Here is a 144,179-nt window from a genome sequence, read left to right as displayed (position 1 = left end):
TACTTGCATGTGTTTATAATCCTTGCTTTAGGGAACCGTAATGTGGTTGCTAATTGGCAAAGCCCTAACGGGCGCCTTTCCCGGACATCCCTTGTCTTGGTCACATTGTCATCCGTAAAGATTACACTATCCCAGTCATTAGTTCCAATTTACCCTGCTTACAAAATAGAGAGAAGCAGCACATTCACAGTCCACGTCATGGTCTTCGAATGCTTGCATTTTTTTCTTCTAGTTAAGTTATGGATGAAGTTTACAATGACTTGAACAATCGAACAAATCAGTAAGCACACTGGTCATATTCTGAGTTTGTGATAGCAGTTTTCTCTTTGCTGCTGTCTGGAAATAATAATGCATGGAAAGAACTTAGAACAAAATCAGTAAGCACGTACATAGAGTTCAACCAAGAATCCATGGTTTAACTTAGAGTTGTTATCTTAAAGATGATGACAACTGACGAGTCAATGACAATATAGCCAAGCACAACAAACAAATCGCGAAGAGAAACATATCTGAAAACAGAGGACATATTACATGACTAGCCAAAGGACTTAATTGAACTCCACCTCAAACAATTTCGATGAGTTGGCAATGCTTGAGTGGGAGATCGATGGTACGGTATTTCATTTACAGAACCAAGTTAGTAGTAGTTGAGTTGTCTTAAATTTATGAAGCGGACGCAGAGCCGTGACAGTCAGCATGTTAAGGCCATGAAGGACCAAGTTATTCTTCAGTGTGGGTAGAGGAGCTAATCAAGTGGAAACGGGGTAGGAGCTCCAGGTCTCACTTCAATGGTACAAATATAATCTGAATCGCTCCGTCTCCGTGAAATGGGAAGCACTCTAAAAGTGGAATCCATCTGCGAAAACTGAGCAGATACTTTTACTTACTTAGATGCAGGTGGAATGTATCCTGATGGGCATGTAATTTTTGAGGAAGTAAATCACCACCTGACGGCAATGCGGAAAGCAAAAATCAAGAAACAGCAATTTCAGGTTCAGATTCACAACCGTCAGAAGAGATGGAAGGCGATATCGAGAAGCACCATTCAATACGAATGGGACAGTAAGAATGGTAGTTGCGACAAGATCTCACACCAAGATACAACACATTGGAACCGTCACCGGGACGGAGAGCACCGAAGTGCCTGCTGCTGCTGCGGGACGTGGTCTGGTGTAGCAGAAGCAGAAGAAGAACAAGAAGAAGAGATGGTCTGAAATGTTTATCTTAGTTTAGTTTTTAGTTGAGCATGAGAAGCTTTGTTTTACTTCTTCACCTGCCTGGCCTAAATTTCGACTTTCAAATCTGAATCTTGCTGTAAATACACATGGATTAGTAAGAAGTTGATAGAAACGGTTGAGCGTTCCTTCAGTTTTGAGGTGAGCGTACTGTAAAGATGCGATAAACATCTTGCTTCGGTGCGAGGGGACGTGGTTCGTGTTTATAGGCAGGGGCGCAGAACCCTGTAGCGCATACAAGAGATAGAGTACATCTTGGAGAAGAAGAAAGAGAGAGATAGAGTTAGCCACGGTTTAAGCTAGAGTTATCTAGGCCAACAAACTACCAGAATATCTCCAAGAGATCTACCACGTTACAACTCTGAACTATGCGCTAAACCTGCGAACCTGAACTTTGTATGTTTAACACCCTCCCATAATCACAACTTTGTTAAGTTGAGATTACGTTTGAATTCTTCAAAACTCCTTGTAGGCAATGCCTTGGTGAAGCCATCTGCAACTTGATCTCCGGAATGCACAAACCGGATCTTAAGTTTTCTGCTAGCAACCCTCTCTCGAACGAAGTGGAAGCCAATCTCAATGTGTTTTGTCCTTGCATGAAACACAGGATTCGCAGACAGATAAGTGGCACCAAGATTGTCACACCAAAGACATGGAGCTTGAGTATGCTTTATTCCAAGTTCTCTGAGCATGGACTGAACCCAGATAATTTTTGTTGTTGCATTAGCCAAAGCCTTGTATTCTGCTTCTGTACTTGACCTTGAGACTGTAGCCTGTTTCTTTGCACACCAAGATATTAAGTTAGGTCCAAAGAATACTGCAAAACCACCAGTAGAGCGCCTATCATCAATATCTCCTACCCAGTCAGAATCAGAGAATGCACTGACAAGAGTTGAAGTAGACTTGGAGAAAGTAAGACCAACATTAACAGTGTCTTTGACATATCTTACTATCCGTTTTGCAGCAGTCCAATGAACTGTAGTGGGAGCATGAAGAAACTGACAAACTTTGTTCACAGCAAAAGAAATATCTGGTCTTGTAAGGGTCAAGTACTGGAGTGCACCAACTAAGCTTCTGTACTTGGTGTTATCTTCCTGATTCAGGAGTTCTCCCTCTGTAAGGGAAATCTTTTCAGAACATGACATTGGTGTTGGTGATGACTTGCATCCCTGTAGCCCAGCTCTTCTTACAAGATCAGTAGCATATTTTTCCTGAGATAGGTGAAGTTCACTTCCTTGTTTTCTTACCTCAATACCTAGGAAAAAATGCAAGTCTCCTAGATCCTTCAGTGCAAATTCAGCACTAAGATCTTTGAACAGTCCTGTCACTGCTTCATCTGATGAGCTTGTAACAATAATATCGTCAACATAAATGAGCACAAAGATAGATGTGTTGCACTTATTGTAAATGAACAGTGATGTCTCAGACTTGGAAGGAACAAAACCAAGTGCTTGTAATTTTTGACTGAGACGGGAATACCATGCCCTAGGAGCTTGTTTAAGACCATACAAAGCTTTATCCAACTTGAATACATGGAAAGGTGTGTTTTTGTTCTCAAACCCAGGAGGTTGCTTCATATACACTTCCTCTTCCAGAACACCATGAAGGAACGCGTTCTGAACATCTAGCTGTCTGAGACTCCATCCCCTAGAAACAGCAATAGACAAAACAAGACGAATGGTGGCAGCTTTTACAACGGGACTAAAGGTGTCCTCATAGTCTACTCCATACCGCTGCTTAAATCCTTTTGCAACAAGTCTAGCCTTATATCGATCAATAGTTCCATCAGACTTCCTTTTTATTCTGAATACCCACTTGCAATCAATGAGATTTTTACCTTGCCGTGGAGGAACTAGATGCCATGTCTTGTTTTTCTGGAGTGCTCTGTACTCTTCTTCCATAGCTTGCTTCCACTTTGTGTCACCTAATGCCTCATCAAGCGTTTGTGGTTCACCTGTAGAGCAAGCTAAGCCAAACTTAAGTACCTTTTTATAATTGACAGGTTGCAATACCCCTTTTTGTAAACGTGTGCGTGGCATGGATGGTGAAGCAGCAGCAGTTTGCTGCACGGAAGATCCGGGTTCTGCAGCAGAAAAATCCACAGCAACATCCCCCGGTGATCCCGAGGCAGATACTCTACGATCTGACGAGGAGGCATGATTTTCTGCGGCTGCAGCGTGTGAGGAAGGGGCGCCATCCGCCACAGAAGATCCGCCCGTAGCAGGAGATCTGTTGGGGAACATAGTAATTTTAAAAAAAAAATCCTACGCACACGCAAGATCATGGTGATGCATAGCAACGAGACGGGAGAGTGTTGTCTACATATCCTCGTAGACCGAAGCGGAAGCGTTGACGCAACGTAGAGGAAGTAGTCATACGTCTTCCCGATCCGACCGATCCAAGCACCGAAACTACGGCACCTCCGAGTTCTAGCACACGTTCAGCTCGATGACGATCCCCGGGCTTCGATCCAGCAAAGCATCGGGGAGGAGTTCCGTCAGCACGATGGCGTGGTGACGATCTTGATGTTCTACCGTCGCAGGGCTTCGCCTAAGCACCGCTACGATATGATCGAGGTGGAATATGATGGAGGGGGGCACCGCACACGGCTAAGGAACGATCACGAAGATCAACTTGTGTGTCTATGGGGTGCCCCCTGCCCCCGTATATAAAAGAGCAAGGAGGAGGGGGCCGGCCAAGAGGAGGAGGCGCGCCCAAGGGGGGAGTCCTACTCCCACCGGGAGTAGGACTCCTCCTTTCCTAGTAGGAGTAGGAGAGAAGGAAGGGGAAGGGAGAAGGGAAGGAAGGAGGGGGCGCAGCCCCTCCCCCTAGTCCAATTCGGACTAGGCCTTGGGGGGGGGGGCGCGGCCTGCCCTAGGCAGCCCCTCTCTCTTTCCCGTATGGCCCAATAAGGCCCAATACTTCTCCCGGCGAATTCCCGTAACTCTCCGGTACTCCGAAAAATACCCGAATCACTCGGAACCTTTCCGAAGTCCGAATATGGTCGTCCAATATATCGATCTTTACGTCTCGACCATTTCGGGACTCCTCGTCATGTCCCCGATCTCATCCGGGACTCCGAACTCCTTCGGTACATCAAAACTCATAAACTCATAATATAACTGTCATCGAAACCTTAAGCGTGCGGACCCTACGGGTTCTCGGTCAATAACCAATAGCGGAACCTGGATGCTCATATTGGCTCCTACATATTCTAGGAAGATCTTTATCGGTCAGACTGCATAACAACATACGTTGTTCCCTTTGTCATCGGTATGTTACTTGCCCGAGATTCGATCGTCGTTATCTCAATACCTAGTTCAATCTCGTTACCGGCAAGTCTCTTTTCTCGTTCCGTAATACATCATCTCGCAACTAACTCATTAGTTGCAATGCTTGCAAGGCTTATGTGATGTGCATTACCGAGAGGGCCCAGAGATACCTCTCGGCAATCGGAGTGACAAATCCTAATCTCGAAATACGCCAACCCAACATGTACCTTTGGAGACACCTGTAGAGCTCCTTTATAATCACCCAGTTACGTTGTGACGTTTGGTAGCACACAAAGTGTTCCTCCGGCAAACGGGAGTTGCATAATCTCATGGTCATAGGAACATGTATAAGTCATGAAGAAAGCAATAGCAACATACTAAACGATCGGGTGCTAAGCTAATGGAATGGGTCATGTCAATCACATTATTCTCCTAATGATGTGATCCCGTTAATCAAATGACAACACATGTCTATGGTTATGAAACATAACCATCTTCGATTAACGAGCTAGTCAAGTAGAGGCATACTAGTGACGTTTAGTTTGTCTATGTATTCACACAAGTATTATGTTTCCGGTTAATACAATTCTAGCATGAATAAAAAACATTTATCATGATATAAGGAAATAAAATAATAACTTTATTATTGCCTCTAGGGCATATTTCCTTCAAGATCCGCTCTCACCAGATGCGTCATCGGGATCCATGCAGGATCCAGCGCCTGTCGGGTGGTCCACCACACGGGACCCCGAGCCGGTCCGCTGACGCGGGCACCACACATAGCACGTGGGCGGATCGGGGAAGCGGCTCTTCAGCTCCCGCGCGGGGCCCGGAGATTGGCGCGGGCCATCAGCGCCCGCTGATTGGTCGGAGGCGTGGCTCGCTCCCGAGTCAGGGCGGGCGACCCGAGTGCTGTCGGGCGTGTCGTTGTCAGGCGCAGGTCCAAGGGGCGTCAATCCCGAAGGAGATCGCCTGCAGGACTGGTGCGGCCCGGATCCCGAGGAAGATATGTTCCCCGAGGGCCTGCACATGAAATATGGCTCGTTTGGAGCCGTTTCTTCACTGTTTTCATCATCGCGACCACCATTGGCTTCGCTGTTTTGTCCTGCATCATCACATAGCTCAAGCAAACTGTTATGAGGATTAGTTGGCATGTGGTCATTATAGTTATCTTCCCCAAAGGCACCTATGAGATGTGATGGCAAAAGGAGAATTTCTTGGCGAAGCACAAAGCACCGGCGTTTGGATGTAGATCAGCAAAGGGAAATTTTGTCTCATCAAACACGACATCTCTAGAGATATAGACTCATCCAGTGGAAACATTAAGGCACTTGACTCCTTTATGTTGAAGGCTATAGCCCAAGTAGACACACTGTTTTGAGCGAAACATAAGTTTACGATTGTTGTAGGGTCTAAGGTTTGGCCAACATGCGCACCCAAAGACACGAAGTGATGTGTAATCGGGTTTGATGTGTAGGAGTCTTTCTACCGGTGTTTCATGATTAATGACACAACTAGGAAGCATGTTTATGAGATGAACAGCGGTAAGAAAAGTCTCTTCCCAAAATTTGAGGGGCATAGATGCGTCGGCCAAGAGAGCTAGACCAACCTCAACAATGTGCCTATGTTTTCTTTCAGCAGATCCATTCCACTGATGAGCATGAGGACAAGAAACTTGGTGAGAGATTCCAAGAGTTTGGAAGAACCAACACCCAAAGGGTTTACTAGAGTCGATAATCTAGTTCACATCGTTATGCGATTAACACCCAAAGAGTACTAAGGTGTGATCATATTTTGCTTGTGAGAGAAGTTTAGTCAACCGTTCTGCCACATTCAGATCCGCATGTATTTTGCAAATTTCTATGTCAACAATGCTCTGCACGGAGCTACTCTAGCTAATTGCTCCCACTTTCAATATGCATCCAGATTGAGATTTAGAATCATCTGGATCAGTGTCAAAGTTTGATCGACGTAACCCTTTACGACGAATCTTTTGTCGCGTCCATAATCGAGAAACATATCCTTATTCAACTAAGGATAATTTTGACCGCTGTCCAGTGATCTACTTCCTAGATCACTATTGTACTCCCTCGCTTAACACAGTGTAGGGTATACAATAGATCTGGTACACAGCATGGCATACTTTATAGAATCTATGGCTGAGGCATACGGAATGACTTTCATTCTCTTTCTATCTTCTGCCGTGGTCGGGCTTTGAGTCTTACTCAATTTCACACCATGTAACACAGGCAAGAACTCTTTCTTTGACTGTTCCATTTTGAACTACTTCAAAAATCTTGTCAAGGTATGTACTCATTGAAAAAACTTATCAAGCGTCTTGATCTATCTCTATAGATCTTGATGCTCAATATGTAAGCAGCTTCACCGAGGTCTTTCTTTGAAAAAACTCCTTTTAAACACTCATTTATGCTTTGCAGAATAATTCCACATTATTTCCGATCAACAATATGTCATTCACATATACTTATCAGAAATGTTGTAGTGCTCCCACTCACTTTCTTGTAAATACAGGCTTCACCGCAAGTCTGTATAAAACTATATGCTTTGATCAAATTATCAAAGCGTATATTCCAACTCCGAGATGCTTGCACCAGTCCATAGATGGATCGCTGGAGCTTGCACATTTTGTTAACACCTTTAGGATTGACAAAACCTTCTGGTTGCATCATATACAACTCTTATTTAATAAATCCATTAAGGAATGCAGTTTTGCTTATCCATTTGCCAGATTTCATAAAATGCGGCAATTGCTAACATGATTCAGACAGACTTAAGCATAGATACGAGTGAGAAACTCTCATCATAGTCAACACATTGAACTTGTCGAAAACCTTTTGCGACAATTCTAGCTTTGTAGATAGTAACACTACTATCAGCGTCCGTCTTCCTCTTGAAGATCCATTTAATCTCAATGGCTTGCCGAACATCGGGCAAGTCAACCAAAGTCCATACTTTGTTCTCATACATGGATCCTATCTCAGATTTCATGGCCTCAAGCCATTTTGCGGAATCTGGGCTCATCATCGCTTCCTCATAGTTCGCAAGTTCGTCATGGTCTAGTAACATGACTTCCAGAACAGGATTACCGTACCACTCTGGTGCGGATCTCACTCTGGTTTACCTACGAGATTCGGTAGTAGCTTGATCTGAAGTTACATGATCATCATCATTAGCTTCCTCACTAATTGGTGTAGTAGTCACAAGAACAGATTTCTGTGATGAACTACTTTCCAATAAGGGAGAAGGTACAATTACCTTATCAAGTTCTCTACTTTCCACCTACTCACTTCTTTCGAGAGAAACTCCTTTTCTAAAAAGTTTCTGAATTTAGCAACAAAAGTCTTGCCTTCGGATCTGTGATAGAAGGTGTATCCAATAGTTTCCTTTGGATATCCTATGAAGAAACATTTCTCCGATTTGGGTTCGAGCTTATCAGGATGAAACTTTTTCATATAAGCATTACAATCCCAAACTTTAAGAAACGACAACTTTGGTTTCTTGCCAAACCATAGTTCAGATTGTGTCGTCTCAACGGACTTAGATGGTGCCCTTTTAAACGTGAATGCAGCTGTCTTTAACGCATAACCCCAAAACGATGTTGGTAAATCTATAAGAAACATCATAGATTGCACTATATCCAATAAAGTACGGTTATGACGTTCGAACACTCCATTATGCTGTGGTGTTCTAGGTGGCATGAGTTTGTGAAACTATTCCACATAGTTTTAATTGAAGACCAAACTCGTAACTCAAATATTTGTCTACGCGATCAGATCGTAGAAACCTTATTTTTCTTGTTACAATTATTTTTCACTTCACTCTGAAATTCTTTGAACTTTTCAAATGTTTCAGACTTATGTTTCATCAAGTAGATATTTCTCAAATCATATGTGAAGGTCAGAAAATAACGATACCCGCCGCGAGCTTCAACATTCATCGGACCACATACATCTGTATATATGATTTCCAACAAATCTGTTGCTCTCTCCATAGTATCGGAGAACGGTATTTTGGTCATCTTGCCCATAAGGCACGGTTCGCAAGTACCAAGTGATTCATAATCAAGTGGTTCCAAAAGCCCATCAGTATGGAGTTTCTTCATGCGCTTTACACCAATACGACCTAAACGGCAGTGCCACAAATAAGTTGCACTATCATTATTAACTTTGCATCTTTTGGCTTCAATATTATGAAAATGTGTATCACCACGATCGAGATCCAACAAACCATTTTCGTTGGGTGTATGACCATAGAAGGTTTTATTCATGTAAACAGAACAACAATTATTCTCTAACTTACATGAATAACCGTATTGCAATAAACATGATCAAATCATATTCATGCTCAACGCAAACACCAAATAACACTTATTTAGGTTCAACACTAATCCCGAAATTATGGGGAGTGTGCAATGATGATCATATCAATCTTGGAACTACTTCCAACACACATCGTCACTTCACCCTTAACTAGTCTCTGTTTATTCTGCAACTCCCGTTTCGAGTTACTAATCTTAGCAACTGAACTAGTACCAAATACTGAGGGGTTGCTATGAACACTAGTAAAGTACACATCAATAACATGTATATCAAATATACCTTTGTTTACTTTGCCATCCTTTCTTATCCACCAAATACTTGGGGTAGTTCCACTTCCAGTGACCAATCCCTTTGCAGTAGAAGCACTTAGTCTCAGGCTTAGGACCAGACTTGGGTTTCTTCACTTGAGCAGCAACTTGCTTGCCGTTCTTCTTGAAGTTCCCCTTTTTCCTTTTGCCCTTTTCTTGAAACTAGTGGTCTTGTCTGCCATCAACACTTGATGTTTTTCTTGATTTCTACCTTCGTCGATTTTAGCATCACGAAGAGCTTGGGAATCGTTTCCGTTATCCCTTGCATATTATAGTTCATCACGAAGTTCTACTAACTTGGTGATGGTGACTAGAGAATTCTGTCAATCACTATTTTATCTGGAAGATTAACTCCCACTTGATTCAAGTGATTGTAGTACCCAGACAATCTGAGCACATGCTCACTAGTTGAGCGATTCTCCTCCATCTTTTAGCTATAGAACTTGTTGGAGACTTCATATCTCTCAACTCGGGTATTTGCTTGAAATATTAACTTCAACTCCTGGAACATCTCATATGGTCCATGATGTTCAAAACGTCTTTGAAGTCCCGATTCTAAGCCGTTAAGCATGGTGCACTAAACTATCATGTAGTCATCATATTGAGCTAGCCAAACGTTCATAACGTCTGCATCTGCTCCTGCAATAGGTCTGTCACCTAGTGGTGCATCAAGGACATAATTTTTCTGTGCAGCAATGAGGATAAACCTCAGATTACGGATCCAATCCGCATCATTGCTACTAACATCTTTCAACACAATTTTCTCTAGGAACATATCAAAATTAACATATGAAAACAACAACGCGAGCTATTGATCTACAACATAGATATGCTAATACTACCAGGACTAAGTTAATGATAAATTAAAGTTCAATTAATCATATTACTTAAGAACTCCCACTTAGATAGACATCCCTCTAATCCTCTAAGTGATCACGTGATCCAAATCAACTAAACCATGTCCGATCATCACGTGAGATGGAGTAGTTTCATTGGTGAACATCACTATGTTGATCATATCTACTATATGATTCACGCTCGACCTTTCGGTCTCCGTGTTCCGAGGCCATATCTGTATATGCTTGGCTCGTCAAGTATAACCTGAGTATTCCGCGTGTGCAACTGTTTTGCACCCGTTGTATTTGAATGTAGAGCCTATCACACCCGATCATCACGTGGTGTCTCAGCACGAAGAACTTTCGCAACGGTGCATACTCAGGGAGAACACTTCTTGATAATTAGTGAGAGATCATCTTAAAATGCTACCGTCAATCAAAGCAAGATAAGATGCATAAAAGATAAACATCACATGCAATCAATATAAGTGATATGATATGGCCATCATCATCTTGTGCTTGTGATCTCCATCTTCGAAGCACCGTCATGATCACCATCGTCATCGGCGCGACACCTTGATCTCCATCGTAGCATCGTTGTCGTCTCGCCAATATTATGCTTCTACGACTATCGCTACCGCTTAGTGATAAAGTAAAGCATTACAGGGCGATTGCATTGCATACAATAAAGCGACAACCATATGGCTCCTGCCAGTTGCCGCTAACTCAGTTACAAAACATGATCATCTCATACAATAAAATTTAAGCATCATGTCTTGACCATATCACATCACAACATGCCCTGCAAAAACAAGTTAGACGTCCTCTACTTTGTTTGTTGCAAGTTTTACGTGGCTGCTACGGGCTTAGCAAGAACCAATCTTACCTACGCATCAAAACCACAATGATAGTTTGTCAAGTTGGTGTTGTTTTAACCTTCGCAAGGACCGGGCATAGCCACACTCGGTTCAACTAAAGTTGGAGAAACTGACACCCGCCAGCCACCTGTGTGCAAAGCACGGTGGTAGAACTAGTCTCGCGTAAGCGTACGCGTAATGTCGGTCCGGGCCGCTTCATCCAACAATACCGCCGAACCAAATATGACATGCTGGTAAGCAGTATGACTTATATCGCCCACAACTCACTTGTGTTCTACTCGTGCATATAACATCAACACATAAAACCTGGCTCGGATGCCACTGTTGGGGAACGTAGTAATTTCAAAAAAATTCGTACGCACACGCAAGATCATGGTGATGCATAGCAACGAGAGGGGAGAGTGTTGTCTACGTACCCTCGTAGACCGAAGCGGAAGCGTTGACGCAACGTAGAGGAAGTAGTCGTACGTCTTCCCAATCCGACCGATCCAAGCACCGAAACTACGGCACTTCCGAGTTCTAGCACACGTTCAGCTCGATGACGATCCCCGGGCTTCGATCCAGCAAAGCGTCGGGGAGGAGTTCCGTCAGCACGACAGCGTGGTGACGATCTTGATGTTCTACCATCGCAGGGCTTCGCTTAAGCACCGCTACGATATGACCGAGGTGGAATATGGTGAAGGACTAGTAGAAAAAGGGTCAAACGTGAAGCACATTAGTGCCGGTTTGTATTTGAGCCGGCACTAATGTATACATTAGTGCCGGTTCCAACGGCTAGCCGGGCCGCTTTCATTAGTACCGGTTCGTGGCGAACCTTTAGCACCGGTTCGTGCCACGAACCGGTACTAATGAGAGTGGTGGCAGGATGTTGTCAGAATGGGGCCCCTCCAGCCCCTTTAGTACCGGTTCTTGGCACAAACCGGTACTAAAGGTCGTCCTACATAAACCCTTCGTCCACCCGAGCTCGCTCTGTTCTTCCCCTTTCCCCTCTCCTCTCTGTTCTTCCCCTCTTCCTCTCGAGCTCATCACACATTTTGCCCAAAATTTGTCAAGATTTGAAGGCCCCCATCCATTCAAATGATCACAAAGGTTAGCAACTTTGTCCTTTCATCTCTCATTGCTAGATTAGCTCTTGCAATGCTTTATATAGTGATTAATTTGTGAGTTTAGTAATTTGGGAGGATATATATATGTGCTAGTATTTGATTTATATGCAATTTGAGGTCAAAAATAACACTTAGTTTGCATATGTAGGTGTGGTTTACTTAGTGCCTTCTAAATCTCCATCGTAGCCACCGTCGATCGCCCGCACCGTCCCGTCGCCGGCACCACCTTGTGGTGAGCCTCTTGTTCATGAAATTTTATATAAAAATTGATGTTTGTGTGATTTGGATATATAGTTACTCGTATAATTATCTTACCCGTACGTTGTTTGTTATACATATAGTGCCATGGTTTTGATATCCGTCCCCGTCGGCCCTAGTCCTTGTTATGATTCAGATGTGGTATGTATATTCTCTTTTAAAACTAGTTGCATTTTGTGTTTATGACAAATTATGCCCATCAAGTTGACATAGAAATTTTTTCTAGGAGGTATGTGAACCGGAAATTCCAACCGACCCTATTGCCGAGAGGTTAAATTTAGTTGAAAGAGAAAACGAGTACTTGAAAGAAAAATTGAAAAGAATTGAGGGGGAGAAGATGGAATTGCAGTTGCATGTTGCCGATGTCGTCGATGATCACAAGATCAAGATGGAGAAAATGCGCTTGAAGATTAGAAAGATTAGAAAATATGCCATCGATAGTGAGGCTTGGTATCATTATGCTGTTGGATCCATTGTTACCTTAGTTGCGATCTTGATCGTATTTGTTGTTGCATTTAAATGCTTTAGCTAGAGAGTTATTTGTTTGTTGCATTTAAGTGTTGTACGAACTTGTATTAAGTTGGTCTATTCGGTGTTGTGTAATGAAGATGAGCCGGCAATGGATGTACGATGACCGATGCTCTCCCCAATTCGTTGAGGGCGTGCATACTTTTCTGCTTGCGGCTGAGGCAAACAAGCGGGCGGATGGTTTTATGCCTTGTCCATGTGCTCGCTGTAAGAATGGTCACAATTACTCTACGTCAAGAACCATTCACGTCCACCTGTTTAAGTCCGGTTTCATGCCCCATTATAATGTTTGGACCAAGCACGGAGAAAGAGGGGTTATGATGGAAGCCAATGAAGAAGAAGAGGACGACGACAGCTATCCTGGCCATGGGTTCCCTGAATACGATGATACAACAATGGGGGAAGAAGCTGAGCCGGTAATGCGGGAAGAAGCTGAGCCGGCAATGCGGGAAGAAGCTGAAGAAGAGGCATCAGATGAGCCCGTTGATGATCTAGGTCGGGCCATTGCCGATGCAAAGAGAAACTGCGCAAGTGATTTGGAGAAGAAGAAGTTGCAGCGCATGTTAGAGGATCACAAAAAATTGTTGTACCCGAATTGCGTAGGTGACAAGAAAAAGCTGGGCACCACACTGGAATTGCTGCAATGGAAGGAGAGAATGGTGTATCTGACAAGGGATTTGGAAAGTTGCTGGTAATGATAAAGGATATGCTTCCAAAGGACAACGAATTGCCCGAGAGTACGTACGAAGCAAAGAAGGTTGTCTGCCCTCTAGGGTTAGAGGTGCATAAGATACATGCATGCCCTAATGATTGCATCCTCTACCGCGGTGAGTACGAGGATTTGAACGCTTGCCAGGTATGTGGTGCATTGCGCTATAAGATCAGCCGCGATGACCCTGGTGATGTCGAGGGCCGGCGCCCCAGGAAGAAGATTCCTGCCAAGGTGATGTGGTATGCTCCTATAATACCACGGTTGAAACGTTTGTTCCAAAACAAAGAGCATGCCAAGGCGATGCGATGGCACAGAGAAGACCGTAAGAAAGACGAAAAGTTGAGAGTACCCGCTGACGGGTCGCAGTGGAGAAAAATTGAAAGAAAGTACGGGAAGGAGTTTGCAGATGACGCAAGGAGCGTATGGTTTGGTCTAAGCGCAGATGGCATTAATCCTTTTGGGGAGCAGAGCAGCAACCATAGCACCTGGCCTGTGACTATGTTTGTATAACCTTCCTCCTTGGTTGTGCATGAAGCGGAAGTTCATTATGATGCCAGTGCTCATCCAAGGCCCTAAGCAACCCGGCAACGATATTGATGTGTACCTAAGGCCATTAGTTGAAGAACTCTTACAACTGTGGAATGGAACAGGTGTACGTGCGTGGGATGAGCACATGGGGGGGAGAATTTGACCTAAAGGCGTTGCTGTTCGTGACCATCAATGATTGGCCTACTCCCAGTAACCTTTCAGGACAGACAAACAAGGGATACCGCGCATGCACGCACTGTTTGGACGATACCAACAGTATATATTTGGCTAATAAGAATGTGTACCTGGGACATCGTCGATTTCTTCCGAGCAGGCATCCCGTAAGAAAGAAAGGCAAGCATTTCAAAGGTGAGGCGGATCACCGGACGAAGCCTCGCCACCGTACTAGTGCTGATGTACATGATATGGTCAAGGATTTGAAGGTGGTCTTTGGAAAGGGTCCTGGTGGACAACCTGTTCCGAATGACGCCGACGGACGCGCACCCATGTGGAAGAAGAAATCTATATTTTGGGACCTGCCCTATTGGAAAGACCTCGAGGTCCGCTGCGCAATCGACGTGATGCACGTAACGAAGAATCTTTGTGTGACCCTGCTTGGCTTCTTGGGCGTGTATGGGAAGACAAAAGATACACCTGAGGCATGGGAGGACCAGCAATGTATGCACGGAAAAGACGGCATACATCAGGGTCATGCAAGCTACGCTCTTACCAAAGAAGAGGAGGAAATCTTCTTTGAATGCCTGCTCAGTATTAAGGTACCGTCTGGCTTCTCGTCGAATATAAAGGGAATAATAAACATGGCAGAGAAAAAGTTCCAGAACCTAAAGTCTCATGACTGCCATGTGATTATGACGCAACTGCTTCCGGTTGCATTGAGGGGGCTTCTACCGGAAAACGTTCGATTAGCCATTGTGAAGCTATGTGCATTTCTCAATGCAATCTCTCAGAAGGTAATCGATCCAGAAATCATACCAAGGTTACAGAATGATTTGGTGCAATGTCTTGTCAGTTTCGAGTTGGTGTTCCCACCATCCTTCTTCAACATCATGACGCACGTCCTAGTTCACCTATGCGAAAAGATTAACGTTTTGGGTCCTGTATTTCTACACAATATGTTCCCCTTTGAGAGGTTCATGGGAGTCTTAAAGAAATATGTTCGTAACCGTGCTAGGCCAAAAGGAATTATCTCCAAGGGCCGTCAAAATGAGGAGGTCATTGAGTTTTGTATTGACTTTATTCCTGACCTTAAGCCGATTGGTGTTCCTGAATCGCGGCATAAGGGCAGACTGGATGGAAAAGGCACGCTAGGAGGGGAACAAATAATTTGTATGGACGGACATTCTCTCACTGAAGCACACTACACAGTTCTACAGAATTCCGCCTTGGTGGCTCCGTATATGGATGAACACAAGAATTTGCTACGCTCCAAACACCCGGAGCGGTCTGATGACTGGATTACACGTGAACAAACCAGGAGTTTCGCTAGCTGGTTGCAAGCACGTACCATGCATGACACCTCTATTGAAGATGACCTGTACTTGCTGTCCCAGTTACCATCTTCGAATATAATGACTTTCAAAGGGTACGAGATAAATGGTAATACATTTTACACGATCGCCCAAGATAAGAAGAGCACCAACCAAAACAGTGGTGTCCGCTTTGATGCAGAAACCAAGACGGGAAAGGAAACATATTATGGTTATATACAGGACATATGGAAACTTGACTATCGACGTGGTTTGAAGGTCCCTTTGTTTCGGTGCAAATGGGTCAATATGACACGAGGCGGGGTAACGGAAGACCCGCAGTACGGAATGACAACAGTGGATCTCAACAATCTTGCGTATGCAGACGAACCATTCGTCCTAGCCAATGATGTGGCACAGGTTTTCTATGTGAAGGACATGTCTACCAAGCCAAGAAAAAGAAAAGATAAGGAAGCGAATGCATCGTACGATGAGCCAAAGCGGCACATAGTTCTTTCTGGGAAGAGAAACATCATGGGAGTGGATGACAAGACAGACAAGTCAGAAGATTATGAAAAGTTTGATGAAATTGCTCCATTCACAGTGAATATTGACCCGAGCATCCCGTTAAATGATGAAGATTTTCCATGGCTACGACGGAAAGGGACACACGCGAAGAAAAAGTTTCACACCCAAAGATCTGGGATGTGATCGGCTTAACTATCATCACTTTCTTATGTGTTTCACACCTAGGAGGGAATCTCTGTAATAGTTAGGGTAGCTAGTTATGTGTTTTGGCATTTGAAACGCAAAGAAATTTTATGTGCAAGCAAATTCTTTCATGCATTTACTGATTTTTTCAGCTAAATGACCCTGAAATTGAAAAGCATTTCAAATGAACTCAGAAAAGGTTGAAAGTTGGCATGGTATCATAATTTCACCCACATAGCATGTGCAAAAAAGTAGAGAGGGTTACCGCAAAAACTGGATGCACTTCGTGTACAAAATGGACAATCTGTTTCGAAGTATCAGGGTTTCGGACGAGAACTCATCCGTTACAAAGGCATTTCATTTTTTAAATAGCCTAAGCATTACCAAATTGAATATAATGATAAAACACACTAATATTAAACATAAGAAAAAAGAATCACTGAAAAATCTATTTTCAAAGTTAAGTTATTCACAAAAATAAATAAAGCAAAAAAATAAGAAAAAAGCCCACCTACTGGGCCACAGCGGCCTGCATACGACTAGAAACCCAAATTCAAGTTGGGCCAGGATGCAAGCCCGCTAGCCCAGTAGGCCCAACAGGGCATCGCAGAAGAGGTAGGCCCAGAAGGCCTGCTTAAGAGAGGAGCTCGAGACAGCAGCGACGGCGGGGCTTATAAGCAGGTGCGAGTGCCCCTCGGCTAGCAAGGTAGGACTAAACTTTTGTGCCCCTCGCCTGGCAGCGTACCCCCTTTAGTACCGGTTCGTGGCACCAACTGGTACTAAAGGGGGGGCCTTTAGTACCGGTTGGAGCCAGGAACCGGTACTAATGGGGGGTGCTTCCCGCCGCTTGGCCTGGCCAAAACAGGCCTTTAGTACCGGTTGGTGGCTCCAGCCGGTACTAAAGGTGCCTTCTATATATACAACACTTACGAAAATTTCATTCTTCCTCTGTTTCTTCCTCTGTTTCCCCATTGAAGCACCGCCCGCGTGCCCCGATCGATCGACGCCGTCCCCGTCGCCGCCCCCGTCCCCGTCGCCGCCCTCGTCTCCGTCGCCGCCCCGGGCCCGTCCCCGTCGCGCCGTCCCCGCGTTGCCGCCCCCGCGTCACGCCCCGGCCCGTCGCCGCCCCCGGCCGTCGCCGTCACCCCGCTGTGAGCTCTCCCCCTCTAACCCCTCTCCCTCGCCCCCGGCGGCCACCATGGGCGCCGCCCCTCCCCGAGCCCATACACACACACACAAGCATGATGAACACACACACACACACGTACATATGTATGAATTAATGCATGTATATATTAGTATATACGTATTTTGTATGTTTAATTAGTTTAGATTTTTTAGATTATTATTTTTTCACTAGTATATATGTATGAATGCATGTTAGATGGATATAATTAGTGTTTAATTAGTATGGAATTTTTTTTATATAATGTTGTTTTTCAGTTTTTTAATGGATGTATAAAAGTTGTGTTTTCTGTTTTTAGTGTTAGATGCTTAATTAGTATGAAATAGCATATAGAATTTTGACATATGCAATGATAGCATAATTAGTGTTATATAGAAATGTTAGAAATTTTAGTTATCAAAATCCAATCATTAAAAAAATGTTACTTTTTGCGGGCATATAGCTAGTATTTGTTGTCGACGATGCCCGGCCCGCATCCTCGCCGTCGACACGTCCGCGACGACGTCCAGCTGACCCATGTCCGGGACTGGGCTCCGCCGGCTGGCACTGGGAGGTGCTGCCTGGAGGGGCGCGCCGCTTGATGAGGAACCGGCCCCGGGTCCCGTCGTCGACCCTGATCTTGTTTGGTGGCGTTCGCGTGGGCCAGTTTCGGTGCGGAGGGAGCCGGCCCCGCTGGAGGTGGTACGTCGTCGTGTCAGGGAGGAGGACGAGCACGTCCATCGCTACATGGTTGCGTTAGAGGGCGGCAGGTTCTCCAATACCTGGCAGTTTCTTCAGGGATCTCACTTCAGCTATGATCCTATGAGGGTTTCTTCTCTTTGGGTGTCCACCGCCTAGCCAGTGATGTACTATTCAATATTATATATTATTCGAGACGATGTATTCGAGATTAAATCTATTATTCGAGACGATGTATTCGAGATTAAATCTATTATTCGAGACGATGTATTCGAGATTAAATCTATTATTCGAGACGATGTATTCGAGATTATATCTATTATTCGAGACGATGTATTCGAGATTAAATCTATTATTCGAGACGATGTATTCGAGATTATATCTATTATTCGAGACGATGTATTCGAGATTATATCTATTATTCGATATTATACTAAATTGTTTTATATTTCTTTTGGCATAGTTAAATAAAAGCTATGGCGGACAATACCGACAGAGAGAGAGAACAGACCATGTTCGATATCATACGCGGGCCAGATGATGATCAGAATGAAGAAGATTTTGACGGCTCCGAATTTCTAAACAACACCGGAGAGGGTGATATGATATTCGATCGCGACGACCAAGAAGATGAAGTCATGAACTACGACGAACAACATGTTGATCCTGAAACAACAAACACCGGCGAGGTATATATATTTATATAAGCAGGAATCTGGTGATCATCGCATGTTTTAAATGAGTTGAAGATATATTAACGAATCGATCTTTCTTCTTTCAGCCATCCGGATCGAGCAAATCTTCAGGCAAAAGGACGAAACGAGGCCCGAACAAAAAGTTGAAGGAGGGCGTAAAGTACAATATCGAGGCATTCAAACCTAATGGCGAACCATTAGCGCCTAAGAAGATTGCGGACAAGTTCGTTCGTCAGTGCGGAGTTCTTGTGAAGGACCAACTCCCGATCTCCCTTCAAGAATGGAGAAAGCCAGCAAAGCCACGTCCAAATGTTACTTTTGTCGACGAGAATCAAAAAAAACTGCTTTGGGATACTCTCATGGAACATTTCACAGAAGCAGATGTGCGGAAAGTCAAGGACGCTGCTTTTAGGAAGATGGCGGTTGCATTCAAGAACCACAAGAGAACGACGTGGGAGAAGTACGTCAAGGGGGGAAGGAAGACTCCAGTATTCGAGGGGATACTAGAGAATCAAAGTGCTCATTGGGACGATTTCGTGAAATTCAAGGATTCAGAATTAGCTAAGGAACGGTCGAGAATAAACAAGAAGAATGCCGGAAAAAAGGATAAGTTCCATAAGCTGGGGCCAGGTGGCTACGCGGTGGCAATGCCTAAGTGGGATAAGTCTGAGAAAGAGATGGAGGATGCAAGTGTCACTCCGGTTACTAAGAGCTGGCCCCCCAGGTGCAGGACTTGGTTCTATGCGCATGGGGGGAGTTGGACCCGAAGACAGGCAATGTTTCGACGAAGGCATGTCTGAACGGAGCCGACGATGTGCTACTTGTTGCAATAGAAGAGGCTCGATCGGGGGTGTTCCAGCCCAACAGAGAGAACGACGAGCTTACGCGTGCCCTGGGAAATCCTGAACACCCGGGAAGAACACGAGGCAAGGGCACTATTTCGTGGTATGAGGGGTTTTTGGACTGGAACACCGACTACAGAACCCGTGCGAGAAAGAAGATTGCGGAGGAGAAGAAGAGGAAGATGGAGGAGGAGCAGAGGAAGCGGGACTATGAACGCCTTCAAGGCCTAGAAGCAAGTCAAGCGGAATTGGCAGCTAAATTCCAGCGGCAGCAGGAGCAGATCGACTCACTTAGCCAGCAAAGGGGGTCTCAGCAGCTGCAGCAGCTAGCGGATGATCCAGCATTGGATACCACCGCCCCATCCATGCCGAGAAGCAGCGTGGGTTCCGCCCCGGGCAACGCAGTGCTGGATAGATACCCCGTGGATGACATCACGGAGAACACTAACTGCGAGCTACACTTCAAAATGAAGAACATATCCATGAAGGTGGCGGACGCTGTTGCTTTTTCAAATTCCCCCGAGGCAACCTTCCATTGCAACCCGATTCCAGCGGGCTATGCTCGTGTCTTGGTTGATGAGGTCGTGGACCCATATTCGGAGCTACAGCTTGACATTCCTGGAGGTGACGACGAGCACACATTGGGAGAGGCCATACATCGTGTCATCCTATGGAGAAAGGATTGCATCATCTTTCGAAGGCCACCGACACCGCGTCACCCGACTCCTCGTCGAAGTCCGCCACCGAGTCAGCAGACTCCCGCTCCAAGTCCACCAACGCGTGAGGCCACTCCTCCTCCTCCAAGTCCGGCAAAGTGTCAGGCCACTCCTCCTCCAAGTCCGACACAGCGTCAGACGTCCACTCCTCCTCCAAGTCCGGCACAACCTCAGGCCACTCCTCCTCCAAGTCCGGCACAGCTTGAGGCCACTCCTCCTCGTCCAACTCAGCCCCGTCAGCCGTCTCCGCCGCCTCAGCAATCGCAGAAGAGACACCCCGCAGCTATGGTGCGTAGCGGTACGAGTCGAGGTGATAGTACAGGAAGTACAGGCGGAGGCAAGCGATATAAATATGGTCCAAACCTCAGTACTCCTCTTCCTGTGAGGGCTTACGACAGGACCGAGGAGCAAACCAATGCCATAGTGCGGGCAGAAGTCCACGCCCATTTTGGACCGAAACCGCCACCGCCGCCAAGGGAGAAAGTGCCTGTGGAAGTAGTTGACCACTTCATTCGTATGGCTCAACCACCAGCTCCTAAGCCTGTTGACACAGACTATGAGCGCCACATCAGGAAGTTACATCGACAACGTCTACAGAAGGAGGCGAGCTCGAGCTCGAGCAAACAACAAGCAGCTGTCAAAAATGCAGGAAAACCGTTGCCCAGCTGGGAAAACAGGCGGCGCAATTGATCCCCCCGCTTGTTGTGCCGCCAACAACACGTGACAGTACGCGCACCCAATATTATTGTGGCCAAACAGTTTACGTTCCCGAGGTGGGCGATGTGGTAATAACCCAGGAGCATATAATGCAGGCTGAAGAACTCAAGATCACTGTTGGACAACTCCTCGAGATCGAGGACATGCCTCTGATTACAAAGGAGGAAATAAAACGGAAATATATCCGGGGCCAACCTTTGGTCGAGCCAGAAGATGTCAAGAAGCTCCCAACGAGAATGTATGAATTGCATCAATGGTACATGGACATTACCAAGAGATCCGATCGAGAGTCCCTCATGGTGTATGTCAAGAAGGATGATTACTACCATGAGAAAGCTGTGGCCGTTGAGTATTCTGAACTGTTTCAGTTATACAATCAAGACGCACTCGACAAATCTATCGTCAGTTGCTATTGTCTGTAAGTGATTTCTTTCTGTAATTTAAGTCTCAAGCTAGCTGTAGTGATCCTTTTGATCAATCATTACGTGTAATTATCCTCACTATATTCTTTTCTGTGGTATTATGCAGGATGAAGATGTATGAAATGAGAAAAGGTGGACGCTATGGCATTGGGTTCATTGACCCAAACACCGTTAATGAATACACATGGAAAATAAACAAGCATCATGAAAAAGAGGTAGAGGACAGCATCCTAGAGTTCTTGAAGCGCCTCAAATACAATGAAGATATACTACTTCCTTACAACTTCCAGTGAGTCACACTTTCTTGTACTACAAATTCTCTGTTTTTGCCTACTAGCTAGCTACATGTTTTTGCTTACATATGCCCGCTTAATTAAGACATGCAAACGTGTGTGCATGCAGATTTCACTGGATCTTGTGTATCATTAAAGTTGACGCCGGAACAGTTGAAATACTGGACTCGCTACTCAAAGCAAATAGTGACTATAACATCTTGTTTGGGATAGTCAACAGGTAATTTCAATCATTATTAACTATATATCTCGGCCTATTTAGTTCGTCATTTCATGATATGAACTATTTAATAATCCCTTTATTCATTTTCTTTGTCGGCGGGCAGGGCTTGGGCAAGGTTCATCAGCGTCACGGAAGGCGAATGGAAACCACAGCTGAAATGGTTTCGAGCCAAGGTAAGTAATTAAGTAGTACTAGCTAGCTAGCTAGCTGCCATCTCTTTAATTATCATGCTTGATTAATTATTATCTGATCAAATTAAATTCCATTCTCGTAATAAAGGCCCTGAAGCAGGCGCAGGGGACTGATCTGTGTGCATTCTGCGTTTGCGAGAATATTCGCATGATGGCGTCCGAAAGGAGCAGATCTCAAAGACAGGAATGGGTACGCTTGTCAAAACACTATTCACAATTTTTACACCATTATCGATATCTAGTCACACAACTAATACACATGCATATTGATCTCCTTCTTAACAGTTCAAAGAGGTGCGGGACAAGCTCCTAGAAACGGAGCGCGTAGAAGCACTTCAAGAGGAAATAGCGGGATTTTTGCTCGACCAGGTCATAAATCCGAAGGGAGAATACTATTACCCGCTACCGCCCCCATCGACCAGGTCATGAACCACTTCCAATTGTCATCGTGCTCCGAAGGCACCAATCAGGCTAATGCCACTGGCTCCGAAGGCAACATGCATATGTAGGAGAAATTGTATATAGCTATACATGTGTGTATGTGTGAATTAATATGGTGGTTTGTGAGACATGATTGATGATATATATATGATTGGTTCTACTAGAAATTCTATTTATATATATATATATATATGCATAACGTGTACAATGTGTAGTACCGTAAAATACCAGCAAACGAAAAAGAATTAAAATGGAAAACACAAAATTAAATGAAAAAGAAATCATAAAACCAAAAACCCCCCAAACATTTTAGTACCGGTTGGTGTTACCAACCGGTACTAAAGGGCTCCCGGCCCCCGGAGCTGGCTCGTGCCACGTGGTTGCCCTTTAGCACCGGTTCGTGCTGAACCGATACTAAAGGGGGGGGGCCTTTAGTGCCGAAATTTTAGTGCCGGTTACCTAACCGGCACTAAAGGGCCTTACGAACTGGTGCTATTGCCCGGTTCTGCACTAGTGGGGGGGGGCACCGCACACGGCTAAGGAACGATCACGAAGATCAACTTGTGTGTCTATGGGGTGCCCCCCTGCCCCCGTATATAAAGGAGCAAGCAGGAGGGGGCCGGCCAAGAGGAGGAGGCGCGCCCAAGGGGGGAGTCCTACTCCCACCGGGAGTAGGACTCCTCCTTTCCTATTTTTTTAGAGATTCCTCCTTTCCTAGTAGGAGTAGGAGAGAAGGAAGGGGAAGGGAGAAGGGAAGGAAGGAGGGGGCGCAGCCCCTCCCCTTAGTCCAATTCGGACTAGGCCTTGGGGGCGTGCGGCCTGCCCTAGGCAGCCCCTCTCTCTTTCCCGTATGGCCCAATAAGGCCCAATACTTCTCCCGGCGAATTCCCATAACTCTCCGGTACTCCGAAAAATACCCGAATCACTCGGAACCTTTCCGAAGTCCGAATATAGTCGTCCAATATATCGATCTTTACGTCTCGACCATTTCGACACTCCTCGTCATGTCCCCGATCTCATCCGGGACTCCGAACTCCTTCGGTACATCAAAACTCATAAACTCATAATATAACTGTCATCGAAACCTTAAGCGTGCGGACCCTACGGGTTCGAGAACAATGCAGACATGATCGAGACACGTCTCCAGTCAATAACCAATAGCGGACCCTGGATGCTCATATTGGCTCCTACATATTCTACGAAGATCTTTATCGGTCAGACTGCACAACAACATACGTTGTTCCCTTTGTCATCGGTATGTTACTTGCCCGAGATTCGATCGTTGGTATCTCAATACCTAGTTCAATCTCGTTACCGGCAAGTCTATTTTCTCGTTCCGTAATACATCATCTCACAACTAACTCATTAGTTGCAATGCTTGCAAGGCTTATGTGATGTTCATTACCGAGAGGGCCCAGAGATACCTCTCCGGCAATCGGAGTGACAAATCCTAATCTCGAAATATGCCAACCCAACATGTACCTTTGGAGACACCTGTAGAGCTCCTTTATAATCACCCAGTTACGTTGTGAGATTTGGTAGCACACAAAGTGTTCCTCCGGCAAACGGGAGTTGCATAATCTCATAGTCATAGGAACATGTATAAGTCATGAAGAAAGCAATAGCAACATACTAAACGATCGGGTGCTAAGCTAATGGAATGGGTCATGTCAATCACATTATTCTCCTAATGATGTGATCCCGTTAATCAAATGACAACACATGTCTATGGTTAGGAAACATAACCATCTTCGATTAACGAGCTAGTCAAGTAGAGGCATACTAGTGACGTTTAGTTTGTCTATGTATTCACACAAGTATTATGTTTCCGGTTAATACAATTCTAGCATCAATAATAAACATTTATCATGATATAAGGAAATAAAATAATAACTTTATTATTGCCTCTAGGGCATATTTCCTTCAAGATCCGCTCTCACCAGATGCGTCATCGGGATCCATGCAGGATCCAGCGCCTGTCGGGTGGTCCACCACACGGGACCCCGAGCCAGTCGGCTGACGCAGGCGCCACACATAGCACGTGGGTGGATCGGGGAAGCGGCTCATCAGTTGCCGCGTGGGGCCCGGAGATTGGCGCGGGCCATCAGCGCCCGCTGATTGGTCGGAGGCGTGGCGCGCTCCCGAGTCAGGGCGGGCGACCCGAGCGCTGTCGGGCGTGTCGTTGTCAGGCGCAGGTCCAAGGGGCGTCAATCCCGAAGGAGATCGCCTGCAGGACTGGTGCGGCCCGGATCCCGAGGAAGATATGTTCCCCGAGGGCCTGCACATGAAATATGGCTCGTTTGGAGCCGTTTCTTCACTGTTTTCATCACCGCGACCACCATTGGCTTCGCTGTTTTCTCCTGCATCATCACATAGCTCAAGCAAACTGTTATGAGGATTAGTTGGCATGTGGTCATTATAGTTATCTTCCCCAAAGGCACCTATGAGATGTGGTGGCAAAAGGAGAATTTCTTGGCGAAGCACAAAGCACCGGCGTTTGGATGTAGATCAGCAAAGGGAAATTTTGTCTCGTCAAACACGACATCTCTACAGATATAGACTCATCCAGTGGAAACATCAAGGCACTTGACTCCTTTATGTTGAGGGCTATAGCCCAAGAAGACACACTGTTTTGAGCGAAACATAAGTTTACGATTGTTGTAGGGTCTAAGGTTTGGCCAGCATGCGCACCCAAAGACACGAAGTGATGTGTAATCGGGTTTGATGTGTAGGAGTCTTTCTACCGGTGTTTCATGATTAATGACACGACTAGGAAGCATGTTTATGAGATGAACAGCGGTAAGAAAAGCCTCTTCCCAAAATTTGAGGGGCATAGATGCGCCGGCCAAGAGAGCTAGACCAACCTCAACAATGTGCCTATGTTTTCTTTCAGCAGATCCATTCTACTGATGAGCATGAGGACAAGAAACTTGGTGAGAGATTCCAAGAGTTTGGAAGAACGAATTTAATTTTTCGTATTCCCCTCCCCAATCGGATTGAACGGCAATGATTTTGCTATTAAACTTTCGTTCAACAAGAGCTTGGAAGTTGTGAAACACTTGAAAAACCTCGGATCTTTTTTTAAGTAGATAGATCCAAGAATACTTGCTATAGTCATCAATAAAGCTAACATAGTAAGTATGCCTACCAACAGAACTTGGAGCAGGACCCCAAACATCAGAAAAGATAAGTTGCAACGGTTTGGTAGAAATACTTGTGGAAATTGGATAAGGTAATTGATGGCTTTTAGCCTTTTGACAAGAATCACAAATTGTTTCGACATCACGCTCTCCAACATATGGGAGCTTATTCTTCCTAAGCAATCATTCAACTAAAGAAAAAGATGCATGCCCTAATCTATCATGCCACCTTGTCGAGGAGATTTTGGTGACACCATAAGCTTGCTTATTTATTCTTCTAAACTCCGGAATCAATGGGTAAAGCCCGCGAACACATCTACCTCGGTAGAGCACCTTCCTCGTTGCCTGATCCTTGATCAAAAAGAAAGAAGGGTGAAACTCGAGAAAAACATGATTGTCAATGGAAATATGATGAACAGAGAGTAGATTCTTAGATGCACTAAGGACATGAAGAATATTTCTTAGATGAATCTTTCGGTGAGGGGTTTGAAAAACTGAATGACCAACATGTTTGATCCTCATACCTGATCCGCTTGCTGTATGTATCTGGTCTTGGCCACGGTACTTCTCCCGCATAGTCACTTTTTCAAGTTCACCGGTGATGTGATTTGTAGCGCCACTATCAACATACCAGTTTGTATCAACCCCGTATGAGGCTTCTGCAGCACCAGCGACCTTCTCATCTTGCGAGGACTCTCCTTCATCCTCCTCAAACCGGTACCAGCAATCCCTTGCCGAGTGACCGATCTTGCCGCAGATTTGACACTTGACAGCGTCGGGGCGGCTCTTGGAGTTGTTGTGACGACCCTTGTTGTTGGTGTAGGAGGGCCGCCCACGAGAGGCGCTGTTGTTGGAGTTGCCGCTACCACCACCGCTGTTCTTTCCCTTGTTGCACGGAGGGCCACGGTAGCCACGTGAGCCACCACGACCACCACGAACGGCGGCGTTGGCTGGCGGAGCTCTTGAACCCGGCGTTGTTGCCAGCACCATGGAACATAGCAATGCACTGGTCGAAGTTGCTTACTTGAGCGAACAGGTCATCGATCGTGACCGGCTCTTTACGGGCGTCGAGTGCCAACACCAGCGGCTCGTACTCCATATCCAGCCCTGCCAGGATGTAGGAGATGACTTCATCGTCATCCAGCGGCTTGCCAGCGGCCGCCAGTTCGTCGGCGAGGGAGCGGATGTGGGCGAAGTAGGCGCCCACCGTTTGCGTGCCCTTTTGTGCGTTGGAGAGGGCGATCCTGATGTTGTTGATGCGGGATCGGGACTGGGACGAGAACATGCTCGCCACAGCAGTCCAGAGCTCATGCGCCTTGCGGATCGAAGTCACCTGGATAAGAACTTCTCGAGAGAGATTAACCAACATATGGCCAAGTACCTGCTGATCTTCCCTTACCCAGGCTTGATATAGAGGGTTCGGGATGGCTTCCTCCTTGCCATCTTTATCCTTGGTGACGAGGAACTTCTCCGGTTCCTTGATGGATCCGTCGACGTAGCCAAACAGGCCAGCGCCGATGAGCTGGGGCGTGATCTGAGCACGCCAGAGGACATAGTTCGTCCTGGTGAGCTTCTCTGTTACCTGACCATGGATGGTGGGTACAGGAGCGACGGCAGAAGACGACATGGTTGGAGCTAGGGTTTGATGGATGCTAGATGTTGTGGAAGAAGGAGGCTCTGGTTACCATGTAAAGATGCGATAAACGTCTTGCCTCGGTGCGAGGGGACGTGGTTCGTGTTTATAGGCAGGGGCGCAGAACCCTGTAGCACATACAAGAGATAGAGTACATCTTGGAGAAGAAGAAAGAGAGAGGTAGAGTTAGCCACGGTTTAAGCTAGAGTTATCTAGGCCAACAAACTACCAGAATATCTCCAAGAGATCTACCACGTTACAACTCTGAACTATGCGCTAAACCTGAACCGAACCTGAACCTTGTATGTTTAACACGTACTTCCAGTTTTCAGTGTTCAAAATACAACTGTCACATAGTTTTTGGATGCAAACAGAAAGTAATCACAATAACAGAAATTCAGACAAGGAACTAAACCACAAAGTTATCACAGTTTCTTTAGATTGGCAACAAACAGGATTGATCTACGAACTGTTGAGCAAGACGAACTTACTATCAGGAACAAAAATAACTACTGTCGTCATGGCAATTAACACAAACACTTGCGAAGAGATCAACATAGATTCTCCCAAGTTACAGGATAGATCTCCAACTTCAGTTTCTCACGACACAAAAACTTCTGAAGAGTTCAACACGGATTCTCCCAAGTTCACAGGGAATTGGTTTTTGTCGCCCAAGAGTTCAGCAATGAAGTAGTCCAAAAGCCGAGCTCTGCTGGATTGCAGAGCTGACGAAGCAGGGGAGAAGTAGAGCTCCAAAAGAACTAGTCACCGATGATGTGCATTATGGGCTTTGACAGCAAAGCTGAGTCTTGAGATTTGGTCAAGTGAACCGCTTCTGTGTTTGGCTTAAGATCAGTGTGTACACAAGGCTGTAAGGTTGTGCATCTTTAACCTGAAAGGAATGGATCATCACACGATTTGGCTTAAGACTGTTCCAGAACTGAAGCAGAGTATGTCAGAGTGAATCAATGAAACGGAGAATAAATGATGTATACTATTTTAGCATCCATCTCTTCTGGATTTCTGCCCTCGATATATACTTTCTGGCACGACAAGACCGCAATGGCAATTATATATTTCCCCCTGAAGCGACGCCCATCTACCCCTCGCACACCTCGCGTCGCCTCCCCCCGGGCGACGCCAGGGGCCCCAACCCTAGCGCCGCCAGCACCTCTCCCTCCACCCCTTCCTGCCGCCGCTGCCGCCGGCGTGGGCCACGGTGGCGGCGGGTCCGGTGCGAAAGGTTCTGGGCGGGGGAGGCGGCGGATCCCATCTGAGGCGGCGGGGGCGGCCCTTCTCATGCGATCCAACGGCGGTGGCTAGGATGGAGTTTTCGGCTGTGCGGCGGGGGCCCGAGCACCATTGCCGGCAGAGCGGCGGCCCTGCATGGACGGCGGCGGTGGCAGCGCCCCATCCGGCGAGGTGGGCTGTCCTACTCATGATGGTGACGACGGCTACTGCGGATCCAATGCCCCGTTTGGATCCGTCGCGGGGAGGCCTTTCGCCGACCGGCGGCGCGTGGAGGGACCGGTGAGGAGATGCCGGATCTCCGCCGGAGTACTGACGGCAACATACGTCTTCGTGGCGAGGTTCCGCTCGGTTCCAGCCAGCCACGAGGTCGGGAAGACGTGGCTTCCGGTGAAAATCGCGCCAGACTGCGGTCTTGGCGGACGATGGCGGCGTCTCAGATGTCGTTTCCTTCTGGAGGCATCGTCGTTGCAGGTCTCATCAACCTGATCGGGAAGTTCCGGGGGAAACCCTAGATCTGGGTCTACCGGATCGGACGATGACGGTGCTATCGGTACCGTTCTCCCTCTTGGGGGCATCGTTTTGGAGCGAGTGCTGGTTGGAGGGGACAAGAGGAGGAGCGGTGTTTCATCTGCTCCATTGATGACGGCGGATCTCGGCGGCGTGGCGCAGTGGAGACTCGGCGCCTGATGAGCGGAGATGGACTCGCACAGGAGGGTGACGCTGCCTGGCGTCATGGTGGCGTCGGCGGCGGTTGGACCGGCCAAGGTTGATGCAGCAGTATAGCTCTAAAGATGGATTCGTGGCAGGTGGCTGTGGCGGCCTCATACCCGGCAGGGGTCCTGGTTGAGAAGCACGCCGGACTGGTGGGTGCCCATACCCGGCAGGCGTCCTGGGTGGGACCTCAAGTCTTTAGATGTTTAGGTTTGGCTGCGTAGTCTGTTTGGTATTAGGCCCAGACTTTCAGCGCCCCTACATCAACTGGATAGGGATAGCGACAGTTGTTGCTTAGTTTGGTGGCTTTAGACTTATTGTTGTATGACTTTATACGGTCTTGTGTCAATAATTAATAAAGTGGCCGTATGCATCGTCCAGATGCAGAGGCCGGGGGTCGTCCTCCTTTTCTAAAAGAAAAAATATTTCCCCCTCCAATATTACTCCAATTATGTATCCTCCATGTGTAGAGCTAGACCTCATCTTTGGACTCCAATTATATATACTTTCTGGCACGACAAGACCACAAAGCTTTGCTTTCCCACAGAAGACGTGCTACATCATTCAGATGATTGATTACAGCGCACGTGTGTATGCTTCTGCAGTTCCCTGATTAATAGACAGATTCAGCACCTGGTTAGCGTGTCTTTTTGTTTTGTTTGAAATTCCGGGCCAATGTATGAAAATTAACAAACTCATGTACACTGTGTGTAGTGTAAAGAAAGCTTAGAATGCTGAATTTAGATAATACAGCTTGGTAGAACAACACTTACAATGACTTTGGCCCTGTTTGGATCATGGGGTTAGAGCTAGTTTGGATTAGTTGGGGGCTTAAATAATTCAAAAGTATCCAAACAGGTATGGTTAGAATGGGTTAGTTCCATCTAACCCAACTATTCCGGTGGAGAGGTGCTTATTTGAGTTAGAGTGGGTTAGAAAATAACTCTAACTCTAACTGTGTTAGAGTATCCAAACAGGGCCTTTGATGCGGGCAAGTCTGGTTCGCACAATAGCATCAATTCACTGTTGTCAAAAAAATTGTGGCATCTGGGGACCAGTGAGTTTCTGTATACACTGGCAAAGTCTTGATGCTCTCTTGGGACTAGTGAAAGCAGAGCATCTGGCATTCTTGAAGCAGAGCATCTCTCTGCTGAGCTGATTCTGGGCTGATTCCCGAGGAGTGGATTCGAGGTTTTGGTGTTCGTTCGGTCTATACACTTTGGGAGCACCTGATGGTTCTTGATTTCTGTCCATGTGCCATGTCAATGTCAGACTGACTGAACCTCGGGCACTCTGCTGATCCTGGTGGTGCTTTGCTGAAACAGAGACCCCTCTATCATATAACTGCTTTTGCTTGTTTGCTTGTAAAACAGGGAGTGCCTACTTTCAACATTTTTCAGTTCGTTTTCTTTTACAGGCTGAAGACCAAAAAGTCTGCTGCAGCAGTTCATCCGATTTTCCCAAGCATGTACCACATAAAATTGCATGTACACAGCAAATATGAAATAACTTCAGAATTATCTTTCTTTGCAAGATTCAACGTGCTCTACAGACCTAGAAACACAAGAAGCATTACAAACCTGCAATCCACAGAAAGTGTTATACAAGTAAATCATATGTAGGATTATTTATGTACTACACTAAGCACATTCTGACAATCTGAGTGTCACCCATTTACTCACTACATGAATTACTTAATCATAGCACTAAACTCCCGAGAACTACATTCATACTGTTATAGAACAAAGCAGAACTTCGAATCAAACCCAGCTATGTGCAACAATTAATAATTGAACCTATAAAATTTACTGGCATGTACAACAACAGGATACTAAGATGCGGTTAATTTGTAAAAAAAATATATGCTTAACTGAAGATAAGGCAACCGGAATAAACAAACCGTGAGAAGGAAAAACAAAACTATATACCTATTACTAAAGAAAACTATCATGTAGCTTTCTTGGTGGGTAAGTGACTATGAGGATCAATGATCTCTGTATACTATGCAGTCTCTTGGTGGACCGTCTAATTTTGCATTTCACTGTGTTATCTTCAATTAAAATTGGTGGCGGTGCATATGAATTCCTGCAGTGTTCAGAGCCGCGCTCTGATCATCTCCTGTCGGTCCTGCAGCACCACTAAATTCAGAGAAGATTATTAGGTCCATCGAGATCCCAAACGAAATACAAAGAATTTGAGTAGTAACATGCATGATGCATCTAGTAGAAATAAGTGAAGCACACCAATTTCTAGCTAGAAAATCAGAGAGATAAGTGGCTTTCTCCTGTGTGGACAGGGAGAAGCCGAACTGCTGGAGGTTCAATAGCTCCGCGGTGTTGTCGTCCCTCCGTTCGTGCGGTCGTGATCCTCACGGCCAGGAGCACAACATACAGGATTTCATATTGTCGCTGCCCGCCGTGTCGATCGCCGCCTCCACCAATGCCATGGACCGTGACGCCTCTCTCCAAGGAAGGCCGCAGGCCACTAGGATCCGACCATGGTGGGGCATGCTCGGGGATGCGGCGAATGGAGCACCATTCCATCTCAGAGGAAAGCAAAGAGAAACGGATTGAAGAGCAGGTCGAAGCCCTGCGGCCACCATGGAGCACCATTCCAAAGCCAAACCGTACCGCCGTCCCTCCTGATGTTACACATGAATGATCTAAGAAGAAGGGCAGATAGAACAGGGCGACGTCCAGAGGTGCGAGGCGAGGGACACAGCATGTCCCACATACCGGGAGAAAGAGGGAGAGGCGGTGATGGCCCGACGACGGCAAAGGCATGAAGAACCGGCACTGGGGGAGAGGCCGCGTGCCTGAGAAGAAAGAGACTCAGGCGGCACTTCCCATGGGACAGCCGGACAGCCTTGCCGTCGAGCAGTAGGACGCCGTCAAGATCAACCTCACCTGCTCGCCTTTTCCGACGGTTGCGCTCCCCGCATGGCTTGATCGTGGTGCATGGAAAAGGAACAAAAGAACACAGCTTCGATGGAGATCGAGCAAGGGCCGTGGAGACGATGCTAATGGAGGGATGCCGAGGAGATCGTTTTATTGCTTGTAGAGCGCAGCGTTGGTGATGGATCGGTGGACAGTGGAAGTCCGCGGCGTCTCTAGATTGAACGATCGAGGCGGCACCGATCAGGAGCGGCGATGTCTCTAGATTTAACGATCAAAGCAACACCGATTACCAGGGTAAAGCGGCACTGATCAACCAGAAGGAAACACCGACCGAAGCAACAGCGGCAGCCACGCAGCGATAGCGACAGGATCGAAACCTACACAGACACGTACAACATTCAGGAAAACCAGCATATTTATAGCCCCATATCACGCGGCAGAACTCCAGAAGACACGCGAAAATCAGCACCGACGGGCAGGGACGCACACACTCTGGAAAGGACGACCAAAGCGGCAGCGGCAAGTTATACGGTGAAAACGACAGGTTGAATGGCGCGCGAGAAATCCGGGCGGCGCAAGCGAACCGTTTCACCCGATCACCGCTGTCCACTCATAACACCAACCTGCTGCATGGCTCCATCCCTTTTCTCTTGTCGTTTTACTCCTGGAAGCAAGTGCAGTTCTATTAATCAGTTTCGACTGGTCGCCCGCCTGCATGATGCCGCCCATGCATATTGTCGTGTTGCTTCTGGATGCAAATGCAACACCCCTGGTCAGCTCTAATTGGTCCACCCGCTCATTGGCCACCGACGACACCGATCCCATTGCATGATGGAACTGGTCCACCACGTGGCGGCACACAATTAGTATGCATGCATGCAAGGCAAACACGTACGTATAACCCCTTCATGCTACGACAGGACAACTGGGCCAACAGCGGCCGGAATACCCAAACCAATCACAAGACCGAAGAAGCTAGGATCGAAGTAAAAGGGGCTGTCAGGACACGAACTTCAGCACAAAGACTGGCACACATGCAGCAGTAAATACTAAACCAACCAAACCAAGGCGCACACACGTTCAAAAAATTTCAAACAAAACCCTGAATCCACAAAGCATTTCTACCCCGGCAGGTACCAAATTAATAGCACGTGTCACATGCATAATTCACTAGAAGTCTTTTTCAAACAAGTGGAACAACCTTGAGGCAAAAACTTGGCCTGGAATAGATGCTTGGATATATACTGCTAAGGACATACAGAGATCAGAACCAAGAATAGGAAGTGGTGGTAACCTGACTGTAGCTGCGACGGCGGCGGTTCCAAGACGGCCTAGGCGAGGCGGCGGAGAACCGGCAGGCGTCGTGGGGAGCGTGGTCGCGAATGGGCCAGCGGTGGTGCGTCGTGGTCGCTGTTCGGGGATGGCCTGAGTTTGGAGAGGCGTGCGTTTATGGAGTGTGACTGGGGGTGGGCAGCGGTCTCTCGCGTCACCGTGCAAGCAGCGCTGGATCGGCGGCAGCAGCCCGCGTCATCGCGCGTGCCACAAGGAAGCAGAACCCAGCGGCCACCTCAACCCTCCTCGCCGCCTTACGCCTCCGCAGGTGGAGTATATCCTGACGGGCATGCAATTTGAGGAAGTAAATCACCACCTGACGACAATGCGGAAAGCAAAAATCAAGAAACAGCAATTTCAGGTTCAGATTCACAACCGTCAGAAGAGATGGAAGGCGATATCTAGAAGCACCATTCGATATGAATGGGACAGTAAAAATGGAAGTTGCGACAAGATCTCACACCAAGATACAACACACCAGTAGCAGGAGCCTGACACAATAGGTCTAATTGACATTGCAACCGTCACCGGGACGGAGAGCACTGAAGTGCCTGCTGCCGCAGCGGGACATGGTCTAGTGTAGCAGAAGCAGAACAAGAACAAGAATAAGAGTTGGTCTGAAATATTTATCTTAGTTTACTTTTGAGTTGAGCATGAGAATCTTTGTTTTACCTCTTCACCTGCCTGCCCTAAATTTCAACTTTCAAATCTGCATCTTGCTATAAATACACATGGATCAATAATAACTTGATAGAAACGGTTGAGCGTTCCTTCAGTTTTGACGTGAGCGTACTTCCAGTTTTCGGTGCTGAAAATACAACTGTCACATAGTTTTTGGATGCAGACAGAAAGTAATCAGGATAGATCAACGAACTGCTGAGCAAGACGAACTTACTATCAGGAATGAAAATAACTAATGTCTCATGGCAATTAACACGAACACTTACGAAGAGATCAACATAGATTCTCCAAAGTTTCAAGATAGATCTCCGATTTCAGTTTCTCACGACACAAACACTTCCGAAGAGTTCAACATAGATTCTCCCAAGTTCACAGGCAATGGGTTTTTGTCACCCAAGAATTCAGCGATGAAGTAGTCCAGGCCGGTCCCTGCCGGGTTGCAGAGCTGACCAAGCAGACGAGAAGAAGCAGAGCTTAGAAAGAACTAGCCACCGAATGATGTGCATTATCGGCTTTGACAGCAAACCTGAGACTTCAGATTTGGTTACGTGAACCGCTTCTCTCCTTGGCTCAAGAACTATGCGTACACAAGGCTGTAAGGTGGTGCGTCTTTAACCTGAAATGGATGGATCATCACACAATTTGGCTTAAGACTGTTTCAGAACTGAAGCAGAGTATACCAGAGTGAATCAGTGAAACAGAGAAGAAATTATGTATATATAAAGAGGCATGCTAAATTATCATCAATCTTAACGCCAATCATAAATAGAGCTACTCGACTGTACACTGAACTTGTGCTTTGCTTGCACATCACACATATTGTTTTAGCATATTCATCTCATTCACTCATACTACCTCTGTCCGGAAATACTTGTTTCTCAAAAAGATGTATCTAGATGTATTTCAATGCTAGATACATCTGTTTGAGCGACAAGTATTTTCGGACGATGAGAGTACTATTTTACCCCCAGTATATATTTTCTGGCAAGACAAGGTCCGTTTGCGGTACTGTCATGTTTGTGAAGCAAGTGCCACATCAAAGTGTTGTATTGGGTATGTAGACATCACACCACCCTTTCATACATATATTTGGGATGCATGCATGTTGGTGTGCTCTTTCGACACTTGCTCGCATGGTTTTCGGAGATGAAGCGATAAATAGGGCCCGCGTGATCTACGCCATTGACCCCACTCGAGAGTGGTTTGATCGGGGTGAACTCCTCTTGGTTTGTGTTACGGTAGGCCATGGTGACATGCTAGACCATGTTTGAGCACATGACTTCACAAGATGCTCTCCTGGTGGCGCTAAGTGTGGCACCAACACTACAGGTGCAGAACTGTCGTATTTGTGATGCAAGCTAGTGACACATCAAAGTTGTGTATTGGGTGTTCAAACATCACACTACACTTTCATACACATATTTGGACTAGATGAGGGTGGGTGCGATGTCCTTACCCTCCCTCTCACTGTTTTCGGAGATGAGCCAATTCGTAGGGCTCACGCGATCTACGCCTTTGACCAGACTCTATAGGAGTTTGACCAGGGTGAACTCCTTTTGGTTTGTGTTATGGTAGGCCATGGTGACATGCCAGACCAAGTTTGAGCACATGCTTCACAAGATTCCCTCTGATTGGCGCTAAGTGCGTGACCAGCACTGTAGGTGTAGAATTCTCGGGGGACTGTCGTGTTTGTGAGGCACCTGGTAAATAGAGAGAGATAGAAAAATTGAGGGCATAAAAAATAAGACCCATGAAAATATTAAAGTGGCAGTAAATAGAAAGTTAGAAAAATTGAGGGCATCGAAAACAAGACCATGAAAACTAGTTGGGAGAAAATGAGTGAGGAAGAATCAAAGAATGGAAAGAAATACTATTCAAATAGTAAACATAATGCAATGAAAATCATTTTAAAACTATTTTTGCATTAAAAAATTGTCTTGCAAAAAATCTTGAAAACGTGAGCCGGGTACATGCAGGAAGCACTCGGCTTGTATGCCCTGTAAGCCGAGTGCTTATTGAGGGCACATGGCTTATATGTCATGTAAGTCGAGAGCTTTCACATGGCACACGGCTTATAGGTTGCTCCATGACAGCGTCGTCAAACACCTTCATTGTAGACACGTGACAGATATCTTTGTCGGGTTCCTACTGTAAGCCGAGTGCTTTTTCGTGTAGAAACCGTGCGCCGCGTGTAAGCCGAGTGCTTTTTCGTGTAGAAACCATGAGCCGCATGTAGAAGCTGTGTGCCGCGTGTAAGCCGAGGGCTTTTTGACACCACCTGGCTTACATGATACTATAAGCCGAGTGCAGTATATTTTCCAGGTGTTTTTCATTTAGCATTCGGCTTAGAGAATCATAAGCCTAGTGGCCGAAAAATAGCTCACAGCTTATAGACTAACACACGGCAAAACGTGATTTTCCTGTAGTGAGTAGATGATTTGCCTGATGGATGAATTGATGGTGCTAGTTTTTTCCTAGATGGATGGATGAATTTTGGTACTGTGAACAAAAAGGGTTTCCCCCGCTTTATATTATAAAGCATACCACCAAGCATCCAACACAACAATGTCAAGTACAATAAGTCATAGAATCATGCTGGGGGCAGAGCAAAGACAAGCCCCAAATAAAACTAAGAAGAAAAGCTCAGGAGGGGGGGGAGGAGGCAGCGGGGGAGGAGCAAAAGACGCTGCCGAGGCACGAAGACCCGCCATTTTGGTACTGTGAATACTAAATGGTACTGTGCAGGTAGATGATTTGCTAAATTCTTTTTTCTACTGTGATAGCTAATCGCTTTCATGTCATATTTGACGATATTTTGGTTCGAAACAATTAAGTGCTAGCAATTCAGCTCCTAGTTTTAGTTCAGGGACATTACCAACATTGCAGCACACAATTCATCCCATAACCTCATACCAAAGAGCATGCCGTTGTCATATTCGATGATTGTGCTCTTTGACTGAAATGATGGTTCTAGTTTTGTCGTTGTCATATTCTTCTGTCTAAGATGGTGCTAGTTTTGTCGTTGTCATATTCAACGATATTTGTGCTATTCGACTGAATAGACCCAAGAGCAAGTGGTACCCCTTGTAGGCATGGCATCATCATACTGTGTCGTTGTCCAACATGGAACACATACAAGTTTACTTGACCGTTGTACGTGTATTCGACGGGGGGAAATAGTCAATGAGTAATGTGTACGCACAATGTATATTTTTCCTCAAGAAAAAACAAACTTTGCGTTTGAATAGACTGGTAGAAGAATAAAAATATCTGTACAAGCACAGAATAGTGTAACGCCAGGATTGCAGCGTGACGCCGGTGTCCCTAAAAGTCAGGCACCGCTGGAAGAGGCAATAAGATAAGAGTTAATCAGGCCACTAATTAATAAGATCAGCGGCTCAGATTACTCTTACCTTTCATGTAAAAAGAGAGAGTAAGAGGGAGCATGTTAAAACTGCTCGCTGGAAGAACCTCTATACGACATTCTGAAAGCACGGCAATCACAAAGAAACCATTCGAATGCTGGACACATCTCTTTCGTTTCCGTCTGAAAAGTACAGAGAAGAATTGGAGTGATCCTACTATAGGCCGGAACGGTCACTGACAAGGTTGACGGACTTGAGGTCTTCGTTCCGGCGGCGGGCAGGCTTCAGATAAGGGCGTGAGAAAAACTGGAGAAAATTCAGACGCAAGTGTGTGGACGTGATGACGCTGTAAGAGGGTTTTTAAACACCTGGGGCCTCAGCCTGATGAGCGAGCACCCAGCTCACACAGGCATACCTCACAACCCGGCCGGAAGCAAAACAATGGAAGGAAGCAGGCCGCCGTTTCTTGCGATCCGGCCAAGCAAAGGTGCCATACATACTCTGTTCTCCTCGTTACTAGTGAAGTACAGTACTCCCTCCGATCCAAAATAAGTGTCGTGGTTTCAGTTCCAAACATCCATTTTTTGCCTTGCCGTCGGTTTTGTTATTGCTGCCTGCAAACTCTTTCTTCACATCACTTTTGAAGTCGGCAGCATCCTCTAATGGCTATTGTCGTTGCTGATCATTTACTCTTAACACGTGCAGATCCGGGAGGCAATCTTATATGTGCCAGTCAACCCGCAAGGCTCACCTCCATCCTTACCCTACTCTCGTTGCTGCTCCTTTCTTGCGGAGTCGGCAGCATCCGCTGCTCCTCCGCAACGACGACAATCCATGTTAACAGCACGGACATGATGTCGCTGTTAGATTTCAAGCGGGCCATCACCAACGACCCAAGTCAAGCCTTGAGATCTTGGGACCTCGGCGTCCCCCTTTGCGGATGGAACGGCGTCGTCTGCAGCAGCCTGGAGCACCCTGGGCGAGTCATCGAGCTGAACCTTATGAACCTATCTTTGTCGGGCACGATTTCACCATCCCTCGGGAATCTATCATTCCTTAGGAGACTGGACCTGTCCATTAATGGCTTCACCGGCGAGATACCTCCTCTCAACCGTCTCCAAAGCTTGGAGTACCTTCTCTTGGGACAGAACTCACTGCGAGGGATCATTCCGAATACACTTACAAACTGCTCCAATTTATACGAACTATTCCTGTCTAGCAACTTACTAATAGGAGAAGTTCCCAGTGGTATAGGCCGCCTATCCAATCTATTGTTGTTATTTCTTGGAGGAAATAATCTCACCGGAGAAATCCCACCAAGCCTAAAAAACAGCAGTCAACTTGAATACATCTTGCTTGCTGATAATAAGCTCACCGGAACCATTCCTGATGAGTTGGGAAAACTCCCAAATCTTTCTGAATTAAACCTTGCTGAAAATAGGCTATCAGGTGGAATCCCTGAAACCCTGTACAAATACAATCAGTCTTCTCTCAGATATCTATTCTTACATTCCAATATGCTTGGGAAAACACTGCCATCTAACTTTGGTGATACCCTCCTGAATCTTAAAGTTCTCACATTGTACGAAATAATTTTGAAGGTCATCTCCCAGCATCACTAGGCAATATTTCAGGGCTAAAGTGGTTAGACTTGTCATTCAACAATTTCGTTGGTCAAGTTCCAAGTTCTTTTGGTAATCTTGGACTGTTACAACACCTAGACCTTCAGCAAAACAATTTGTCTGGCTTCATCCCAATAGAGTTGGGTGGCTTGCAACACCTCACCAATCTGTATCTGTCTGATAATAATCTGGAAGGGGCGGTACCGTGAAACAGACTCTTTGTCGCAAATAAATGGGGCAAGAGCCTTTGTCGGTATTGGGGGTAACCGGCCGTGGGAGCTCCTTTGGAGGAACACTGGATATGCTCCCATGTCCTACTATCTCTCGGACAAAAGATACACAATAGCATGTACTACCTGATCATATAGAGTGTTCATTCTAATATTTGGTTTCAGGCCACCCATACTGTTGATCTATTTTATGCTCACCAGGAGTCCAGGACGTCAAGAGCAAACCTGTCGTTCTTGTTTTGTTTTGTTTTCAGGCCGTGTGTAATTCTCGGGGTTGGGACCTTCCCAACCTTCTCTTTGGCCATAAATGATTCGGTGAGATCGTGGCTCTCAATGATCAGCAATCTGCAAGACAAATCTAAAGGATAGTTCCAGAAAAAATCATCAGGATTTGTCATGCTAGCCATTGGTGAGTTACCGACCACTCCCATTATATGGTGTACAAGAAAAGCTAGTCCACGTCTTGGTCTTGTCATGCTGACTGTTCTAATACTGTAGTTATGGCAAGAAAGCTTATAACGACTTGGACAGTCAAAGAAGAGACAAGTGCAGACAACGTGGAGAGTGTTAAGATTAACTTAATTTGCATATGTTTATAGTCGCTGCTTTTTTTTTGAAGAGAATGATCCCTGGCCTTCGCATCTGGGAGAGCAACAATATGCCTGAATCCGCCATCTTAGCAACATCTGCCGCTACTCCTATTCAAATGATGAAGGGGTGCAAGCTGGGCCACATAACCAAACCTCTTACATAAGCCTAACATCTAAAGCCGGAGGCCCCGACCGAACCATCTGGCTCAAACCGGTCCGATGCACTCACATGTGTCGTCGCCGCCATCTTCCACTGGTCCATTTTCAGAGCAGATTGAGGAGACATCCTTGGCAGGTCCTCCGCCATCGACACCACCATGACGCCAAACGACGACCTCCACCTACGCGAGCCTTGGCAGGTCCTCCGCCATTGACGCCAGCACGACGCCAGACGACGACTTCCACCTACGCGAATGCATCTCCAAGCAACGAACGCAAATCCATGCTAGGATAGGGCCGCACCATCACCGTCGCCCACCACCCACAAGCGCCACTCAACCCCAAGGTTCCCAAAGCGGCGCCTTCAAGATAGGAACGGCGCCGTGAGCGCTGCTTTAGGGAACCGTGATGTGGTTGCTACATGCTCATGCAGCAGATTTTAATTCCTCCCCTAGCCAGTCAGCCCACGTGGTGAGGGAGTATCAAGGATTTCACAAAAACAAACCCGGCCGGCGGCAAAACCATGCGAGAAAGGCTGCCGTTTCGTCCGATCCGGCCAACCAAAGGTGTTCAAAAATCCATCCTTCGTCTTGCCGTCGGTTTTCTGTTCGCTACTCCCTTAGTAAAGAAATATAAGACGTTTAGAGATCACTCTTTCTTTACAGAGGAAGTATCAAGCATTTGACAAAATCAAACCGTAGCGGCTAGCAAAGTCTTTCTTTACATGCATGGATTCTAATGTTTTATTAATTCTTCACACTTGCAGGCAAGGGAGGCCTTACGTCTACCATTCAGCCGGCGAGACTCAACACCATCCTTAAGCTACTGCCGCTGCTACTCGTTTCTTGTGGAGTCGGCAGCGTCCGCTGCTCCTCGACGATGACAGTCCATGACAATAGCACGGACATGATCTTGCTGTTGGATTTCTATGAGCCATGACCAACAACTCGAGGCAAGCCCTGAGATCTTGGCACGCCCGCACCCCCCTTTGCAGATGGAAGGGCGTCGTCTGCAGCGAACCGGAGCACCCTGGGCGAGTCACCAAGCTGAACCTTGACTTCGTATCGTTGTCGGGCCCGATTTCACCGTCCCTCGGGAACCTAACATCCCTTAGGGAATTGGACCTGTCCGGAAATGGCTTCACGGGCGAGTTACCTCCTCTCAACCGTCTCCAAGGATTGGAGGACCTTTACTTGGGAAACAACTCACTATAAGGAAACATTCCAGATACTCTGACAAACTGCTCCAATAATCTACAGGATCTCGACCTGTCTGCCAACTTACTAATGGGTGAAATTCCCCGTGGTATCGGTCACCTATCCAAGCTAAAGTTGTTAGCTCTTTACGAAAATAATCTCACGGGAATAATCCCACCAAGCCTAAAAAACATCAGTCAGCTTGAAGCCATCTACCTTGATTATAATAATCTCACCGGAACCATTCCCGATGAGTTGGGAAAACTCCCAAATCTTTCTTATTTATTCCTTGCTAAAAATAGGCTATCAGGTAGAATCCCAGAAACCCTATACAAATACAATCAATCTTCTCTCCAATATTTATTATTAGGTTTCAATATGCTTGGGAACATATTGCCATCTAACTTTGGTGACACTCTCCTGAATCTTCGATATCTCGGATTGGCCAACAACAATTTTGAAGGCCATCTCCCTGCTTCACTAGGCAATATATTTCAGAGCTAAGGAAGTTAGTCTTGTTGTCCAACAATTTCATTGGTGAAGTTCCCGGTTCTTTTGGTAAACTTGGAATATCAGAATACCTAAACCTTCAGCAAAACAATTTGTCGGGCTTCATCCCAATAGAACTTGGCGGGTTAGAGCAGCTCACCCATCTGGATCTGTCTGATAATAATCTTCAAGGTAGAGTTCCATGGAACGAAGTATTTGTTTGAAATAACAGTCGCTTCTCACTTGGACTCGGAGGCAACTAATGGGGACTTCTTTGGAGAAACACTGGATCTGCTCCCATGTCCTACCATCTCTCAGAGAAAAGAAACACACTTATGACTACTCATTGCAATATTTGGTTTCATGTCATTCATATTTGTTGGCTCGACATTGACATACTTTTCTAAAAACTCGGTCAAACATGCACTCGTTTGACTTTGGGAAAAACAAATACACCCTCTCATTGAGATTTCTTTGTTATGATGTACACATTAATTTTATTAAAATTGGTTATTTGTTTCCTAATTAATGTGATTGAGCGATTTAAGGTAATTTAATTAATTTAGATTTGATCTTTCGAGATTCATCGTGATTGATTCTTTCAAATAAAGACATTACTAAATAACTTGAGCCAACATGGAAAATTCTGACCCGTTCATATTTTTTCGGTGTGTGAGAGGGTGCCGTGAAAATAAACCGATGGGATGGTGGGAGGGGAGACAGAAAAAAAAAACAGACGAAAGTGGGAGACGAAAAAAACCATGAAAGCTAATCCTATCAAGTGAGACATTAGGAGTAGAGATTCTTCGGGCCTTCCACAGATCCAAGAAATGCACCCGTGGCTAGTGCTATAGCGCCATTTTTCTTTCAGATTTGATTGTAGAGATTGGAAGGTATCGTTTCTGCTCATAGGAATCTTCTACGTTATTTGAATATTTCACCTGAATGATCAACCTCATTGTTGGTTGTGGATTCATGCAAGAGCAGTACAGAAGTGTATTAGATTTAGTTGATAGAACTTAATAAAAAATAGAAATAGCTTTCGATTTGATTTGAGTATCCACTGAATCCCTTGTTGCAGTTGCTTTTGTAATGGTTCCTGGATTATAGGATAGATCAGACTGTTAGACTAGGCTTGAGAAGGAAGAGCAAGATTACGAGGTTATAGAAGGAAACAAGAGATAAGGAACTAGCACAAGCTTGAAGTGGGAAAGAAGTGATGCCACACAGGACCCAAAGCAAAAGCAGCGCCTGTGCTAAACATTTGGAGCAAGATTACCAAGGTTTGTTTCTCGAGGAGCAGATGGTTGTCGAGGAAACAGCCGACGACAAAAACCTCCAAACGCAGGTGGCGTCTTTTCGGAGATCGGGAATGATTTGCTTGCTTTGTATGGCTTGTGTAGCCGTCTGCCCTCTGTTCGTTGTACGTATAAAGGAATATTGCCCGAGAACTTATCGTTTACAGAACAGTAGGTTTTTGAGCAGTAGAGATCCCTTGAAGGGGAAAGAGTGTTGAGTTAAACCTTGTCTCGGGTAACTTCCATGCAGCGGCAGCAGTAGAAATTACTTAGCCTAGAAGTAAAATGGTACAGTTGCATATCGGCAGTAGTAACTTAGCTACGAAGTGAAAACAGCAGCAGCATAGCCGTACACAGCTGCAGGTCGGCAAGTCGGTAAGAAGCCGTAGCTTACTAGTTAAGGTAAGTCTGTGACGTAAGTGCTTAGCTAAGAGCTAGCAGATATTTTAGCCCATAGTCGGTTTGTAAGCACTATATAAGAGGCTGCACCCCACCCGGTTGTAGCATTCCATTCCGATCAAATCAAGGAAACGAGCCACTTCAGTTTCCTCCTCTACTCATAAGTGTACCAGCTTCACTACTAGTGTGTGTGTGTGGGCAGCATCGTGTGCTCTGCTAGTTTACACTAGCTGTAGTTTAGACTTGGTTGATCCTCGGACAACTAGCTACTCGCTAGTTCGGGCCAACAATTGGCATCATAGCCTTAGGTTATGCCGAAGCATATGCCGAAGGAAGGCGTCGCCGGCGACGGCTCCAAGACCGCCGAGCATAGCTCGGCTGAGGACACCCGTGCGGCGGACGCACTCGCGCTGCGAGGCAGGCCGGGAGGTGAGCTGGGTGCGCCACGCTCCGTGCGTGACGTGGGCATGTCCAGCACCTCCTTCCCTCTCCTCACGCGGACCAACTACCCCAGTTGGTCGGTCATGATGAAAGTCATCATGGAGGCGCGGCATATGTGGAAAGCTGTGGAAACCGGCGATGTCGAGTATGAGGAGGACCGGCTGGCGATGGAGGCGATCTTGCGCTCCGTCCCAGAGGAGATGGTGCTCACCCTTGGCGCCAAGGAGACGGCGAAGGAAGCATGGGACACCATCAAGACTCTGCGCATCGGCGTGGAGCGCGTACGGGAGTCGAAGGCCCAAACCTTGCGCCTCCAGTACGAGGAGATCCGGTTTAAGGCCGGTGAACAAGTCGACGACTTCACCTTGCGGCTGCAAGGTCTCGTCAACGAGCTCGCAATGCTCGGAGATCCCATTGACAACAAGATGGTGATTCTCAAATTTCTCCGCATCGTCCCCAGGCAGTACAAGCAACTGGCCTGGTCCATCGAGAGCTTGGTGGATCTCTCCACCATGACGATCGAGGAGCTGGTAGGGCGGCTAAAGGTCGTCGAGGAGCGCGGCGACGAAGCCGACAACCGTGCTGGCGGCGAACTACTGCTCACCAGGGAGCAGTGGGATGCGCAGCTTCAGCAGCGCGGCCGCGGTGGCTCTTCCGGCAGTGGGGGAGGCGCCCCCACGGGAAGCAGAGGTCGCGGCAGAGGCGGAGGCCGCGCCCAGAGCGGCGGCGGCAACCGCGGTCGCAAGCCAAGCCAGGCAGGGCGAGGCGCTGGCAACGGTGGCAAGTGCCGCTACTGCAACATGCCGGGTCACTGGATCCGGGATTGCCGCAGGAGGAAAGCCGACGAGGCAGCCGCGACAACGACAAACCTCGTCCAAGCTGACGTGGACGGCGGGCCGGCAATGATGCTGGCAAGAGTCGAGCCCGTGCAGGAGAGCACAGCGTTTCTCGCGACCACGGCTCCGACAACACCCATTCTGTGCAGGAGGCACGGAACCCGTCCACGGGAACCATCACTCCAGTGACAGGCCATACCTCGACAACGACGTTTTCGGGGCCTGTCGACTGGGAGGCGATGAAGGCTCGGGTGTGGGGGAGCCACACCCCAGCCACGGCGTCCCCGAACTCGGGACCCGATGAGGTCGCGCAAGTTGGCGCGGCAACGACGCATATGGCGGACCATGCTCCGACCATGATGCTGGCGACCATCGACTCCGTGCAGGAGCGCATGGAGACTCCGGTCAGCCACACCCCGACAACAAAGTGTTCGGGGTCCACCGTGTTGACGAGAGATGGCTCCCTGACAACGGCATGTGCGTGCGGCTACGTCTTCCTCAACGAGGAGAGAGCCGTGACCACGCCCACGCTTGCAGGCGGCAAGCAAAGTGAGGGTTGGTTCCTCGACACCGGCGCCACGAACCACATGACTGGTTCGGTCAACGCGTTCGCGGAGCTGGACCGCTCAATCACCGGGAAGGTGCGGTTCGCGGACGGATCCGTGGTGGAGATCCACGGGCGCGGAACCGTCGTCTTCGCCGACAAAGGGGGTGATCACAGGGCGTTCACGGACGTCTACTTCATCCCGGCGCTCAAGAGCAGCGTCGTGAGTGTCGGACAGCTCGACGAGGGCTGGTTCGACATCGGCATCCGGCGCGGTGTTCTCACCGTGCGCGACCAGCAGAAGAGGCTGCTCATCGAGGTAACCCGCTCGGCAAACCGCCTCTACAAGCTCTTCTTTCGACCCGTGCATCCTGTGTGCCTTGCCGTGGGCCATGTCTCCGACGCGTGGCGTTGGCATGCCCGGCTAGGACACCAGCACTTCGACGGGTTGCGGAAGATGGCGCGAGGAAACCTCGTTCATGGGCTACCTCACATCGAGCATGCCGACGAGTTGTGCGATGCGTGTCTTGTCGGGAAGCAGCGGCGCCTGCCCTTTCCAGAAAAGGCACGCTATCGGGCGCAGAAACCCCTGGAGCTGGTTCACGGGGACCTCTGCGGCCCAATCACCCCGGCAACGCCAGGAGGGCGTCGCTACATCCTGCTGCTCGTCGACGACTATAGCAGGTTCATGTGGGTGCTGCTCCTCGCCTCCAAGGATGAGGCGGAGCAAGCCATTGTCAAGCAGCAAGCGGCGGCAGAGGTCGAGTGTGGCCAAAAGCTACGCGTGCTGCGCACGGACCGTGGCGGCGAGTTCACGTCGGTCACGTTCTACAAGCACTGCGACGAGAAAGGGGTGCAACGTCACCTCACAGCCCCTTACTCACCGCAGCAGAATGGCGTCGTCGAGCGGAGGAACCAGACGGTGCTCGGGATGGCACGCTGCATGCTCAAGGCAAAGCAGGTGCCGAGCACGTATTGGGGGGAGGCCGTGCTCACGGCCGTCTTCATCCTCAACCGCTCCTTCACAAGGAGTGTCGATGGAAAAACGCCTTACGAGGCGTGGTATGGGAGGAAACCCGATGTACGCTTCCTCCGCACCTTTGGCTGCGTCGGGCACGTCAAGATGACGCGCCCATGGCTGAAGAAGCTCGACGACAGGAGCACCCCAATGGTGTTCATGGGCTACGAGACGGGCTCTAAGGCGTACAAGATGTACGACCCCGTCTCAAAGTGTGTGCATGTCTCGCGCGACGTCATCTTCGACGAAGACGCGCGATGGACTTGGGAGGCGTCGGGGGAGGCCCCGGCAAGCAGCTCCTTCACCGTGGAGTACCCGATGTACTCTAGGACCCCGGGAAACAAGACCCCAGGAAGTTCCGCCCCGGGAAGCCCGGGAGGTGTGGATCCGGGAACCGCAACCCCGAGAACACCGTCCCCGGGTACGGTGTCCCCGGACACCCCGACGTCAAGCAAGGTGGGTCCCGGGAGGCAGTTCGCAACCCCGCCAACGGCGAGGTTGGAGCTGTTCGACGCCGACGACAGCGTTGGCGCCCCCCACAGGTTTCGGCGCATGGGGGATCTCCTCGGCGAGGCTGCGGCAACACCGCGACAGCCCGAGGAAGAGGACGTTGATGACGACGACGTCTTGCATCTGATGGCCGGCGAGGAGCCGACCACATTCGCGGAGGCCGAGCAAGAGGATTGTTGGCGCCATGCGATGCTGGACGAGCTGGCGTCGATCAACGACAACGCCACTTGGACACTCACCACACTGCCTGCTGGGCACCGAGCCATCGGGCTCAAGTGGGTGTTCAAGGTGAAGAAGGACGAGCACGGCGCCATTGTCAAGCACAAGGCGCGCCTCGTCGCCAAGGGCTATGTGCAGCGTGAAGGAGTGGACTTCAAGGAAGTCTTCGCTCCGGTGGCAAGGCTGGAGTCCGTGCGGCTCATCCTTGTCGTGGCTGCTCACCGCGGGTGGGAGGTACACCACATGGACGTCAAGTCGGCGTTTCTCAACGGCGACCTTAATGAGGAGGTGTACGTCTCCCAACCACCTGGGTTCGTTGCCAAGGGCCACGAGCAGGGCGTGTATCGACTACACAAGGCCCTGTATGGTCTCCGGCAAGCCCCAAGGGCGTGGAACGCCAAGCTCAATGCAAGCCTCGCATCTCTTGGGTTCTCACGCAGCGCTTCTGAGCACGGCGTGTACTCGCGTGGCACCGCGAACACGCTGCTCATCGTCGGCATCTACGTCGATGACCTGGTCATCGCTGGGGCAGAGCCTGAAGAGGTTCAACGCTTCAAGGGAGAGATGCATCGTCTCTTCAGCATGAGCGACCTTGGGCTGCTCCGGTACTACCTCGGGCTGGAGGTGAACCAGGAGGGTGGTCGCATCACGATCACGCAGACGGCCTACGCCACCAAGTTGCTCGAGCGGGCAGGCATGAAGGACTGCCATGCCGTGCACGCTCCAATGGAGGCACGGCTGAAGCTCAGCAAGGAGAGCCCCGAGAAGGCGGTGGATGCTACACTCTACCGTAGCATCATCGGGAGTCTCAGGTACCTTGTGCACACCCGACCGGACATCACGTTTATTGTCGGGTACCTGAGTAGGTTCATGGAAGCCCCGGCAAGCGATCATCTCGCTGCCGTCAAGCACCTGCTCCGGTACATCGCGGGTACGCTCACGCATGGATGCGTGTATCGTCGTGGCGACGGCGAGAGCTTGGTCGGATACAGCGACTCTGACCATGCTGGTGACGTGGACTCCCGGAAGAGCACCTCGGGCATACTATTTCTTCTCGGGAATAGTCCCGTCAGCTGGCAATCGGTGAGGCAGAAGGTTGTCGCCGTATCTTCGTGCGAGGCAGAGTACATCGCGGCAGCTACAGCGGCCTGTCAAGGCATTTGGCTTGCTCGCCTTCTCGGCGAGATGCTGAATCAGGACACAGCCCCTGCGCTCATCTTCGTCGACAACAAGTCGGCGATTTCCCTCTGCAAGAATCCAGTGCTTCACGACCGCAGCAAGCACATCGATCTCCGCTATCACTTCATACGTGACTGCGTCGAGAAAGGCACGGTGATCGTGGAGTTCATCAGGGCTGGTGAGCAGAAGGCGGACATCCTGACCAAGTCACTTGGTCGTGTCCGGTTCCAGGAGCTGCACGATAAGGTCGGGATCATCGACACGAAGCTCTTTCGACAAGGTTGAGGGGGAGATTGTTGAGTTAAACCTTGTCTCGGGTAACTTCCATGCAGCGGCAGCAGTAGAAATTACTTAGCCTAGAAGTAAAATGGTACAGTTGCATGTCGGCAGTAGTAACTTAGCTACGAAGTGAAAACAGCAGCAGCATAGCCGTACACAGCTGCAGGTCGGCAAGTCGGTAAGAAGCCGTAGCTTACTAGTTAACGTAAGTCTGTGACGTAAGTGCTTAGCTAAGAGCTAGCAGATATTTTAGCCCATAGTCGGTTTGTAAGCACTATATAAGAGGCTGCACCCCACCCGGTTGTAGCATTCAATTCCGATCAAATCAAGGAAACGAGCCACTTCAGTTTCCTCCTCTACTCATAAGTGTACCAGCTTCACTACTAGTGTGTGTGTGGGCAGCATCGTGTGCTCTGCTAGTTTACACTAGCTGTAGTTTAGACTTGGTTGATCCTCGGACAACTAGCTACTCGCTAGTTCGGGCCAACAAAGAGAGCAATAGAAATGTAAATAGATCCCATTTGGAACTATTTAGGTCAGACGTATAAAATGGCTCATCATTTCACGTTTGTGTTGATAAAAACTAACTCTGCTTCAAGCTGAGCCGATTAAGAATCATATTCATAGCTTATATTTTTGTGTCCGCTAAAGTCAGTCGTTTTTGCTGCCTTGCTAATCATGCCGTCCCCACACACCATACAATAAGAAACATTAATTGGCAACTTGTTTCTGTTCACTTTATTATTTCTGTCTTCTCGCCAATCATGTCGTGGCCTGCCCGACATCGCTCGATCGGAGCGGGTTATTCGGAGCATGTCCCGCATCCTCGGCAAGGTGGTGGTGGTGGACGAGTTGTCCCTCCGCAAGGAGGAGGAGGTTCGCGTCAAGGTCAAATGCCTCGACTCATCCAAGCTTCGCGGCACGATCCGGGTGTTCTTCAACGATCAGGGTTTTGACCTCCGCATCTCCCCCGAGCCGCCCAACCACATTGGCTGCCCCCACATCCCCGACGACAGCTTCTTGGGGGGAGGGCCAGACGGGGATGGTGCGGAGGATCGCCGCAGCGACCACGACCCCCGTCACGGACGTCGCTCCGGTTCGGAGGAGGAGGACGATGACTCCGAGGATAGTCCTCCTCGCGACCAGCCCCCCGCTCCTGCTGCTAGGAGTGGCGGTGGGACCGGACGCGCTCACTCCTCGGCCGCTCCGCCGCCCCCTGACGACGGCCTCGACGCTTCGGACGCCAGCCTTCAGGTCTTCCCCGCTTCATCGCCTCGCTCCCCCGCCGGTCCGCTCCTTGATGTCTTCACCACCCTCTCCGCCGGGGCCGTCCCGGACCCGCCCAGCTCGGCCGCGCCCATGCTTGTTGGAAATATGCCCTAGAGGCAATAATAAAAGCATTATTATTATATTTTCTTGTTCATGATAATTGTCTTTATTCATGCTATAATTGTGTTATCCGGAAATCGTAATACATGTGTGAATAATAGACACCAACATGTCCCTAGTAAGCCTCTAGTTGACTAGCTCGTTGATCAACATATAGTCATGGTTTCCTGACTATGGACATTGGATGTCATTGATAACGAGATCACATCATTAGGAGAATGATGTGATGGACAAGACCCAATCCTAAACATAGCATAAAGATCGTATAGTTCGTTTGCTAGAGTTTTCCAATGTCAAGTATCTTTTCCTTAGACCATGAGATCGTGTAACTCCCGGATACCGTAGGAGTGCTTTGGGTGTACCAAACGTCACAACGTAACTGGGTGACCATAAAGGTATACTACGGGTATCTCCGAAAGTGTCTGTTGGGTTGACACGGATCAAGACTGGGATTTGTCACTCCGTATGACGGAGAGGTATCACTGGGCCCACTCGATAATGCATCATCATTATGAGCTCAAAGTGACCAAGTGTCTGGTCACGGGATCATGCATTACGGTACGAGTAAAGTGACTTGCCGGTAACGAGATTGAACGAGGTATTGGGATACCGACGATCGAATCTCGGGCAAGTAACATACCGATTGACGAAGGGAATTGTATACGGGGTTGTTTGAATCCTCGACATCGTGGTTCATCCGATGAGATCATCAAGGAGCATGTGGGAGCCAACATGGGTATCCAGATCCCGCTGTTGGTTATTGACCGGAGAGTGATCTCGGTCATGTCTACATGTCTCCCGAACCCGTAGGGTCTACACACTTAAGGTTCGGTGACGCTAGGGTTGTGAAGATATGTATATGCAGTTACCCGAATGTTGTTCGGAGTCCCGGATGAGATCCCGGACGTCACGAGGAGTTTCGGAATAGTCCGGAGGTAAAGAATTATATATAGGAAGTGCTGTTTCGGCCATCGGGACAAGTTTCGGGGTCACCGGTATTGTACCGGGACCACCGGAAGGGTCCCGGGGGTCCACCGGGTGGGGCCACCCATCCCGGAGGGCCCCATGGGCCAAAGTGGGGAGGGGAACCAGCCCATAGTGGGCTGGTGCGCCCCCCCTAGGCCCACCCCATGCGCCTAGGGTTGAAACCCTAGGGGTGGGGGGCGCCCCACCTTGGCTTGGGGGCCACTCCAGCCCTGGCCGCCGCCCCCCCTAGGAGATCCCATCTCCTAGGGCCGGCGCCCCCGCTAGGGGGCCTATATAAGGAAAGGGGGAGGGGGGCAGCCGCACCCTGCATCCCTGGCGCCTCCCTCTCCCCTGCTACACCTCTCTCCCTCGTAGTACACGGCGAAGCCCTGCTACTGTGACGCCCTGCATCCACCACCACGCCGTCGTGCTGCTGGTTCTTCATCAACCTCTCCTCCCCCCTTGCTGGATCAAGAAGGAGGAGACGCCATCCGCTCCATACGTGTGTTGAACGCGGAGGTGCCGTCCGTTCGGCGCTTGGTCATCGGTGATTTGGATCACGTCGTGTACGACTACCTCAACCCCGTTCTTTGAACGCTTCCGCTCGCGATCTACAAAGGTATGTAGATGCATCCGATCACTCATTGCTAGATGAACTCATAGATGGATCTTGGTGAAACCGTAGGAAATTTTTTTTTTCTGCAACGTTCCCCAACAATGCTTCCCGCTCCTGTGGTGGAGTTCCCGGGGGTGGTCGTGGCCGCCCTGGACCCGCCCCCTCGGACCCTTCCGATGGTGATACCGCGCTGGAGATGGCGCTGCTCTCCCACCCGCTGCCTGCGGCTGCCAGGCCGCAGCCAGGGGCGGAGGTCCAGCCTTCCGACGCCGACCTGACTCCGGCTCCCCCGGCCCCCGAGGGGCCTCTCTGCCCGACGCACCCTGGTCCGCCTCTGGTGCTCCTGGACTCCGCCGCCGTGGGGCTGCAGGTGGTGGTGACCACACCGGTGGCCGCCCTTCCTCCACCCCCCCCCCTCCCCCGGACCGCGGCCTACTCCAGGCGAGCCAGGTCAACCTTGTCTCTGGTGACCTCCTCCCACCGCAGTGCTTGGATCGAGGCGGCCAGGCCGGTGGGTATCCCTGCTCTGCCTATCCCCGAGCAGGCAGAGCTCAGGGCCGCTGCCCGGAATCTCGAGCCAAGTACACCGCTCATTCCTGCCTCTTCATCTACTCGTTCCTTTTAGGCCTTGGAGTCGGCTCCGCTTGGCCACCTCGCGAAGGTGGCAGCGGACTCGGCAATTGTGTTTCGGGGAGAGGTTGCCCCCCCCCCGCTAGTTCAGATTGAGGCTATCCGTGCACGGGAAATCCTAGATGGTCGCCTCACCGAGGCCCGTGCACGCGCCCCCTCTTCTTCGGGCGTCCCTTCGGGGACGGCCCCGAACCCTCCGCCTCGCATGACGGCCGCCGCAGTTGAGATCCGCGGCCGCAGTCGCTCTCGCACCGCTGCCCTCCGCGCCCAGAGCGCCTCTTGTGTCTTGGGGTCAAGCAGCCCCCCCAAATGGATGAGTGATGCAGACCCTCTTCTGGAACATCCGCGGTTTTGGTCAAGATGGCCGACGCCGCCAACTAATCGAATACATGCGAACTGAGCAAATCGACATTGTGGCCATTCAAGAAACCATGTGTACGGAATTTTCCCTGTCGGAGCTCGAGCACTTGAGCTCCGACCTATTTGCTTGGCACTGGCTCCCTTCTAGTGGGAGTGCGGGCCACTCGGGTGGCATCCTCCTAGGGGTGAAGGATGCCACCTTTGAGGTAGGCATCATGGATCGGGGGAAGTTCTACGTGAGCATGGAGATCTTCGAGCGAGCACTGAACTTCAAATGGGAAATTATTGCGGTCTATGGGCCGGCCGACCACCGCCGTTCGGAGGCTTTCCTCGGTGAGCTCAGTAGGAAGGTTGCAGCTGCTCAGCTCCCGGTAGTGGTGGGAGGTGATTTCAACCTCATCCGGTCGGAAGAAGACAAGAGCAATAACTTGGTGAATTTCCCGCGGATGCAGATGTTCAATGACTGCATTGCGGACATGGGGCTTCGTGAGCTCGACCGTGTCAGGGCCAGGTTCACTTGGACAAACAGACAGGTTGATCCGACTCGCTCCGTTCTCGATAGGGTCTTCGCTTCCCCTGAGTAGGACATTTGTTGCCCCCTAGCTTCGCTCCGGGCGATTACGCGGATTGGCTCAGATCACATCCCCCTTCTCCTCTCTTCGGAGAATGAGCGTCCTCCCCTTCCGCCCCGATTTCGTTTCGAGACCTTCTGGTTGCGCCAGCCTGGGTTTTCTGCCGCGGTGGGCGCGCGATGGCGCGAGGCGCGTGAGGCCCCCCGTCGATCCCTTTCGGCCGTGGACAACTGGCACTTCTGCGCCAAGAGGTCACGACAATTCATGAAGGGTTGGGGCGCAAACGCAGGCCGCGACATCCGGGAGCGTAAAAAAGCTCTCCTTCATGACATCCAGGCGCTAGACCTTTGGGCTGACGCCGCTGGCGTCTCAGCTGACGAGTGGATGCTTAGATATGATTTGGAGGACCAGCTCACGGTCATCTACTCAGACGAGGAGGCCTACTGGCGTCTGGGAGGTACTCAGAATTGGGTCGTTAAAGGGGACGCCAATACCGCCTACTTTCAGGCCATTGCCAACGGCCACCGTCATCGTAACTCCATCCTCCTTCTTTGGGACGGGGAGCACCTCCTACAGAGTCCCGAGGACATCCGAGCTCATGTAGACGGCTTTTACAAAGACCTATTCTCTGCTTCCCCTCGAGGAGGTCTTGCCCTGGCGCACGATATTTGGCCTGCCCACAGTTGCGTTTCGCCTGCGGACAACGAGGCCCTCACGGCTTCGTTTTCCGAGGCGGAAGTCTGGGCGGCTATTAAGAGCATGAACCCATCCTCGGCTCCGGGTCCTGATGGGCTCCCTGTGAAGTTCTTCCAGACCTTCTCGGAGGTGATCAAGCCTGACGTGATGGCACTATTTGACGAGTTCTTCGTCGGGTCCATCGACCTCGCCCGGCTCAACTTTGGTGTAATCACCCTCATCCCCAAAGTGGCGGGGGCCTCGGAGATCCGCCAATTCCGCCCGATTACGGTGATTAACGTCATCTTCCGCATCCTCGCAAAGGGGTATGCCATTAGGGTGGCCCCTATTGCCAACCGGATCACTCACCCAGATCAGTCAGCCTTCATCCAGGGCCGTTATATCCTTGACGTCCTGGTGTTTCATGAAGCACTCCATGAGGTTCACTCCAAACACCTCAAGGCTGTCTTCCTGAAACTAGACTTCCACAAGGCGTATGACATGGTTAGTTGGTCTTTCCTTCGGGAATGTCTTCTCCGAAAGGGCTTCGACGATCGGTGGGTGACTAGGGTGATGCAGATGGTTTCCTCAGGCCGGACCGCGGTGAACATTAATGGGGAGATCGACCCCTTCTTCCCCACCCTCTGTGGGGTGCGCCAAGGCGACCCTTCTCCCCATTCCTGTTCAACATGGTGGTCGACGCCCTGGCCGCCATCTTGGATAAGGCCAAGGCGGCAGGCCACATTAAGGGGATAGTCCCGCATCTTGTTGTGGAGCACGGGATCTCCCTTCTCCAGTATGCAGATGACACCATCATCATGGTGGAGGGCTCGAAGAGTGATATTTCAAACCTCAAGTTCCTTCTGCTGTGCTTCCAACAGATGTCTGGCCTCAAGGTCAACTTCGACAAGAGCGAGGTGATGGTCTTGGGATACTCCCAAGACGAACGCCAGAGTATAGCGGATCGGCTTAACTGCCAGCTTGGGAGCTTCCCCACGACTTATCTGGGGATACCCATTAGTGATTCTAGGCTCACGGTGGCTGAACTGCGCCCCACGGTGGGGAAGCTCAGCACCGTATCGAGCCTTGGCAAGGTCGGTGGCTCTCCAAAGCAGCTCGTACGGTGCTCATCAACTCGTCCCTCTCCAGCCTGCTCTTGTTCATCATGAGCTTCTACAGCCTTTCGGAGACGCTTCATCACGAGATCGCCATTGTTCAGGGCCGTTTCTTTTGGGCCGGTGAGGGAGATAAGCAGAAGTACCACATGGTTAGGTGGTCTGAAATCTGCAAGCCTCGCAACCAGGGCGGCCTCGGGATCATGGCTTCCAAGCGCATGAACATTGCCCTCCTGACTCGGTGGCTTTGGCGGATTGCCAACAGAGATGGTGGCCTGTGGCTTTGCATCATTCAGCAGAAATACCTCCGAGGCCAGCCTCTTGCCTTCTGCCAGCGGTCTGGGGGGGCCCAGTTCTGGCAATCCGTCATCCAGCTCCTCCCTGTCCTCCAGATTGGGACTTCGATTGAGGTCAGATCAGGCACCGCGACCTTGTTCTGGTTCGACAGATGGACTGGCGACTTACCCCTTGAAGCCCGCTTTCCCGACCTATTCTCCATTGCGGTGGCCCCTCAGATATCGGTCGCGGCAGCCCTTATTGACTTAGGGCAGCTTGCGTTCCGGAGGCCCTTTGGTCTGGCTGAAACAGCCAATTGGTAGGAGCTGCTTGACTGCATTGCATTGCACGCGCCTGATCTTACGACCGAAGATGACAGCTCCAGATGACGTCTAGAGCCTTCTGGACAATTCTCCACCAAGTCCCTGTACCAGGACATTGCTCCCTCGCCTGGCCATGAGGCGCTCACCCTCATCTAGGAGATTCGCCTTCCCCTGAAGATTAGGATTTTCTTGTGGCAATGGATCTGCGGCCGCCTCCCGTCTGGCGTCGAGGTCCTGAAGCGCAATGGTCTGGGTGATGGGCAATGCCCGCTCTGCGGGCCGGAAGAGGATTCGAATCATATCTTCTTCACCTGCGTGTCCGCGCAGTTCCTATGGAGCTGTTTCCGCGAGATAGTGGGTGGAAGCTGGGACCACAACAACTTCCCCGCTCTCTTCGCCGAACTCCACGCAATCCCACCCGCAGTGCGCCACATTAGGTGGCTGGCCATTGGGGTGCTGGCCTGGACGCTGTGGACTGTTAGGAATAAACTTGTGATTCAGCGCATCCCTCTTCGTCGTGCTACTGACGCTTTGTTCAAATGGTCTGGTTACTTGCAGTTTTGGCGGCCGCTTAGCCGCCCCAGGGAGAGAGACGCCATCACCTCCATCATCACCCAGCTTCGCGCGATGGCTCTCCGGATGGCTCCACCGCTTCCCCCACCACCCCCGGAACCAGATTAGATCGTCGTCACCATCGCCATCGCCACCGCCTTGCCGTTTTGTTTGTTGTCTAGTCGTGTGCTCGTGCTGGGCTTGTTGTGTTGTGCCCACAGCGGAACTTGGGTCTCTTTGTCTGTGTGTTTGTGTTTGTGTTGGACCGTGCCTACGGTGGCTTTGAGTGAGTTTGTGTGGTGTGTTGGTGTGACATTGATAACTTTGTGCTTGGTGGTTGCTTTATTTATAAAGCGGGGCGAAAGTCTTTTTCAGCAATCATGTAATACTTATGTTTTGTTCCATTTTTTCAGAAGACTAAATTATCTAACATAATTTTATTGTATCGTATAATGCACCTGTTTCACAATATGTGAATTTGCAGTTAAGCGATGGTTATTTTCTCATATAGATGCTGTGAGCAATATGGGCCGTGCTACAGAGTCATGTGATCTTGGCATCAAGAAGTCTGGAAAGACACTCGTGGTCATTGATGTGTCTCCACTTTCCATGGCCATAGCCGGCGGTTACTTCTGTCGCGATGGATGTTGCCTCCTCGTATGGGGTGGCAAGAACCAGATGTGCTCCCCAACTTCAAACTTTGCATCAGTTTAAAGCATGTATTCTTCATATGTTCCGTGCGTATTTGTGACTGTACTGAATGTACTGTGGTGTTCGAGAGAGAATTAATTTGGAAGTCATGTATACAGGAAAGGTTTTTGTACCAGCTATAGGTATTTTGGATGTGTGATACTGATACCAGAAGCTAAGTTCTGTGATCAGACTTAGCATCACACACAACATGAATTTCTGGCACTGGGTGCAGTAAACAACCTCATTCAGTAAACAACCTGAATTTGTCGATTCAGAATTCCCTTTTCCACATGACTAGTGAAAGCAGAGCATCTCTCTACTGAGCTCATTTGGTACTAATGCCTGAGGAGCTGATTCGAGAAGTTGGTGTTCGTTCGATCTATACACTTTGGGATTACCTGGTTGTTCTTGATTTCTATCCATGTGCCATGTCAATGTCACCAGACTGGCCGAACCTCGCGCACTCTGCGGATCTTCGGAGGTGCTTTGCTGGAACAGAGACCCTTATATATACATCTGCTTTTGCTTGTTTGCATGTGAAACCGGGAGCGCGTACTTTCAGCATTGTTTTACACTTTTCAGTTCGTTTTCTGTTCCGAAGATTTCCCCTGGAAACAAGTTTAATGCCTGAAGATGTGTTGACTATGGGATTTGGATGGTACAAAATAATCTGTCACAACAGCCAGTATGAAATTCAGTGGTGCTCCTGTTACAACACAGTTTGTTCACAGTTTTGTCCTAGTTTTACATGTCCATCATGAGAACCAGAAAATTATATACTGGCTTCAGTTCCTGGGTGCTGTAACACGAGTCAGTACTTTCCGTAGACTGCTGGCTGCTGTAAACACACATCTTGATTTTGCACATAACAAAGCAGAAACTAGCACAGGCAGGGGATCATGCAAACATTCATGGTGGCTCCTTCCCAAAGTGCAAATATACCCCAAATTACATCTCTGGCATGAAAAAGACTGTAGAAATTACATAGCCACTTCTTTTCTTCTTCTTAACACCAACGATGCAGGCGTGGTCGTGATCAAAGGCCATGAACTGGTTGGCCTTGAGCTTCTCCACTTCAGATTAGCATGGTTGAGTTGGCCTTGAGCTTCTCCACTCTGTTGACTCGGTGGGAATGGTTGAGTTGAGTAAAAAATGTCTGCTCAAATGGCAGCTTCAGATTAGCATGAATAAGTCTACAAGCACTGATGGTGAAGAAAGGTTTCTACCTCTTGCCTCTTGAACCTTGATATATCTTCTATATCCTACAAACAAATCTGTTCAAATATTGACCAACTGGTGTCATTTTTTCCCTATGCCAATGAATTATTACTCTTTGGGAATGTACAACGCAAACTGAAGAACACGAAAAAGGCAGAGTACCCATATGGGGCTGTATCTTTCTCCATGCAGTGCACAACGAAGAGCGAATAATGGCTGACTTCAGCTTAAATAATCCACAAACATATACACTTCATTTGTTACAGTACAAACATACAAATACCAGTACATCAGTACAATACATACGTCCAGCCCATCTTACAGCCACTTGCACATAAACATGTCGAACATACAAATAATATTTAGATACAAACAATTTGCTTGTCGTGGAGTTGGGCACTTCATGGTGCAGGGTCTTGAGTTTTCTCCATCATGTGAGCCCACCTTACAGCCACTTGCACATAAACCATGTCGTACATCATATCAACAAACTGGAAGAAGGCAGCCCTCCATGTCCTCTTCATCAACATGGTGCAGAAAACTGTCCACAGGCCCACCACAAATCCAATGCTCATGGCAAGATAAAAAGATGGCATATGATCTATATCCTCGAGGCCACTTTGCTCTGCATCATGTGTTGAGCAGTTCCTGCCAACAAGATCTCCACAAAGACCAGGGTTACCGATGTAGATGTACCTCTGGTTATCAAGAGCTTGTAGCTGTTGTCCGGATGGTATTGCACCGGATAGATTGTTGTATGACAAGTTCAAGTGGCTCAAATAAGTTAAAGCTGACAAACTTGGTGGTATTGCACCAGAAAATTCATTGAAGGATAGATCGAGTGAGTCCAGCTGCCTTAAATCACCAATTTTGTTTGGGATTGCTCCTGTGAATTGATTGTTTGACAAGTTCAGATTGGTAAGCCCAATGAGCAAAGTTATCTCCTCTGGAATCTGTCCTTCAAAACTATTACTTGACAAATCAAGAACTACCAGTAACTGGTAAATTACAAAGGTGTAGTCACGCTTTTGGTCCTTTGTGATTACTGGGATGCTCTCTTCATAAATGTAATCCCCTGTGTCCTGCGACACCACTGTCATCATTGCCTTCAGGTTTGATAAAGACCATGGTATGCTTCCTGTTATGTTGTTGTGTGCTATATCCAAATAATGAAGACCATTAAGGGAAGTGAGACTCTTAGGAATATGACCACTGAACATATTTGACCTCACTCTTAATATTTTCAACTTTGGCACTTTTTGGGGTAACCATTCTGGCAATCCTCCAAATAACCTGTTGTAAGAAAGATCAAGGAACATTAATCCTGATGACCTTTGAAGAAATTTAGGGAATTCACCAGCGAGATCATTGTTATTCAAGGCTAAGCTCAGCATGTCAGAGCCAAATTGATCTGTAGAGTTTGGAACAAGTTCCTTTTGGCACTGCATAATATCTCCTGTTAACTGGTTTCCTGATAGGTCCAACCTTTTCAGTTTAGTCAATTGGCATATAGACGACGGGATGGTGCCTATGAATTGATTGTTTGCAAGCAACAACTCTTCGAGTAGTGGAGCATTTAACTCTGATGGCAATGAACCAGATAAAGAGTTTGAAGATAGGTTCAGTCGTACTACATTTATAGGAAACTGTGGAACTTGACCTGTAAACTTATTGGACCCAAGATGTATATAGCCAGCTAACATGTGTTGTAGATTTGTCGGTAATGAGCCATGCAATTTGTTTCGTGATGCTTGCAACATTGAAGCTCGGGAAAATGTGGCCCAAAACCACTCAGGAATAACATCATCCAGATTTGCGTCACCAAGGACAAGAATATCAATGTCAGATTGCCCTTTAAGCCACTCTGGAAAATTGGGCCCAAGTTGGCATGACTGGAATCTTGCGACCTTTAGTCTAAATGGAGGAACCCATTTTTGGTTGATAGCTAATATCAAAGAGTTGTAGGACAAGTCCAGATACTCTAAATTCAATAGGCCTGTAAAATGCTCCTCCACGAGCACACTATTTAATTTATTATGGCTCAGATCCAGATGCTTTAAATTAGCTAAACTTGCAGATTGTTCCATCAACAGAAAATCAGTGAAGATATTATAGCTGAGGATCAAGGAACATCAATTGTGATGACCTTGCAAGAAATTTTGGGAATTGACCAGTCAGATTGTTGTTATTTAGGGCTAAGCTGAGCATGTTCCAACCAAATTGATTTGTAGAGTTTGCATCAGATTCCTTCCAACACTGCATAATATCTCCTTCTAAATAGTTTCCTGATAGGTCCAACCTTAACAGACTAGTCAGTTGGCATATAGACAAAGGGATGGTGCCTGTGAATTTATTATTTGCAAGCATCAAATCTTCGAGTGCAGGAGCATTTATCTCTGATGGCAACGACCCAGATAAATAGTTTGAAGATAGGTCCAGTTGGCTCATATCTATGGGCAACTGTGGAACTTGACCTGTCAACTTATTGGACCCCAGATGTATATACTCGGCCGACATGTGTTGTAGATTTGCCGGTCATGAGCCACACAATTTGTTTCCTGATGCTTGCAAGGTTGAAGCTCGGGAAAATGTCACCCAAAACCAATCAGGAATAGCATCGTCCAGATTTGCATCACTGAGAACAAGAACATCAATATCAGATTGCCATTTAAGCCACTCCGGAAAAATGGGCCCTAGTTGGCATGATTGGAATTTCGCAACCTTCAATCTAAATGGAGGAATCCATTTTTTATTGATAGCTATCAAAGAGTTGTACGAGATGTCCAGATACTCTAAATTCAATAGGCCTGCAAAATGCTCCTCCACGAGCACTCTATCTAATTTATTATGGCTGAGGTCCAAAATCTTTAAATTATCTAAACTTGCAAAATGTCCTTTCAAGATAAAATCACTGAAGTTATTATAGCTGAGGTCCAAATGCAGCAAATTACCTAAACTTGTAAAATGTTCCTTGAAGAGCACACCACTGAAGCTATTGTAGCTGAGGTCCAAAATCTCTAATTTTCCTAAGCTTGCAAAATGTTCTTTCAATAGCACACCGCTGAAGTTATTGTGGCTGAGGTCCAACAACTCTAATTTTTCTGAGCTTGCAAATTGTTCTTTCAAGAGCACACCGCTGAAGTTATTGCCGCCGAGGTCCAGCCTTTTCAAATTACTCAGTGCTCCGACTCCTACAGGTATAGGGCCACTCAACATATTTTCAGATGCTTGAAGAACACTGAGATTGGTCATGTTCCCAAAGGAGCAGATCTCAAAGACAGGAATGGGTACGCTTGTCAAAACACTATTCACAATTTTTACACCATTATCGATATCTAGTCACACAACTAATACACATGCATATTGATCTCCTTCTTAACAGTTCAAAGAGGTGCGGGACAAGCTCCTAGAAACGGAGCGCGTAGAAGCACTTCAAGAGGAAATAGCGGGATTTTTGCTCGACCAGGTCATAAATCCGAAGGGAGAATACTATTACCCGCTACCGCCCCCATCGACCAGGTCATGAACCACTTCCAATTGTCATCGTGCTCCGAAGGCACCAATCAGGCTAATGCCACTGGCTCCGAAGGCAACATGCATATGTAGGAGAAATTGTATATAGCTATACATGTGTGTATGTGTGAATTAATATGGTGGTTTGTGAGACATGATTGATGATATATATATGATTGGTTCTACTAGAAATTCTATTTATATATATATATATGCATAACGTGTACAATGTGTAGTACCGTAAAATACCAGCAAACGAAAAAGAATTAAAATGGAAAACACAAAATTAAATGAAAAAGAAATCATAAAACCAAAAACCCCCCAAACATTTTAGTACCGGTTGGTGTTACCAACCGGTACTAAAGGGCTCCCGGCCCCCGGAGCTGGCTCGTGCCACGTGGTTGCCCTTTAGCACCGGTTCGTGCTGAACCGATACTAAAGGGGGGGGGCCTTTAGTGCCGAAATTTTAGTGCCGGTTACCTAACCGGCACTAAAGGGCCTTACGAACTGGTGCTATTGCCCGGTTCTGCACTAGTGGGGGGGGGCACCGCACACGGCTAAGGAACGATCACGAAGATCAACTTGTGTGTCTATGGGGTGCCCCCCTGCCCCCGTATATAAAGGAGCAAGCAGGAGGGGGCCGGCCAAGAGGAGGAGGCGCGCCCAAGGGGGGAGTCCTACTCCCACCGGGAGTAGGACTCCTCCTTTCCTATTTTTTTAGAGATTCCTCCTTTCCTAGTAGGAGTAGGAGAGAAGGAAGGGGAAGGGAGAAGGGAAGGAAGGAGGGGGCGCAGCCCCTCCCCTTAGTCCAATTCGGACTAGGCCTTGGGGGCGTGCGGCCTGCCCTAGGCAGCCCCTCTCTCTTTCCCGTATGGCCCAATAAGGCCCAATACTTCTCCCGGCGAATTCCCATAACTCTCCGGTACTCCGAAAAATACCCGAATCACTCGGAACCTTTCCGAAGTCCGAATATAGTCGTCCAATATATCGATCTTTACGTCTCGACCATTTCGACACTCCTCGTCATGTCCCCGATCTCATCCGGGACTCCGAACTCCTTCGGTACATCAAAACTCATAAACTCATAATATAACTGTCATCGAAACCTTAAGCGTGCGGACCCTACGGGTTCGAGAACAATGCAGACATGATCGAGACACGTCTCCAGTCAATAACCAATAGCGGACCCTGGATGCTCATATTGGCTCCTACATATTCTACGAAGATCTTTATCGGTCAGACTGCACAACAACATACGTTGTTCCCTTTGTCATCGGTATGTTACTTGCCCGAGATTCGATCGTTGGTATCTCAATACCTAGTTCAATCTCGTTACCGGCAAGTCTATTTTCTCGTTCCGTAATACATCATCTCACAACTAACTCATTAGTTGCAATGCTTGCAAGGCTTATGTGATGTTCATTACCGAGAGGGCCCAGAGATACCTCTCCGGCAATCGGAGTGACAAATCCTAATCTCGAAATATGCCAACCCAACATGTACCTTTGGAGACACCTGTAGAGCTCCTTTATAATCACCCAGTTACGTTGTGAGATTTGGTAGCACACAAAGTGTTCCTCTGGCAAACGGGAGTTGCATAATCTCATAGTCATAGGAACATGTATAAGTCATGAAGAAAGCAATAGCAACATACTAAACGATCGGGTGCTAAGCTAATGGAATGGGTCATGTCAATCACATTATTCTCCTAATGATGTGATCCCGTTAATCAAATGACAACACATGTCTATGGTTAGGAAACATAACCATCTTCGATTAACGAGCTAGTCAAGTAGAGGCATACTAGTGACGTTTAGTTTGTCTATGTATTCACACAAGTATTATGTTTCCGGTTAATACAATTCTAGCATCAATAATAAACATTTATCATGATATAAGGAAATAAAATAATAACTTTATTATTGCCTCTAGGGCATATTTCCTTCAAGATCCGCTCTCACCAGATGCGTCATCGGGATCCATGCAGGATCCAGCGCCTGTCGGGTGGTCCACCACACGGGACCCCGAGCCAGTCGGCTGACGCAGGCGCCACACATAGCACGTGGGTGGATCGGGGAAGCGGCTCATCAGTTGCCGCGTGGGGCCCGGAGATTGGCGCGGGCCATCAGCGCCCGCTGATTGGTCGGAGGCGTGGCGCGCTCCCGAGTCAGGGCGGGCGACCCGAGCGCTGTCGGGCGTGTCGTTGTCAGGCGCAGGTCCAAGGGGCGTCAATCCCGAAGGAGATCGCCTGCAGGACTGGTGCGGCCCGGATCCCGAGGAAGATATGTTCCCCGAGGGCCTGCACATGAAATATGGCTCGTTTGGAGCCGTTTCTTCACTGTTTTCATCACCGCGACCACCATTGGCTTCGCTGTTTTCTCCTGCATCATCACATAGCTCAAGCAAACTGTTATGAGGATTAGTTGGCATGTGGTCATTATAGTTATCTTCCCCAAAGGCACCTATGAGATGTGGTGGCAAAAGGAGAATTTCTTGGCGAAGCACAAAGCACCGGCGTTTGGATGTAGATCAGCAAAGGGAAATTTTGTCTCGTCAAACACGACATCTCTACAGATATAGACTCATCCAGTGGAAACATCAAGGCACTTGACTCCTTTATGTTGAGGGCTATAGCCCAAGAAGACACACTGTTTTGAGCGAAACATAAGTTTACGATTGTTGTAGGGTCTAAGGTTTGGCCAGCATGCGCACCCAAAGACACGAAGTGATGTGTAATCGGGTTTGATGTGTAGGAGTCTTTCTACCGGTGTTTCATGATTAATGACACGACTAGGAAGCATGTTTATGAGATGAACAGCGGTAAGAAAAGCCTCTTCCCAAAATTTGAGGGGCATAGATGCGCCGGCCAAGAGAGCTAGACCAACCTCAACAATGTGCCTATGTTTTCTTTCAGCAGATCCATTCTACTGATGAGCATGAGGACAAGAAACTTGGTGAGAGATTCCAAGAGTTTGGAAGAACGAATTTAATTTTTCGTATTCCCCTCCCCAATCGGATTGAACGGCAATGATTTTGCTATTAAACTTTCGTTCAACAAGAGCTTGGAAGTTGTGAAACACTTGAAAAACCTCGGATCTTTTTTTAAGTAGATAGATCCAAGAATACTTGCTATAGTCATCAATAAAGCTAACATAGTAAGTATGCCTACCAACAGAACTTGGAGCAGGACCCCAAACATCAGAAAAGATAAGTTGCAACGGTTTGGTAGAAATACTTGTGGAAATTGGATAAGGTAATTGATGGCTTTTAGCCTTTTGACAAGAATCACAAATTGTTTCGACATCACGCTCTCCAACATATGGGAGCTTATTCTTCCTAAGCAATCATTCAACTAAAGAAAAAGATGCATGCCCTAATCTATCATGCCACCTTGTCGAGGAGATTTTGGTGACACCATAAGCTTGCTTATTTATTCTTCTAAACTCCGGAATCAATGGGTAAAGCCCGCGAACACATCTACCTCGGTAGAGCACCTTCCTCGTTGCCTGATCCTTGATCAAAAAGAAAGAAGGGTGAAACTCGAGAAAAACATGATTGTCAATGGAAATATGATGAACAGAGAGTAGATTCTTAGATGCACTAAGGACATGAAGAATATTTCTTAGATGAATCTTTCGGTGAGGGGTTTGAAAAACTGAATGACCAACATGTTTGATCCTCATACCTGATCCGCTTGCTGTATGTATCTGGTCTTGGCCACGGTACTTCTCCCGCATAGTCACTTTTTCAAGTTCACCGGTGATGTGATTTGTAGCGCCACTATCAACATACCAGTTTGTATCAACCCCGTATGAGGCTTCTGCAGCACCAGCGACCTTCTCATCTTGCGAGGACTCTCCTTCATCCTCCTCAAACCGGTACCAGCAATCCCTTGCCGAGTGACCGATCTTGCCGCAGATTTGACACTTGACAGCGTCGGGGCGGCTCTTGGAGTTGTTGTGACGACCCTTGTTGTTGGTGTAGGAGGGCCGCCCACGAGAGGCGCTGTTGTTGGAGTTGCCGCTACCACCACCGCTGTTCTTTCCCTTGTTGCACGGAGGGCCACGGTAGCCACGTGAGCCACCACGACCACCACGAACGGCGGCGTTGGCTGGCGGAGCTCTTGAACCCGGCGTTGTTGCCAGCACCATGGAACATAGCAATGCACTGGTCGAAGTTGCTTACTTGAGCGAACAGGTCATCGATCGTGACCGGCTCTTTACGGGCGTCGAGTGCCAACACCAGCGGCTCGTACTCCATATCCAGCCCTGCCAGGATGTAGGAGATGACTTCATCGTCATCCAGCGGCTTGCCAGCGGCCGCCAGTTCGTCGGCGAGGGAGCGGATGTGGGCGAAGTAGGCGCCCACCGTTTGCGTGCCCTTTTGTGCGTTGGAGAGGGCGATCCTGATGTTGTTGATGCGGGATCGGGACTGGGACGAGAACATGCTCGCCACAGCAGTCCAGAGCTCATGCGCCTTGCGGATCGAAGTCACCTGGATAAGAACTTCTCGAGAGAGATTAACCAACATATGGCCAAGTACCTGCTGATCTTCCCTTACCCAGGCTTGATATAGAGGGTTCGGGATGGCTTCCTCCTTGCCATCTTTATCCTTGGTGACGAGGAACTTCTCCGGTTCCTTGATGGATCCGTCGACGTAGCCAAACAGGCCAGCGCCGATGAGCTGGGGCGTGATCTGAGCACGCCAGAGGACATAGTTCGTCCTGGTGAGCTTCTCTGTTACCTGACCATGGATGGTGGGTACAGGAGCGACGGCAGAAGACGACATGGTTGGAGCTAGGGTTTGATGGATGCTAGATGTTGTGGAAGAAGGAGGCTCTGGTTACCATGTAAAGATGCGATAAACGTCTTGCCTCGGTGCGAGGGGACGTGGTTCGTGTTTATAGGCAGGGGCGCAGAACCCTGTAGCACATACAAGAGATAGAGTACATCTTGGAGAAGAAGAAAGAGAGAGGTAGAGTTAGCCACGGTTTAAGCTAGAGTTATCTAGGCCAACAAACTACCAGAATATCTCCAAGAGATCTACCACGTTACAACTCTGAACTATGCGCTAAACCTGAACCGAACCTGAACCTTGTATGTTTAACACGTACTTCCAGTTTTCAGTGTTCAAAATACAACTGTCACATAGTTTTTGGATGCAAACAGAAAGTAATCACAATAACAGAAATTCAGACAAGGAACTAAACCACAAAGTTATCACAGTTTCTTTAGATTGGCAACAAACAGGATTGATCTACGAACTGTTGAGCAAGACGAACTTACTATCAGGAACAAAAATAACTACTGTCGTCATGGCAATTAACACAAACACTTGCGAAGAGATCAACATAGATTCTCCCAAGTTACAGGATAGATCTCCAACTTCAGTTTCTCACGACACAAAAACTTCTGAAGAGTTCAACACGGATTCTCCCAAGTTCACAGGGAATTGGTTTTTGTCGCCCAAGAGTTCAGCAATGAAGTAGTCCAAAAGCCGAGCTCTGCTGGATTGCAGAGCTGACGAAGCAGGGGAGAAGTAGAGCTCCAAAAGAACTAGTCACCGATGATGTGCATTATGGGCTTTGACAGCAAAGCTGAGTCTTGAGATTTGGTCAAGTGAACCGCTTCTGTGTTTGGCTTAAGATCAGTGTGTACACAAGGCTGTAAGGTTGTGCATCTTTAACCTGAAAGGAATGGATCATCACACGATTTGGCTTAAGACTGTTCCAGAACTGAAGCAGAGTATGTCAGAGTGAATCAATGAAACGGAGAATAAATGATGTATACTATTTTAGCATCCATCTCTTCTGGATTTCTGCCCTCGATATATACTTTCTGGCACGACAAGACCGCAATGGCAATTATATATTTCCCCCTGAAGCGACGCCCATCTACCCCTCGCACACCTCGCGTCGCCTCCCCCCGGGCGACGCCAGGGGCCCCAACCCTAGCGCCGCCAGCACCTCTCCCTCCACCCCTTCCTGCCGCCGCTGCCGCCGGCGTGGGCCACGGTGGCGGCGGGTCCGGTGCGAAAGGTTCTGGGCGGGGGAGGCGGCGGATCCCATCTGAGGCGGCGGGGGCGGCCCTTCTCATGCGATCCAACGGCGGTGGCTAGGATGGAGTTTTCGGCTGTGCGGCGGGGGCCCGAGCACCATTGCCGGCAGAGCGGCGGCCCTGCATGGACGGCGGCGGTGGCAGCGCCCCATCCGGCGAGGTGGGCTGTCCTACTCATGATGGTGACGACGGCTACTGCGGATCCAATGCCCCGTTTGGATCCGTCGCGGGGAGGCCTTTCGCCGACCGGCGGCGCGTGGAGGGACCGGTGAGGAGATGCCGGATCTCCGCCGGAGTACTGACGGCAACATACGTCTTCGTGGCGAGGTTCCGCTCGGTTCCAGCCAGCCACGAGGTCGGGAAGACGTGGCTTCCGGTGAAAATCGCGCCAGACTGCGGTCTTGGCGGACGATGGCGGCGTCTCAGATGTCGTTTCCTTCTGGAGGCATCGTCGTTGCAGGTCTCATCAACCTGATCGGGAAGTTCCGGGGGAAACCCTAGATCTGGGTCTACCGGATCGGACGATGACGGTGCTATCGGTACCGTTCTCCCTCTTGGGGGCATCGTTTTGGAGCGAGTGCTGGTTGGAGGGGACAAGAGGAGGAGCGGTGTTTCATCTGCTCCATTGATGACGGCGGATCTCGGCGGCGTGGCGCAGTGGAGACTCGGCGCCTGATGAGCGGAGATGGACTCGCACAGGAGGGTGACGCTGCCTGGCGTCATGGTGGCGTCGGCGGCGGTTGGACCGGCCAAGGTTGATGCAGCAGTATAGCTCTAAAGATGGATTCGTGGCAGGTGGCTGTGGCGGCCTCATACCCGGCAGGGGTCCTGGTTGAGAAGCACGCCGGACTGGTGGGTGCCCATACCCGGCAGGCGTCCTGGGTGGGACCTCAAGTCTTTAGATGTTTAGGTTTGGCTGCGTAGTCTGTTTGGTATTAGGCCCAGACTTTCAGCGCCCCTACATCAACTGGATAGGGATAGCGACAGTTGTTGCTTAGTTTGGTGGCTTTAGACTTATTGTTGTATGACTTTATACGGTCTTGTGTCAATAATTAATAAAGTGGCCGTATGCATCGTCCAGATGCAGAGGCCGGGGGTCGTCCTCCTTTTCTAAAAGAAAAAATATTTCCCCCTCCAATATTACTCCAATTATGTATCCTCCATGTGTAGAGCTAGACCTCATCTTTGGACTCCAATTATATATACTTTCTGGCACGACAAGACCACAAAGCTTTGCTTTCCCACAGAAGACGTGCTACATCATTCAGATGATTGATTACAGCGCACGTGTGTATGCTTCTGCAGTTCCCTGATTAATAGACAGATTCAGCACCTGGTTAGCGTGTCTTTTTGTTTTGTTTGAAATTCCGGGCCAATGTATGAAAATTAACAAACTCATGTACACTGTGTGTAGTGTAAAGAAAGCTTAGAATGCTGAATTTAGATAATACAGCTTGGTAGAACAACACTTACAATGACTTTGGCCCTGTTTGGATCATGGGGTTAGAGCTAGTTTGGATTAGTTGGGGGCTTAAATAATTCAAAAGTATCCAAACAGGTATGGTTAGAATGGGTTAGTTCCATCTAACCCAACTATTCCGGTGGAGAGGTGCTTATTTGAGTTAGAGTGGGTTAGAAAATAACTCTAACTCTAACTGTGTTAGAGTATCCAAACAGGGCCTTTGATGCGGGCAAGTCTGGTTCGCACAATAGCATCAATTCACTGTTGTCAAAAAAATTGTGGCATCTGGGGACCAGTGAGTTTCTGTATACACTGGCAAAGTCTTGATGCTCTCTTGGGACTAGTGAAAGCAGAGCATCTGGCATTCTTGAAGCAGAGCATCTCTCTGCTGAGCTGATTCTGGGCTGATTCCCGAGGAGTGGATTCGAGGTTTTGGTGTTCGTTCGGTCTATACACTTTGGGAGCACCTGGTGGTTCTTGATTTCTGTCCATGTGCCATGTCAATGTCAGACTGACTGAACCTCGGGCACTCTGCTGATCCTGGTGGGTGCTTTGCTGAAACAGAGACCCCTCTATCATATAACTGCTTTTGCTTGTTTGCTTGTAAAACAGGGAGTGCCTACTTTCAACATTTTTCAGTTCGTTTTCTTTTACAGGCTGAAGACCAAAAAGTCTGCTGCAGCAGTTCATCCGATTTTCCCAAGCATGTACCACATAAAATTGCATGTACACAGCAAATATGAAATAACTTCAGAATTATCTTTCTTTGCAAGATTCAACGTGCTCTACAGACCTAGAAACACAAGAAGCATTACAAACCTGCAATCCACAGAAAGTGTTATACAAGTAAATCATATGTAGGATTATTTATGTACTACACTAAGCACATTCTGACAATCTGAGTGTCACCCATTTACTCACTACATGAATTACTTAATCATAGCACTAAACTCCCGAGAACTACATTCATACTGTTATAGAACAAAGCAGAACTTCGAATCAAACCCAGCTATGTGCAACAATTAATAATTGAACCTATAAAATTTACTGGCATGTACAACAACAGGATACTAAGATGCGGTTAATTTGTAAAAAAAATATATGCTTAACTGAAGATAAGGCAACCGGAATAAACAAACCGTGAGAAGGAAAAACAAAACTATATACCTATTACTAAAGAAAACTATCATGTAGCTTTCTTGGTGGGTAAGTGACTATGAGGATCAATGATCTCTGTATACTATGCAGTCTCTTGGTGGACCGTCTAATTTTGCATTTCACTGTGTTATCTTCAATTAAAATTGGTGGCGGTGCATATGAATTCCTGCAGTGTTCAGAGCCGCGCTCTGATCATCTCCTGTCGGTCCTGCAGCACCACTAAATTCAGAGAAGATTATTAGGTCCATCGAGATCCCAAACGAAATACAAAGAATTTGAGTAGTAACATGCATGATGCATCTAGTAGAAATAAGTGAAGCACACCAATTTCTAGCTAGAAAATCAGAGAGATAAGTGGCTTTCTCCTGTGTGGACAGGGAGAAGCCGAACTGCTGGAGGTTCAATAGCTCCGCGGTGTTGTCGTCCCTCCGTTCGTGCGGTCGTGATCCTCACGGCCAGGAGCACAACATACAGGATTTCATATTGTCGCTGCCCGCCGTGTCGATCGCCGCCTCCACCAATGCCATGGACCGTGACGCCTCTCTCCAAGGAAGGCCGCAGGCCACTAGGATCCGACCATGGTGGGGCATGCTCGGGGATGCGGCGAATGGAGCACCATTCCATCTCAGAGGAAAGCAAAGAGAAACGGATTGAAGAGCAGGTCGAAGCCCTGCGGCCACCATGGAGCACCATTCCAAAGCCAAACCGTACCGCCGTCCCTCCTGATGTTACACATGAATGATCTAAGAAGAAGGGCAGATAGAACAGGGCGACGTCCAGAGGTGCGAGGCGAGGGACACAGCATGTCCCACATACCGGGAGAAAGAGGGAGAGGCGGTGATGGCCCGACGACGGCAAAGGCATGAAGAACCGGCACTGGGGGAGAGGCCGCGTGCCTGAGAAGAAAGAGACTCAGGCGGCACTTCCCATGGGACAGCCGGACAGCCTTGCCGTCGAGCAGTAGGACGCCGTCAAGATCAACCTCACCTGCTCGCCTTTTCCGACGGTTGCGCTCCCCGCATGGCTTGATCGTGGTGCATGGAAAAGGAACAAAAGAACACAGCTTCGATGGAGATCGAGCAAGGGCCGTGGAGACGATGCTAATGGAGGGATGCCGAGGAGATCGTTTTATTGCTTGTAGAGCGCAGCGTTGGTGATGGATCGGTGGACAGTGGAAGTCCGCGGCGTCTCTAGATTGAACGATCGAGGCGGCACCGATCAGGAGCGGCGATGTCTCTAGATTTAACGATCAAAGCAACACCGATTACCAGGGTAAAGCGGCACTGATCAACCAGAAGGAAACACCGACCGAAGCAACAGCGGCAGCCACGCAGCGATAGCGACAGGATCGAAACCTACACAGACACGTACAACATTCAGGAAAACCAGCATATTTATAGCCCCATATCACGCGGCAGAACTCCAGAAGACACGCGAAAATCAGCACCGACGGGCAGGGACGCACACACTCTGGAAAGGACGACCAAAGCGGCAGCGGCAAGTTATACGGTGAAAACGACAGGTTGAATGGCGCGCGAGAAATCCGGGCGGCGCAAGCGAACCGTTTCACCCGATCACCGCTGTCCACTCATAACACCAACCTGCTGCATGGCTCCATCCCTTTTCTCTTGTCGTTTTACTCCTGGAAGCAAGTGCAGTTCTATTAATCAGTTTCGACTGGTCGCCCGCCTGCATGATGCCGCCCATGCATATTGTCGTGTTGCTTCTGGATGCAAATGCAACACCCCTGGTCAGCTCTAATTGGTCCACCCGCTCATTGGCCACCGACGACACCGATCCCATTGCATGATGGAACTGGTCCACCACGTGGCGGCACACAATTAGTATGCATGCATGCAAGGCAAACACGTACGTATAACCCCTTCATGCTACGACAGGACAACTGGGCCAACAGCGGCCGGAATACCCAAACCAATCACAAGACCGAAGAAGCTAGGATCGAAGTAAAAGGGGCTGTCAGGACACGAACTTCAGCACAAAGACTGGCACACATGCAGCAGTAAATACTAAACCAACCAAACCAAGGCGCACACACGTTCAAAAAATTTCAAACAAAACCCTGAATCCACAAAGCATTTCTACCCCGGCAGGTACCAAATTAATAGCACGTGTCACATGCATAATTCACTAGAAGTCTTTTTCAAACAAGTGGAACAACCTTGAGGCAAAAACTTGGCCTGGAATAGATGCTTGGATATATACTGCTAAGGACATACAGAGATCAGAACCAAGAATAGGAAGTGGTGGTAACCTGACTGTAGCTGCGACGGCGGCGGTTCCAAGACGGCCTAGGCGAGGCGGCGGAGAACCGGCAGGCGTCGTGGGGAGCGTGGTCGCGAATGGGCCAGCGGTGGTGCGTCGTGGTCGCTGTTCGGGGATGGCCTGAGTTTGGAGAGGCGTGCGTTTATGGAGTGTGACTGGGGGTGGGCAGCGGTCTCTCGCGTCACCGTGCAAGCAGCGCTGGATCGGCGGCAGCAGCCCGCGTCATCGCGCGTGCCACAAGGAAGCAGAACCCAGCGGCCACCTCAACCCTCCTCGCCGCCTTACGCCTCCGCAGGTGGAGTATATCCTGACGGGCATGCAATTTGAGGAAGTAAATCACCACCTGACGACAATGCGGAAAGCAAAAATCAAGAAACAGCAATTTCAGGTTCAGATTCACAACCGTCAGAAGAGATGGAAGGCGATATCTAGAAGCACCATTCGATATGAATGGGACAGTAAAAATGGAAGTTGCGACAAGATCTCACACCAAGATACAACACACCAGTAGCAGGAGCCTGACACAATAGGTCTAATTGACATTGCAACCGTCACCGGGACGGAGAGCACTGAAGTGCCTGCTGCCGCAGCGGGACATGGTCTAGTGTAGCAGAAGCAGAACAAGAACAAGAATAAGAGTTGGTCTGAAATATTTATCTTAGTTTACTTTTGAGTTGAGCATGAGAATCTTTGTTTTACCTCTTCACCTGCCTGCCCTAAATTTCAACTTTCAAATCTGCATCTTGCTATAAATACACATGGATCAATAATAACTTGATAGAAACGGTTGAGCGTTCCTTCAGTTTTGACGTGAGCGTACTTCCAGTTTTCGGTGCTGAAAATACAACTGTCACATAGTTTTTGGATGCAGACAGAAAGTAATCAGGATAGATCAACGAACTGCTGAGCAAGACGAACTTACTATCAGGAATGAAAATAACTAATGTCTCATGGCAATTAACACGAACACTTACGAAGAGATCAACATAGATTCTCCAAAGTTTCAAGATAGATCTCCGATTTCAGTTTCTCACGACACAAACACTTCCGAAGAGTTCAACATAGATTCTCCCAAGTTCACAGGCAATGGGTTTTTGTCACCCAAGAATTCAGCGATGAAGTAGTCCAGGCCGGTCCCTGCCGGGTTGCAGAGCTGACCAAGCAGACGAGAAGAAGCAGAGCTTAGAAAGAACTAGCCACCGAATGATGTGCATTATCGGCTTTGACAGCAAACCTGAGACTTCAGATTTGGTTACGTGAACCGCTTCTCTCCTTGGCTCAAGAACTATGCGTACACAAGGCTGTAAGGTGGTGCGTCTTTAACCTGAAATGGATGGATCATCACACAATTTGGCTTAAGACTGTTTCAGAACTGAAGCAGAGTATACCAGAGTGAATCAGTGAAACAGAGAAGAAATTATGTATATATAAAGAGGCATGCTAAATTATCATCAATCTTAACGCCAATCATAAATAGAGCTACTCGACTGTACACTGAACTTGTGCTTTGCTTGCACATCACACATATTGTTTTAGCATATTCATCTCATTCACTCATACTACCTCTGTCCGGAAATACTTGTTTCTCAAAAAGATGTATCTAGATGTATTTCAATGCTAGATACATCTGTTTGAGCGACAAGTATTTTCGGACGATGAGAGTACTATTTTACCCCCAGTATATATTTTCTGGCAAGACAAGGTCCGTTTGCGGTACTGTCATGTTTGTGAAGCAAGTGCCACATCAAAGTGTTGTATTGGGTATGTAGACATCACACCACCCTTTCATACATATATTTGGGATGCATGCATGTTGGTGTGCTCTTTCGACACTTGCTCGCATGGTTTTCGGAGATGAAGCGATAAATAGGGCCCGCGTGATCTACGCCATTGACCCCACTCGAGAGTGGTTTGATCGGGGTGAACTCCTCTTGGTTTGTGTTACGGTAGGCCATGGTGACATGCTAGACCATGTTTGAGCACATGACTTCACAAGATGCTCTCCTGGTGGCGCTAAGTGTGGCACCAACACTACAGGTGCAGAACTGTCGTATTTGTGATGCAAGCTAGTGACACATCAAAGTTGTGTATTGGGTGTTCAAACATCACACTACACTTTCATACACATATTTGGACTAGATGAGGGTGGGTGCGATGTCCTTACCCTCCCTCTCACTGTTTTCGGAGATGAGCCAATTCGTAGGGCTCACGCGATCTACGCCTTTGACCAGACTCTATAGGAGTTTGACCAGGGTGAACTCCTTTTGGTTTGTGTTATGGTAGGCCATGGTGACATGCCAGACCAAGTTTGAGCACATGCTTCACAAGATTCCCTCTGATTGGCGCTAAGTGCGTGACCAGCACTGTAGGTGTAGAATTCTCGGGGGACTGTCGTGTTTGTGAGGCACCTGGTAAATAGAGAGAGATAGAAAAATTGAGGGCATAAAAAATAAGACCCATGAAAATATTAAAGTGGCAGTAAATAGAAAGTTAGAAAAATTGAGGGCATCGAAAACAAGACCATGAAAACTAGTTGGGAGAAAATGAGTGAGGAAGAATCAAAGAATGGAAAGAAATACTATTCAAATAGTAAACATAATGCAATGAAAATCATTTTAAAACTATTTTTGCATTAAAAAATTGTCTTGCAAAAAATCTTGAAAACGTGAGCCGGGTACATGCAGGAAGCACTCGGCTTGTATGCCCTGTAAGCCGAGTGCTTATTGAGGGCACATGGCTTATATGTCATGTAAGTCGAGAGCTTTCACATGGCACACGGCTTATAGGTTGCTCCATGACAGCGTCGTCAAACACCTTCATTGTAGACACGTGACAGATATCTTTGTCGGGTTCCTACTGTAAGCCGAGTGCTTTTTCGTGTAGAAACCGTGCGCCGCGTGTAAGCCGAGTGCTTTTTCGTGTAGAAACCGTGAGCCGCATGTAGAAGCTGTGTGCCGCGTGTAAGCCGAGGGCTTTTTGACACCACCTGGCTTACATGATACTATAAGCCGAGTGCAGTATATTTTCCAGGTGTTTTTCATTTAGCATTCGGCTTAGAGAATCATAAGCCTAGTGGCCGAAAAATAGCTCACAGCTTATAGACTAACACACGGCAAAACGTGATTTTCCTGTAGTGAGTAGATGATTTGCCTGATGGATGAATTGATGGTGCTAGTTTTTTCCTAGATGGATGGATGAATTTTGGTACTGTGAACAAAAAGGGTTTCCCCCGCTTTATATTATAAAGCATACCACCAAGCATCCAACACAACAATGTCAAGTACAATAAGTCATAGAATCATGCTGGGGGCAGAGCAAAGACAAGCCCCAAATAAAACTAAGAAGAAAAGCTCAGGAGGGGGGGGAGGAGGCAGCGGGGGAGGAGCAAAAGACGCTGCCGAGGCACGAAGACCCGCCATTTTGGTACTGTGAATACTAAATGGTACTGTGCAGGTAGATGATTTGCTAAATTCTTTTTTCTACTGTGATAGCTAATCGCTTTCATGTCATATTTGACGATATTTTGGTTCGAAACAATTAAGTGCTAGCAATTCAGCTCCTAGTTTTAGTTCAGGGACATTACCAACATTGCAGTACACAATTCATCCCATAACCTCATACCAAAGAGCATGCCGTTGTCATATTCGATGATTGTGCTCTTTGACTGAAATGATGGTTCTAGTTTTGTCGTTGTCATATTCTTCTGTCTAAGATGGTGCTAGTTTTGTCGTTGTCATATTCAACGATATTTGTGCTATTCGACTGAATAGACCCAAGAGCAAGTGGTACCCCTTGTAGGCATGGCATCATCATACTGTGTCGTTGTCCAACATGGAACACATACAAGTTTACTTGACCGTTGTACGTGTATTCGACGGGGGGAAATAGTCAATGAGTAATGTGTACGCACAATGTATATTTTTCCTCAAGAAAAAACAAACTTTGCGTTTGAATAGACTGGTAGAAGAATAAAAATCTGTACAAGCACAGAATAGTGTAACGCCAGGATTGCAGCGTGACGCCGGTGTCCCTAAAAGTCAGGCACCGCTGGAAGAGGCAATAAGATAAGAGTTAATCAGGCCACTAATTAATAAGATCAGCGGCTCAGATTACTCTTACCTTTCATGTAAAAAGAGAGAGTAAGAGGGAGCATGTTAAAACTGCTCGCTGGAAGAACCTCTATACGACATTCTGAAAGCACGGCAATCACAAAGAAACCATTCGAATGCTGGACACATCTCTTCCGTTTCCGTCTGAAAAGTACAGAGAAGAATTGGAGTGATCCTACTATAGGCCGGAACGGTCACTGACAAGGTTGACGGACTTGAGGTCTTCGTTCCGGCGGCGGGCAGGCTTCAGATAAGGGCGTGAGAAAAACTGGAGAAAATTCAGACGCAAGTGTGTGGACGTGATGACGCTGTAAGAGGGTTTTTAAACACCTGGGGCCTCAGCCTGATGAGCGAGCACCCAGCTCACACAGGCATACCTCACAACCCGGCCGGAAGCAAAACAATGGAAGGAAGCAGGCCGCCGTTTCTTGCGATCCGGCCAAACAAAGGTGCCATACATACTCTGTTCTCCTCGTTACTAGTGAAGTACAGTACTCCCTCCGATCCAAAATAAGTGTCGTGGTTTCAGTTCCAAACATCCATTTTTTGCCTTGCCGTCGGTTTTGTTATTGCTGCCTGCAAACTCTTTCTTCACATCACTTTTGAAGTCGGCAGCATCCTCTAATGGCTATTGTCGTTGCTGATCATTTACTCTTAACACGTGCAGATCCGGGAGGCAATCTTATATGTGCCAGTCAACCCGCAAGGCTCACCTCCATCCTTACCCTACTCTCGTTGCTGCTCCTTTCTTGCGGAGTCGGCAGCATCCGCTGCTCCTCCGCAACGACGACAATCCATGTTAACAGCACGGACATGATGTCGCTGTTAGATTTCAAGCGGGCCATCACCAACGACCCAAGTCAAGCCTTGAGATCTTGGGACCTCGGCGTCCCCCTTTGCGGATGGAACGGCGTCGTCTGCAGCAGCCTGGAGCACCCTGGGCGAGTCATCGAGCTGAACCTTATGAACCTATCTTTGTCGGGCACGATTTCACCATCCCTCGGGAATCTATCATTCCTTAGGAGACTGGACCTGTCCATTAATGGCTTCACCGGCGAGATACCTCCTCTCAACCGTCTCCAAAGCTTGGAGTACCTTCTCTTGGGACAGAACTCACTGCGAGGGATCATTCCGAATACACTTACAAACTGCTCCAATTTATACGAACTATTCCTGTCTAGCAACTTACTAATAGGAGAAGTTCCCAGTGGTATAGGCCGCCTATCCAATCTATTGTTGTTATTTCTTGGAGGAAATAATCTCACCGGAGAAATCCCACCAAGCCTAAAAAACAGCAGTCAACTTGAATACATCTTGCTTGCTGATAATAAGCTCACCGGAACCATTCCTGATGAGTTGGGAAAACTCCCAAATCTTTCTGAATTAAACCTTGCTGAAAATAGGCTATCAGGTGGAATCCCTGAAACCCTGTACAAATACAATCAGTCTTCTCTCAGATATCTATTCTTACATTCCAATATGCTTGGGAAAACACTGCCATCTAACTTTGGTGATACCCTCCTGAATCTTAAAGTTCTCACATTGTACGAAATAATTTTGAAGGTCATCTCCCAGCATCACTAGGCAATATTTCAGGGCTAAAGTGGTTAGACTTGTCATTCAACAATTTCGTTGGTCAAGTTCCAAGTTCTTTTGGTAATCTTGGACTGTTACAACACCTAGACCTTCAGCAAAACAATTTGTCTGGCTTCATCCCAATAGAGTTGGGTGGCTTGCAACACCTCACCAATCTGTATCTGTCTGATAATAATCTGGAAGGGGCGGTACCGTGAAACAGACTCTTTGTCGCAAATAAATGGGGCAAGAGCCTTTGTCGGTATTGGGGGTAACCGGCCGTGGGAGCTCCTTTGGAGGAACACTGGATATGCTCCCATGTCCTACTATCTCTCGGACAAAAGATACACAATAGCATGTACTACCTGATCATATAGAGTGTTCATTCTAATATTTGGTTTCAGGCCACCCATACTGTTGATCTATTTTATGCTCACCAGGAGTCCAGGACGTCAAGAGCAAACCTGTCGTTCTTGTTTTGTTTTGTTTTCAGGCCGTGTGTAATTCTCGGGGTTGGGACCTTCCCAACCTTCTCTTTGGCCATAAATGATTCGGTGAGATCGTGGCTCTCAATGATCAGCAATCTGCAAGACAAATCTAAAGGATAGTTTCAGAAAAAATCATCAGGATTTGTCATGCTAGCCATTGGTGAGTTACCGACCACTCCCATTGTATGGTGTACAAGAAAAGCTAGTCCACGTCTTGGTCTTGTCATGCTGACTGTTCTAATACTGTAGTTATGGCAAGAAAGCTTATAACGACTTGGACAGTCAAAGAAGAGACAAGTGCAGACAACGTGGAGAGTGTTAAGATTAACTTAATTTGCATATGTTTATAGTCGCTGCTTTTTTTTTGAAGAGAATGATCCCTGGCCTTCGCATCTGGGAGAGCAACAATATGCCTGAATCCGCCATCTTAGCAACATCTGCCGCTACTCCTATTCAAATGATGAAGGGGTGCAAGCTGGGCCACATAACCAAACCTCTTACATAAGCCTAACATCTAAAGCCGGAGGCCCCGACCGAACCATCTGGCTCAAACCGGTCCGATGCACTCACATGTGTCGTCGCCGCCATCTTCCACTGGTCCATTTTCAGAGCAGATTGAGGAGACATCCTTGGCAGGTCCTCCGCCATCGACACCACCATGACGCCAAACGACGACCTCCACCTACGCGAGCCTTGGCAGGTCCTCCGCCATTGACGCCAGCACGACGCCAGACGACGACTTCCACCTACGCGAATGCATCTCCAAGCAACGAACGCAAATCCATGCTAGGATAGGGCCGCACCATCACCGTCGCCCACCACCCACAAGCGCCACTCAACCCCAAGGTTCCCAAAGCGGCGCCTTCAAGATAGGAACGGCGCCGTGAGCGCTGCTTTAGGGAACCGTGATGTGGTTGCTACATGCTCATGCAGCAGATTTTAATTCCTCCCCTAGCCAGTCAGCCCACGTGGTGAGGGAGTATCAAGGATTTCACAAAAACAAACCCGGCCGGCGGCAAAACCATGCGAGAAAGGCTGCCGTTTCGTCCGATCCGGCCAACCAAAGGTGTTCAAAAATCCATCCTTCGTCTTGCCGTCGGTTTTCTGTTCGCTACTCCCTTAGTAAAGAAATATAAGACGTTTAGAGATCACTCTTTCTTTACAGAGGAAGTATCAAGCATTTGACAAAATCAAACCGTAGCGGCTAGCAAAGTCTTTCTTTACATGCATGGATTCTAATGTTTTATTAATTCTTCACACTTGCAGGCAAGGGAGGCCTTACGTCTACCATTCAGCCGGCGAGACTCAACACCATCCTTAAGCTACTGCCGCTGCTACTCGTTTCTTGTGGAGTCGGCAGCGTCCGCTGCTCCTCGACGATGACAGTCCATGACAATAGCACGGACATGATCTTGCTGCTGGATTTCTACGAGCCATGACCAACAACTCGAGGCAAGCCCTGAGATCTTGGCACGCCCGCACCCCCCTTTGCAGATGGAAGGGCGTCGTCTGCAGCGAACCGGAGCACCCTGGGCGAGTCACCAAGCTGAACCTTGACTTCGTATCGTTGTCGGGCCCGATTTCACCGTCCCTCGGGAACCTAACATCCCTTAGGGAATTGGACCTGTCCGGAAATGGCTTCACGGGCGAGTTACCTCCTCTCAACCGTCTCCAAGGATTGGAGGACCTTTACTTGGGAAACAACTCACTATAAGGAAACATTCCAGATACTCTGACAAACTGCTCCAATAATCTACAGGATCTCGACCTGTCTGCCAACTTACTAATGGGTGAAATTCCCCGTGGTATCGGTCACCTATCCAAGCTAAAGTTGTTAGCTCTTTACGAAAATAATCTCACGGGAATAATCCCACCAAGCCTAAAAAACATCAGTCAGCTTGAAGCCATCTACCTTGATTATAATAATCTCACCGGAACCATTCCCGATGAGTTGGGAAAACTCCCAAATCTTTCTTATTTATTCCTTGCTAAAAATAGGCTATCAGGTAGAATCCCAGAAACCCTATACAAATACAATCAATCTTCTCTCCAATATTTATTATTAGGTTTCAATATGCTTGGGAACATATTGCCATCTAACTTTGGTGACACTCTCCTGAATCTTCGATATCTCGGATTGGCCAACAACAATTTTGAAGGCCATCTCCCTGCTTCACTAGGCAATATATTTCAGAGCTAAGGAAGTTAGTCTTGTTGTCCAACAATTTCATTGGTGAAGTTCCCGGTTCTTTTGGTAAACTTGGAATATCAGAATACCTAAACCTTCAGCAAAACAATTTGTCGGGCTTCATCCCAATAGAACTTGGCGGGTTAGAGCAGCTCACCCATCTGGATCTGTCTGATAATAATCTTCAAGGTAGAGTTCCATGGAACGAAGTATTTGTTTGAAATAACAGTCGCTTCTCACTTGGACTCGGAGGCAACTAATGGGGACTTCTTTGGAGAAACACTGGATCTGCTCCCATGTCCTACCATCTCTCAGAGAAAAGAAACACACTTATGACTACTCATTGCAATATTTGGTTTCATGTCATTCATATTTGTTGGCTCGACATTGACATACTTTTCTAAAAACTCGGTCAAACATGCACTCGTTTGACTTTGGGAAAAACAAATACACCCTCTCATTGAGATTTCTTTGTTATGATGTACACATTAATTTTATTAAAATTGGTTATTTGTTTCCTAATTAATGTGATTGAGCGATTTAAGGTAATTTAATTAATTTAGATTTGATCTTTCGAGATTCATCGTGATTGATTCTTTCAAATAAAGACATTACTAAATAACTTGAGCCAACATGGAAAATTCTGACCCGTTCATATTTTTTCGGTGTGTGAGAGGGTGCCGTGAAAATAAACCGATGGGATGGTGGGAGGGGAGACAGAAAAAAAAAACAGACGAAAGTGGGAGACGAAAAAAACCATGAAAGCTAATCCTATCAAGTGAGACATTAGGAGTAGAGATTCTTCGGGCCTTCCACAGATCCAAGAAATGCACCCGTGGCTAGTGCTATAGCGCCATTTTTCTTTCAGATTTGATTGTAGAGATTGGAAGGTATCGTTTCTGCTCATAGGAATCTTCTACGTTATTTGAATATTTCACCTGAATGATCAACCTCATTGTTGGTTGTGGATTCATGCAAGAGCAGTACAGAAGTGTATTAGATTTAGTTGATAGAACTTAATAAAAAATAGAAATAGCTTTCGATTTGATTTGAGTATCCACTGAATCCCTTGTTGCAGTTGCTTTTGTAATGGTTCCTGGATTATAGGATAGATCAGACTGTTAGACTAGGCTTGAGAAGGAAGAGCAAGATTACGAGGTTATAGAAGGAAACAAGAGATAAGGAACTAGCACAAGCTTGAAGTGGGAAAGAAGTGATGCCACACAGGACCCAAAGCAAAAGCAGCGCCTGTGCTAAACATTTGGAGCAAGATTACCAAGGTTTGTTTCTCGAGGAGCAGATGGTTGTCGAGGAAACAGCCGACGACAAAAACCTCCAAACGCAGGTGGCGTCTTTTCGGAGATCGGGAATGATTTGCTTGCTTTGTATGGCTTGTGTAGCCGTCTGCCCTCTGTTCGTTGTACGTATGAAGGAATATTGCCCGAGAACTTATCGTTTACAGAACAGTAGGTTTTTGAGCAGTAGAGAATCCTTGAAGGGGAAAGAGTGTTGAGTTAAACCTTGTCTCGGGTAACTTCCATGCAGCGGCAGCAGTAGAAATTACTTAGCCTAGAAGTAAAATGGTACAGTTGCATATCGGCAGTAGTAACTTAGCTACGAAGTGAAAACAGCAGCAGCATAGCCGTACACAGCTGCAGGTCGGCAAGTCGGTAAGAAGCCGTAGCTTACTAGTTAAGGTAAGTCTGTGACGTAAGTGCTTAGCTAAGAGCTAGCAGATATTTTAGCCCATAGTCGGTTTGTAAGCACTATATAAGAGGCTGCACCCCACCCGGTTGTAGCATTCCATTCCGATCAAATCAAAGAAACGAGCCACTTCAGTTTCCTCCTCTACTCATAAGTGTACCAGCTTCACTACTAGTGTGTGTGTGTGGGCAGCATCGTGTGCTCTGCTAGTTTACACTAGCTGTAGTTTAGACTTGGTTGATCCTCGGACAACTAGCTACTCGCTAGTTCGGGCCAACAATTGGCATCATAGCCTTAGGTTATGCCGAAGCATATGCCGAAGGAAGGCGTCGCCGGCGACGGCTCCAAGACCGCCGAGCATAGCTCGGCTGAGGACACCCGTGCGGCGGACGCACTCGCGCTGCGAGGCAGGCCGGGAGGTGAGCTGGGTGCGCCACGCTCCGTGCGTGACGTGGGCATGTCCAGCACCTCCTTCCCTCTCCTCACGCGGACCAACTACCCCAGTTGGTCGGTCATGATGAAAGTCATCATGGAGGCGCGGCATATGTGGAAAGCTGTGGAAACCGGCGATGTCGAGTATGAGGAGGACCGGCTGGCGATGGAGGCGATCTTGCGCTCCGTCCCAGAGGAGATGGTGCTCACCCTTGGCGCCAAGGAGACGGCGAAGGAAGCATGGGACACCATCAAGACTCTGCGCATCGGCGTGGAGCGCGTACGGGAGTCGAAGGCCCAAACCTTGCGCCTCCAGTACGAGGAGATCCGGTTTAAGGCCGGTGAACAAGTCGACGACTTCACCTTGCGGCTGCAAGGTCTCGTCAACGAGCTCGCAATGCTCAGAGATCCCATTGACAACAAGATGGTGATTCTCAAATTTCTCCGCATCGTCCCCAGGCAGTACAAGCAACTGGCCTGGTCCATCGAGAGCTTGGTGGATCTCTCCACCATGACGATCGAGGAGCTGGTAGGGCGGCTAAAGGTCGTCGAGGAGCGCGGCGACGAAGCCGACAACCGTGCTGGCGGCGAACTACTGCTCACCAGGGAGCAGTGGGATGCGCAGCTTCAGCAGCGCGGCCGCGGTGGCTCTTCCGGCAGTGGGGGAGGCGCCCCCACGGGAAGCAGAGGTCGCGGCAGAGGCGGAGGCCGCGCCCAGAGCGGCGGCGGCAACCGCGGTCGCAAGCCAAGCCAGGCAGGGCGAGGCGCTGGCAACGGTGGCAAGTGCCGCTACTGCAACATGCCGGGTCACTGGATCCGGGATTGCCGCAGGAGGAAAGCCGACGAGGCAGCCGCGACAACGACAAACCTCGTCCAAGCTGACGTGGACGGCGGGCCGGCAATGATGCTGGCAAGAGTCGAGCCCGTGCAGGAGAGCACAGCGTTTCTCGCGACCACGGCTCCGACAACACCCATTCTGTGCAGGAGGCACGGAACCCGTCCACGGGAACCATCACTCCAGTGACAGGCCATACCTCGACAACGACGTTTTCGGGGCCTGTCGACTGGGAGGCGATGAAGGCTCGGGTGTGGGGGAGCCACACCCCAGCCACGGCGTCCCCGAACTCGGGACCCGATGAGGTCGCGCAAGTTGGCGCGGCAACGACGCATATGGCGGACCATGCTCCGACCATGATGCTGGCGACCATCGACTCCGTGCAGGAGCGCATGGAGACTCCGGTCAGCCACACCCCGACAACAAAGTGTTCGGGGTCCACCGTGTTGACGAGAGATGGCTCCCTGACAACGGCATGTGCGTGCGGCTACGTCTTCCTCAACGAGGAGAGAGCCGTGACCACGCCCACGCTTGCAGGCGGCAAGCAAAGTGAGGGTTGGTTCCTCGACACCGGCGCCACGAACCACATGACTGGTTCGGTCGACGCGTTCGCGGAGCTGGACCGCTCAATCACCGGGAAGGTGCGGTTCGCGGACGGATCCGTGGTGGAGATCCACGGGCGCGGAACCGTCGTCTTCGCCGACAAAGGGGGTGATCACAGGGCGTTCACGGACGTCTACTTCATCCCGGCGCTCAAGAGCAGCGTCGTGAGTGTCGGACAGCTCGACGAGGGCTGGTTCGACATCGGCATCCGGCGCGGTGTTCTCACCGTGCGCGACCAGCAGAAGAGGCTGCTCATCGAGGTAACCCGCTCGGCAAACCGCCTCTACAAGCTCTTCTTTCGACCCGTGCATCCTGTGTGCCTTGCCGTGGGCCATGTCTCCGACGCGTGGCGTTGGCATGCCCGGCTAGGACACCAGCACTTCGACGGGTTGCGGAAGATGGCGCGAGGAAACCTCGTTCATGGGCTACCTCACATCGAGCATGCCGACGAGTTGTGTGATGCGTGTCTTGTCGGGAAGCAGCGGCGCCTGCCCTTTCCAGAAAAGGCACGCTATCGGGCGCAGAAACCCCTGGAGCTGGTTCACGGGGACCTCTGCGGCCCAATCACCCCGGCAACGCCAGGAGGGCGTCGCTACATCCTGCTGCTCGTCGACGACTATAGCAGGTTCATGTGGGTGCTGCTCCTCGCCTCCAAGGATGAGGCGGAGCAAGCCATTGTCAAGCAGCAAGCGGCGGCAGAGGTCGAGTGTGGCCAAAAGCTACGCGTGCTGCGCACGGACCGTGGCGGCGAGTTCACGTCGGCCACGTTCTACAAGCACTGCGACGAGAAAGGGGTGCAACGTCACCTCACAGCCCCTTACTCGCCGCAGCAGAATGGCGTCGTCGAGCGGAGGAACCAGACGGTGCTCGGGATGGCACGCTGCATGCTCAAGGCAAAGCAGGTGCCGAGCACGTATTGGGGGGAGGCCGTGCTCACGGCCGTCTTCATCCTCAACCGCTCCTTCACAAGGAGTGTCGATGGAAAAACGCCTTACGAGGCGTGGTATGGGAGGAAACCCGATGTACGCTTCCTCCGCACCTTTGGCTGCGTCGGGCACGTCAAGATGACGCGCCCATGGCTGAAGAAGCTCGACGACAGGAGCACCCCAATGGTGTTCATGGGCTACGAGACGGGCTCTAAGGCGTACAAGATGTACGACCCCGTCTCAAAGTGTGTGCATGTCTCGCGCGACGTCATCTTCGACGAAGACGCGCGATGGACTTGGGAGGCGTCGGGGGAGGCCCCGGCAAGCAGCTCCTTCACCGTGGAGTACCCGATGTACTCTAGGACCCCGGGAAACAAGACCCCAGGAAGTTCCGCCCCGGGAAGCCCGGGAGGTGTGGATCCGGGAACCGCAACCCCGAGAACACCGTCCCCGGGTACGGTGTCCCCGGACACCCCGACGTCAAGCAAGGTGGGTCCCGGGAGGCAGTTCGCAACCCCGCCAACGGCGAGGTTGGAGCTGTTCGACGCCGACGACAGCGTTGGCGCCCCCCACAGGTTTCGGCGCATGGGGGATCTCCTCGGCGAGGCTGCGGCAACACCGCGACAGCCCGAGGAAGAGGACGTTGATGACGACGACGTCTTGCATCTGATGGCCGGCGAGGAGCCGACCACATTCGCGGAGGCCGAGCAAGAGGATTGTTGGCGCCATGCGATGCTGGACGAGCTGGCGTCGATCAACGACAACGCCACTTGGACACTCACCACACTGCCTGCTGGGCACCGAGCCATCGGGCTCAAGTGGGTGTTCAAGGTGAAGAAGGACGAGCACGGCGCCATTGTCAAGCACAAGGCGCGCCTCGTCGCCAAGGGCTATGTGCAGCGTGAAGGAGTGGACTTCAAGGAAGTCTTCGCTCCGGTGGCAAGGCTGGAGTCCGTGCGGCTCATCCTTGCCGTGGCTGCTCACCGCGGGTGGGAGGTACACCACATGGACGTCAAGTCGGCGTTTCTCAACGGCGACCTTAATGAGGAGGTGTACGTCTCCCAACCACCTGGGTTCGTTGCCAAGGGCCACGAGCAGGGCGTGTATCGACTACACAAGGCCCTGTATGGTCTCCGGCAAGCCCCAAGGGCGTGGAACGCCAAGCTCAATGCAAGCCTCGCATCTCTTGGGTTCTCACGCAGCGCTTCTGAGCACGGCGTGTACTCGCGTGGCACCGCGAACACGCTGCTCATCGTCGGCATCTACGTCGATGACCTGGTCATCGCTGGGGCAGAGCCTGAAGAGGTTCAACGCTTCAAGGGAGAGATGCATCGTCTCTTCAGCATGAGCGACCTTGGGCTGCTCCGGTACTACCTCGGGCTGGAGGTGAACCAGGAGGGTGGTCGCATCACGATCACGCAGACGGCCTACGCCACCAAGTTGCTCGAGCGGGCAGGCATGAAGGACTGCCATGCCGTGCACGCTCCAATGGAGGCACGGCTGAAGCTCAGCAAGGAGAGCCCCGAGAAGGCGGTGGATGCTACACTCTACCGTAGCATCATCGGGAGTCTCAGGTACCTTGTGCACACCCGACCGGACATCACGTTTATTGTCGGGTACCTGAGTAGGTTCATGGAAGCCCCGGCAAGCGATCATCTCACTGCCGTCAAGCACCTGCTCCGGTACATCGCGGGTACGCTCACGCATGGATGCGTGTATCGTCGTGGCGACGGCGAGAGCTTGGTCGGATACAGCGACTCTGACCATGCTGGTGACGTGGACTCCCGGAAGAGCACCTCGGGCATACTATTTCTTCTCGGGAATAGTCCCGTCAGCTGGCAATCGGTGAGGCAGAAGGTTGTCGCCGTATCTTCGTGCGAGGCAGAGTACATCGCGGCAGCTACAGCGGCCTGTCAAGGCATTTGGCTTGCTCGCCTTCTCGGCGAGATGCTGAATCAGGACACAGCCCCTGCGCTCATCTTCGTCGACAACAAGTCGGCGATTTCCCTCTGCAAGAATCCAGTGCTTCACGACCGCAGCAAGCACATCGATCTCCGCTATCACTTCATACGTGACTGCGTCGAGAAAGGCACGGTGATCGTGGAGTTCATCAGGGCTGGTGAGCAGAAGGCGGACATCCTGACCAAGTCACTTGGTCGTGTCCGGTTCCAGGAGCTGCGCGATAAGGTCGGGATCATCGACACGAAGCTCTTTCGACAAGGTTGAGGGGGAGATTGTTGAGTTAAACCTTGTCTCGGGTAACTTCCATGCAGCGGCAGCAGTAGAAATTACTTAGCCTAGAAGTAAAATGGTACAGTTGCATGTCGGCAGTAGTAACTTAGCTACGAAGTGAAAACAGCAGCAGCATAGCCGTACACAGCTGCAGGTCGGCAAGTCGGTAAGAAGCCGTAGCTTACTAGTTAACGTAAGTCTGTGACGTAAGTGCTTAGCTAAGAGCTAGCAGATATTTTAGCCCATAGTCGGTTTGTAAGCACTATATAAGAGGCTGCACCCCACCCGGTTGTAGCATTCAATTCCGATCAAATCAAGGAAACGAGCCACTTCAGTTTCCTCCTCTACTCATAAGTGTACCAGCTTCACTACTAGTGTGTGTGTGGGCAGCATCGTGTGCTCTGCTAGTTTACACTAGCTGTAGTTTAGACTTGGTTGATCCTCGGACAACTAGCTACTCGCTAGTTCGGGCCAACAAAGAGAGCAATAGAAATGTAAATAGATCCCATTTGGAACTATTTAGGTCAGACGTATAAAATGGCTCATCATTTCACGTTTGTGTTGATAAAAACTAACTCTGCTTCAAGCTGAGCCGATTAAGAATCATATTCATAGCTTATATTTTTGTGTCCGCTAAAGTCAGTCGTTTTTGCTGCCTTGCTAATCATGCCGTCCCCACACACCATACAATAAGAAACATTAATTGGCAACTTGTTTCTGTTCACTTTATTATTTCTGTCTTCTCGCCAATCATGTCGTGGCCTGCCCGACATCGCTCGATCGGAGCGGGTTATTCGGAGCATGTCCCGCATCCTCGGCAAGGTGGTGGTGGTGGACGAGTTGTCCCTCCGCAAGGAGGAGGAGGTTCGCGTCAAGGTCAAATGCCTCGACTCATCCAAGCTTCGCGCCACGATCCGGGTGTTCTTCAACGATCAGGGTTTTGACCTCCGCATCTCCCCCGAGCCGCCCAACCACATTGGCTGCCCCCACATCCCCGACGACAGCTTCTTGGGGGGAGGGCCAGACGGGGATGGTGCGGAGGATCGCCGCAGCGACCACGACCCCCGTCACGGACGTCGCTCCGGTTCGGAGGAGGAGGACGATGACTCCGAGGATAGTCCTCCTCGCGACCAGCCCCCCGCTCCTGCTGCTAGGAGTGGCGGTGGGACCGGACGCGCTCACTCCTCGGCCGCTCCGCCGCCCCCTGACGACGGCCTCGACGCTTCGGACGCCAGCCTTCAGGTCTTCCCCGCTTCATCGCCTCGCTCCCCCGCCGGTCCGCTCCTTGATGTCTTCACCACCCTCTCCGCCGGGGCCGTCCCGGACCCGCCCAGCTCGGCCGCGCCCATGCTTGTTGGAAATATGCCCTAGAGGCAATAATAAAAGCATTATTATTATATTTTCTTGTTCATGATAATTGTCTTTATTCATGCTATAATTGTGTTATCCGGAAATCGTAATACATGTGTGAATAATAGACACCAACATGTCCCTAGTAAGCCTCTAGTTGACTAGCTCGTTGATCAACATATAGTCATGGTTTCCTGACTATGGACATTGGATGTCATTGATAACGAGATCACATCATTAGGAGAATGATGTGATGGACAAGACCCAATCCTAAACATAGCATAAAGATCGTATAGTTCGTTTGCTAGAGTTTTCCAATGTCAAGTATCTTTTCCTTAGACCATGAGATCGTGTAACTCCCGGATACCGTAGGAGTGCTTTGGGTGTACCAAACGTCACAACGTAACTGGGTGACCATAAAGGTATACTACGGGTATCTCCGAAAGTGTCTGTTGGGTTGACACGGATCAAGACTGGGATTTGTCACTCCGTATGACGGAGAGGTATCACTGGGCCCACTCGGTAATGCATCATCATTATGAGCTCAAAGTGACCAAGTGTCTGGTCACGGGATCATGCATTACGGTACGAGTAAAGTGACTTGCCGGTAACGAGATTGAACGAGGTATTGGGATACCGACGATCGAATCTCGGGCAAGTAACATACCGATTGACGAAGGGAATTGTATACGGGGTTGTTTGAATCCTCGACATCGTGGTTCATCCGATGAGATCATCGAGGAGCATGTGGGAGCCAACATGGGTATCCAGATCCCGCTGTTGGTTATTGACCGGAGAGTGATCTCGGTCATGTCTACATGTCTCCCGAACCCGTAGGGTCTACACACTTAAGGTTCGGTGACGCTAGGGTTGTGAAGATATGTATATGCAGTTACCCGAATGTTGTTCGGAGTCCCGGATGAGATCCCGGACGTCACGAGGAGTTTCGGAATAGTCCGGAGGTAAAGAATTATATATAGGAAGTGCTGTTTCGGCCATCGGGACAAGTTTCGGGGTCACCGGTATTGTACCGGGACCACCGGAAGGGTCCCGGGGGTCCACCGGGTGGGGCCACCCATCCCGGAGGGCCCCATGGGCCAAAGTGGGGAGGGGAACCAGCCCATAGTGGGCTGGTGCGCCCCCCCTAGGCCCACCCCATGCGCCTAGGGTTGAAACCCTAGGGGTGGGGGGCGCCCCACCTTGGCTTGGGGGCCACTCCAGCCCTGGCCGCCGCCCCCCCTAGGAGATCCCATCTCCTAGGGCCGGCGCCCCCGCTAGGGGGCCTATATAAGGAAAGGGGGAGGGGGGCAGCCGCACCCTGCATCCCTGGCGCCTCCCTCTCCCCTGCTACACCTCTCTCCCTCGTAGTACACGGCGAAGCCCTGCTACTGTGACGCCCTGCATCCACCACCACGCCGTCGTGCTGCTGGTTCTTCATCAACCTCTCCTCCCCCCTTGCTGGATCAAGAAGGAGGAGACGCCATCCGCTCCATACGTGTGTTGAACGCGGAGGTGCCGTCCGTTCGGCGCTTGGTCATCGGTGATTTGGATCACGTCGTGTACGACTACCTCAACCCCGTTCTTTGAACGCTTGCGCTCGCGATCTACAAAGGTATGTAGATGCATCCGATCACTCATTGCTAGATGAACTCATAGATGGATCTTGGTGAAACCGTAGGAAAATTTTTTTTCTGCAACGTTCCCCAACAATGCTTCCCGCTCCTGTGGTGGAGTTCCCGGGGGTGGTCGTGGCCGCCCTGGACCCGCCCCCTCGGACCCTTCCGATGGTGATACCGCGCTGGAGATGGCGCTGCTCTCCCACCCGCTGCCTGCGGCTGCCAGGCCGCAGCCAGGGGCGGAGGTCCAGCCTTCCGACGCCGACCTGACTCCGGCTCCCCCGGCCCCCGAGGGGCCTCTCTGCCCGACGCACCCTGGTCCGCCTCTGGTGCTCCTGGACTCCGCCGCCGTGGGGCTGCAGGTGGTGGTGACCACACAGGTGGCCGCCCTTCCTCCACCCCCCCCCTCCCCCGGACCGCGGCCTACTCCAGGCGAGCCAGGTCAACCTTGTCTCTGGTGACCTCCTCCCACCGCAGTGCTTGGATCGAGGCGGCCAGGCCGGTGGGTATCCCTGCTCTGCCTATCCCCGAGCAGGCAGAGCTCAGGGCCGCTGCCCGGAATCTCGAGCCAAGTACACCGCTCATTCCTGCCTCTTCATCTACTCGTTCCTTTTAGGCCTTGGAGTCGGCTCCGCTTGGCCACCTCGCGAAGGTGGCAGCGGACTCGGCAATTGTGTTTCGGGGAGAGGTTGCCCCCCCCCCCCCCCCCCCGCTAGTTCAGATTGAGGCTATCCGTGCACGGGAAATCCTAGATGGTCGCCTCACCGAGGCCCGTGCACGCGCCCCCTCTTCTTCGGGCGTCCCTTCGGGGACGGCCCCGAACCCTCCGCCTCGCATGACGGCCGCCGCAGTTGAGATCCGCGGCCGCAGTCGCTCTCGCACCGCTGCCCTCCGCGCCCAGAGCGCCTCTTGTGTCTTGGGGTCAAGCAGCCCCCCCAAATGGATGAGTGATGCAGACCCTCTTCTGGAACATCCGCGGTTTTGGTCAAGATGGCCGACGCCGCCAACTAATCGAATACATGCGAACTGAGCAAATCGACATTGTGGCCATTCAAGAAACCATGTGTACGGAATTTTCCCTGTCGGAGCTCGAGCACTTGAGCTCCGACCTATTTGCTTGGCACTGGCTCCCTTCTAGTGGGAGTGCGGGCCACTCGGGTGGCATCCTCCTAGGGGTGAAGGATGCCACCTTTGAGGTAGGCATCATGGATCGGGGGAAGTTCTACGTGAGCATGGAGATCTTCGAGCGAGCACTGAACTTCAAATGGGAAATTATTGCGGTCTATGGGCCGGCCGACCACCGCCGTTCGGAGGCTTTCCTCGGTGAGCTCAGTAGGAAGGTTGCAGCTGCTCAGCTCCCGGTAGTGGTGGGAGGTGATTTCAACCTCATCCGGTCGGAAGAAGACAAGAGCAATAACTTGGTGAATTTCCCGCGGATGCAGATGTTCAATGACTGCATTGCGGACATGGGGCTTCGTGAGCTCGACCGTGTCAGGGCCAGGTTCACTTGGACAAACAGACAGGTTGATCCGACTCGCTCCGTTCTCGATAGGGTCTTCGCTTCCCCTGAGTAGGACATTTGTTGCCCCCTAGCTTCGCTCCGGGCGATTACGCGGATTGGCTCAGATCACATCCCCCTTCTCCTCTCTTCGGAGAATGAGCGTCCTCCCCTTCCGCCCCGATTTCGTTTCGAGACCTTCTGGTTGCGCCAGCCTGGGTTTTCTGCCGCGGTGGGCGCGCGATGGCGCGAGGCGCGTGAGGCCCCCCGTCGATCCCTTTCGGCCGTGGACAACTGGCACTTCTGCGCCAAGAGGTCACGACAATTCATGAAGGGTTGGGGCGCAAACGCAGGCCGCGACATCCGGGAGCGTAAAAAAGCTCTCCTTCATGACATCCAGGCGCTAGACCTTTGGGCTGACGCCGCTGGCGTCTCAGCTGACGAGTGGATGCTTAGATATGATTTGGAGGACCAGCTCACGGTCATCTACTCAGACGAGGAGGCCTACTGGCGTCTGGGAGGTACTCAGAATTGGGTCGTTAAAGGGGACGCCAATACCGCCTACTTTCAGGCCATTGCCAACGGCCACCGTCGTCGTAACTCCATCCTCCTTCTTTGGGACGGGGAGCACCTCCTACAGAGTCCCGAGGACATCCGAGCTCATGTAGACGGCTTTTACAAAGACCTATTCTCTGCTTCCCCTCGAGGAGGTCTTGCCCTGGCGCACGATATTTGGCCTGCCCACAGTTGCGTTTCGCCTGCGGACAACGAGGCCCTCACGGCTTCGTTTTCCGAGGCGGAAGTCTGGGCGGCTATTAAGAGCATGAACCCATCCTCGGCTCCGGGTCCTGATGGGCTCCCTGTGAAGTTCTTCCAGACCTTCTCGGAGGTGATCAAGCCTGACGTGATGGCACTATTTGACGAGTTCTTCGTCGGGTCCATCGACCTCGCCCGGCTCAACTTTGGTGTAATCACCCTCATCCCCAAAGTGGCGGGGGCCTCGGAGATCCGCCAATTCCGCCCGATTACGGTGATTAACGTCATCTTCCGCATCCTCGCAAAGGGGTATGCCATTAGGGTGGCCCCTATTGCCAACCGGATCACTCACCCAGATCAGTCAGCCTTCATCCAGGGCCGTTATATCCTTGACGTCCTGGTGTTTCATGAAGCACTCCATGAGGTTCACTCCAAACACCTCAAGGCTGTCTTCCTGAAACTAGACTTCCACAAGGCGTATGACATGGTTAGTTGGTCTTTCCTTCGGGAATGTCTTCTCCGAAAGGGCTTCGACGATCGGTGGGTGACTAGGGTGATGCAGATGGTTTCCTCAGGCCGGACCGCGGTGAACATTAATGGGGAGATCGACCCCTTCTTCCCCACCCTCTGTGGGGTGCGCCAAGGCGACCCTTCTCCCCATTCCTGTTCAACATGGTGGTCGACGCCCTGGCCGCCATCTTGGATAAGGCCAAGGCGGCAGGCCACATTAAGGGGATAGTCCCGCATCTTGTTGTGGAGCACGGGATCTCCCTTCTCCAGTATGCAGATGACACCATCATCATGGTGGAGGGCTCGAAGAGTGATATTTCAAACCTCAAGTTCCTTCTGCTGTGCTTCCAACAGATGTCTGGCCTCAAGGTCAACTTCGACAAGAGCGAGGTGATGGTCTTGGGATACTCCCAAGACGAACGCCAGAGTATAGCGGATCGGCTTAACTGCCAGCTTGGGAGCTTCCCCACGACTTATCTGGGGATACCCATTAGTGATTCTAGGCTCACGGTGGCTGAACTGCGCCCCACGGTGGGGAAGCTCAGCACCGTATCGAGCCTTGGCAAGGTCGGTGGCTCTCCAAAGCAGCTCGTACGGTGCTCATCAACTCGTCCCTCTCCAGCCTGCTCTTGTTCATCATGAGCTTCTACAGCCTTTCGGAGACGCTTCATCACGAGATCGCCATTGTTCAGGGCCGTTTCTTTTGGGCCGGTGAGGGAGATAAGCAGAAGTACCACATGGTTAGGTGGTCTGAAATCTGCAAGCCTCGCAACCAGGGCGGCCTCGGGATCATGGCTTCCAAGCGCATGAACATTGCCCTCCTGACTCGGTGGCTTTGGCGGATTGCCAACAGAGATGGTGGCCTGTGGCTTTGCATCATTCAGCAGAAATACCTCCGAGGCCAGCCTCTTGCCTTCTGCCAGCGGTCTGGGGGGGGCCCAGTTCTGGCAATCCGTCATCCAGCTCCTCCCTGTCCTCCAGATTGGGACTTCGATTGAGGTCAGATCAGGCACCGCGACCTTGTTCTGGTTCGACAGATGGACTGGCGACTTACCCCTTGAAGCCCGCTTTCCCGACCTATTCTCCATTGCGGTGGCCCCTCAGATATCGGTCGCGGCAGCCCTTATTGACTTAGGGCAGCTTGCGTTCCGGAGGCCCTTTGGTCTGGCTGAAACAGCCAATTGGTAGGAGCTGCTTGACTGCATTGCATTGCACGCGCCTGATCTTACGACCGAAGATGACAGCTCCAGATGACGTCTAGAGCCTTCTGGACAATTCTCCACCAAGTCCCTGTACCAGGCCATTGCTCCCTCGCCTGGCCATGAGGCGCTCACCCTCATCTAGGAGATTCGCCTTCCCCTGAAGATTAGGATTTTCTTGTGGCAATGGATCTGCGGCCGCCTCCCGTCTGGCGTCGAGGTCCTGAAGCGCAATGGTCTGGGTGATGGGCAATGCCCGCTCTGCGGGCCGGAAGAGGATTCGAATCATATCTTCTTCACCTGCGTGTCCGCGCAGTTCCTATGGAGCTGTTTCCGCGAGATAGTGGGTGGAAGCTGGGACCACAACAACTTCCCCGCTCTCTTCGCCGAACTCCACGCAATCCCACCCGCAGTGCGCCACATTAGGTGGCTGGCCATTGGGGTGCTGGCCTGGACGCTGTGGACTGTTAGGAATAAACTTGTGATTCAGCGCATCCCTCTTCGTCGTGCTACTGACGCTTTGTTCAAATGGTCTGGTTACTTGCAGTTTTGGCGGCCGCTTAGCCGCCCCAGGGAGAGAGACGCCATCACCTCCATCATCACCCAGCTTCGCGCGATGGCTCTCCGGATGGCTCCACCGCTTCCCCCACCACCCCCGGAACCAGATTAGATCGTCGTCACCATCGCCATCGCCACCGCCTTGCCGTTTTGTTTGTTGTCTAGTCGTGTGCTCGTGCTGGGCTTGTTGTGTTGTGCCCACAGCGGAACTTGGGTCTCTTTGTCTGTGTGTTTGTGTTTGTGTTGGACCGTGCCTACGGTGGCTTTGAGTGAGTTTGTGTGGTGTGTTGGTGTGACATTGATAACTTTGTGCTTGGTGGTTGCTTTATTTATAAAGCGGGGCGAAAGTCTTTTTCAGCAATCATGTAATACTTATGTTTTGTTCCATTTTTTCAGAAGACTAAATTATCTAACATAATTTTATTGTATCGTATAATGCACCTGTTTCACAATATGTGAATTTGCAGTTAAGCGATGGTTATTTTCTCATATAGATGCTGTGAGCAATATGGGCCGTGCTACAGAGTCATGTGATCTTGGCGTCAAGAAGTCTGGAAAGACACTCGTGGTCATTGATGTGTCTCCACTTTCCATGGCCATAGCCGGCGGTTACTTCTGTCGCGATGGATGTTGCCTCCTCGTATGGGGTGGCAAGAACCAGATGTGCTCCCCAACTTCAAACTTTGCATCAGTTTAAAGCATGTATTCTTCATATGTTCCGTGCGTATTTGTGACTGTACTGAATGTACTGTGGTGTTCGAGAGAGAATTAATTTGGAAGTCATGTATACAGGAAAGGTTTTTGTACCAGCTATAGGTATTTTGGATGTGTGATACTGATACCAGAAGCTAAGTTCTGTGATCAGACTTAGCATCACACACAACATGAATTTCTGGCACTGGGTGCAGTAAACAACCTCATTCAGTAAACAACCTGAATTTGTCGATTCAGAATTCCCTTTTCCACATGACTAGTGAAAGCAGAGCATCTCTCTACTGAGCTCATTTGGTACTGATGCCTGAGGAGCTGATTCGAGAAGTTGGTGTTCGTTCGATCTATACACTTTGGGATTACCTGGTTGTTCTTGATTTCTATCCATGTGCCATGTCAATGTCACCAGACTGGCCGAACCTCGCGCACTCTGCGGATCTTCGGAGGTGCTTTGCTGGAACAGAGACCCTTATATATACATCTGCTTTTGCTTGTTTGCATGTGAAACCGGGAGCGCGTACTTTCAGCATTGTTTTACACTTTTCAGTTCGTTTTCTGTTCCGAAGATTTCCCCTGGAAACAAGTTTAATGCCTGAAGATGTGTTGACTATGGGATTTGGATGGTACAAAATAATCTGTCACAACAGCCAGTATGAAATTCAGTGGTGCTCCTGTTACAACACAGTTTGTTCACAGTTTTGTCCTAGTTTTACATGTCCATCATGAGAACCAGAAAATTATATACTGGCTTCAGTTCCTGGGTGCTGTAACACGAGTCAGTACTTTCCGTAGACTGCTGGCTGCTGTAAACACACATCTTGATTTTGCACATAACAAAGCAGAAACTAGCACAGGCAGGGGATCATGCAAACATTCATGGTGGCTCCTTCCCAAAGTGCAAATATACCCCAAATTACATCTCTGGCATGAAAAAGACTGTAGAAATTACATAGCCACTTCTTTTCTTCTTCTTAACACCAACGATGCAGGCGTGGTCGTGATCAAAGGCCATGAACTGGTTGGCCTTGAGCTTCTCCACTTCAGATTAGCATGGTTGAGTTGGCCTTGAGCTTCTCCACTCTGTTGACTCGGTGGGAATGGTTGAGTTGAGTAAAAAATGTCTGCTCAAATGGCAGCTTCAGATTAGCATGAATAAGTCTACAAGCACTGATGGTGAAGAAAGGTTTCTACCTCTTGCCTCTTGAACCTTGATATATCTTCTATATCCTACAAACAAATCTGTTCAAATATTGACCAACTGGTGTCATTTTTTCCCTATGCCAATGAATTATTACTCTTTGGGAATGTACAACGCAAACTGAAGAACACGAAAAAGGCAGAGTACCCATATGGGGCTGTATCTTTCTCCATGCAGTGCACAACGAAGAGCGAATAATGGCTGACTTCAGCTTAAATAATCCACAAACATATACACTTCATTTGTTACAGTACAAACATACAAATACCAGTACATCAGTACAATACATACGTCCAGCCCATCTTACAGCCACTTGCACATAAACATGTCGAACATACAAATAATATTTAGATACAAACAATTTGCTTGTCGTGGAGTTGGGCACTTCATGGTGCAGGGTCTTGAGTTTTCTCCATCATGTGAGCCCACCTTACAGCCACTTGCACATAAACCATGTCGTACATCATATCAACAAACTGGAAGAAGGCAGCCCTCCATGTCCTCTTCATCAACATGGTGCAGAAAACTGTCCATAGGCCCACCACAAATCCAATGCTCATGGCAAGATAAACAGATGGCATATGATCTATATCCTCGAGGCCACTTTGCTCTGCATCATGTGTTGAGCAGTTCCTGCCAACAAGATCTCCACAAAGACCAGGGTTACCGATGTAGATGTACCTCTGGTTATCAAGAGCTTGTAGCTGTTGTCCGGATGGTATTGCACCGGATAGATTGTTGTATGACAAGTTCAAGTGGCTCAAATAAGTTAAAGCTGACAAACTTGGTGGTATTGCACCAGAAAATTCATTGAAGGATAGATCGAGTGAGTCCAGCTGCCTTAAATCACCAATTTTGTTTGGGATTGCTCCTGTGAATTGATTGTTTGACAAGTTCAGATTGGTAAGCCCAATGAGCAAAGTTATCTCCTCTGGAATCTGTCCTTCAAAACTATTACTTGACAAATCAAGAACTACCAGTAACTGGTAAATTACAAAGGTGTAGTCACGCTTTTGGTCCTTTGTGATTACTGGGATGCTCTCTTCATAAATGTAATCCCCTGTGTCCTGCGACACCACTGTCATCATTGCCTTCAGGTTTGATAAAGACCATGGTATGCTTCCTGTTATGTTGTTGTGTGCTATATCCAAATAATGAAGACCATTAAGGGAAGTGAGACTCTTAGGAATATGACCACTGAACATATTTGACCTCACTCTTAATATTTTCAACTTTGGCACTTTTTGGGGTAACCATTCTGGCAATCCTCCAAATAACCTGTTGTAAGAAAGATCAAGGAACATTAATCCTGATGACCTTTGAAGAAATTTAGGGAATTCACCAGCGAGATCATTGTTATTCAAGGCTAAGCTCAGCATGTCAGAGCCAAATTGATCTGTAGAGTTTGGAACAAGTTCCTTTTGGCACTGCATAATATCTCCTGTTAACTGGTTTCCTGATAGGTCCAACCTTTTCAGTTTAGTCAATTGGCATATAGACGACGGGATGGTGCCTATGAATTGATTGTTTGCAAGCAACAACTCTTCGAGTAGTGGAGCATTTAACTCTGATGGCAATGAACCAGATAAAGAGTTTGAAGATAGGTTCAGTCGTACTACATTTATAGGAAACTGTGGAACTTGACCTGTAAACTTATTGGACCCAAGATGTATATAGCCAGCTAACATGTGTTGTAGATTTGTCGGTAATGAGCCATGCAATTTGTTTCGTGATGCTTGCAACATTGAAGCTCGGGAAAATGTGGCCCAAAACCACTCAGGAATAACATCATCCAGATTTGCGTCACCAAGGACAAGAATATCAATGTCAGATTGCCCTTTAAGCCACTCTGGAAAATTGGGCCCAAGTTGGCATGACTGGAATCTTGCGACCTTTAGTCTAAATGGAGGAACCCATTTTTGGTTGATAGCTAATATCAAAGAGTTGTAGGACAAGTCCAGATACTCTAAATTCAATAGGCCTGTAAAATGCTCCTCCACGAGCACACTATTTAATTTATTATGGCTCAGATCCAGATGCTTTAAATTAGCTAAACTTGCAGATTGTTCCATCAACAGAAAATCAGTGAAGATATTATAGCTGAGGATCAAGGAACATCAATTGTGATGACCTTGCAAGAAATTTTGGGAATTGACCAGTCAGATTGTTGTTATTTAGGGCTAAGCTGAGCATGTTCCAACCAAATTGATTTGTAGAGTTTGCATCAGATTCCTTCCAACACTGCATAATATCTCCTTCTAAATAGTTTCCTGATAGGTCCAACCTTAACAGACTAGTCAGTTGGCATATAGACAAAGGGATGGTGCCTGTGAATTTATTATTTGCAAGCATCAAATCTTCGAGTGCAGGAGCATTTATCTCTGATGGCAACGACCCAGATAAATAGTTTGAAGATAGGTCCAGTTGGCTCATATCTATGGGCAACTGTGGAACTTGACCTGTCAACTTATTGGACCCCAGATGTATATACTCGGCCGACATGTGTTGTAGATTTGCCGGTCATGAGCCACACAATTTGTTTCCTGATGCTTGCAAGGTTGAAGCTCGGGAAAATGTCACCCAAAACCAATCAGGAATAGCATCGTCCAGATTTGCATCACTGAGAACAAGAACATCAATATCAGATTGCCATTTAAGCCACTCCGGAAAAATGGGCCCTAGTTGGCATGATTGGAATTTCGCAACCTTCAATCTAAATGGAGGAATCCATTTTTTATTGATAGCTATCAAAGAGTTGTACGAGATGTCCAGATACTCTAAATTCAATAGGCCTGCAAAATGCTCCTCCACGAGCACTCTATCTAATTTATTATGGCTGAGGTCCAAAATCTTTAAATTATCTAAACTTGCAAAATGTCCTTTCAAGATAAAATCACTGAAGTTATTATAGCTGAGGTCCAAATGCAGCAAATTACCTAAACTTGTAAAATGTTCCTTGAAGAGCACACCACTGAAGCTATTGTAGCTGAGGTCCAAAATCTCTAATTTTCCTAAGCTTGCAAAATGTTCTTTCAATAGCACACCGCTGAAGTTATTGTGGCTGAGGTCCAACAACTCTAATTTTTCTGAGCTTGCAAATTGTCCTTTCAAGAGCACACCGCTGAAGTTATTGCCGCCGAGGTCCAGCCTTTTCAAATTACTCAGTGCTCCGACTCCTACAGGTATAGGGCCACTCAACATATTTTCAGATGCTTGAAGAACACTGAGATTGGTCATGTTCCCAAAGGAGCAGATCTCAAAGACAGGAATGGGTACGCTTGTCAAAACACTATTCACAATTTTTACACCATTATCGATATCTAGTCACACAACTAATACACATGCATATTGATCTCCTTCTTAACAGTTCAAAGAGGTGCGGGACAAGCTCCTAGAAACGGAGCGCGTAGAAGCACTTCAAGAGGAAATAGCGGGATTTTTGCTCGACCAGGTCATAAATCCGAAGGGAGAATACTATTACCCGCTACCGCCCCCATCGACCAGGTCATGAACCACTTCCAATTGTCATCGTGCTCCGAAGGCACCAATCAGGCTAATGCCACTGGCTCCGAAGGCAACATGCATATGTAGGAGAAATTGTATATAGCTATACATGTGTGTATGTGTGAATTAATATGGTGGTTTGTGAGACATGATTGATGATATATATATGATTGGTTCTACTAGAAATTCTATTTATATATATATATATATATGCATAACGTGTACAATGTGTAGTACCGTAAAATACCAGCAAACGAAAAAGAATTAAAATGGAAAACACAAAATTAAATGAAAAAGAAATCATAAAACCAAAAACCCCCCAAACATTTTAGTACCGGTTGGTGTTACCAACCGGTACTAAAGGGCTCCCGGCCCCCGGAGCTGGCTCGTGCCACGTGGTTGCCCTTTAGCACCGGTTCGTGCTGAACCGATACTAAAGGGGGGGGGGCCTTTAGTGCCGAAATTTTAGTGCCGGTTACCTAACCGGCACTAAAGGGCCTTACGAACTGGTGCTATTGCCCGGTTCTGCACTAGTGGGGGGGGGGGCACCGCACACGGCTAAGGAACGATCACGAAGATCAACTTGTGTGTCTATGGGGTGCCCCCCTGCCCCCGTATATAAAGGAGCAAGCAGGAGGGGGCCGGCCAAGAGGAGGAGGCGCGCCCAAGGGGGGAGTCCTACTCCCACCGGGAGTAGGACTCCTCCTTTCCTATTTTTTTAGAGATTCCTCCTTTCCTAGTAGGAGTAGGAGAGAAGGAAGGGGAAGGGAGAAGGGAAGGAAGGAGGGGGCGCAGCCCCTCCCCTTAGTCCAATTCGGACTAGGCCTTGGGGGCGTGCGGCCTGCCCTAGGCAGCCCCTCTCTCTTTCCCGTATGGCCCAATAAGGCCCAATACTTCTCCCGGCGAATTCCCATAACTCTCCGGTACTCCGAAAAATACCCGAATCACTCGGAACCTTTCCGAAGTCCGAATATAGTCGTCCAATATATCGATCTTTACGTCTCGACCATTTCGACACTCCTCGTCATGTCCCCGATCTCATTCGGGACTCCGAACTCCTTCGGTACATCAAAACTCATAAACTCATAATATAACTGTCATCGAAACCTTAAGCGTGCGGACCCTACGGGTTCGAGAACAATGCAGACATGATCGAGACACGTCTCCAGTCAATAACCAATAGCGGACCCTGGATGCTCATATTGGCTCCTACATATTCTACGAAGATCTTTATCGGTCAGACTGCACAACAACATACGTTGTTCCCTTTGTCATCGGTATGTTACTTGCCCGAGATTCGATCGTTGGTATCTCAATACCTAGTTCAATCTCGTTACCGGCAAGTCTATTTTCTCGTTCCGTAATACATCATCTCACAACTAACTCATTAGTTGCAATGCTTGCAAGGCTTATGTGATGTTCATTACCGAGAGGGCCCAGAGATACCTCTCCGGCAATCGGAGTGACAAATCCTAATCTCGAAATATGCCAACCCAACATGTACCTTTGGAGACACCTGTAGAGCTCCTTTATAATCACCCAGTTACGTTGTGAGATTTGGTAGCACACAAAGTGTTCCTCCGGCAAACGGGAGTTGCATAATCTCATAGTCATAGGAACATGTATAAGTCATGAAGAAAGCAATAGCAACATACTAAACGATCGGGTGCTAAGCTAATGGAATGGGTCATGTCAATCACATTATTCTCCTAATGATGTGATCCCGTTAATCAAATGACAACACATGTCTATGGTTAGGAAACATAACCATCTTCGATTAACGAGCTAGTCAAGTAGAGGCATACTAGTGACGTTTAGTTTGTCTATGTATTCACACAAGTATTATGTTTCCGGTTAATACAATTCTAGCATCAATAATAAACATTTATCATGATATAAGGAAATAAAATAATAACTTTATTATTGCCTCTAGGGCATATTTCCTTCAAGATCCGCTCTCACCAGATGCGTCATCGGGATCCATGCAGGATCCAGCGCCTGTCGGGTGGTCCACCACACGGGACCCCGAGCCAGTCGGCTGACGCAGGCGCCACACATAGCACGTGGGTGGATCGGGGAAGCGGCTCATCAGTTGCCGCGTGGGGCCCGGAGATTGGCGCGGGCCATCAGCGCCCGCTGATTGGTCGGAGGCGTGGCGCGCTCCCGAGTCAGGGCGGGCGACCCGAGCGCTGTCGGGCGTGTCGTTGTCAGGCGCAGGTCCAAGGGGCGTCAATCCCGAAGGAGATCGCCTGCAGGACTGGTGCGGCCCGGATCCCGAGGAAGATATGTTCCCCGAGGGCCTGCACATGAAATATGGCTCGTTTGGAGCCGTTTCTTCACTGTTTTCATCACCGCGACCACCATTGGCTTCGCTGTTTTCTCCTGCATCATCACATAGCTCAAGCAAACTGTTATGAGGATTAGTTGGCATGTGGTCATTATAGTTATCTTCCCCAAAGGCACCTATGAGATGTGGTGGCAAAAGGAGAATTTCTTGGCGAAGCACAAAGCACCGGCGTTTGGATGTAGATCAGCAAAGGGAAATTTTGTCTCGTCAAACACGACATCTCTACAGATATAGACTCATCCAGTGGAAACATCAAGGCACTTGACTCCTTTATGTTGAGGGCTATAGCCCAAGAAGACACACTGTTTTGAGCGAAACATAAGTTTACGATTGTTGTAGGGTCTAAGGTTTGGCCAGCATGCGCACCCAAAGACACGAAGTGATGTGTAATCGGGTTTGATGTGTAGGAGTCTTTCTACCGGTGTTTCATGATTAATGACACGACTAGGAAGCATGTTTATGAGATGAACAGCGGTAAGAAAAGCCTCTTCCCAAAATTTGAGGGGCATAGATGCGCCGGCCAAGAGAGCTAGACCAACCTCAACAATGTGCCTATGTTTTCTTTCAGCAGATCCATTCTACTGATGAGCATGAGGACAAGAAACTTGGTGAGAGATTCCAAGAGTTTGGAAGAACGAATTTAATTTTTCGTATTCCCCTCCCCAATCGGATTGAACGGCAATGATTTTGCTATTAAACTTTCGTTCAACAAGAGCTTGGAAGTTGTGAAACACTTGAAAAACCTCGGATCTTTTTTTAAGTAGATAGATCCAAGAATACTTGCTATAGTCATCAATAAAGCTAACATAGTAAGTATGCCTACCAACAGAACTTGGAGCAGGACCCCAAACATCAGAAAAGATAAGTTGCAACGGTTTGGTAGAAATACTTGTGGAAATTGGATAAGGTAATTGATGGCTTTTAGCCTTTTGACAAGAATCACAAATTGTTTCGACATCACGCTCTCCAACATATGGGAGCTTATTCTTCCTAAGCAATCATTCAACTAAAGAAAAAGATGCATGCCCTAATCTATCATGCCACCTTGTCGAGGAGATTTTGGTGACACGATAAGCTTGCTTATTTATTCTTCTAAACTCCGGAATCAATGGGTAAAGCCCGCGAACACATCTACCTCGGTAGAGCACCTTCCTCGTTGCCTGATCCTTGATCAAAAAGAAAGAAGGGTGAAACTCGAGAAAAACATGATTGTCAATGGAAATATGATGAACAGAGAGTAGATTCTTAGATGCACTAAGGACATGAAGAATATTTCTTAGATGAATCTTTCGGTGAGGGGTTTGAAAAACTGAATGACCAACATGTTTGATCCTCATACCTGATCCGCTTGCTGTATGTATCTGGTCTTGGCCACGGTACTTCTCCCGCATAGTCACTTTTTCAAGTTCACCGGTGATGTGATTTGTAGCGCCACTATCAACATACCAGTTTGTATCAACCCCGTATGAGGCTTCTGCAGCACCAGCGACCTTCTCATCTTGCGAGGACTCTCCTTCATCCTCCTCAAACCGGTACCAGCAATCCCTTGCCGAGTGACCGATCTTGCCGCAGATTTGACACTTGACAGCGTCGGGGCGGCTCTTGGAGTTGTTGTGACGACCCTTGTTGTTGGTGTAGGAGGGCCGCCCACGAGAGGCGCTGTTGTTGGAGTTGCCGCTACCACCACCGCTGTTCTTTCCCTTGTTGCACGGAGGGCCACGGTAGCCACGTGAGCCACCACGACCACCACGAACGGCGGCGTTGGCTGGCGGAGCTCTTGAACCCGGCGTTGTTGCCAGCACCATGGAACATAGCAATGCACTGGTCGAAGTTGCTTACTTGAGCGAACAGGTCATCGATCGTGACCGGCTCTTTACGGGCGTCGAGTGCCAACACCAGCGGCTCGTACTCCATATCCAGCCCTGCCAGGATGTAGGAGATGACTTCATCGTCATCCAGCGGCTTGCCAGCGGCCGCCAGTTCGTCGGCGAGGGAGCGGATGTGGGCGAAGTAGGCGCCCACCGTTTGCGTGCCCTTTTGTGCGTTGGAGAGGGCGATCCTGATGTTGTTGATGCGGGATCGGGACTGGGACGAGAACATGCTCGCCACAGCAGTCCAGAGCTCATGCGCCTTGCGGATCGAAGTCACCTGGATAAGAACTTCTCGAGAGAGATTAACCAACATATGGCCAAGTACCTGCTGATCTTCCCTTACCCAGGCTTGATATAGAGGGTTCGGGATGGCTTCCTCCTTGCCATCTTTATCCTTGGTGACGAGGAACTTCTCCGGTTCCTTGATGGATCCGTCGACGTAGCCAAACAGGCCAGCGCCGATGAGCTGGGGCGTGATCTGAGCACGCCAGAGGACATAGTTCGTCCTGGTGAGCTTCTCTGTTACCTGACCATGGATGGTGGGTACAGGAGCGACGGCAGAAGACGACATGGTTGGAGCTAGGGTTTGATGGATGCTAGATGTTGTGGAAGAAGGAGGCTCTGGTTACCATGTAAAGATGCGATAAACGTCTTGCCTCGGTGCGAGGGGACGTGGTTCGTGTTTATAGGCAGGGGCGCAGAACCCTGTAGCACATACAAGAGATAGAGTACATCTTGGAGAAGAAGAAAGAGAGAGGTAGAGTTAGCCACGGTTTAAGCTAGAGTTATCTAGGCCAACAAACTACCAGAATATCTCCAAGAGATCTACCACGTTACAACTCTGAACTATGCGCTAAACCTGAACCGAACCTGAACCTTGTATGTTTAACACGTACTTCCAGTTTTCAGTGTTCAAAATACAACTGTCACATAGTTTTTGGATGCAAACAGAAAGTAATCACAATAACAGAAATTCAGACAAGGAACTAAACCACAAAGTTATCACAGTTTCTTTAGATTGGCAACAAACAGGATTGATCTACGAACTGTTGAGCAAGACGAACTTACTATCAGGAACAAAAATAACTACTGTCGTCATGGCAATTAACACAAACACTTGCGAAGAGATCAACATAGATTCTCCCAAGTTACAGGATAGATCTCCAACTTCAGTTTCTCACGACACAAAAACTTCTGAAGAGTTCAACACGGATTCTCCCAAGTTCACAGGGAATTGGTTTTTGTCGCCCAAGAGTTCAGCAATGAAGTAGTCCAAAAGCCGAGCTCTGCTGGATTGCAGAGCTGACGAAGCAGGGGAGAAGTAGAGCTCCAAAAGAACTAGTCACCGATGATGTGCATTATGGGCTTTGACAGCAAAGCTGAGTCTTGAGATTTGGTCAAGTGAACCGCTTCTGTGTTTGGCTTAAGATCAGTGTGTACACAAGGCTGTAAGGTTGTGCATCTTTAACCTGAAAGGAATGGATCATCACACGATTTGGCTTAAGACTGTTCCAGAACTGAAGCAGAGTATGTCAGAGTGAATCAATGAAACGGAGAATAAATGATGTATACTATTTTAGCATCCATCTCTTCTGGATTTCTGCCCTCGATATATACTTTCTGGCACGACAAGACCGCAATGGCAATTATATATTTCCCCCTGAAGCGACGCCCATCTACCCCTCGCACACCTCGCGTCGCCTCCCCCCGGGCGACGCCAGGGGCCCCAACCCTAGCGCCGCCAGCACCTCTCCCTCCACCCCTTCCTGCCGCCGCTGCCGCCGGCGTGGGCCACGGTGGCGGCGGGTCCGGTGCGAAAGGTTCTGGGCGGGGGAGGCGGCGGATCCCATCTGAGGCGGCGGGGGCGGCCCTTCTCATGCGATCCAACGGCGGTGGCTAGGATGGAGTTTTCGGCTGTGCGGCGGGGGCCCGAGCACCATTGCCGGCAGAGCGGCGGCCCTGCATGGACGGCGGCGGTGGCAGCGCCCCATCCGGCGAGGTGGGCTGTCCTACTCATGATGGTGACGACGGCTACTGCGGATCCAATGCCCCGTTTGGATCCGTCGCGGGGAGGCCTTTCGCCGACCGGCGGCGCGTGGAGGGACCGGTGAGGAGATGCCGGATCTCCGCCGGAGTACTGACGGCAACATACGTCTTCGTGGCGAGGTTCCGCTCGGTTCCAGCCAGCCACGAGGTCGGGAAGACGTGGCTTCCGGTGAAAATCGCGCCAGACTGCGGTCTTGGCGGACGATGGCGGCGTCTCAGATGTCGTTTCCTTCTGGAGGCATCGTCGTTGCAGGTCTCATCAACCTGATCGGGAAGTTCCGGGGGAAACCCTAGATCTGGGTCTACCGGATCGGACGATGACGGTGCTATCGGTACCGTTCTCCCTCTTGGGGGCATCGTTTTGGAGCGAGTGCTGGTTGGAGGGGACAAGAGGAGGAGCGGTGTTTCATCTGCTCCATTGATGACGGCGGATCTCGGCGGCGTGGCGCAGTGGAGACTCGGCGCCTGATGAGCGGAGATGGACTCGCACAGGAGGGTGACGCTGCCTGGCGTCATGGTGGCGTCGGCGGCGGTTGGACCGGCCAAGGTTGATGCAGCAGTATAGCTCTAAAGATGGATTCGTGGCAGGTGGCTGTGGCGGCCTCATACCCGGCAGGGGTCCTGGTTGAGAAGCACGCCGGACTGGTGGGTGCCCATACCCGGCAGGCGTCCTGGGTGGGACCTCAAGTCTTTAGATGTTTAGGTTTGGCTGCGTGGTCTGTTTGGTATTAGGCCCAGACTTTCAGCGCCCCTACATCAACTGGATAGGGATAGCGACAGTTGTTGCTTAGTTTGGTGGCTTTAGACTTATTGTTGTATGACTTTATACGGTCTTGTGTCAATAATTAATAAAGTGGCCGTATGCATCGTCCAGATGCAGAGGCCGGGGGTCGTCCTCCTTTTCTAAAAGAAAAAATATTTCCCCCTCCAATATTACTCCAATTATGTATCCTCCATGTGTAGAGCTAGACCTCATCTTTGGACTCCAATTATATATACTTTCTGGCACGACAAGACCACAAAGCTTTGCTTTCCCACAGAAGACGTGCTACATCATTCAGATGATTGATTACAGCGCACGTGTGTATGCTTCTGCAGTTCCCTGATTAATAGACAGATTCAGCACCTGGTTAGCGTGTCTTTTTGTTTTGTTTGAAATTCCGGGCCAATGTATGAAAATTAACAAACTCATGTACACTGTGTGTAGTGTAAAGAAAGCTTAGAATGCTGAATTTAGATAATACAGCTTGGTAGAACAACACTTACAATGACTTTGGCCCTGTTTGGATCATGGGGTTAGAGCTAGTTTGGATTAGTTGGGGGCTTAAATAATTCAAAAGTATCCAAACAGGTATGGTTAGAATGGGTTAGTTCCATCTAACCCAACTATTCCGGTGGAGAGGTGCTTATTTGAGTTAGAGTGGGTTAGAAAATAACTCTAACTCTAACTGTGTTAGAGTATCCAAACAGGGCCTTTGATGCGGGCAAGTCTGGTTCGCACAATAGCATCAATTCACTGTTGTCAAAAAAATTGTGGCATCTGGGGACCAGTGAGTTTCTGTATACACTGGCAAAGTCTTGATGCTCTCTTGGGACTAGTGAAAGCAGAGCATCTGGCATTCTTGAAGCAGAGCATCTCTCTGCTGAGCTGATTCTGGGCTGATTCCCGAGGAGTGGATTCGAGGTTTTGGTGTTCGTTCGGTCTATACACTTTGGGAGCACCTGGTGGTTCTTGATTTCTGTCCATGTGCCATGTCAATGTCAGACTGACTGAACCTCGGGCACTCTGCTGATCCTGGTGGGTGCTTTGCTGAAACAGAGACCCCTCTATCATATAACTGCTTTTGCTTGTTTGCTTGTAAAACAGGGAGTGCCTACTTTCAACATTTTTCAGTTCGTTTTCTTTTACAGGCTGAAGACCAAAAAGTCTGCTGCAGCAGTTCATCCGATTTTCCCAAGCATGTACCACATAAAATTGCATGTACACAGCAAATATGAAATAACTTCAGAATTATCTTTCTTTGCAAGATTCAACGTGCTCTACAGACCTAGAAACACAAGAAGCATTACAAACCTGCAATCCACAGAAAGTGTTATACAAGTAAATCATATGTAGGATTATTTATGTACTACACTAAGCACATTCTGACAATCTGAGTGTCACCCATTTACTCACTACATGAATTACTTAATCATAGCACTAAACTCCCGAGAACTACATTCATACTGTTATAGAACAAAGCAGAACTTCGAATCAAACCCAGCTATGTGCAACAATTAATAATTGAACCTATAAAATTTACTGGCATGTACAACAACAGGATACTAAGATGCGGTTAATTTGTAAAAAAAATATATGCTTAACTGAAGATAAGGCAACCGGAATAAACAAACCGTGAGAAGGAAAAACAAAACTATATACCTATTACTAAAGAAAACTATCATGTAGCTTTCTTGGTGGGTAAGTGACTATGAGGATCAATGATCTCTGTATACTATGCAGTCTCTTGGTGGACCGTCTAATTTTGCATTTCACTGTGTTATCTTCAATTAAAATTGGTGGCGGTGCATATGAATTCCTGCAGTGTTCAGAGCCGCGCTCTGATCATCTCCTGTCGGTCCTGCAGCACCACTAAATTCAGAGAAGATTATTAGGTCCATCGAGATCCCAAACGAAATACAAAGAATTTGAGTAGTAACATGCATGATGCATCTAGTAGAAATAAGTGAAGCACACCAATTTCTAGCTAGAAAATCAGAGAGATAAGTGGCTTTCTCCTGTGTGGACAGGGAGAAGCCGAACTGCTGGAGGTTCAATAGCTCCGCGGTGTTGTCGTCCCTCCGTTCGTGCGGTCGTGATCCTCACGGCCAGGAGCACAACATACAGGATTTCATATTGTCGCTGCCCGCCGTGTCGATCGCCGCCTCCACCAATGCCATGGACCGTGACGCCTCTCTCCAAGGAAGGCCGCAGGCCACTAGGATCCGACCATGGTGGGGCATGCTCGGGGATGCGGCGAATGGAGCACCATTCCATCTCAGAGGAAAGCAAAGAGAAACGGATTGAAGAGCAGGTCGAAGCCCTGCGGCCACCATGGAGCACCATTCCAAAGCCAAACCGTACCGCCGTCCCTCCTGATGTTACACATGAATGATCTAAGAAGAAGGGCAGATAGAACAGGGCGACGTCCAGAGGTGCGAGGCGAGGGACACAGCATGTCCCACATACCGGGAGAAAGAGGGAGAGGCGGTGATGGCCCGACGACGGCAAAGGCATGAAGAACCGGCACTGGGGGAGAGGCCGCGTGCCTGAGAAGAAAGAGACTCAGGCGGCACTTCCCATGGGACAGCCGGACAGCCTTGCCGTCGAGCAGTAGGACGCCGTCAAGATCAACCTCACCTGCTCGCCTTTTCCGACGGTTGCGCTCCCCGCATGGCTTGATCGTGGTGCATGGAAAAGGAACAAAAGAACACAGCTTCGATGGAGATCGAGCAAGGGCCGTGGAGACGATGCTAATGGAGGGATGCCGAGGAGATCGTTTTATTGCTTGTAGAGCGCAGCGTTGGTGATGGATCGGTGGACAGTGGAAGTCCGCGGCGTCTCTAGATTGAACGATCGAGGCGGCACCGATCAGGAGCGGCGATGTCTCTAGATTTAACGATCAAAGCAACACCGATTACCAGGGTAAAGCGGCACTGATCAACCAGAAGGAAACACCGACCGAAGCAACAGCGGCAGCCACGCAGCGATAGCGACAGGATCGAAACCTACACAGACACGTACAACATTCAGGAAAACCAGCATATTTATAGCCCCATATCACGCGGCAGAACTCCAGAAGACACGCGAAAATCAGCACCGACGGGCAGGGACGCACACACTCTGGAAAGGACGACCAAAGCGGCAGCGGCAAGTTATACGGTGAAAACGACAGGTTGAATGGCGCGCGAGAAATCCGGGCGGCGCAAGCGAACCGTTTCACCCGATCACCGCTGTCCACTCATAACACCAACCTGCTGCATGGCTCCATCCCTTTTCTCTTGTCGTTTTACTCCTGGAAGCAAGTGCAGTTCTATTAATCAGTTTCGACTGGTCGCCCGCCTGCATGATGCCGCCCATGCATATTGTCGTGTTGCTTCTGGATGCAAATGCAACACCCCTGGTCAGCTCTAATTGGTCCACCCGCTCATTGGCCACCGACGACACCGATCCCATTGCATGATGGAACTGGTCCACCACGTGGCGGCACACAATTAGTATGCATGCATGCAAGGCAAACACGTACGTATAACCCCTTCATGCTACGACAGGACAACTGGGCCAACAGCGGCCGGAATACCCAAACCAATCACAAGACCGAAGAAGCTAGGATCGAAGTAAAAGGGGCTGTCAGGACACGAACTTCAGCACAAAGACTGGCACACATGCAGCAGTAAATACTAAACCAACCAAACCAAGGCGCACACACGTTCAAAAAATTTCAAACAAAACCCTGAATCCACAAAGCATTTCTACCCCGGCAGGTACCAAATTAATAGCACGTGTCACATGCATAATTCACTAGAAGTCTTTTTCAAACAAGTGGAACAACCTTGAGGCAAAAACTTGGCCTGGAATAGATGCTTGGATATATACTGCTAAGGACATACAGAGATCAGAACCAAGAATAGGAAGTGGTGGTAACCTGACTGTAGCTGCGACGGCGGCGGTTCCAAGACGGCCTAGGCGAGGCGGCGGAGAACCGGCAGGCGTCGTGGGGAGCGTGGTCGCGAATGGGCCAGCGGTGGTGCGTCGTGGTCGCTGTTCGGGGATGGCCTGAGTTTGGAGAGGCGTGCGTTTATGGAGTGTGACTGGGGGTGGGCAGCGGTCTCTCGCGTCACCGTGCAAGCAGCGCTGGATCGGCGGCAGCAGCCCGCGTCATCGCGCGTGCCACAAGGAAGCAGAACCCAGCGGCCACCTCAACCCTCCTCGCCGCCTTACGCCTCCGCAGGTGGAGTATATCCTGACGGGCATGCAATTTGAGGAAGTAAATCACCACCTGACGACAATGCGGAAAGCAAAAATCAAGAAACAGCAATTTCAGGTTCAGATTCACAACCGTCAGAAGAGATGGAAGGCGATATCTAGAAGCACCATTCGATATGAATGGGACAGTAAAAATGGAAGTTGCGACAAGATCTCACACCAAGATACAACACACCAGTAGCAGGAGCCTGACACAATAGGTCTAATTGACATTGCAACCGTCACCGGGACGGAGAGCACTGAAGTGCCTGCTGCCGCAGCGGGACATGGTCTAGTGTAGCAGAAGCAGAACAAGAACAAGAATAAGAGTTGGTCTGAAATATTTATCTTAGTTTACTTTTGAGTTGAGCATGAGAATCTTTGTTTTACCTCTTCACCTGCCTGCCCTAAATTTCAACTTTCAAATCTGCATCTTGCTATAAATACACATGGATCAATAATAACTTGATAGAAACGGTTGAGCGTTCCTTCAGTTTTGACGTGAGCGTACTTCCAGTTTTCGGTGCTGAAAATACAACTGTCACATAGTTTTTGGATGCAGACAGAAAGTAATCAGGATAGATCAACGAACTGCTGAGCAAGACGAACTTACTATCAGGAATGAAAATAACTAATGTCTCATGGCAATTAACACGAACACTTACGAAGAGATCAACATAGATTCTCCAAAGTTTCAAGATAGATCTCCGATTTCAGTTTCTCACGACACAAACACTTCCGAAGAGTTCAACATAGATTCTCCCAAGTTCACAGGCAATGGGTTTTTGTCACCCAAGAATTCAGCGATGAAGTAGTCCAGGCCGGTCCCTGCCGGGTTGCAGAGCTGACCAAGCAGACGAGAAGAAGCAGAGCTTAGAAAGAACTAGCCACCGAATGATGTGCATTATCGGCTTTGACAGCAAACCTGAGACTTCAGATTTGGTTACGTGAACCGCTTCTCTCCTTGGCTCAAGAACTATGCGTACACAAGGCTGTAAGGTGGTGCGTCTTTAACCTGAAATGGATGGATCATCACACAATTTGGCTTAAGACTGTTTCAGAACTGAAGCAGAGTATACCAGAGTGAATCAGTGAAACAGAGAAGAAATTATGTATATATAAAGAGGCATGCTAAATTATCATCAATCTTAACGCCAATCATAAATAGAGCTACTCGACTGTACACTGAACTTGTGCTTTGCTTGCACATCACACATATTGTTTTAGCATATTCATCTCATTCACTCATACTACCTCTGTCCGGAAATACTTGTTTCTCAAAAAGATGTATCTAGATGTATTTCAATGCTAGATACATCTGTTTGAGCGACAAGTATTTTCGGACGATGAGAGTACTATTTTACCCCCAGTATATATTTTCTGGCAAGACAAGGTCCGTTTGCGGTACTGTCATGTTTGTGAAGCAAGTGCCACATCAAAGTGTTGTATTGGGTATGTAGACATCACACCACCCTTTCATACATATATTTGGGATGCATGCATGTTGGTGTGCTCTTTCGACACTTGCTCGCATGGTTTTCGGAGATGAAGCGATAAATAGGGCCCGCGTGATCTACGCCATTGACCCCACTCGAGAGTGGTTTGATCGGGGTGAACTCCTCTTGGTTTGTGTTACGGTAGGCCATGGTGACATGCTAGACCATGTTTGAGCACATGACTTCACAAGATGCTCTCCTGGTGGCGCTAAGTGTGGCACCAACACTACAGGTGCAGAACTGTCGTATTTGTGATGCAAGCTAGTGACACATCAAAGTTGTGTATTGGGTGTTCAAACATCACACTACACTTTCATACACATATTTGGACTAGATGAGGGTGGGTGCGATGTCCTTACCCTCCCTCTCACTGTTTTCGGAGATGAGCCAATTCGTAGGGCTCACGCGATCTACGCCTTTGACCAGACTCTATAGGAGTTTGACCAGGGTGAACTCCTTTTGGTTTGTGTTATGGTAGGCCATGGTGACATGCCAGACCAAGTTTGAGCACATGCTTCACAAGATTCCCTCTGATTGGCGCTAAGTGCGTGACCAGCACTGTAGGTGTAGAATTCTCGGGGGACTGTCGTGTTTGTGAGGCACCTGGTAAATAGAGAGAGATAGAAAAATTGAGGGCATAAAAAATAAGACCCATGAAAATATTAAAGTGGCAGTAAATAGAAAGTTAGAAAAATTGAGGGCATCGAAAACAAGACCATGAAAACTAGTTGGGAGAAAATGAGTGAGGAAGAATCAAAGAATGGAAAGAAATACTATTCAAATAGTAAACATAATGCAATGAAAATCATTTTAAAACTATTTTTGCATTAAAAAATTGTCTTGCAAAAAATCTTGAAAACGTGAGCCGGGTACATGCAGGAAGCACTCGGCTTGTATGCCCTGTAAGCCGAGTGCTTATTGAGGGCACATGGCTTATATGTCATGTAAGTCGAGAGCTTTCACATGGCACACGGCTTATAGGTTGCTCCATGACAGCGTCGTCAAACACCTTCATTGTAGACACGTGACAGATATCTTTGTCGGGTTCCTACTGTAAGCCGAGTGCTTTTTCGTGTAGAAACCGTGCGCCGCGTGTAAGCCGAGTGCTTTTTCGTGTAGAAACCGTGAGCCGCATGTAGAAGCTGTGTGCCGCGTGTAAGCCGAGGGCTTTTTGACACCACCTGGCTTACATGATACTATAAGCCGAGTGCAGTATATTTTCCAGGTGTTTTTCATTTAGCATTCGGCTTAGAGAATCATAAGCCTAGTGGCCGAAAAATAGCTCACAGCTTATAGACTAACACACGGCAAAACGTGATTTTCCTGTAGTGAGTAGATGATTTGCCTGATGGATGAATTGATGGTGCTAGTTTTTTCCTAGATGGATGGATGAATTTTGGTACTGTGAACAAAAAGGGTTTCCCCCGCTTTATATTATAAAGCATACCACCAAGCATCCAACACAACAATGTCAAGTACAATAAGTCATAGAATCATGCTGGGGGCAGAGCAAAGACAAGCCCCAAATAAAACTAAGAAGAAAAGCTCAGGAGGGGGGGGAGGAGGCAGCGGGGGAGGAGCAAAAGACGCTGCCGAGGCACGAAGACCCGCCATTTTGGTACTGTGAATACTAAATGGTACTGTGCAGGTAGATGATTTGCTAAATTCTTTTTTCTACTGTGATAGCTAATCGCTTTCATGTCATATTTGACGATATTTTGGTTCGAAACAATTAAGTGCTAGCAATTCAGCTCCTAGTTTTAGTTCAGGGACATTACCAACATTGCAGCACACAATTCATCCCATAACCTCATACCAAAGAGCATGCCGTTGTCATATTCGATGATTGTGCTCTTTGACTGAAATGATGGTTCTAGTTTTGTCGTTGTCATATTCTTCTGTCTAAGATGGTGCTAGTTTTGTCGTTGTCATATTCAACGATATTTGTGCTATTCGACTGAATAGACCCAAGAGCAAGTGGTACCCCTTGTAGGCATGGCATCATCATACTGTGTCGTTGTCCAACATGGAACACATACAAGTTTACTTGACCGTTGTACGTGTATTCGACGGGGGGAAATAGTCAATGAGTAATGTGTACGCACAATGTATATTTTTCCTCAAGAAAAAACAAACTTTGCGTTTGAATAGACTGGTAGAAGAATAAAAATATCTGTACAAGCACAGAATAGTGTAACGCCAGGATTGCAGCGTGACGCCGGTGTCCCTAAAAGTCAGGCACCGCTGGAAGAGGCAATAAGATAAGAGTTAATCAGGCCACTAATTAATAAGATCAGCGGCTCAGATTACTCTTACCTTTCATGTAAAAAGAGAGAGTAAGAGGGAGCATGTTAAAACTGCTCGCTGGAAGAACCTCTATACGACATTCTGAAAGCACGGCAATCACAAAGAAACCATTCGAATGCTGGACACATCTCTTCCGTTTCCGTCTGAAAAGTACAGAGAAGAATTGGAGTGATCCTACTATAGGCCGGAACGGTCACTGACAAGGTTGACGGACTTGAGGTCTTCGTTCCGGCGGCGGGCAGGCTTCAGATAAGGGCGTGAGAAAAACTGGAGAAAATTCAGACGCAAGTGTGTGGACGTGATGACGCTGTAAGAGGGTTTTTAAACACCTGGGGCCTCAGCCTGATGAGCGAGCACCCAGCTCACACAGGCATACCTCACAACCCGGCCGGAAGCAAAACAATGGAAGGAAGCAGGCCGCCGTTTCTTGCGATCCGGCCAAGCAAAGGTGCCATACATACTCTGTTCTCCTCGTTACTAGTGAAGTACAGTACTCCCTCCGATCCAAAATAAGTGTCGTGGTTTCAGTTCCAAACATCCATTTTTTGCCTTGCCGTCGGTTTTGTTATTGCTGCCTGCAAACTCTTTCTTCACATCACTTTTGAAGTCGGCAGCATCCTCTAATGGCTATTGTCGTTGCTGATCATTTACTCTTAACACGTGCAGATCCGGGAGGCAATCTTATATGTGCCAGTCAACCCGCAAGGCTCACCTCCATCCTTACCCTACTCTCGTTGCTGCTCCTTTCTTGCGGAGTCGGCAGCATCCGCTGCTCCTCCGCAACGACGACAATCCATGTTAACAGCACGGACATGATGTCGCTGTTAGATTTCAAGCGGGCCATCACCAACGACCCAAGTCAAGCCTTGAGATCTTGGGACCTCGGCGTCCCCCTTTGCGGATGGAACGGCGTCGTCTGCAGCAGCCTGGAGCACCCTGGGCGAGTCATCGAGCTGAACCTTATGAACCTATCTTTGTCGGGCACGATTTCACCATCCCTCGGGAATCTATCATTCCTTAGGAGACTGGACCTGTCCATTAATGGCTTCACCGGCGAGATACCTCCTCTCAACCGTCTCCAAAGCTTGGAGTACCTTCTCTTGGGACAGAACTCACTGCGAGGGATCATTCTGAATACACTTACAAACTGCTCCAATTTATACGAACTATTCCTGTCTAGCAACTTACTAATAGGAGAAGTTCCCAGTGGTATAGGCCGCCTATCCAATCTATTGTTGTTATTTCTTGGAGGAAATAATCTCACCGGAGAAATCCCACCAAGCCTAAAAAACAGCAGTCAACTTGAATACATCTTGCTTGCTGATAATAAGCTCACCGGAACCATTCCTGATGAGTTGGGAAAACTCCCAAATCTTTCTGAATTAAACCTTGCTGAAAATAGGCTATCAGGTGGAATCCCTGAAACCCTGTACAAATACAATCAGTCTTCTCTCAGATATCTATTCTTACATTCCAATATGCTTGGGAAAACACTGCCATCTAACTTTGGTGATACCCTCCTGAATCTTAAAGTTCTCACATTGTACGAAATAATTTTGAAGGTCATCTCCCAGCATCACTAGGCAATATTTCAGGGCTAAAGTGGTTAGACTTGTCATTCAACAATTTCGTTGGTCAAGTTCCAAGTTCTTTTGGTAATCTTGGACTGTTACAACACCTAGACCTTCAGCAAAACAATTTGTCTGGCTTCATCCCAATAGAGTTGGGTGGCTTGCAACACCTCACCAATCTGTATCTGTCTGATAATAATCTGGAAGGGGCGGTACCGTGAAACAGACTCTTTGTCGCAAATAAATGGGGCAAGAGCCTTTGTCGGTATTGGGGGTAACCGGCCGTGGGAGCTCCTTTGGAGGAACACTGGATATGCTCCCATGTCCTACTATCTCTCGGACAAAAGATACACAATAGCATGTACTACCTGATCATATAGAGTGTTCATTCTAATATTTGGTTTCAGGCCACCCATACTGTTGATCTATTTTATGCTCACCAGGAGTCCAGGACGTCAAGAGCAAACCTGTCGTTCTTGTTTTGTTTTGTTTTCAGGCCGTGTGTAATTCTCGGGGTTGGGACCTTCCCAACCTTCTCTTTGGCCATAAATGATTCGGTGAGATCGTGGCTCTCAATGATCAGCAATCTGCAAGACAAATCTAAAGGATAGTTTCAGAAAAAATCATCAGGATTTGTCATGCTAGCCATTGGTGAGTTACCGACCACTCCCATTGTATGGTGTACAAGAAAAGCTAGTCCACGTCTTGGTCTTGTCATGCTGACTGTTCTAATACTGTAGTTATGGCAAGAAAGCTTATAACGACTTGGACAGTCAAAGAAGAGACAAGTGCAGACAACGTGGAGAGTGTTAAGATTAACTTAATTTGCATATGTTTATAGTCGCTGCTTTTTTTTTGAAGAGAATGATCCCTGGCCTTCGCATCTGGGAGAGCAACAATATGCCTGAATCCGCCATCTTAGCAACATCTGCCGCTACTCCTATTCAAATGATGAAGGGGTGCAAGCTGGGCCACATAACCAAACCTCTTACATAAGCCTAACATCTAAAGCCGGAGGCCCCGACCGAACCATCTGGCTCAAACCGGTCCGATGCACTCACATGTGTCGTCGCCGCCATCTTCCACTGGTCCATTTTCAGAGCAGATTGAGGAGACATCCTTGGCAGGTCCTCCGCCATCGACACCACCATGACGCCAAACGACGACCTCCACCTACGCGAGCCTTGGCAGGTCCTCCGCCATTGACGCCAGCACGACGCCAGACGACGACTTCCACCTACGCGAATGCATCTCCAAGCAACGAACGCAAATCCATGCTAGGATAGGGCCGCACCATCACCGTCGCCCACCACCCACAAGCGCCACTCAACCCCAAGGTTCCCAAAGCGGCGCCTTCAAGATAGGAACGGCGCCGTGAGCGCTGCTTTAGGGAACCGTGATGTGGTTGCTACATGCTCATGCAGCAGATTTTAATTCCTCCCCTAGCCAGTCAGCCCACGTGGTGAGGGAGTATCAAGGATTTCACAAAAACAAACCCGGCCGGCGGCAAAACCATGCGAGAAAGGCTGCCGTTTCGTCCGATCCGGCCAACCAAAGGTGTTCAAAAATCCATCCTTCGTCTTGCCGTCGGTTTTCTGTTCGCTACTCCCTTAGTAAAGAAATATAAGACGTTTAGAGATCACTCTTTCTTTACAGAGGAAGTATCAAGCATTTGACAAAATCAAACCGTAGCGGCTAGCAAAGTCTTTCTTTACATGCATGGATTCTAATGTTTTATTAATTCTTCACACTTGCAGGCAAGGGAGGCCTTACGTCTACCATTCAGCCGGCGAGACTCAACACCATCCTTAAGCTACTGCCGCTGCTACTCGTTTCTTGTGGAGTCGGCAGCGTCCGCTGCTCCTCGACGATGACAGTCCATGACAATAGCACGGACATGATCTTGCTGTTGGATTTCTACGAGCCATGACCAACAACTCGAGGCAAGCCCTGAGATCTTGGCACGCCCGCACCCCCCTTTGCAGATGGAAGGGCGTCGTCTGCAGCGAACCGGAGCACCCTGGGCGAGTCACCAAGCTGAACCTTGACTTCGTATCGTTGTCGGGCCCGATTTCACCGTCCCTCGGGAACCTAACATCCCTTAGGGAATTGGACCTGTCCGGAAATGGCTTCACGGGCGAGTTACCTCCTCTCAACCGTCTCCAAGGATTGGAGGACCTTTACTTGGGAAACAACTCACTATAAGGAAACATTCCAGATACTCTGACAAACTGCTCCAATAATCTACAGGATCTCGACCTGTCTGCCAACTTACTAATGGGTGAAATTCCCCGTGGTATCGGTCACCTATCCAAGCTAAAGTTGTTAGCTCTTTACGAAAATAATCTCACGGGAATAATCCCACCAAGCCTAAAAAACATCAGTCAGCTTGAAGCCATCTACCTTGATTATAATAATCTCACCGGAACCATTCCCGATGAGTTGGGAAAACTCCCAAATCTTTCTTATTTATTCCTTGCTAAAAATAGGCTATCAGGTAGAATCCCAGAAACCCTATACAAATACAATCAATCTTCTCTCCAATATTTATTATTAGGTTTCAATATGCTTGGGAACATATTGCCATCTAACTTTGGTGACACTCTCCTGAATCTTCGATATCTCGGATTGGCCAACAACAATTTTGAAGGCCATCTCCCTGCTTCACTAGGCAATATATTTCAGAGCTAAGGAAGTTAGTCTTGTTGTCCAACAATTTCATTGGTGAAGTTCCCGGTTCTTTTGGTAAACTTGGAATATCAGAATACCTAAACCTTCAGCAAAACAATTTGTCGGGCTTCATCCCAATAGAACTTGGCGGGTTAGAGCAGCTCACCCATCTGGATCTGTCTGATAATAATCTTCAAGGTAGAGTTCCATGGAACGAAGTATTTGTTTGAAATAACAGTCGCTTCTCACTTGGACTCGGAGGCAACTAATGGGGACTTCTTTGGAGAAACACTGGATCTGCTCCCATGTCCTACCATCTCTCAGAGAAAAGAAACACACTTATGACTACTCATTGCAATATTTGGTTTCATGTCATTCATATTTGTTGGCTCGACATTGACATACTTTTCTAAAAACTCGGTCAAACATGCACTCGTTTGACTTTGGGAAAAACAAATACACCCTCTCATTGAGATTTCTTTGTTATGATGTACACATTAATTTTATTAAAATTGGTTATTTGTTTCCTAATTAATGTGATTGAGCGATTTAAGGTAATTTAATTAATTTAGATTTGATCTTTCGAGATTCATCGTGATTGATTCTTTCAAATAAAGACATTACTAAATAACTTGAGCCAACATGGAAAATTCTGACCCGTTCATATTTTTTCGGTGTGTGAGAGGGTGCCGTGAAAATAAACCGATGGGATGGTGGGAGGGGAGACAGAAAAAAAAAACAGACGAAAGTGGGAGACGAAAAAAACCATGAAAGCTAATCCTATCAAGTGAGACATTAGGAGTAGAGATTCTTCGGGCCTTCCACAGATCCAAGAAATGCACCCGTGGCTAGTGCTATAGCGCCATTTTTCTTTCAGATTTGATTGTAGAGATTGGAAGGTATCGTTTCTGCTCATAGGAATCTTCTACGTTATTTGAATATTTCACCTGAATGATCAACCTCATTGTTGGTTGTGGATTCATGCAAGAGCAGTACAGAAGTGTATTAGATTTAGTTGATAGAACTTAATAAAAAATAGAAATAGCTTTCGATTTGATTTGAGTATCCACTGAATCCCTTGTTGCAGTTGCTTTTGTAATGGTTCCTGGATTATAGGATAGATCAGACTGTTAGACTAGGCTTGAGAAGGAAGAGCAAGATTACGAGGTTATAGAAGGAAACAAGAGATAAGGAACTAGCACAAGCTTGAAGTGGGAAAGAAGTGATGCCACACAGGACCCAAAGCAAAAGCAGCGCCTGTGCTAAACATTTGGAGCAAGATTACCAAGGTTTGTTTCTCGAGGAGCAGATGGTTGTCGAGGAAACAGCCGACGACAAAAACCTCCAAACGCAGGTGGCGTCTTTTCGGAGATCGGGAATGATTTGCTTGCTTTGTATGGCTTGTGTAGCCGTCTGCCCTCTGTTCGTTGTACGTATAAAGGAATATTGCCCGAGAACTTATCGTTTACAGAACAGTAGGTTTTTGAGCAGTAGAGATCCCTTGAAGGGGAAAGAGTGTTGAGTTAAACCTTGTCTCGGGTAACTTCCATGCAGCGGCAGCAGTAGAAATTACTTAGCCTAGAAGTAAAATGGTACAGTTGCATATCGGCAGTAGTAACTTAGCTACGAAGTGAAAACAGCAGCAGCATAGCCGTACACAGCTGCAGGTCGGCAAGTCGGTAAGAAGCCGTAGCTTACTAGTTAAGGTAAGTCTGTGACGTAAGTGCTTAGCTAAGAGCTAGCAGATATTTTAGCCCATAGTCGGTTTGTAAGCACTATATAAGAGGCTGCACCCCACCCGGTTGTAGCATTCCATTCCGATCAAATCAAGGAAACGAGCCACTTCAGTTTCCTCCTCTACTCATAAGTGTACCAGCTTCACTACTAGTGTGTGTGTGTGGGCAGCATCGTGTGCTCTGCTAGTTTACACTAGCTGTAGTTTAGACTTGGTTGATCCTCGGACAACTAGCTACTCGCTAGTTCGGGCCAACAATTGGCATCATAGCCTTAGGTTATGCCGAAGCATATGCCGAAGGAAGGCGTCGCCGGCGACGGCTCCAAGACCGCCGAGCATAGCTCGGCTGAGGACACCCGTGCGGCGGACGCACTCGCGCTGCGAGGCAGGCCGGGAGGTGAGCTGGGTGCGCCACGCTCCGTGCGTGACGTGGGCATGTCCAGCACCTCCTTCCCTCTCCTCACGCGGACCAACTACCCCAGTTGGTCGGTCATGATGAAAGTCATCATGGAGGCGCGGCATATGTGGAAAGCTGTGGAAACCGGCGATGTCGAGTATGAGGAGGACCGGCTGGCGATGGAGGCGATCTTGCGCTCCGTCCCAGAGGAGATGGTGCTCACCCTTGGCGCCAAGGAGACGGCGAAGGAAGCATGGGACACCATCAAGACTCTGCGCATCGGCGTGGAGTGCGTACGGGAGTCGAAGGCCCAAACCTTGCGCCTCCAGTACGAGGAGATCCGGTTTAAGGCCGGTGAACAAGTCGACGACTTCACCTTGCGGCTGCAAGGTCTCGTCAACGAGCTCGCAATGCTCGGAGATCCCATTGACAACAAGATGGTGATTCTCAAATTTCTCCGCATCGTCCCCAGGCAGTACAAGCAACTGGCCTGGTCCATCGAGAGCTTGGTGGATCTCTCCACCATGACGATCGAGGAGCTGGTAGGGCGGCTAAAGGTCGTCGAGGAGCGCGGCGACGAAGCCGACAACCGTGCTGGCGGCGAACTACTGCTCACCAGGGAGCAGTGGGATGCGCAGCTTCAGCAGCGCGGCCGCGGTGGCTCTTCCGGCAGTGGGGGAGGCGCCCCCACGGGAAGCAGAGGTCGCGGCAGAGGCGGAGGCCGCGCCCAGAGCGGCGGCGGCAACCGCGGTCGCAAGCCAAGCCAGGCAGGGCGAGGCGCTGGCAACGGTGGCAAGTGCCGCTACTGCAACATGCCGGGTCACTGGATCCGGGATTGCCGCAGGAGGAAAGCCGACGAGGCAGCCGCGACAACGACAAACCTCGTCCAAGCTGACGTGGACGGCGGGCCGGCAATGATGCTGGCAAGAGTCGAGCCCGTGCAGGAGAGCACAGCGTTTCTCGCGACCACGGCTCCGACAACACCCATTCTGTGCAGGAGGCACGGAACCCGTCCACGGAAACCATCACTCCAGTGACAGGCCATACCTCGACAACGACGTTTTCGGGGCCTGTCGACTGGGAGGCGATGAAGGCTCGGGTGTGGGGGAGCCACACCCCAGCCACGGCGTCCCCGAACTCGGGACCCGATGAGGTCGCGCAAGTTGGCGCGGCAACGACGCATATGGCGGACCATGCTCCGACCATGATGCTGGCGACCATCGACTCCGTGCAGGAGCGCATGGAGACTCCGGTCAGCCACACCCCGACAACAAAGTGTTCGGGGTCCACCGTGTTGACGAGAGATGGCTCCCTGACAACGGCATGTGCGTGCGGCTACGTCTTCCTCAACGAGGAGAGAGCCGTGACCACGCCCACGCTTGCAGGCGGCAAGCAAAGTGAGGGTTGGTTCCTCGACACCGGCGCCACGAACCACATGACTGGTTCGGTCGACGCGTTCGCGGAGCTGGACCGCTCAATCACCGGGAAGGTGCGGTTCGCGGACGGATCCGTGGTGGAGATCCACGGGCGCGGAACCGTCGTCTTCGCCGACAAAGGGGGTGATCACAGGGCGTTCACGGACGTCTACTTCATCCCGGCGCTCAAGAGCAGCGTCGTGAGTGTCGGACAGCTCGACGAGGGCTGGTTCGACATCGGCATCCGGCGCGGTGTTCTCACCGTGCGCGACCAGCAGAAGAGGCTGCTCATCGAGGTAACCCGCTCGGCAAACCGCCTCTACAAGCTCTTCTTTCGACCCGTGCATCCTGTGTGCCTTGCCGTGGGCCATGTCTCCGACGCGTGGCGTTGGCATGCCCGGCTAGGACACCAGCACTTCGACGGGTTGCGGAAGATGGCGCGAGGAAACCTCGTTCATGGGCTACCTCACATCGAGCATGCCGACGAGTTGTGCGATGCGTGTCTTGTCGGGAAGCAGCGGCGCCTGCCCTTTCCAGAAAAGGCACGCTATCGGGCGCAGAAACCCCTGGAGCTGGTTCACGGGGACCTCTGCGGCCCAATCACCCCGGCAACGCCAGGAGGGCGTCGCTACATCCTGCTGCTCGTCGACGACTATAGCAGGTTCATGTGGGTGCTGCTCCTCGCCTCCAAGGATGAGGCGGAGCAAGCCATTGTCAAGCAGCAAGCGGCGGCAGAGGTCGAGTGTGGCCAAAAGCTACGCGTGCTGCGCACGGACCGTGGCGGCGAGTTCACGTCGGCCACGTTCTACAAGCACTGCGACGAGAAAGGGGTGCAACGTCACCTCACAGCCCCTTACTCGCCGCAGCAGAATGGCGTCGTCGAGCGGAGGAACCAGACGGTGCTCGGGATGGCACGCTGCATGCTCAAGGCAAAGCAGGTGCCGAGCACGTATTGGGGGGAGGCCGTGCTCACGGCCGTCTTCATCCTCAACCGCTCCTTCACAAGGAGTGTCGATGGAAAAACGCCTTACGAGGCGTGGTATGGGAGGAAACCCGATGTACGCTTCCTCCGCACCTTTGGCTGCGTCGGGCACGTCAAGATGACGCGCCCATGGCTGAAGAAGCTCGACGACAGGAGCACCCCAATGGTGTTCATGGGCTACGAGACGGGCTCTAAGGCGTACAAGATGTACGACCCCGTCTCAAAGTGTGTGCATGTCTCGCGCGACGTCATCTTCGACGAAGACGCGCGATGGACTTGGGAGGCGTCGGGGGAGGCCCCGGCAAGCAGCTCCTTCACCGTGGAGTACCCGATGTACTCTAGGACCCCGGGAAACAAGACCCCAGGAAGTTCCGCCCCGGGAAGCCCGGGAGGTGTGGATCCGGGAACCGCAACCCCGAGAACACCGTCCCCGGGTACGGTGTCCCCGGACACCCCGACGTCAAGCAAGGTGGGTCCCGGGAGGCAGTTCGCAACCCCGCCAACGGCGAGGTTGGAGCTGTTCGACGCCGACGACAGCGTTGGCGCCCCCCACAGGTTTCGGCGCATGGGGGATCTCCTCGGCGAGGCTGCGGCAACACCGCGACAGCCCGAGGAAGAGGACGTTGATGACGACGACGTCTTGCATCTGATGGCCGGCGAGGAGCCGACCACATTCGCGGAGGCCGAGCAAGAGGATTGTTGGCGCCATGCGATGCTGGACGAGCTGGCGTCGATCAACGACAACGCCACTTGGACACTCACCACACTGCCTGCTGGGCACCGAGCCATCGGGCTCAAGTGGGTGTTCAAGGTGAAGAAGGACGAGCACGGCGCCATTGTCAAGCACAAGGCGCGCCTCGTCGCCAAGGGCTATGTGCAGCGTGAAGGAGTGGACTTCAAGGAAGTCTTCGCTCCGGTGGCAGGCTGGAGTCCGTGCGGCTCATCCTTGCCGTGGCTGCTCACCGCGGGTGGGAGGTACACCACATGGACGTCAAGTCGGCGTTTCTCAACGGCGACCTTAATGAGGAGGTGTACGTCTCCCAACCACCTGGGTTCGTTGCCAAGGGCCACGAGCAGGGCGTGTATCGACTACACAAGGCCCTGTATGGTCTCCGGCAAGCCCCAAGGGCGTGGAACGCCAAGCTCAATGCAAGCCTCGCATCTCTTGGGTTCTCACGCAGCGCTTCTGAGCACGGCGTGTACTCGCGTGGCACCGCGAACACGCTGCTCATCGTCGGCATCTACGTCGATGACCTGGTCATCGCTGGGGCAGAGCCTGAAGAGGTTCAACGCTTCAAGGGAGAGATGCATCGTCTCTTCAGCATGAGCGACCTTGGGCTGCTCCGGTACTACCTCGGGCTGGAGGTGAACCAGGAGGGTGGTCGCATCACGATCACGCAGACGGCCTACGCCACCAAGATGCTCGAGCGGGCAGGCATGAAGGACTGCCATGCCGTGCACGCTCCAATGGAGGCACGGCTGAAGCTCAGCAAGGAGAGCCCCGAGAAGGCGGTGGATGCTACACTCTACCGTAGCATCATCGGGAGTCTCAGGTACCTTGTGCACACCCGACCGGACATCACGTTTATTGTCGGGTACCTGAGTAGGTTCATGGAAGCCCCGGCAAGCGATCATCTCGCTGCCGTCAAGCACCTGCTCCGGTACATCGCGGGTACGCTCACGCATGGATGCGTGTATCGTCGTGGCGACGGCGAGAGCTTGGTCGGATACAGCGACTCTGACCATGCTGGTGACGTGGACTCCCGGAAGAGCACCTCGGGCATACTATTTCTTCTCGGGAATAGTCCCGTCAGCTGGCAATCGGTGAGGCAGAAGGTTGTCGCCGTATCTTCGTGCGAGGCAGAGTACATCGCGGCAGCTACAGCGGCCTGTCAAGGCATTTGGCTTGCTCGCCTTCTCGGCGAGATGCTGAATCAGGACACAGCCCCTGCGCTCATCTTCGTCGACAACAAGTCGGCGATTTCCCTCTGCAAGAATCCAGTGCTTCACGACCGCAGCAAGCACATCGATCTCCGCTATCACTTCATACGTGACTGCGTCGAGAAAGGCACGGTGATCGTGGAGTTCATCAGGGCTGGTGAGCAGAAGGCGGACATCCTGACCAAGTCACTTGGTCGTGTCCGGTTCCAGGAGCTGCGCGATAAGGTCGGGATCATCGACACGAAGCTCTTTCGACAAGGTTGAGGGGGAGATTGTTGAGTTAAACCTTGTCTCGGGTAACTTCCATGCAGCGGCAGCAGTAGAAATTACTTAGCCTAGAAGTAAAATGGTACAGTTGCATGTCGGCAGTAGTAACTTAGCTACGAAGTGAAAACAGCAGCAGCATAGCCGTACACAGCTGCAGGTCGGCAAGTCGGTAAGAAGCCGTAGCTTACTAGTTAACGTAAGTCTGTGACGTAAGTGCTTAGCTAAGAGCTAGCAGATATTTTAGCCCATAGTCGGTTTGTAAGCACTATATAAGAGGCTGCACCCCACCCGGTTGTAGCATTCAATTCCGATCAAATCAAGGAAACGAGCCACTTCAGTTTCCTCCTCTACTCATAAGTGTACCAGCTTCACTACTAGTGTGTGTGTGGGCAGCATCGTGTGCTCTGCTAGTTTACACTAGCTGTAGTTTAGACTTGGTTGATCCTCGGACAACTAGCTACTCGCTAGTTCGGGCCAACAAAGAGAGCAATAGAAATGTAAATAGATCCCATTTGGAACTATTTAGGTCAGACGTATAAAATGGCTCATCATTTCACGTTTGTGTTGATAAAAACTAACTCTGCTTCAAGCTGAGCCGATTAAGAATCATATTCATAGCTTATATTTTTGTGTCCGCTAAAGTCAGTCGTTTTTGCTGCCTTGCTAATCATGCCGTCCCCACACACCATACAATAAGAAACATTAATTGGCAACTTGTTTCTGTTCACTTTATTATTTCTGTCTTCTCGCCAATCATGTCGTGGCCTGCCCGACATCGCTCGATCGGAGCGGGTTATTCGGAGCATGTCCCGCATCCTCGGCAAGGTGGTGGTGGTGGACGAGTTGTCCCTCCGCAAGGAGGAGGAGGTTCGCGTCAAGGTCAAATGCCTCGACTCATCCAAGCTTCGCGCCACGATCCGGGTGTTCTTCAACAATCAGGGTTTTGACCTCCGCATCTCCCCCGAGCCGCCCAACCACATTGGCTGCCCCCACATCCCCGACGACAGCTTCTTGGGGGGAGGGCCAGACGGGGATGGTGCGGAGGATCGCCGCAGCGACCACGACCCCCGTCACGGACGTCGCTCCGGTTCGGAGGAGGAGGACGATGACTCCGAGGATAGTCCTCCTCGCGACCAGCCCCCCGCTCCTGCTGCTAGGAGTGGCGGTGGGACCGGACGCGCTCACTCCTCGGTCGCTCCGCCGCCCCCTGACGACGGCCTCGACGCTTCGGACGCCAGCCTTCAGGTCTTCCCCGCTTCATCGCCTCGCTCCCCCGCCGGTCCGCTCCTTGATGTCTTCACCACCCTCTCCGCCGGGGCCGTCCCGGACCCGCCCAGCTCGGCCGCGCCCATGCTTGTTGGAAATATGCCCTAGAGGCAATAATAAAAGCATTATTATTATATTTCCTTGTTCATGATAATTGTCTTTATTCATGCTATAATTGTGTTATCCGGAAATCGTAATACATGTGTGAATAATAGACACCAACATGTCCCTAGTAAGCCTCTAGTTGACTAGCTCGTTGATCAACATATAGTCATGGTTTCCTGACTATGGACATTGGATGTCATTGATAACGAGATCACATCATTAGGAGAATGATGTGATGGACAAGACCCAATCCTAAACATAGCATAAAGATCGTATAGTTCGTTTGCTAGAGTTTTCCAATGTCAAGTATCTTTTCCTTAGACCATGAGATCGTGTAACTCCCGGATACCGTAGGAGTGCTTTGGGTGTACCAAACGTCACAACGTAACTGGGTGACCATAAAGGTATACTACGGGTATCTCCGAAAGTGTCTGTTGGGTTGACACGGATCAAGACTGGGATTTGTCACTCCGTATGACGGAGAGGTATCACTGGGCCCACTCGGTAATGCATCATCATTATGAGCTCAAAGTGACCAAGTGTCTGGTCACGGGATCATGCATTACGGTACGAGTAAAGTGACTTGCCGGTAACGAGATTGAACGAGGTATTGGGATACCGACGATCGAATCTCGGGCAAGTAACATACCGATTGACGAAGGGAATTGTATACGGGGTTGTTTGAATCCTCGACATCGTGGTTCATCCGATGAGATCATCGAGGAGCATGTGGGAGCCAACATGGGTATCCAGATCCCGCTGTTGGTTATTGACCGGAGAGTGATCTCGGTCATGTCTACATGTCTCCCGAACCCGTAGGGTCTACACACTTAAGGTTCGGTGACGCTAGGGTTGTGAAGATATGTATATGCAGTTACCCGAATGTTGTTCGGAGTCCCGGATGAGATCCCGGACGTCACGAGGAGTTCGGAATAGTCCGGAGGTAAAGAATTATATATAGGAAGTGCTGTTTCGGCCATCGGGACAAGTTTCGGGGTCACCGGTATTGTACCGGGACCACCGGAAGGGTCCCGGGGGTCCACCGGGTGGGGCCACCCATCCCGGAGGGCCCCATGGGCCAAAGTGGGGAGGGGAACCAGCCCATAGTGGGCTGGTGCGCCCCCCCTAGGCCCACCCCATGCGCCTAGGGTTGAAACCCTAGGGGTGGGGGGCGCCCCACCTTGGCTTGGGGGCCACTCCAGCCCTGGCCGCCGCCCCCCCTAGGAGATCCCATCTCCTAGGGCCGGCGCCCCCGCTAGGGGGCCTATATAAGGAAAGGGGGAGGGGGGCAGCCGCACCCTGCATCCCTGGCGCCTCCCTCTCCCCTGCTACACCTCTCTCCCTCGTAGTACACGGCGAAGCCCTGCTACTGTGACGCCCTGCATCCACCACCACGCCGTCGTGCTGCTGGTTCTTCATCAACCTCTCCTCCCCCCTTGCTGGATCAAGAAGGAGGAGACGTCATCCGCTCCATACGTGTGTTGAACGCGGAGGTGCCGTCCGTTCGGCGCTTGGTCATCGGTGATTTGGATCACGTCGTGTACGACTACCTCAACCCCGTTCTTTGAACGCTTCCGCTCGCGATCTACAAAGGTATGTAGATGCATCCGATCACTCATTGCTAGATGAACTCATAGATGGATCTTGGTGAAACCGTAGGAAATTTTTTTTTCTGCAACGTTCCCCAACAATGCTTCCCGCTCCTGTGGTGGAGTTCCCGGGGGTGGTCGTGGCCGCCCTGGACCCGCCCCCTCGGACCCTTCCGATGGTGATACCGCGCTGGAGATGGCGCTGCTCTCCCACCCGCTGCCTGCGGCTGCCAGGCCGCAGCCAGGGGCGGAGGTCCAGCCTTCCGACGCCGACCTGACTCCGGCTCCCCCGGCCCCCGAGGGGCCTCTCTGCCCGACGCACCCTGGTCCGCCTCTGGTGCTCCTGGACTCCGCCGCCGTGGGGCTGCAGGTGGTGGTGACCACACCGGTGGCCGCCCTTCCTCCACCCCCCCCCCCTCCCCCGGACCGCGGCCTACTCCAGGCGAGCCAGGTCAACCTTGTCTCTGGTGACCTCCTCCCACCGCAGTGCTTGGATCGAGGCGGCCAGGCCGGTGGGTATCCCTGCTCTGCCTATCCCCGAGCAGGCAGAGCTCAGGGCCGCTGCCCGGAATCTCGAGCCAAGTACACCGCTCATTCCTGCCTCTTCATCTACTCGTTCCTTTTAGGCCTTGGAGTCGGCTCCGCTTGGCCACCTCGCGAAGGTGGCAGCGGACTCGGCAATTGTGTTTCGGGGAGAGGTTGCCCCCCCCCCCCCCCCCCGCTAGTTCAGATTGAGGCTATCCATGCACGGGAAATCCTAGATGGTCGCCTCACCGAGGCCCGTGCACGCGCCCCCTCTTCTTCGGGCGTCCCTTCGGGGACGGCCCCGAACCCTCCGCCTCGCATGACGGCCGCCGCAGTTGAGATCCGCGGCCGCAGTCGCTCTCGCACCGCTGCCCTCCGCGCCCAGAGCGCCTCTTGTGTCTTGGGGTCAAGCAGCCCCCCCAAATGGATGAGTGATGCAGACCCTCTTCTGGAACATCCGCGGTTTTGGTCAAGATGGCCGACGCCGCCAACTAATCGAATACATGCGAACTGAGCAAATCGACATTGTGGCCATTCAAGAAACCATGTGTACGGAATTTTCCCTGTCGGAGCTCGAGCACTTGAGCTCCGACCTATTTGCTTGGCACTGGCTCCCTTCTAGTGGGAGTGCGGGCCACTCGGGTGGCATCCTCCTAGGGGTGAAGGATGCCACCTTTGAGGTAGGCATCATGGATCGGGGGAAGTTCTACGTGAGCATGGAGATCTTCGAGCGAGCACTGAACTTCAAATGGGAAATTATTGCGGTCTATGGGCCGGCCGACCACCGCCGTTCGGAGGCTTTCCTCGGTGAGCTCAGTAGGAAGGTTGCAGCTGCTCAGCTCCCGGTAGTGGTGGGAGGTGATTTCAACCTCATCCGGTCGGAAGAAGACAAGAGCAATAACTTGGTGAATTTCCCGCGGATGCAGATGTTCAATGACTGCATTGCGGACATGGGGCTTCGTGAGCTCGACCGTGTCAGGGCCAGGTTCACTTGGACAAACAGACAGGTTGATCCGACTCGCTCCGTTCTCGATAGGGTCTTCGCTTCCCCTGAGTAGGACATTTGTTGCCCCCTAGCTTCGCTCCGGGCGATTACGCGGATTGGCTCAGATCACATCCCCCTTCTCCTCTCTTCGGAGAATGAGCGTCCTCCCCTTCCGCCCCGATTTCGTTTCGAGACCTTCTGGTTGCGCCAGCCTGGGTTTTCTGCCGCGGTGGGCGCGCGATGGCGCGAGGCGCGTGAGGCCCCCCGTCGATCCCTTTCGGCCGTGGACAACTGGCACTTCTGCGCCAAGAGGTCACGACAATTCATGAAGGGTTGGGGCGCAAACGCAGGCCGCGACATCCGGGAGCGTAAAAAAGCTCTCCTTCATGACATCCAGGCGCTAGACCTTTGGGCTGACGCCGCTGGCGTCTCAGCTGACGAGTGGATGCTTAGATATGATTTGGAGGACCAGCTCACGGTCATCTACTCAGACGAGGAGGCCTACTGGCGTCTGGGAGGTACTCAGAATTGGGTCGTTAAAGGGGACGCCAATACCGCCTACTTTCAGGCCATTGCCAACGGCCACCGTCGTCGTAACTCCATCCTCCTTCTTTGGGACGGGGAGCACCTCCTACAGAGTCCCGAGGACATCCGAGCTCATGTAGACGGCTTTTACAAAGACCTATTCTCTGCTTCCCCTCGAGGAGGTCTTGCCCTGGCGCACGATATTTGGCCTGCCCACAGTTGCGTTTCGCCTGCGGACAACGAGGCCCTCACGGCTTCGTTTTCCGAGGCGGAAGTCTGGGCGGCTATTAAGAGCATGAACCCATCCTCGGCTCCGGGTCCTGATGGGCTCCCTGTGAAGTTCTTCCAGACCTTCTCGGAGGTGATCAAGCCTGACGTGATGGCACTATTTGACGAGTTCTTCGTCGGGTCCATCGACCTCGCCCGGCTCAACTTTGGTGTAATCACCCTCATCCCCAAAGTGGCGGGGGCCTCGGAGATCCGCCAATTCCGCCCGATTACGGTGATTAACGTCATCTTCCGCATCCTCGCAAAGGGGTATGCCATTAGGGTGGCCCCTATTGCCAACCGGATCACTCACCCAGATCAGTCAGCCTTCATCCAGGGTCGTTATATCCTTGACGTCCTGGTGTTTCATGAAGCACTCCATGAGGTTCACTCCAAACACCTCAAGGCTGTCTTCCTGAAACTAGACTTCCACAAGGCGTATGACATGGTTAGTTGGTCTTTCCTTCGGGAATGTCTTCTCCGAAAGGGCTTCGACGATCGGTGGGTGACTAGGGTGATGCAGATGGTTTCCTCAGGCCGGACCGCGGTGAACATTAATGGGGAGATCGACCCCTTCTTCCCCACCCTCTGTGGGGTGCGCCAAGGCGACCCTTCTCCCCATTCCTGTTCAACATGGTGGTCGACGCCCTGGCCGCCATCTTGGATAAGGCCAAGGCGGCAGGCCACATTAAGGGGATAGTCCCGCATCTTGTTGTGGAGCACGGGATCTCCCTTCTCCAGTATGCAGATGACACCATCATCATGGTGGAGGGCTCGAAGAGTGATATTTCAAACCTCAAGTTCCTTCTGCTGTGCTTCCAACAGATGTCTGGCCTCAAGGTCAACTTCGACAAGAGCGAGGTGATGGTCTTGGGATACTCCCAAGACGAACGCCAGAGTATAGCGGATCGGCTTAACTGCCAGCTTGGGAGCTTCCCCACGACTTATCTGGGGATACCCATTAGTGATTCTAGGCTCACGGTGGCTGAACTGCACCCCACGGTGGGGAAGCTCAGCACCGTATCGAGCCTTGGCAAGGTCGGTGGCTCTCCAAAGCAGCTCGTACGGTGCTCATCAACTCGTCCCTCTCCAGCCTGCTCTTGTTCATCATGAGCTTCTACAGCCTTTCGGAGACGCTTCATCACGAGATCGCCATTGTTCAGGGCCGTTTCTTTTGGGCCGGTGAGGGAGATAAGCAGAAGTACCACATGGTTAGGTGGTCTGAAATCTGCAAGCCTCGCAACCAGGGCGGCCTCGGGATCATGGCTTCCAAGCGCATGAACATTGCCCTCCTGACTCGGTGGCTTTGGCGGATTGCCAACAGAGATGGTGGCCTGTGGCTTTGCATCATTCAGCAGAAATACCTCCGAGGCCAGCCTCTTGCCTTCTGCCAGCGGTCTGGGGGGGGCCCAGTTCTGGCAATCCGTCATCCAGCTCCTCCCTGTCCTCCAGATTGGGACTTCGATTGAGGTCAGATCAGGCACCGCGACCTTGTTCTGGTTCGACAGATGGACTGGCGACTTACCCCTTGAAGCCCGCTTTCCCGACCTATTCTCCATTGCGGTGGCCCCTCAGATATCGGTCGCGGCAGCCCTTATTGACTTAGGGCAGCTTGCGTTCCGGAGGCCCTTTGGTCTGGCTGAAACAGCCAATTGGTAGGAGCTGCTTGACTGCATTGCATTGCACGCGCCTGATCTTACGACCGAAGATGACAGCTCCAGATGACGTCTAGAGCCTTCTGGACAATTCTCCACCAAGTCCCTGTACCAGGCCATTGCTCCCTCGCCTGGCCATGAGGCGCTCACCCTCATCTAGGAGATTCGCCTTCCCCTGAAGATTAGGATTTTCTTGTGGCAATGGATCTGCGGCCGCCTCCCGTCTGGCGTCGAGGTCCTGAAGCGCAATGGTCTGGGTGATGGGCAATGCCCGCTCTGCGGGCCGGAAGAGGATTCGAATCATATCTTCTTCACCTGCGTGTCCGCGCAGTTCCTATGGAGCTGTTTCCGCGAGATAGTGGGTGGAAGCTGGGACCACAACAACTTCCCCGCTCTCTTCGCCGAACTCCACGCAATCCCACCCGCAGTGCGCCACATTAGGTGGCTGGCCATTGGGGTGCTGGCCTGGACGCTGTGGACTGTTAGGAATAAACTTGTGATTCAGCGCATCCCTCTTCGTCGTGCTACTGACGCTTTGTTCAAATGGTCTGGTTACTTGCAGTTTTGGCGGCCGCTTAGCCGCCCCAGGGAGAGAGACGCCATCACCTCCATCATCACCCAGCTTCGCGCGATGGCTCTCCGGATGGCTCCACCGCTTCCCCCACCACCCCCGGAACCAGATTAGATCGTCGTCACCATCGCCATCGCCACCGCCTTGCCGTTTTGTTTGTTGTCTAGTCGTGTGCTCGTGCTGGGCTTGTTGTGTTGTGCCCACAGCGGAACTTGGGTCTCTTTGTCTGTGTGTTTGTGTTTGTGTTGGACCGTGCCTACGGTGGCTTTGAGTGAGTTTGTGTGGTGTGTTGGTGTGACATTGATAACTTTGTGCTTGGTGGTTGCTTTATTTATAAAGCGGGGCGAAAATCTTTTTCAGCAATCATGTAATACTTATGTTTTGTTCCATTTTTTCAGAAGACTAAATTATCTAACATAATTTTATTGTATCGTATAATGCACTTGTTTCACAATATGTGAATTTGCAGTTAAGCGATGGTTATTTTCTCATATAGATGCTGTGAGCAATATGGGCCGTGCTACAGAGTCATGTGATCTTGGCGTCAAGAAGTCTGGAAAGACACTCGTGGTCATTGATGTGTCTCCACTTTCCATGGCCATAGCCGGCGGTTACTTCTGTCGCGATGGATGTTGCCTCCTCGTATGGGGTGGCAAGAACCAGATGTGCTCCCCAACTTCAAACTTTGCATCAGTTTAAAGCATGTATTCTTCATATGTTCCGTGCGTATTTGTGACTGTACTGAATGTACTGTGGTGTTCGAGAGAGAATTAATTTGGAAGTCATGTATACAGGAAAGGTTTTTGTACCAGCTATAGGTATTTTGGATGTGTGATACTGATACCAGAAGCTAAGTTCTGTGATCAGACTTAGCATCACACACAACATGAATTTCTGGCACTGGGTGCAGTAAACAACCTCATTCAGTAAACAACCTGAATTTGTCGATTCAGAATTCCCTTTTCCACATGACTACTGAAAGCAGAGCATCTCTCTACTGAGCTCATTTGGTACTGATGCCTGAGGAGCTGATTCGAGAAGTTGGTGTTCGTTCGATCTATACACTTTGGGATTACCTGGTTGTTCTTGATTTCTATCCATGTGCCATGTCAATGTCACCAGACTGGCCGAACCTCGCGCACTCTGCGGATCTTCGGAGGTGCTTTGCTGGAACAGAGACCCTTATATATACATCTGCTTTTGCTTGTTTGCATGTGAAACCGGGAGCGCGTACTTTCAGCATTGTTTTACACTTTTCAGTTCGTTTTCTGTTCCGAAGATTTCCCCTGGAAACAAGTTTAATGCCTGAAGATGTGTTGACTATGGGATTTGGATGGTACAAAATAATCTGTCACAACAGCCAGTATGAAATTCAGTGGTGCTCCTGTTACAACACAGTTTGTTCACAGTTTTGTCCTAGTTTTACATGTCCATCATGAGAACCAGAAAATTATATACTGGCTTCAGTTCCTGGGTGCTGTAACACGAGTCAGTACTTTCCGTAGACTGCTGGCTGCTGTAAACACACATCTTGATTTTGCACATAACAAAGCAGAAACTAGCACAGGCAGGGGATCATGCAAACATTCATGGTGGCTCCTTCCCAAAGTGCAAATATACCCCAAATTACATCTCTGGCATGAAAAAGACTGTAGAAATTACATAGCCACTTCTTTTCTTCTTCTTAACACCAACGATGCAGGCGTGGTCGTGATCAAAGGCCATGAACTGGTTGGCCTTGAGCTTCTCCACTTCAGATTAGCATGGTTGAGTTGGCCTTGAGCTTCTCCACTCTGTTGACTCGGTGGGAATGGTTGAGTTGAGTAAAAAATGTCTGCTCAAATGGCAGCTTCAGATTAGCATGAATAAGTCTACAAGCACTGATGGTGAAGAAAGGTTTCTACCTCTTGCCTCTTGAACCTTGATATATCTTCTATATCCTACAAACAAATCTGTTCAAATATTGACCAACTGGTGTCATTTTTTCCCTATGCCAATGAATTATTACTCTTTGGGAATGTACAACGCAAACTGAAGAACACGAAAAAGGCAGAGTACCCATATGGGGCTGTATCTTTCTCCATGCAGTGCACAACGAAGAGCGAATAATGGCTGACTTCAGCTTAAATAATCCACAAACATATACACTTCATTTGTTACAGTACAAACATACAAATACCAGTACATCAGTACAATACATACGTCCAGCCCATCTTACAGCCACTTGCACATAAACATGTCGAACATACAAATAATATTTAGATACAAACAATTTGCTTGTCGTGGAGTTGGGCACTTCATGGTGCAGGGTCTTGAGTTTTCTCCATCATGTGAGCCCACCTTACAGCCACTTGCACATAAACCATGTCGTACATCATATCAACAAACTGGAAGAAGGCAGCCCTCCATGTCCTCTTCATCAACATGGTGCAGAAAACTGTCCACAGGCCCACCACAAATCCAATGCTCATGGCAAGATAAACAGATGGCATATGATCTATATCCTCGAGGCCACTTTGCTCTGCATCATGTGTTGAGCAGTTCCTGCCAACAAGATCTCCACAAAGACCAGGGTTACCGATGTAGATGTACCTCTGGTTATCAAGAGCTTGTAGCTGTTGTCCGGATGGTATTGCACCGGATAGATTGTTGTATGACAAGTTCAAGTGGCTCAAATAAGTTAAAGCTGACAAACTTGGTGGTATTGCACCAGAAAATTCATTGAAGGATAGATCGAGTGAGTCCAGCTGCCTTAAATCACCAATTTTGTTTGGGATTGCTCCTGTGAATTGATTGTTTGACAAGTTCAGATTGGTAAGCCCAATGAGCAAAGTTATCTCCTCTGGAATCTGTCCTTCAAAACTATTACTTGACAAATCAAGAACTACCAGTAACTGGTAAATTACAAAGGTGTAGTCACGCTTTTGGTCCTTTGTGATTACTGGGATGCTCTCTTCATAAATGTAATCCCCTGTGTCCTGCGACACCACTGTCATCATTGCCTTCAGGTTTGATAAAGACCATGGTATGCTTCCTGTTATGTTGTTGTGTGCTATATCCAAATAATGAAGACCATTAAGGGAAGTGAGACTCTTAGGAATATGACCACTGAACATATTTGACCTCACTCTTAATATTTTCAACTTTGGCACTTTTTGGGGTAACCATTCTGGCAATCCTCCAAATAACCTGTTGTAAGAAAGATCAAGGAACATTAATCCTGATGACCTTTGAAGAAATTTAGGGAATTCACCAGCGAGATCATTGTTATTCAAGGCTAAGCTCAGCATGTCAGAGCCAAATTGATCTGTAGAGTTTGGAACAAGTTCCTTTTGGCACTGCATAATATCTCCTGTTAACTGGTTTCCTGATAGGTCCAACCTTTTCAGTTTAGTCAATTGGCATATAGACGACGGGATGGTGCCTATGAATTGATTGTTTGCAAGCAACAACTCTTCGAGTAGTGGAGCATTTAACTCTGATGGCAATGAACCAGATAAAGAGTTTGAAGATAGGTTCAGTCGTACTACATTTATAGGAAACTGTGGAACTTGACCTGTAAACTTATTGGACCCAAGATGTATATAGCCAGCTAACATGTGTTGTAGATTTGTCGGTAATGAGCCATGCAATTTGTTTCGTGATGCTTGCAACATTGAAGCTCGGGAAAATGTGGCCCAAAACCACTCAGGAATAACATCATCCAGATTTGCGTCACCAAGGACAAGAATATCAATGTCAGATTGCCCTTTAAGCCACTCTGGAAAATTGGGCCCAAGTTGGCATGACTGGAATCTTGCGACCTTTAGTCTAAATGGAGGAACCCATTTTTGGTTGATAGCTAATATCAAAGAGTTGTAGGACAAGTCCAGATACTCTAAATTCAATAGGCCTGTAAAATGCTCCTCCACGAGCACACTATTTAATTTATTATGGCTCAGATCCAGATGCTTTAAATTAGCTAAACTTGCAGATTGTTCCATCAACAGAAAATCAGTGAAGATATTATAGCTGAGGATCAAGGAACATCAATTGTGATGACCTTGCAAGAAATTTTGGGAATTGACCAGTCAGATTGTTGTTATTTAGGGCTAAGCTGAGCATGTTCCAACCAAATTGATTTGTAGAGTTTGCATCAGATTCCTTCCAACACTGCATAATATCTCCTTCTAAATAGTTTCCTGATAGGTCCAACCTTAACAGACTAGTCAGTTGGCATATAGACAAAGGGATGGTGCCTGTGAATTTATTATTTGCAAGCATCAAATCTTCGAGTGCAGGAGCATTTATCTCTGATGGCAACGACCCAGATAAATAGTTTGAAGATAGGTCCAGTTGGCTCATATCTATGGGCAACTGTGGAACTTGACCTGTCAACTTATTGGACCCCAGATGTATATACTCGGCCGACATGTGTTGTAGATTTGCCGGTCATGAGCCACACAATTTGTTTCCTGATGCTTGCAAGGTTGAAGCTCGGGAAAATGTCACCCAAAACCAATCAGGAATAGCATCGTCCAGATTTGCATCACTGAGAACAAGAACATCAATATCAGATTGCCATTTAAGCCACTCCGGAAAAATGGGCCCTAGTTGGCATGATTGGAATTTCGCAACCTTCAATCTAAATGGAGGAATCCATTTTTTATTGATAGCTATCAAAGAGTTGTACGAGATGTCCAGATACTCTAAATTCAATAGGCCTGCAAAATGCTCCTCCACGAGCACTCTATCTAATTTATTATGGCTGAGGTCCAAAATCTTTAAATTATCTAAACTTGCAAAATGTCCTTTCAAGATAAAATCACTGAAGTTATTATAGCTGAGGTCCAAATGCAGCAAATTACCTAAACTTGTAAAATGTTCCTTGAAGAGCACACCACTGAAGCTATTGTAGCTGAGGTCCAAAATCTCTAATTTTCCTAAGCTTGCAAAATGTTCTTTCAATAGCACACCGCTGAAGTTATTGTGGCTGAGGTCCAACAACTCTAATTTTTCTGAGCTTGCAAATTGTTCTTTCAAGAGCACACCGCTGAAGTTATTGCCGCCGAGGTCCAGCCTTTTCAAATTACTCAGTGCTCCGACTCCTACAGGTATAGGGCCACTCAACATATTTTCAGATGCTTGAAGAACACTGAGATTGGTCATGTTCCCTGTCCAAATGGGCAGATTCCCTGTCATATTTCCACGCCACACTGACAATTCTTGGAGTGTATTCCATGAGCACTTTGGCAATCGCCTCATGAACTCCCCTATGCTCGAACCTATGTTGTTACCACCGAACCTAATTCTGGTCAAATTGCACAAATTTTCTAATTTGTTTGGTATCAAACCCACGAGATCATTCTCACTAAAATCTATGACTTGGAGGGACGCCATGTTTCCCAATTCACCAGGAATGGACCCTTGCCAGCTGGAATGTGATAGGTGAAGCTCCTTAAGGCTTGTGAGATTCCAAAACCATGCGTGCTTGAGTGCAGTATAGAAGTTGTTCTCAGATATATCATGTTCCCTATCCAAGTGGGCAGATTCCCCATCATATTTCCACCCCACACTGACAATTCTTGCAGTTTATTCCATGAGCACTTTGGCAATCGCCCCATGAACTCCCCTATGCTTGAACCTATGTTGTTATAATTGAACCTCATCCTTGTCAAATTGCACAAATTTTCTAATTTGTTTGGTAGCAAACCCACGAGCTGATTGAAACTCGGGTCTATGACTTCAAGGGACCCTACCCAGCCTGACCCTGAGAGTTGAAGCTCCTTAAGGCTTTTGAGATTCCAAAACCATGCATGCTTGAGTGAAGTATAGAAGTTGTTACCAGACATATCAAGGACTTCAAGATGTGTGAGGTTGGAATGTGGTATACTACCAGAAAGGATACTATTGAGTCCACACTCGGACAAGTGAAGCACTTTAAGAGAAGGAAGCATATTAACCCTCTGAAACCAATCCCTCGCAGAACTAAGATCCACATAGCTCATGTCAAGATCGCTCAACAAAGAAAGACGTGGCAACCATGCAAGATCCACTATGTAAGACCCATAATAATTCTGACTGAGATCAAGATATTGCAATTTTGAGAGATTGCCAAGTTGAGAAGGTATTCTCCCACTGAATCCTGCTCTTGAGAGGTTGAGATACCTTAGGTTCTTGAGAGAAGACAAGTAGACAGGGATGCTTGTGCCGTTGAAGTCATTCCAGCTCAGATCAAGGTACCTCAGGTGTTGTAAAGTAGCCAAAGAAGAGCTCATCTCGCCCACCGACAAGCTCAATGATCTGCTCTTGTAGTCGCTATAGTAGTCGATGTAGTCACTGTAGTACTCGTACATGTAGTCGTACATGTAATAGCCCATGTCGTTCATGTCGATGTTGCGGAGGTTGAGCTTGATGAGATGGCCCGTTCTGTTGCTGCACCGGACTCCCTTCCATTGGCAACAATCCTCACCCTGCCATGATGAGAGATGGCCAGCAGGGTCCAGGAGGCTTGCCTTGAAGGACAGAAGCGCATCTCGCTCGCTGCCGATGCAGGCTCCTGATACACTCGCTTGGCCATCGGAAGTGGATGATGCTTGGAAGATCAATAGACAAAGCAGTAGTGCAGCTCCTCGGATGAGAAGCACGAGCTTAGTCATATTGATTGGAAAAGGCAGATGGAAAGGAGAATGGATGACAGAGCAGCTTATCTCTATCCCGGTTATTCCACCACAAACGCAGTATAGGAGTATGGTCTACAACCCACGTCTTGGTCTTGTCATGCATACTTTTTCAATTCTCAAGTTGTGGCTAGAATTTGTTGATTCGGACAGCCCACCATGCACAGCACGGCAGAAGTTGGAGCTGTAATCTGTATCCAGCATTCGCTCAATAACACACATTGTGTGTCAGGTCTAGCATTAAGCTCTAGAGAGTTATTTTAGTGTTGGCAACCCCTCCGTCTACCTGAAATACACAAATTTAGATGCATAAATACAAAGACTCGTAGCTCTCACTAGTTGTCAGTATTCAGCAATCAGCCAAACGAATCAAAAGGGCAGCATTTCAAAAAACTCATCAGAATTTTACCAACCACTCCCATTGTATGGTCCACAAGCAAAGCCAGTTCAGGTCTTGGTCTTTGTCATGTTGTATGCATACTTCTCTAATACTGAAGTTTTCTTTTTTGCGGGGACTCTAATACTACTGAAGTTAACCATGCGAAAACCTATAACGATCTGGACAGTCTACCATGCAGCGCAATTGAACAAGCAAATATGCAGCAGTGCAGATAGTGTGGAGAGTGTTAGGATTAATTAACACGTGTTAATTATGTAGTATAATAGCAGAGAGAAGCAGCGCATTCGCAGTCGACGTCATGGCCTTGCACTGCATGCATACTTTTCTTCTAGTCAAGTCAAGCTATGGCCGAATGATTTGGACAATCGATCGCGGCAAGCACGGCATGGCAGAAAAGCACGTTCAGTAATTAGCTCTCTCTGACTCATTTTCTCCATTGAAGGTTACGAATAGGGTGGCTCGCATATTGTGATTTGTGCCTTCACTGGTGAGGTGAGGCAGGTCATAGCAATTTTCTCGTTCGTAATCTAGCGACAAGCCTGAATTGCTCTGCCCCCTTTCTGTGAAATAGAAAGCGAACCTGCGGGGAAATTAAAGTGGACGATGGGTGGGAAGGAAATTCTTCTAAAAGCCATCATCCAATCTATTCCAATATTTGCAATGGCAGTTTTCAAAATTCCAAAGAAAGTGTGTAAGGATATTACTGATGCAATGTCAGCTTTCTGGTGGGGTGACACTGAAGAGCAAAAAAAGATGCACTGGGTTGCATGGTGGAGGATGTGCCTCCCAAAATCTAAGGGGGGTATGGGATTCCGAGATCTACATGTGTTCAACCTAGCCATGTTAGCAAAGCAGAGTTGGTGGTTGATAACACATCCTGAAACCTTGTGTGAACAAGTACTCAAGGCGAAGTATTATCCGGATGGTAATCTACTAAATGCGGGTCCTAAGAAGGGCTCATCATTTACGTGGCAGAGTATCGTTGCGGGTCTTCAAACCTTCAAAAGAGGTCATATATGGCGAGTTGGAACGGGCGAAAGGATAAAGATTTGGACGGATCACTGGATCCCTCAAGGGCCCTCAAGGAAGGTAATCACACCCCGTGGCAATACCCTTCTCTCTACTGCGAATGAACTTATCAACCCAGAAACTGGAGGATGGGATGAAGATTTGGTACGAGACATATTCTTCAGTGTTGATGCAGATCGAATTCTCAAAATTCCATTATCCCTTCACCAACAGGAAGATTTTGTGGCGTGGCATGCCACAAAGAGTTATTGTTTCTCAGTAAGATCCGCGTATTATATAGAGTGGGAACACCAGTTCGGTTCGAGGATGAGGAGAGAGCCAGCAGAAACTTCTTCGCATAACCCTGTTTGGGGGATCCTGTGGAAGCTACAAGTTCCAAGCAAGATAAAAATCTTTGTATGGCGCGCCCTACATGGAATTATACCTGGAGTTGGTGTCTTGAGGAATAGACACATAAGAGTCTCTCCAGAATGCCCAATATGTCATTCAGGGCCGGAAGACATACGTCATCTCGCCTTCATATGTGCACGGCGCGAAAAGTATGGAAATCACTTGGGTTAGAAGATATCATTGACTCTGCCCTTCTCACAGACCGCTCGGGTTCAATGGTATTGGAAGAGCTACTCAAAAGTCCGATGAAGAAATCTCGGGTTTCTGGTCAACTCGGGCTCCAAGAAACCATTGCTGTGGGAGCATGGTATATATGGTGGGAACGTCGTGAAGCTGTCAAGGGTCAGATGGTTAAAACTGCAGCTAGTACTTCATTTGCAATATAAGCTATTACTACAAACCATGCGGTTCGGTCGAACACAGCAGGTCCTGAGGTAAGATGGAAACGTCCAGCTCCAGGCTACTATAAACTGAATGTTGATGCATCTTTCTTTGAGGATGGAAGCGGAGCTGCTGCGGCTGTCTTGCGGAACCATAGAGGGGAAGCTGTAGCGGGGATTTCGGAGTTGATTGATAAAACACTTGACGCACCGTCCACTGAAGCCAGAGCGTTACGGATGGGTCTGCAGATGATTGATGGAATTGGATGTCGCAATGTCCAAGTGAAGACGGACTGCATTGAACTTGTGCAAGCATGCAACGGCGAGAATGAAATTCTGAGCCCATATTTAGCTATACTTGCTGACTGTTTTCACCTGGCTCATGGGGTCCCGGATATATCCTTTATACATTGTCCAAGAGAGGCAAATAGAGACGGACTGCATTTTTTAGCTAGGCGTTGCTAAGATTCGTGAAGAGTGGATAGATGAGATGCCCTCCTTCCTTTTACCACAGGTACTCTTTGATGTAACTCTTTCCCAAGTTTGAATAAAATGCCAGCAGGCCTTTCCCTCAAAAAAAAATTGGACGATGGGGGGCTTCAGCGCTCCAGATCGACGCCGTCGAAGCAGGAGCCGGGGAGGACCGTGACGGAGGCGTCGTCATCGTAGAAGTGCGCGTCACTCCCCATCTGCCCCACCACGCAGGACGCCTCCGTGGCAGCTCGCCTGCAGAATGAGAGGGGTTGCGGGGGTGTGCATCACTTCAAAGAATGTATTCAGAATTTTGCATCAGTTCAAAGCATGTGTTAGTAGCGATGGAGAGCATTAATTTGAAAAGTCATGTATATAAACCAAAGGTTTGTTAGGTAAGTACTCCCTCCGTCCGGAAATACTTGTCGGAGAAATGGATGTAGCTAGACGTATTTTACTTATAGACGCATTCACTTTTATTCATTTCTCCGACAAGTATTTGCGAACAGAGAGAGTATACATTTGGGAATGAATTCTGGGCCTGATGGATCCGAATTATCATAAACCTGAATGTATTTAGGATATAAGAGCATCTACAGCCGAGCGCCTTAAATCCGCCTCATAAGCCCGGGCGGGCCGCTCGGTCACTGTCCTGTCACGATTTTTTGACCCAAACGGACTTCTCAAACGGCCCTCAAATGCCCGGACTAACCGGCACCCCTCATATCCAGTCCAAATATGGGACGGATATGGGGGCGCCCGGGCACACTTGCCACGTCGGACTGACGAAGGGGTCCCATCCGAAAATGCCCTGAAACCCGGCGGTCCGAAGCTCGTTTCC

General features: G+C 49.1%; 3 protein-coding genes and 5 pseudogenes across 7 annotated transcripts; 5 read left to right on the top strand and 3 right to left on the bottom strand.

The window, feature by feature from the left end:
* Positions 1 to 37,975: 37,975 nt before the first annotated feature.
* LOC147966805 (uncharacterized) lies at positions 37,976 to 41,538 on the top strand (annotated as a pseudogene). The gene is made up of 3 exons (XR_015609071.1): positions 37,976 to 38,100; positions 38,319 to 39,874; positions 40,981 to 41,538. The product of XR_015609071.1 is annotated as an uncharacterized LOC147966805 (transcript).
* Positions 40,647 to 42,123, top strand: LOC147966804 (uncharacterized; annotated as a pseudogene).
* Positions 42,124 to 57,629: 15,506 nt separating this feature from the next.
* Positions 57,630 to 66,308, bottom strand: LOC147966803 (uncharacterized). The gene is made up of 4 exons (XM_087530966.1): positions 65,706 to 66,308; positions 65,206 to 65,566; positions 60,850 to 61,342; positions 57,630 to 60,113 (listed from the first exon to the last, which is right to left on the bottom strand). Exons 1-4 carry the CDS (start codon positions 66,306 to 66,308, stop codon positions 58,409 to 58,411), a joined length of 3,162 nt encoding a protein of 1,053 aa, XP_087387092.1. The 3' UTR covers positions 57,630 to 58,408.
* A 10,643-nt stretch (positions 66,309 to 76,951) lies between these two features.
* On the top strand, positions 76,952 to 78,990 carry LOC147966802 (uncharacterized; annotated as a pseudogene).
* Positions 78,673 to 82,253, top strand: LOC147966801 (uncharacterized; annotated as a pseudogene).
* A 14,286-nt stretch (positions 82,254 to 96,539) lies between these two features.
* LOC147966800 (receptor-like protein EIX2) lies at positions 96,540 to 104,209 on the bottom strand. The gene is made up of 4 exons (XM_087530965.1): positions 104,158 to 104,209; positions 103,954 to 103,984; positions 99,844 to 100,256; positions 96,540 to 99,032 (listed from the first exon to the last, which is right to left on the bottom strand). Exons 1-4 carry the CDS (start codon positions 104,207 to 104,209, stop codon positions 97,354 to 97,356), a joined length of 2,175 nt encoding a protein of 724 aa, XP_087387091.1. The 3' UTR covers positions 96,540 to 97,353.
* Positions 104,210 to 115,866: 11,657 nt separating this feature from the next.
* Positions 115,867 to 117,944, top strand: LOC147966799 (uncharacterized; annotated as a pseudogene). The gene is made up of 2 exons (XR_015609070.1): positions 115,867 to 115,991; positions 116,210 to 117,944. The product of XR_015609070.1 is annotated as an uncharacterized LOC147966799 (transcript).
* A 17,600-nt stretch (positions 117,945 to 135,544) lies between these two features.
* Positions 135,545 to 140,750, bottom strand: LOC125528902 (receptor-like protein EIX2). 3 transcript variants are annotated; one of them, XM_087529113.1, is made up of 3 exons: positions 139,796 to 140,750; positions 139,082 to 139,469; positions 135,545 to 137,970 (listed from the first exon to the last, which is right to left on the bottom strand). In XM_087529113.1, exons 1-3 carry the CDS (start codon positions 140,645 to 140,647, stop codon positions 136,307 to 136,309), a joined length of 2,904 nt encoding a protein of 967 aa, XP_087385239.1. In that variant the 5' UTR covers positions 140,648 to 140,750; the 3' UTR covers positions 135,545 to 136,306. The 3 variants fall into 3 exon arrangements, with proteins under 3 accessions (XP_087385239.1, XP_087385238.1, XP_087385237.1); XM_087529112.1 differs by having other exon boundaries at positions 138,857 to 139,422; positions 139,743 to 140,723; XM_087529111.1 differs by having other exon boundaries at positions 135,546 to 138,020; positions 138,682 to 139,521; positions 139,839 to 140,750.
* Positions 140,751 to 144,179: the final 3,429 nt, after the last annotated feature.

Source organism: Triticum urartu, chromosome 6A (genome assembly GCF_056163025.1).
Source record: "Triticum urartu cultivar PI428250 chromosome 6A, HENAU_Tu73, whole genome shotgun sequence".
Classification (NCBI taxonomy): Eukaryota; Viridiplantae; Streptophyta; class Magnoliopsida; order Poales; family Poaceae; genus Triticum; species Triticum urartu.
Note: the sequence above shows the minus strand (reverse complement) of the source record. Positions and strands in the feature narration are given on the sequence as shown.

What these genes read in the sequence shown, in the direction of transcription:
- LOC147966803 (XM_087530966.1), bottom strand. Translation starts at nt 66,308, where the DNA reads ATGTCGTCTTCTGCCGTCGCTCCTGTACCCACCATCCATGGTCAGGTA. An exon ending in ACATACAGCAAGCGGATCAG is followed by an intron (nt 61,343 to 65,205) that starts GTATGAGGATCA and finishes TTGTGTGACTAG; the next exon opens with ATATCGATAATGGTGTAAAA. An exon ending in TTGGACCTCAGCCATAATAA is followed by an intron (nt 60,114 to 60,849) that starts ATTAGATAGAGT and finishes CAGCTATAATAT; the next exon opens with CTTCACTGATTTTCTGTTGA.
- LOC147966800 (XM_087530965.1), bottom strand. Translation starts at nt 104,209, where the DNA reads ATGCGGGAGAAGTACCGTGGCCAAGACCAGATACATACAGCAAGCGGA. An exon ending in ACATACAGCAAGCGGATCAG is followed by an intron (nt 103,985 to 104,157) that starts GTATGAGGATCA and finishes TTTTTGATCAAG; the next exon opens with GATCAGGCAACGAGGAAGGT. An exon ending in TGATTTTATCTTGAAAGGAC is followed by an intron (nt 99,033 to 99,843) that starts ATTTTGCAAGTT and finishes TGTTGATGGAAC; the next exon opens with AATCTGCAAGTTTAGCTAAT.
- LOC125528902 (XM_087529111.1), bottom strand. Translation starts at nt 140,647, where the DNA reads ATGACTAAGCTCGTGCTTCTCATCCGAGGAGCTGCACTACTGCTTTGT. An exon ending in CATCTTGAAGTCCTTGATAT is followed by an intron (nt 139,522 to 139,838) that starts GTCTGGTAACAA and finishes CCACTTGGATAG; the next exon opens with GGAACATGATATATCTGAGA. An exon ending in TTAGAGTATCTGGACATCTC is followed by an intron (nt 138,021 to 138,681) that starts GTACAACTCTTT and finishes CTTGATCCTCAG; the next exon opens with CTATAATATCTTCACTGATT.